We start from the raw sequence: 144,179 nt of genomic DNA, 5'->3' as shown, positions 1-144,179 counted from the left end.
GGAAGACAGGTCATTGGCCCAATAGCAGCACAGAAGTGTGAGTGCCTGTATTGAGAATGCACAGCTTGTGAGATGCTATAAGGCTCTCCAAAAACCCCAAGGGCAAGTAGAAATCAAGCCTCCACAATACAGGATGGCACTGAAGTCTCCCATTAGGAGAATTGGTTGAGGGAGTTGTTCTATAAGATCTGTCAGAGCCTCAGAATAAGCCACATCCTATATGCAATGCCAGCCCATAACACTTGTATTGAGAGGTTATTCTCCTAAACACAGGAACAGTGGACAAAGGAGAGAAATAGGCTGACTGTTGAATCTGTAAAAGGAACTGCAATGATAAAATTTTATTTTAGATATTTGAATTGCAAAACCTTTTTAAGTATTTGTGTCAACAAAAGGAACTTCTAAAATAGATTCAACAAAAGGAACATTTAAACAAACTTCAGTCTATGGAAAAATACACATGGGACATAGGCTCTAAAGTAATGCAGGTATGTGTGATGTAATATTTGTTAATTTGTTTGTTTCATATGTAATACAGCCATTTGACAACATAAAACTGAACTAATAATGTTCCATTTGACAGTCTGAAAGGAATTGGTCCAGATCTTTATAGGAACATGACAGTAACTGTTTTACAGTAATTGTATTTTCTTATTTAAAACAAAAACAAATCCCAACCTAACACCAATCACCTGAGCTATGCTACAGATAAGAAGTATATCAGTCATGCCTTTTTATTTAATATGAGTTGTGATTGTAAAGTTTTAAGAATGGATCGGCTACTAATTACTGTTAATTTTAACTAAAGATCTGAACTGTGTCGAGTGTCCGCAAAATTCATTCCAAAAGTGTTGTCAAGTGACCAAAGACAAAACTGACTTGAAGTGTGCCAAGAACTGATTAATCAGACTAAAAATGGCCCAGATTTGTTAAACAGGGTAATTACAGGTGATGAATTGTGGGTATATGGATATGATCCTGAAACCAAAGTGCAATATTCGCAGTAGAAGACTCCAGGTTCACCACGACCAAAAAAAAAACACGGCAAAGTCAGTCAAAGGTGAAGACAATGTTGGTGATTTTTTTTCGATTCTACCAGTATTGTGCATCATGAATTCACCCCTGGAGGACAGACAATTAACCAGGAATACTACAAATGTGTCCTTGAGTGTTTGCATGAAAAGGTGCGGAAGAAAAGGTCTGCATTGTGGAAAGACATGAGTTGGGTGCTACACCAAGACAATGCTCCCGCTCATTATGCCTTCTTCATCGTTGGATTTTTGACCAAATTCAAAATTCCTGTGCTTTCACAACCACCATTTTCCCCTGATTTGGCCCCTGTGGACTTCTCCCTGTTTCCTAAACTGAAATCTTCACTGAAAGGGAAGCAATTTGACTCAATTGAAGACATCCAGAAAAATACGGAGAGCATCCTTAACGCACTTCAGGGGAAAGAAAATCTAGGAATGTTTCCAAAAGTGGAAACTGTTGGAGTCAGTGTGTTCAGTCAAAAGGGGACTATTTTTAAGGAGATGCATCACAAAAAAAATGTGTATGAAATCTTATGGGACTTAACTGCTAAGGTCACACACACACACACACACACACACACACACACACACACACACACACACACACACACACACACACACTCCCATGCCCGAGGGAGGACTCGAACCTCCGCTGGGACCAACCGCACAGTCCATGACTGCAGCGCCTTAGACTGCTCGGCTAATCCCACACGGCGGAGATGCATCACACTAGCGTGTAAGTACCACCATTGTACAATTACAAGCCCATTCTTAAAACTTTACAATCACACCTCGTAAAAAAAAAAAAAAAAAAAAAAAAAAAAAAACACGTCAGGAATGTTTATCTTATTCTACCCTCTTGAGATCTGGACTAGAACTGTCTTAAAAAGCATACAGGTCAGTTAGTTGAGGGTGTCCTTATTTTGAGGTTTTGGAATATGCTTGCCCTGTTCAAAGTACAATGGGGTAGGTCCCACTTCCTCAGAGCCTGCTCCACTTTTCCTTGCTTATCTCAGTCTCTCTACTTTGTCTGGGACTTTACTTTACTTTGGGCTGTCCAACCTTTGTAAAATGTGAACACCCTGAGACTGGAGGTTTACTGGAGGAAAATATTTTACTGCAGAAACTGTATTTATTGAACAAGGTGAACAATAAGCACAGCAATTATTACTGTCCATTATGTATTAAATGGAACATAATGTATGAATACTCGAGAGGAAGTCAGCAAGCTATTACTACTATGATCCACAATGCCAGAATCAAAAACAGGACATAAAACATAGAAATACAAAAATATAAAAATTCACAGCAAGGATTAAACAATACACAGATGTAAAAACTTATTAGAAAACACAGCATGCCTGGTGGCTGGTGTGGAAGCTGCTTGACAGTTGCAATTAACTTATTATCATGCACACATGACAGTACCTGCTAAACACACAAGTATCACTGGTTGGCGTGAAGTTGATAGTCGACCACAGCGACAACACACAACTGCATAGCAGACACTACATCAGCTGCCATTGTGGAAATGGAGCTTTTTCCTGGAATATGGCAGGGAAATGCACTTGGTGGCCAGTCAGGCTTGTATGGTCTTGTTGTAGGTCTTCATCAGCCAGTTGCTGCCTCTGCTGTGGAGATTGTGATGCTGGTACTGGAGGATGCTCTGAAGTCTTGGTGCTGTGGATGGTTGTTCTTCCTTGAAAATGTATGCAGGCTTGACACAGTTGATGGTAACAGTAGTGGGATTTCTGCTTACCATGATGTCTAGTGTCTGCATGCTTCTTTGTAGCACATGATACAGGCGAGAGTACAGTGGTTGCAGTGAGGGCTTGACGTTGTCCTTTCAGAGCATCACATGTGTATAGCTTTCTACGTCATGGGGCATGTAAAAGATTGGCATACCATGTCTAAAGACTGTGGGAGGTCATTTGAGTGACATGGTCCCTTAATAGCTGAAGGATTTCCATTTGACCTTGCGTTACTGATTGGAGTGAGCTGGCTTTAACAAATTCTCTGGGAAAACACAGCGGTTCACCATAGACCAGTTCTGCAGCTGAGGGGTCCAAGTTCTGCTTATATGTTGTGTTCATGGGCTCAGGAGGACTATTGGAAGGGTGGAAGTTCAGGACACTACATGACATATTAGCACTCCCTGCTGAGAATTATGCTATCTTTTGATCATTCAATTATCACATGGTAGCTGGTAGGCTTGTGATGTTCAATCATTCCATTACTGGGTGGTAGCAGGTAATCTTGTAATGTATGTATCCACAGAACTTTGCCAGTTGGGCAAATGAATCTGATTCGAACTGCTGGCCACAATCAGTGATTATGTGCAGTGGGCAGCCAAATCTAGCTAGCCAAGTTAATTTGAATGCAGAGCTAAAGTTCTGCAGTGATGTCCACCTGTGTTGCCTCCAGCCAGCATGTCATGTGCAAGTGTCAGTCATCAATGGGCACATGCACATGATGGAACATTTTACACCATTGACATTGGAGGTATGTCTGTGTCCACACTCTGCAAATTCACTCCATCCAGGGCCAGTTGAAAGATTGTGACAGATTGTGGAAACTGTCAAAGACTTGCCACTGAAATGCAGTTGGTAGGAATGGTTATGCCCTTTCCTGTGTAATTTCATAGTACAATTCAGTCTCTTTGCCAGGAACACTGACCAGCTGCAGCTCTAATGCCAAAGTGGTATTGTCAATGGAGGTCTGGCATTCTCAGTCATTCTGCTACACCTCTGCCAGTTCCAAAAGGTCTATTGGTCACAACACACTTCTAACCATGAAAGGCAGTTGGCCACCACACTGTCAATGCCAGAAATGTGCTTTACGCCCATGATAAATAGACTTATAAATCCCAGATGGTTGTACTGGGGGGGGGGGGGGGGGGGGGGGGGATGTAGGTAGCAACTTGTGATCTGTGTAGATTGTGTATGCCACTAGTGCCTAAGGTGTGTCCAGCTTAGGGTGCATGAGGATTTCTGTGTTTGCCATACTCTGTTTTGTGGCTTTGAATGTGGAACACATTGCTTCATTCACTGTATGGAGTTGATATCAGCAGTAAAAGTTTAACATTCCTAGAAATCAGTCTAACTCCTTGATTGTGGTCAGCTGTGGTTCTGTAGGACTGCTTCAACCTTCTCAGTTAGTGGTAGGAAGGCTGTAGATTATATTCAATAGCGTAGGAATGTTACCTCAGGTTGCTAAACACGCACTTCACCATATTTAGTACTACAAAAAATTGCTCCAGATGTTTAAATATCGCTTGAAGATGCTGGTGGTGTTGCTCCCCGTGTAAATAAGTGAAGCAAAATGGCAGTCCTTGTAGAACAGAACTGATAAACCTGTTCCAGGTTTGAGCAGTCTTTCATAACCCAAACATCATGAATCTGCTTTTGAAAAGCCCAAATGAAACTCTCTTGGGAATGTCTTCTTCCACCACAGGTATCTGCATTTATGCTTTGGTACAGTCCGAAACACTGAATATTGTAGTGACATGCAACAAATAATTATAGTCACTCAACAAAGGTATGGTATATCACAGTATGGATGACCACCAGCTGCATGATGGTCAGTTATCCCTTCTTTAAACATCATGTTAAATTCTGCTTTATCAAGGGCCAAACAATCAGGTGCCAAATGCCTGGGTCTACAAGATACCATAGGACCATCTGTAGTTTCACTGTGATGCGTCATATTGTGTGACACATGTCTAGGGGTGCCTGGAGGTCTGCTAAAAGTCAGATATTGTCTTAGCAGAGAGGTGTGTTCCCACCTGCATCAACTTAGCACTGTGCACTGGCGTATCATGGTGAAAGCCTACTGCCATTAACCCACTAAAGCTGTCGACCAGCAGAGTGTTGGCTATATGTGGTAAGAGACAGTAATGTGACAAGATGTTGGTTCCTATAACTGGCTCTGTAACTTTGGCGACAGTGAAGTCACAAGTGAACAGGCAGCACAGTCCCAAATTTGACTTGATCCACTGTGTTTTATACATTGAGATGGACAAGCTTTTTGCTGCATATAAACGGAATGCCATCAGCAGTCTGCAGCTGTGCACTGAATTCTCAGTAGTATAACTAAATACAAGCCAGTGTCTATCAAATATTTCTGATTGGCTGATTGGACTTTCTGTTAGCTGTACTTTGCGGGGCAGGAAGATGTACTTACTACTGACTGCCTCTGGCCTTTGGGTATGAACGCAATGCTGTATATTTTTGCAGTTGTTCACCAAACCTACAGTGGTACCAGTACATAGTTAGTTTCATGATCAGTGATGCAATATTAGTCAATGATCAGCTTCTGAACCTCCAGCAGTAATGTCCTCTACTATTCCAAGCACCACTGTGCAACAGCAGTGCACTCATCTATATGCAGATTGTCTCCACTTTTGCCATCAACAAGGTGAACTCTGTGCGCATGACTGTTGTTGTCATCATTTACTACTGCCCAGCCTTGTCACTGCACTAACGTGGATGAGTGATGGCCTCCTGAATTTGATCAGTGAGCTCCACCACCATATCAAATGACATTTCCATTTGTGATCAATTTAACTGGCAGTGGTAGTGTTTGCTCCACTGTGTCTGTTGTAGATTGTCTGGAACGGTAACTGTGTCCATTTTGCTCTGCACGTGAAGCAGATACTATGACATTTGTGATCACCTATATGTTCTTGTGTCAACACTTGCCTGATTCACTCATCATGTGTTGCTGCAACTCTCTCGATTAATTCCTATTTAAGCCTTCCATATGAGTCCTGTTGAGGAGGTGCAGTAGTCACATCTTGTTCTTCCATGGTGTGGCAATGGTTAAGTGGACTCATGATGAGGGGAATTTTGTCAAGTCAGCCATAATTCCTATGTAGCAAAAGCTGGCTCCTGATTGCGATAGGATTGGACTTTTAGGCCAGAATGGAGGCACATGGACCACTAGTCTGGACACTGCTGACGTGTCGGTCATCTTGCATAACAGTCAAATCCAATGGTAGTTGTTCAACCTTCTTCAGCTCAGATCATGCCAGGGTCACCACTTACCAGAAACTGATAAATTTGGAGTGTCTGATGTTTGCAAAATGTGAACACACTGAGACTGGATGTTTACAGGAGGAAAATACTTTATTGTGAAAACTGTATTTGTTGATCAAGGTGAACAGGAAATGATCAATTATTACTATCTGCCAAGTATTAAACAGAACATAAACTCTAAAATAAATCATTCTTAAATGTGTCAATGGAAGTCAGTGAGCAATTGCTACTGTAACGCACAGTGAAGCTCAAGAATGGAACATAAAACAAACAAAACACATAAAAATTCACAGCGAGGAATAAACAATACACACACATAAAAACTTATCAGAAAACACAACACCCCTAGTGGCTGGTGTGGGAGCTGCTTGACAGCTGGGATTCGCTTGTTACTGTGCACACAATGACACTGCACCACTAAACACACAAGCTTCACTGGTTCATGCGAACTTGACAGTGGACCGCAGTGAAGATACGCAACCACATAGCAGATTCTATGACTTCCTTACTGAAGTTGGTTCTCAAAGAATTGAATTTCTTTAAGACAAACTCAGTTGCCTGGGGGTAGCAGTCCCTATATTTATTAAGTGAAATATTGTAAGAATCATTTTTGACCACACGATTTTTGCACTGTTTAGCTCTCACAGCTTACAATGTGGGTAATAGTGATAAATCTCAATGCACTCACACAAAAGTGCCCTTTCTCTCCTCCTTTATTATAACTCATTTTAAACATGTGTGCCACATGAGGTAGACAAACAGCAAATAGAAATAAATCAAAGACAATAAGACACAGTGCAAGAATCTGTCAAAGCTATTGTCAACACTGCCCATAGACGGAAAAACAGTTTTTGATATTCTCAATATTATTGCATGATCTCTCAATCTCACTCCTAGATGGTCAATATTTAGCATATCCAGGAAATATTGTCAATATTCTTGACCACATGTGTTGTCAAATACCAACTGAAGAGAGCAGTTAAATGCCGAGGTATTAAACAGTGTGATTGGTTCACAAAGAGATTAATGAATAATTTAGTGAAGTAAGTCATGATCTGAACCAGTTAAAGATTCAGATGAATGAAAATTTGTTGTAGTGCATACACAAATCTCAGAAATGCAAGTCAGGTTAAATGTTTTAGAGCTCTTACATCTAGTCTTGGGACTTTGGAAGAATGTGCTTGTGACTTAATAAAACATAAATGTCACCTATCATCAAACCTCAATCCAAAGTAGAGATAAGTAGAACTGAAAGAGAATTTTAAAAACTTTGGGAGGAACTTGCCAGAAAGAAATGGGTTGCATACAAGATAATATATGCCAAGTGGATGAATGAAACAGATTAAGTCCAATAAGGTCACAGGAAGAGAATTATTATAACTACATTAGTCATGTGGTTAAGCTACCCAATAAAAGAAGAGAGATGGGCTCATTAGTGAAACCGACATGTTATCAATGTGAAAGCTCTCTTGCAGGTGAATTACAGGAACAGAATGTACAAATGCAATGCTGGCCACAATTTAATTGAATATTAACATACAATCCTAATATTTAATTCTGGAGAGTATGTGTAAATCAAGATAGTCACAAACCAACAGACATGTTCTTTTGAACAAAATTAAGTCAAAGATGAAAATGTTGTTCTTAAAATGTATTACTTGACTCTGAAGCCTACACATGAAGAAATAATGTTTCACTTGGTTATTAAAAACTATAATAATTTAGCAAAAAGGATGCAAATGAATATTTCATTCCCTGTTTGTGTACTATGAGTAAAAATGTTACTAGCTTTTATCCACCTGCAAAACAAAATAGAAAGAGCCAGCTGAAACAAGAAAGAAAATTAATTAGAAATTAAATGCCTAATAAAAAAATCATATTAAAATAAATTATAGTGGCCTTTTTTACATATGACCTACATCCTAGAAGCTACCGGTACTAGTCTGTATTGTACAGTTGTTATTATTAAGTTCCATGGTTGTTACTGTTGTGGTCTTCAGTCCGAAGATTGGTTTATGCAGCTCCCCATGCTGCTCTACCCTCCGGGAACCTCATCATCTAAGTTCCATGGTTGTTACTGTTGTGGTCTTCAGTCCGAAGATTGGTTTATGCAGCTCCCCATGCTGCTCTACCCTCCGGGAACCTCATCATCTCCAAATAACTACTACAATTTACATCTTTCTGAATCTGCTTAGTGTATTCATTTCTTGGTCTCCCTCAACAACTTTTACCCTCCTCACTTCCTTCCAAAACTGAACTGGTGATCCCTTGATGTCTCAGAATGTGTCCTATCAATAGATCCCTTCTTCTAGCTGAGTTGTGCCATAGATTTCTTTGCTCCCCAATTATATTCAGTACCTTTTCATTAGTTGTGATCTACTCATCTAATCTTCAGCATTCTTCTGTAGCACCACATTTCAAAAGCTTCTTTCTCTTCTGGTGTAAAATGTTTGTCATTCATGTTTCACTTCCATACACTGCATACAAATACTTTCATAAATGACTTCCTAACACATAAATCTATATTCGAAGTTAACAAATTTCCCTTGTGCAGAAATACTTTTCTTGACATTGACAGACTACATTTTATACACCCTCTCTTCCCTCTCTTCACCCTTATCAGTCATTTTACTATGCAAACAGCAAAATTCAGCTATCATTTTGTGTGCCCTGTTTCCTACACCAATTCCCTCAGCCACACCTGCTTTAATTTGACTTCATTCCATTATCCTAGTTTTGCTTTTGTTGTGTTCATCTTATATCCATCTTTCAAGACTCTGTCCATTCTTTAAAACTGCTCTTACAAGTCCTTTGCTGTCTCTGACAGAATTACAACGTCAGGGCAAACCTCAGGGTTTTTTTATTTCTTCTCCCTCAACTTTAATTCCTACTCCAAAATTTTCTTTTGTTTCATTTATTGCTTGCTCAATGTACAGATTGAATAACATCAGGGAAGGGCCACTGCCCTGTCTCAGTCCCTTCTCAGTCACTTCATCCTTTTTATACCCCTTGCCTCTTATAACTGCTATCTGGTTTCGGTACAAATTGTAAATAGCCTTTCATTCCCTGTATTTTACCCCTGTTACCTTCAGTTTTTCAAGGAGAGTATTCCAGTAAGCACTGTCAAAAGTTTTCACCAAGTCTACAAATGCTATAAACATATGCTTGCTTTTCCTTGACCTGTCTTCTATGAGATGACATGTTTCTACATTTCTCCAGAATCCAAGCTGATCTTTCCCGAGACTGGCTTCTACTAGTTTTCCATTCTTCTGTAAAGAAATTGTTTTAGTACGTTGAACCCATAACTTAATAAACTGATAGTTCAGTAACATTCACAGCTGTCACCACATACTTTCTTTGGAATTGGAATTATTATATCCTTTTTGAAGTCTCAGGGTGCTTTGCCTGCCTCAGACACTATGTGATCAAAAGTATCTGGACACCTGGCTGAAAATGTCTTACAAGTTCATGGCTCCCTTCATGGGTAAAGCTGGAATTCAATATGGTGTGGCCCACCCTTAGCCTTGATGACAGCTTCCATCAGGTGCTGGAAGGTTTCTTGGGGAATGGCAGCCCATTCATCATGGAGTGCTCCACTGAGGAGAGGTATCGATGTCTGTCAGTGAGGCCTGGCATGAAGACGGCATTCCAAAACATCTCAAAGGTGTTCTATAGGCTTCAGGTCAGGACTCTGTGCAGGCCAGTCCATTACAGGGATGTTGTTGTTGTGTAACCAATCCGCCACAGGCCGTGAATTTTGAACCAGTGTTCGATCATGTTGAAAGATGCAATCACCTTCCCCAAATTGCCCTTCAACAGTTGGAAGCAAGGAGGTGTTTAAAACATTAATGTAAGCATGTGCTGAGATAGTGCCATGAAAAAACCAAAAGGAGTGCAAGCCTGCTCCATGAAAAACACAACCACACCATAACATGACCACCTCCAAATTTTACTGTTGGCACTACACATGCTGGCAGATGACTCACCATACTTTCACCATACCCACACCCTGCCATCGGATCGCCACATTGTGTACCGTGTTTTGTCACTCCTCGCAATGTTTTTCCACTGTTCCTTTTGCTCCCTGTATTTTACCCCTGCTACCTTCAGAATTTCAAAGTGAGTTCCAGTTTACATTGTCAAATGCTTTCTCTAAGTCTACAAATGGTATAAATGTAGGTTTGCCTTTCCTTAACCCATCTTCCAAGATAAGTCATAGGGTCAGTATTGCCTCGTGTGTGCCCACATTTCTCCAGAATTCCAACTGATCTTCCCTGAGGTCAGCTTCTACCAGTTTTTCCACTCTTCTGTAAGGAATTTGTGTTAGTATTTTGCAAAAATCACTAAGTAAACTGATAGCTCAGTAATATTCACACCTGTCAGCACATGCTTTCTTTGGAATTGGAATTACTACATTCTTCTTTAAGTCTGAGGGTATTTCACCTGTCTCACTTATCTTCCACACCAGATGGAAGAGTTTTGTCATGGCTGCCTGTCCCAAGGTTATCAGTATGTCTGAAAGAATGTCTTCTATTCCTGGGGCCTTGTTTCAGCATAGGTCTTTCAGCACTCTGTCAAATCTCCTCACAGTATCATGCTTCCCATCTCCTCATCAACTATGCCTTCTTCCATTTCTCCAATACTGCCTGCAAGTTCATCTTCCTTGTATGGACCCTCTTTATACTTCTTCCACCTTCTTTGCTTGGGACTAGTTTTCCAATTGAGCTCATACAGCTGCTTCTCTTCTCTCCAAAGACATCTTTAATTTTCCTATAGGCAGTATCTCTCTTTCCCCTAGATATGTTTCTAAATCCTTACATTTAGTGTTACTCAAACATCAATAAACTATCAACTAATCAATAGTATCTGCACTATTGTCTATAGTGTCTGCCCCCGGTAGCTGAGTGGTCAGTGCGACAGAATGTCAGTCCTAAGGGCCCGGCTTCGATTACTGGCTGGGTCAAAGATTTTCTCCGCTCAGGGACTGGGTGTTGTGTTGTCCTAATCATCATCATTTCATCCCCATCGACACGCAGGTTGCCAAAGTGGCGTCAACTCGAAAGACCTGCACCCAGTGAATGGTGTACCTGACAGGAGGCCCTAGCCACACGACATTATTATTATTATTGTCTATATTGGTAGTCTGGTTTAACTATAAATAGTCCTATCATTTATAATTCTTTTTGAACTGGTGCCTGAAAAATTGCCAGTTCCTGTTACCTCCATGGCATTTGAAGTGCAGAGGTAAAGCAGATTGTATGGAGGTATTTAATCTATATCAAATATGGTGGTGCCTTAGCCAATCTAAGTTGTTTATAAACTATGTTGTTAATAGAATGGTCACTGTGAGGGAGGGGTCATGGAAGAGGGAATTTTCTTGTTTGTTGACTAGTGGTGACAATTCACGGCCATGCGCATCTCATACTGATCAGATGCTTACGGTAAAAACTACAGATGTAAATAACATGGATTCATAAAAGCACATTATACTGATTTTCATCTTCACATGTGTGAGCTTATTTACTTGTAGCAAGGAATACAAATGTAAATAAGGCTATTGTAATGCAATGCAGTTAGTAGAGGAAAAAATGACATTTTAAAGATTTTTTAAGTGTTTCTGATTGTACTGTATAATGCATTTTAAAATAAATACAGTTATTGTCATCTTTAATTAAACACACCTGCTATTGTCCTCTTCTGTTTCTGAGTCCTCATTGTACTTGCAAGTGTTTTCAGTTGTACATGTTAATATGTAAAGTGATTCAAAAACACAAAATACTGATGCAGTCCTAAGGCTCTGCATCACTTCTGCTTTTGCAGAAGCTCAAATATCATCCATATCTTGGTTGCCCATGTTTTAGTCGATTAGTGGGGCTTGTTCTTTCAAGGACACACCAGCTCCCGCAAAACTAAATATAGTAAAAGCACGACCCATCAACTGTCAAGTTTTTTTATTTGTATGGTGGATGGACATAATCATTCAAATATACAGCTCTATTTACATTCTATCTGCCTCCACAGCATTGCATTGCATATTCATAAGTAATTCAGGCAAAATGTGGATGTTTCAATGAATGTGAGACAAAACTAATCTCTTCTTGGAAGAGTTTACTGTGAATATCCAGGAATGTTTTTGCAAAATTCCAAATCCTGTAGATGTAGATAAGGTGTTGCCGTTAATTCTGAAACCCCTTGTTTGTAACTTGTGCAGTGGGTGAATAAGCTCACCATTATTTTAACTTTTTTATTTTTTTTTTATTTTTTCAAGCTTACATCATTCCATAACCTCATTAATAATTTTTTGAGCATCACAGGGAAGAATTCTGCCCCTAAAGCTTCTAGCTCTACAGGATGTCATAGGAGGTGATGTCAATGTGCCAACAGTGGCTTCTTCATCACTCATTTTGTTCTTTAAATGCCACACAAGAGGATTATTCTTCATCATGCAACTATAGTGGTATAATTGTCAAATCGCTATCATTGTCAGCAGTGAGACAAAAAGCACACTAGTGAAGAAGTGTTCCCAATGGTCCAACATGAAACCATCAGTACTTTTCACACACCACTGATAGCCTCTGTTGGCTGAGGAAATCCCGCACTTCAAAGATTATTTTGTTTACATAAGAGGTGCATAAATACAGTTTTTTTGGTTATTGTTCTGAAAATGAACCGTAGAATTTTTTTCAAGAAAGTGAGGGATAATAGTCAGTTTGTGAAGTGTACCATCTGCATTAAAGATTATAAACATGATCAGGGAAGACCTAATTTCAGAGACCACTAAAAAGAAAGCAGGGTGAAAAACTAGAGAACCATGAATTAGTAACAGAACTGAAACGTGAGGGATCAACTTGTGAGCTAGATCAAGTGCAAGAGCTGCAACCAAAAGAATCGAGACGCTGTATAAAAAATTATTTTAACAGAAGTCACTTGTTTGATGCCAGTTCAAAAGTAAAAAAAGAACCTGATTCTCTTTATGCACAAATGATTGCTATCAATATGCTGCCGTACCGAACTTCTGACCATCAAGTTTTAAAAAATTTGTCTAAGCCTTAGACAACAAATATGAGTTGCCAGATAAAACCACGCTTAAATGTTTACTGATCTCAAAAGTATAGGAAGAGATGAAAAATAAATTATAGAAAGCTCTTTACAAAATGTAATTTTTTAGTGTTACAACAGACATATGGAAAAACTACACAAATGAAGGTACTCTGCCACTGACTTGCCATTTATTATAGACAAAAAAATTAGTTTCAGCCATATTAAAAGTGACAAAAACTGCAGGTCATCACAATGCAGAATCTATGCACATATAACTAACATTTTTTAAAATGTTTCTTTCCTTAACTCATCAACATCATGCTGAGTTTCATTCACTCTTGTGATCGGTACATGTCAGTGTAAGTCAAGTCATTATAAATTGTAAGGTATTTCCTGGCAGTTTCACCCTTCCCCTCCCCACCAACACTCCCCCTCATCCCTCTTGTCGAAAGAAATCTGAAGCCGTCATGTCATTTGTGTTTGTTTACAGACCCTGACAACCGTAACAAATCATTGAATAATTGCATTACAATAGGCTTAATATATTTTCTTATTCATTACTACAAATACGCAACACATTTGAACATAGATGTCTATATAATGCGCTTTCTCAAAACATTGTTATTTCTGTGCCCAAAGTTTTCACTTGAGAGTTTGTGCAATAGCAGACTAACAAGCGAGAAACAAATGTGAACCCCAGCACTGTCTGAGCCAAAATTAATACTGCATATCAAAATCAGCTGGCAGTGGCATTACAATTACGGTGTTGCCGTCTTCTGAATATATAAAAAACTTGATTTTGTGGCGATTTATGCAGAAGTGCTTCCATTGTGTTAGTGAATTGGAATAGAATTAAAACTTTCAGTGCTTATAACACGGTGTCAGTATTAATGCATATATTTGCCAAAAAAGACTAACCATAGCAAGTTGTAAATTTAGGTTGTACTAACTGAATTAGAACTTTCCAGTGGCAAAGGAAAACTCTCAGCTATTGTATAATGGAAGCTGTTGTATCACCACTACAGTGAAGCCGACAAAATGCTATCAGTTTCTGTCAAGTGCAAACTTTGAGTGCGTATATTATAGGAATACATCGGTATGATAGGTGAAGGTGCCAGCACTGCTGTCTCTTGCTGCACCTTTCCTTATCCTTCATTAATACCGTATTGTGCTCTTTATACCGCTGTCCACTTCCCCTGATGAAAGGCGAAACACCCAACAAAACTTCTACAAGGTACACACTTTATGACGATTGTACTAAGATCACAAGTGCTGCCGATCTCAGTGATGTAGCAGCTGTAGCACTGCAGTACAGTGATGGCTCTTTTGTTTTGTACTAAGTGTCAACTCAGCTGAGAAAATATGTAATGAGTGAAGAAGCCACCCTTGCTCTCTTAAGTGCAGTTTCAATCTTGTTATTCCCATGTGCAGTTTATACCATATCTACTGCAGTTCATCCATAAGCATGCACACCTAAGGTAGCAGCATTGCATGGCAGACCAGTAAACGCTTCCCCTCTCGCATCCCTACTCCTTACGGTGACCTCCTTCTTTTTCTTTTTCTTCGTCTTCCTCTGTGTTTCTAAGATGCTGAAACTCAATGTAACATTGACAAGTAATATATTGGCCCAATTTTTATGAGAATTATTTTCTTATACATGAAAGTAATTTTTCAGATAGCGAGACATTGAAAAAAAAAATTTTTTTTAATATTATGCATAATTTTGGACATACTGGCTGGTTACTTTAGCATTACATTTTTTCAGGTCATCAATCAGATCTTACTAAAATACAAAATCCATATAAGACAGTAGTAATTGTTACAGACAACGCTGCAGTTTAGAAAAAGGATTTGACGACATTCAACCTTTTTTGCCCACTGCCTCAACTTAACAGTACAAGATTGTTTCAAAGCAGAAACATTTTCCACAATTTTATTGAAAACAAACGCTATTGTGACTTTCTTTCATAACTCTACACTAGGCAGTGACAAACTGCATAATGTTCAAAAAAAGAGCAAACAAAAAAGAACTAAGACTGATACAAGAGGTGCTGACTGGATGGAACAGCTCATGCCAGATGCTCAAAAGAATTTTGGAAGTACAGAGCAAGCTTGAGATTGTGATCAATGGAAGTCCAAAAGCACTGCCTACCCTCAAAGCAGAAAATGACTTAGTTATACAAGAGATAATAGATCTTCTTAAACCTTCTGAAGTAGCATCAACAACAATCTCAGGGGAGTCATACATCACTACTTCCTTAATTATACCTCTAAAACAAGGTATTGCTGCAAAGTTTTCAGGCTTGTAAAGCACTTTAACAACTAATGAAGGATGAAGTGTTCTGGATTCCTTGATTAAATCAGTCAGTGAAAGAGTTAAACCATTTAACACATTGACTGTTAATATCCTTGTGACATTAATACATCCTAGATTTAAAAAACTTACTTCAGGAGATTATAAGAGGCAGAGAATGCTGCACAAATACTTCAGAAAGAGTATGCTGCTATCATCACACCAACTACAAGAATAATACCTGAAACAGAAGCATCCATGAGCAGTGCTAATACGTTTACTGACGCGTCTAACAATTTGAAATCGGTTGATTTACTTTTTTTGCCCAATTAGCAACAGCGTATCGTTGATATCATTACACCAGTCAGTGGTTCCGTAGCTGACATACCTCAATATTTTGAAAAACCTGTAATAGACATGTATGCTTGTTTATTAGAATATTGAGCAAAATCTAATAGTATGTTGCCTGTAATGGCCATTAAATTCTTGTGTGTCCAGCGAATTCGGTTCCTGCAAAGAGGGTTTTCATCAAAGCAGGATAAATAATTACTTGAAAACCCAACAGGCTAAAGGAGAATTATTTGAACACCTTAAGTGCACCTTTTAATGTTGTATTTTAAACAACAGACTAAAGGACAGGAATTTAAATACCTTACTTTTCATAAAACAAAATTTGCATATCTTGTATTGTTGTATTTTAAGCAATTAAATTCTTAGAAAGCTATTTTCCATTTGAAATACCTGGCCAAAACAATTGATAGTTAATCAATACATCAATACCAGAATGAGATTTTCACTCTGCAGCGGAGTGTGCGCTGATATGAAACTTCCTGGCAGATTAAAACTGTGTGCCAGACCTTTGCCTTTCGCAGGCAAGTGCTCTACCAACTTTGTGTGTGTGTGTGTGTGTGTGTGTGTGTGTGTGTGTGTGTTTTATCATTGTGTTTGGTCGTTGCGGATGTCACATGACATCCAGTCAAGTTCGTTTGTTGATCCTTGGACTCAGTTTTTTTATTACAGAGGCCAAACAGCTCTCTGACTGAACACGCTGAGCTACCATGCCGGCAACAACTAAGCTACCCAAGCACGACTCATGCCCTGTACTCATGGCTTTACTTCTGCCAGTACCTCATCTACTACCTTCCAAACTTTACAGAAGCTCTCCTGCGAACCTTGCAGAACTAGCACTCCTGAAAGAAGGGATATTGCAGAGACATGGCTTAGCCACAGCCTTGGGGATGTTTCCAGAATGAGATTTTCACTCTGCAGCATAGGTTCGCAGGAGAGCTTCTGTAAAGTTTGGAAGGTAGGAGACGAGATACTGGCAGAAGTAAAGCTGTGAGGACGGGGCCTGAGTAGTGCTTGGGTAGCTCAGTTGGTAGAGAACTTGCCCACGAAAGGCAAAGGTCCCGAGTTCGAGTCTCGGTCCGGCACACAGTTTTAATCTGCCATGAAGTTTCAATACATAGATAGTTTTTAAAAATACTATCAATAATATAAGATGATACAATTTTTGATGGTTAAGTAACTCTACTTACATTTGTCCTCTAGCCATTCCTGCTGTAATATTGTGCCCTGCCCACGACGTAATAACATACAATTTTCCTTCCCTATCGAAATATCAAGAGTTAAAGATATAATTTAACCACTGAGTCAAATGAACTGCGTCGCAAGTCAGCGAATATGTACGCCTAGGATAATGAGAGCAGCGTAGCATTAGCATCTGTATTTTGTTCTATATAAGAATGCACGCTCGTCTTTTACTACTCCTCTTCTTCAGTTGCCGCCTTTCCAACAACATCTAATGCTGTCAGACTCTTATTTTCTTCCATTTTGTTCAAATGAACTAAAATTGTATTCCTGTTAGGAATTCATTTAATTGTGCCATTATTATCGCCAATTGCGATTACTGGTATGACTTTACTATGAATACTTTTTTCTTTCGCTCCAGAGTCGGGCTAAGATTATTTTAATTTTTGCGTATTTCGCTGGAATACGGTGAAAATGCTTTGTTATGTTCAAAGCTGTGAGATTAATGCACGAGATGTTGGCTGTCTGTATAAAAAGCTTCTTTTGTTAAATAATAATTGTTTAATTTGGCATTTCTGCTTTCATTTCATTTCATTTCATAGTAACCATCAGCAATCCCCAATTTATAAATGTTACAGATTTTGCTTTAGTAAATTTTTTCTTACGTTGCCAAGTCGATACCCACGAAATTAAACTATTCTGAATTTTCTCGCGATGCGAGGAGACAGTAATTTCCCTGAGATTATAGAAACCCAAATTAAACGTTTTTCAGCACACCACCAGTCTATCGACCTTCACTTCAAACAATAAAAAGGGTAAAAAGGAGTAGAATTACTAAGGACTGAAGTGATTTTTTTACATAGTCGATAATATCATGTGCATTTTCTGACAAAAAATAATTTTCATTATAGAGACTAAGAAAGTGGTGTGTGTGTGTGTGTGTGTATGTGCACGCGCTTGTGAAATATTTAGGTTCATTTTTCTTTTCGTTTAGTAGATTCCCTTTTAATTAATTATTTATTTAATTATCATCAGTTATTATTATTATTTTATTAATATTATACTGCTAACCATTTTGCCTCATTTTTATATTTTCTCCTTTCATCAATAAAAATTCACAGCCATATATAACACACACAGAGATTAAGAAGAAATCAGTATTTGACACATAACATATAAGCTGGAGTGCAATAAAATAAAAAAAATCAAAGTACTCCAGTTTTTCCATGAACGATGAACTGCCATGAGAGCCACAAGTAGAAGAGAATAATTTTTTGCATACTTTTATCTTCTTCTTCAGTGTGAGGGTGAAGTAACTCTAAAAGTTTCACTGTCCATTCACAGAAAGTTGTAATTGCCACATTCTGAGTTTAACATTTCCTTTAACAGGTTTTCATGTGTATATTTCTCTCTTGTTTTAAACCATTTCCTGGACAACCATCTTGTTTCCTTCTTGTTCTTATCCTTTAAACACAATGCCAGAACCAGTGTTAGAAATGCTTTATCTTCATTTGTAGCCATTCCCACAAGTGTCAAAATCCAGCATACAGGGACACTGTCTCCTTCAAATGTGAGGTTAAATTGGCAAGCTTTGATGATATGTGTATGGGCTTGATTGAAAAATCCATGACTGGATAAGAACGAATTTGACAAAGAAGACTTATTGTATATGAGGGCCTTTAAGACATGTCATGGAGATAGTTCTGGAAGACATTGCTAGATTGCAAGGTGATTGAAAGATCAGGCAGAAGCCAAGATTTCCTGAACTGTGACATAAACTGTTAGAAAGGTTCGAGTTGTGCTCAGATACAGTCCTATTGGTAGATACTTTTGGTGGTAGTTAAGTCTGATCACAGCATAGCAACAGTTGGAAAGTTAAACAAGTCAACAAAAGTAAAGCAAAAGGTAATGAAATATTGTTGAATTAAATCAAATGATGCCAAAGGAATTACAAGGGATGTTCAATAAGTAATGCAACACTTTTTTTTCTGAAAATACGGTAAGTTGGTTTTATTCAGTATTCCAATATACCATATCACACCTCATTCTTTTGACTACAAAACCCTGTTTTTTAACGTAATCTCTGTTCAATGTGACCTTACCGGGAGGGCCTGTATGCTGCATGGTACCATTCTACTGGTTGATGTTGGAGCCAATGCCTTGCTGCATCAATAACCTCCTCATCATCCACATACTGCTTCCTGCACAGTGCATCCTTCATTGTGCCAAGCGTATGGAAGTCAGAAGGTGTGAGATCCAGGCTGTAGGGTAAATGAGGAAGAACAGTCTAATGAAGGTTTGTGAGCTCCTCTTGATTGTGCAGACATGTGTGAGACCTTGTATTGTCATGGAGATGTTCGTTTGCAGTTTTGTGGCGACAAACACGCTGAAGTCATTTCTTCAATTTCTTTAGGGTAGTACCATACATTTCAGAGTTGATTGTTGCACCATGATGGAGGACATAAAATAACGTATCCAGAGTCCCAGAAGACAGTTGCCATGACTTTACTGGCTGAGGGTGTGGCTTTGAACTTTTTCTTCGCAGGAGAGGTGGTGTGGTGTCACTATATGTATTACCAATTTGTTTCCTGTTCAAAGTGATGAACTCATGTTTCATCACCTGTGATGACGTTTGACAAAAAATTGTCAAGATCAGCCCCGTAATGCACAAGCAATTTATGCAAAGGTCCTTGATTGCTCTTCATTGGTCTTCTGTTAGGTGACAAGGGACCAGCTGGCACACATCTTAAGAGTACACCAACTAGTGGACTACTACCAACAGAGACATCCAGTTGTGCAGAGAGGTGTTTGATTGTGATCCATCGATCACCTCAAATGAGAGTGGCCTGTGTCAGCTGTATGCAACTGGACAGCTTGCAGAAGATTGGACAGATTTGCGAGACCCTGTTTCGATGATGTCAGACACCTTGCCCAATGACTCACAGTGTCATTGCTCACTGCCAGGTCTCTGTAGATACTCTGCAAGCACCTGTGAATACCTGTAATTCTCTGGTTCAATGACAGCTCTCTGCATGGAATGCAACTCCTTTACACAAACCATTTTGAAGACTGCATATAGTGCCACCAACTATTGGAACTTCAGCATACTATAGAGCTGAAGCAGGAATATTCTGTGATGTCCCACAGCAAATTCTACATTTTTTCAACCAAACTGCCCAAGAAAAAACTGTGTTACATTACTTACTGAATGCCCCTTGTAGATTAGGAAATGTGACACTAAGAGCAGTAGATGTATTTTGCTATTTGAGCAGGTGGAGAAGAAGAAGAGAGGGGGACAGAGTGGACTGACTGAGCAACTGGTAGATCTTGAGTTTGTTGACGACATATGCCTCTCTCGTAGAACAGTGTTGACATGGAAGGAAAGCTGCAGGACCTTGAGCACAAAGCCAAGGTTGTTGGGCTAAAAGTAAATACCACCAAGATGAAGATTATGAAAATCAGTATAAGGGATTTGAGAAAGCTGAGAGTGAACATGAGGATGTTGTGAATTGTTCTTGACCCTCTTCTTATGTGACTGAAGCTGAGTCAGAGCACTCACACTTGATGTGTCACCCAAAGTAGTGTATCAATATTATGAAAAAGAAAGTTGCTACTCACCATATAGAGGAGATGCTGAATCGCAGATAGGCACAACAAAAAGACACTCACAATTAAAGCTTTTGGCCATTAACACCTTCATCAACAATAGATCACACACACACACACACACACACACACACACACACACACACATGACTGCGGTCTCAGGCAACTGAATCCACTCTGCATGCCTGCAAGCAGCAGCAACAGTGCATGATGGAAGTTGCTACTGGGTGGGGGTAAGGAGGAGGCTGGGGTGGCGAGGGGGAGGGATAGTATGGTGGGGGTAGTGGACAGTGAAGTGCTGCAGATTAGATGGAGGGCAGGGGAAAGGTGGGGGTGGGGGGGGGGGGGGAGTAGCGGAAAAGGAGAGAAATGAAAAGACTGGGTGTGACTGTGGAATTATGGCTGTGTAGTGCTGAAATGAGAACAGTGAAGGGGCTGGATGGGTTAGGACAGTGACTAATGAAAGTTGAGGCAAGGAGGGTTTCGGGAACATAGGGTGTATTGCAGGGAAAGTTCCCACCTGCACAATTCAGAAAAGCTGATGTTGGTGGGAAGGATCCTTATGGCACAGACTGTGAAGCAATCATTGAAATGAAGGATATCATGTTCAGCAACAGGGTGGTCCACTTGTTTCTTGGCCACAGTTTATCGGTGGCCATTCATGCGGACAGGCAGCTTGTTGGTTGTCATGCCCACATAGAATGCAGCCCAGTGGTTCCAGCTCAGTTTGTAGATGTAGAAGTAGTGTATATTAATTTACCTTTATTGTAACTCAGTTGTCATTAATTATCTTCTTTATGTGGAGGTCCCACAAAGCAGTATCTCCTTAGAAACGTGTGTAGCCCTGGAAATATTTCAACTCTTCTCCTTTGCAGCTGTTATTGGTGGAAGGAAAAAAACAATATACACTCTCATTACAAAGCGACATCAACATTTATTCATTCACAGTCTTATATTTGTTTCAGCAGGTGTACAGTTCATGATTACTTTATTGGAGCAGATAAAATTTAAATTAAACACAACATCTGTCTTGAAGGCCCAACAAGAAGTAAGGGCTTTCATTTTAGAACTTCTTTTGTTCATTGCTGTTTTCATTTTTGGAGAGGGTATCTGCTCCTTGACAGCCAAGACACTGCCAAGCCATGATGTGTCAAAACATGAAAGGTGCCTCCTGCAGTAGGGGGCCATTTACTCGCCGTTGCACATTGCCGATTACTTGAATTGCACACCTCTCCATTCAACTCTGCACAAATGTGAAACAAAACAACTGCACATGGTATATGTTTTGCAACTTATTCCCTACCTAATACTACTTCATTATTTTCTCATGATAATCTTTCCTTGTCATAAATAGGGAGTGAGAAATGTCATTTAGCTAAAAAGTATGTAACCTTACAGATTCACCCCTTTACAGGACAGATGTTGGGACAACTCTTTAATGTGCTGGTTACAAATGAATTCTCATAACATAAAACTATGAAACACATAATTACTTAATGCAAATTGACCTTTTGTTAATGAGAAAATACTTCTTCTTTAATAACAAGGCTCAAGTCTTGTATAGTGCCAGCCATTTGCAGTTCTTAACACTATTTTTAGTACTTCCCTTTCAGTTTTAACCTTTTAAGAAAAGATAAGTCTTTTATTTAGTTTCAGGCAGATTCTGCTATGCAGGGTTACCTTAAGAGCATTTGTTTTACATACTTCACATTCTGTTTATCTACTGCAGTAACTTTTATGTAATGACCAGTCTTTCTGCACAGATCTTCTTGACAAGATTTAAATAAAAAAATCGTTAAAACTTTCTTGTGTTTTCTTTGTTTATGCTATTAGCTACTGTATTGGCTTTAATCTAATACACCATTTAGATTTCTTCTTGTTTATCTATTACTTGAGTACTATATACTTATTTTGTTTGAAATAAGTATGTGTAAGCATATGCATATGTGAGTCTGAACATAGTTTTCAACATTTTCTTCTGTTGTTGTTACCTGAGGAGTTGCCTGTTGGGTATATGTTTACTATACAATCTCTAGAGTCAAATATCAGTACATGCCCTTGTCCAGTTGTGTGGAATATGTCTGCTCCAAACCATTCTTTGTCTTGGCTATCAAGTAATTCTACTCATCAAAACCATCTTTCATCTTAGCTATCAAATAAGTCTATTCAATTTCATAACTGATTTGGAGTAAACTGCCATATCAAGACCATCAGTTGCTGTACAACTTTTTACTTTTGTATTAACTGTATTTACACTTGTTCTAAGGGCAGACACTGAGTCAAACCTCTATATCATTATAGGTGTGGGTGTTCCCCTTTTTCTATTCATACACACGAAAAAAATGTGATACAGGTTATTCCTCCAGTGGATTCACCTGACAAAGGTACAGATCATCCCTTCCATGGGTTCCTCTATCCTTACATCTACCTACATAAATTGGCACAGGTCATTCCTCAGATGGATTCACCTGACAAAGGCCTGGACCATTCCTCCTACAGATCCACGTATCTTTCTCTTCTGCACCACCTATTTCACAACTTCATCAGTAAACACAGCTACTAGCCTTTTTCTACAATCATTACTCACTTTAAATTAGAAGTTTCTATGTGTTCTGCTTTTACTTATGATACATTTTTTTTTATCTTTCACTCTCTTATGTCTACTAGATATAGGCAACACATGGCCATTTGAGTATATTCAATGTACTTCTTTTTAATATACTAGGAGAACATTAGCATCTCAGATCCTGTTCTATATAAAAGCCTTCATTGTGCAGATACGTGAATGTTCTAACTCCTGTCCTCCATACCATACTTCTTGTTGAAGGTAAGTTAGCACACCATCTCGTTAGCTTGTTGACTTTTTAGTGTGCTATCTCTTGGTTTGTTATGCATACTAGCACACCATTAATTTTCCAGGCCTTCTTCATCATCCATGGACTCTGCTCACATGGTGTGACTAAAATGTGTCATGTAATCAATACTCCATAAAATTCTGTCAGGCTGTTGTTGTCATCTTATGTCAAATGCTCTACAGTGCAACCCTACTGCTGTAGATTGTAACTTCTATTATGTGGACTGTAAAGAGAAGGGATCCTGCAATATGAACTTTGCGCATGGACACAGGCAGGATAGAATTGTTACCAGTCCCACTCCAAGGACCCTATCTACGAACGTACTTTACTTTGGTGACAGAAGATGAAGGTGTTCAGCATTTCCTACAGAACGGCTTTGTCACAGTTTCACCATCACAGAAAATCCGAACATTGGCCCTAACAAACCCCTGCAAAATGCAATAGAAAGGCAAGTGTTTTCATGTAAGTCATCATTAAACTGTCACTATAATAATTAAAGTTGGTCTATTCATCTGTCAGTAATCTATAAAGGTGATACTTCACTATTCCTGACAAACCTCCACCTAAAACAAAAAAAAGTATAAAACTGATACCATTCTACTTGTAATTCTCACATAGTCTTTTTACTAGATTCATAGTTTACCAGAAGCACATTGTCATTGTCACTTTCCTATACATTTTATATTACTATACAGTCCTCCAACTAATACTATCATATGTGAAAAAACTAAAATTGTTCTTATTCTTAGTTTTTTGTGTACCACATGTACATGACAACAAGCACTTAAATAAATATTACTTACTTACTTATACTGGCCATACAAACCACAGCCAGTCCTTGGCCTCACTCAATCCAGCCTTCCACACTTTCCTATCATCTGCATCTTCATCTCCCAGACCCAGTATCTGCACGTCTCCCATGGTATTATCCTTCCAACTCATTCTTGGTCATTCCAGTGGCCTCTTTCTTTCAGCTTTTCCTCCATTAAATAAATATTAACTGTCATATATTCATAATAAATGTAATATGTGCTACAGTTAAGTTTGTGGACTAATTGTACATCTATTATCTTAATGTAGTGTTTCAATAGTCACAAAACAAGCACTCAATGCGCTCAGTCCCCTTTTGGTTTCTTACAGTTATTTTTACAGAAGAAGTGATAGAAGATATTGTTTTAATACAAGATACCAAGATAGTCAAATAAGAAATAAACTGTGTTTAGGAAAACTAAAAAGAAATACAGAAACAATTTAACTGGGACAGCTGGTAGTTGTCAATCCACTGAATTTAAAAAGGATGTGAATTTTCCTGGGGCTTTGAATCTTTGAAGTGTATCTATATTGTTCAATCCTTTATTCTGTCTTGTGTCAGGGCCTACCAAGTATACTGCTTTCGGGTGTGATATGTCTTGCACTTTGAATGGTCCTCTGTAACAAGGAAAAAATTTATTTTTCTCCCTCTTTTAGTTTTAACTATGACAAAAATAATGCACTAATGCCAGATCATCTATTTGAAAGCTAGATGTAACAGATTTATCATTAAAATTCTTGGTTCTTTTCTGTGCCTTTGTATGCAGATTCTCCTGCACGCTCTCTTGCAATTTTTCTAAGTCAGTCTGAGGTAAAGCTAGTTGTTTACATCTATTATACTTATCACTAAAATAATGATCATGATCTACCTTCATGTCTTGTTTTCTTCTTAAAGCTAAATAGCTTAAACCCAAAAATTGTATTGCAAAAATCACTCCCAGTCCATCAGTTCTTTTCACTTTATTTATACCTAGAGGCAATGCATTTGACACTACATTCCATGATCCTTCTATATAATTAATTTATTAATTGTATTCCTGTAAGAGTACAGCCCAACACATTAGTGGGTGATGCAATAACTGGCTTTCCATCAAAAATGATAATGCATGACGGTCTACATAGATAATAATTTGTGAATCTCATATCAGTGTTTGAAATTTTCGGATACTCCATACAATCTCTAACAGTTCTTTCTCTGTGGTCATGTAACTAACTTTGTGCTTCATTACGCTTCTACTAGTGAAAGCTATTGTCTTATGTTCCCACACTTCGGGATTTCATTTCCCTTGGAATAATTCTGCAGTGACTCTGTATTCCAACACATCTGTTGCCAACTTAAACAGTTCATTCAGTAAAGGATACTACAAAAGAGGAGCACCTGCTAGTGCCTGTTTAATATTTGAAAATGCTGTGACCACACAGACCTTTGTTTTAAAAGATTTAGTAATCATGGATCATTCCAGGCTTGCCCTTGAACATATCAAAAGTAGAATCCCACTAATCCTAAAAACGAATGCATCTGTTGTACATTCTGAGGTTCTGGAAACTCCTTGATAGCTCTTATTCTCTCTGGGCCTGGTTTTATACCACCCCCCCTCAACCAGTGTCCTAGAAATTTTAATTCCTCCTGTGCAAAATGTGATTTTGACAGCTTAATTGCGACCCCATTTTCATAGATTAAAAAAAAAATCCATTAGTAAATGACAATGTTCTTCCCAAGTTTTTGACACTGCAAGTATGTCATCTATATAGCTAATCAGTTTTTGTAATGGTTCATTACCTAATGCTTCGTTGATCACTCATATAAAAACTGACACAGAAATATTTGATCCAAAAGGCAACACTGAAAATTGGTAAGATTTTCCGTCAAATAGAAATACAGTACAGGACAGTGTAACTTGGCTTTCTAGTAACTAGTCGTCAAATCTGTTGAGCTGAAGTATTTAGCCTTTTCAGATCTGGCTAATAATTGTTCCCTTTCTGTTTCAATATGCTTATTTCATGACAAGCATTCAACACCAAATGTACTCCTTCTGTAACTTTTTCCCCAACAAGTAATGGGTTGTTACATACACTCAGGCTTCACTCAATAACTTGGTTATCTGCCATTTTGTTAATTTCTTTCTGGACTGTTGTCTTAAACTTAAAGGTACTGAGTATGTTTTACAAAAGATCCGTTATCTTAAATTTACATATATAATCTCCGAAGATTCCTGGTTTGTCAGGAAACACTTCTTTATATTTAGATCGTTAATGCTTGTTGTTGTTCTGCAGTTAATAAGGGTTATTCATACACCTTACTATATATTAGATATTCACTATTTGACATCTCATTTGAAGTTATTTTGTCATACGCTAATTGAGCAAACTAAATTTACTACTTAAAACAAGAGTTGGATTTACCTTGGTGTCTGGCTTAAATGGTATTGTACTACTATTTTCATTAAAATTACAAAATAGTGCTTCGGTACCAAAATTTACAACTACACTATGCTTTAGCAGTCATTCCTTATCAAGTAACACTGGTAAATATATAACAGCAACTGTTAATAAAGTTTGCATCTGTTCCTGTTCCCCTATGGTTATAGGTATTCTTGTTCCATGCTTAACAGGCTTACCTTTGGTTCTGGCAATATTGGAAAGAGATTTATTTTGCATAGTTGGCACTAATTCTCATGAAATTGCTGAAGCTCCACAACCAGAATCGATATAAATATCTACTGGCTTTCCATACATTTTTTACTGGCATATAAATATACCCCCTTTTTTGGCCTTCGACTTGACTTACGATTTGCGCAATCTAAGTCTACACTTGGCATGGTGGCTGATGGGAGAGGTTCTACGAATGGAAAATACCTTTGCTGTTGCTCCCATCAGCCATCGTGCCGAGTGTCAACTTAGTATGCATGTATATTTGGTAAACTGTCACCTCACACAGTTCACACAAACATGGTAACACAAAAACAATGTTACAATATCTCCACAAAATGTTTTACAGATTTGAATTGTAACAGCTCATCCTTTCTGTCAAATTACCTCCTTGGGGTGCATAACCAATGCAACAGTGTGTATTGAAGCAATGCACCATGACGTGTTCTACAGCCTGGCACAGCCGATGTCTCGAAAGAAGTGATTCAAAGGCTGTAATGTGGCATACTGCAACAGCCCCGCAGTGTTGTCAGCTACTACCGTGTCACTGCTCTTTTCTTCTCCAAACCCAATCAAAATTTTAGGGTGTCCCATTTATCTAGACCATCCTAAATAACTGTTTGTACAGATGCAAATTACAAAATGTGTCAAGCAAATGTTCTTTAGCCATCAGGGGAACATCAATCAGCATGACTGCCTTTGTTGTATTTTTGTTTTTTACAAAGGTGTGAACAGCGGTATGACTTTTTTTAAATGGCACCCTGTATTTTTTATTTGGTAATTCATTTCCTCTCCTAAAGAGCTATTCAGAAATGTATCACAGTGTACCATTCACTGAAACACACCGTTATTAATTACATAACACGACATTGACTTTGAGCCGGGGATCACAAACTCGTCCACTTGCTGGAGTTGTCAGAAAACAAATGAAAACCAAGTAAAAACATAACACAAAATTGACTTTGACTCTCCTGTACCATTGCCCAGGAGTAGAACATTCAAAGGTGCTCAAAGTAGTGACTCTAGACACCGATGCACTTGTTGAATGAAAGAATTATTTATTGCTTCCAGTGCTGCCTGCTGAAGAGTATTACAAGTAAGCACAATATGTTCCTACATGTCTTCTGGAGTTTTTTGGAATATCATGATAGACAATGTCTTTAATGCACCCCCAAAGAAAAAAGTTCTGAGGATTTAAATCAGGAGACCTGCCAGGCCAAGTAACTGTTCCTCCTTGACCAATCCATCTGGCAGGATACCTTTGGTTCAGAACACGACGTGTGCGCAAGGCATTATGTGCTGGACATCCATTGTGTTGATACCATATAAATATTCTGGTTCTTAGCGGCACTTCATCCAGTTGAGGAGGAAGAATTTGTCTGAGGAAGTTGGCATACGCTGTGCCATTTAGACTACCATTGATGAAATATGGGCCAATAATTATAGTACCAAGCATCCCACACCAGACGTTGACACTCCATTGACACTGATGTTCCACCTGTCTAAGCCATCGTGGGTTGTCGCTAGACCAGTAATGCGTGTTCTTTGTATTTACCTGTCCTTTGTTTGAGAAGGAACATTCCTCGCTAAATAGAACATTGGAGAAGAAGTTTTGGCTGCCGAGGATTAGCTGCTGTGCCCACTGACAGAACTTTAAACGACTCTGGAAATCATTCCCATGCAATTCTTGATGTAGGTGTACGTGGTAAGGAAGGAACCAGTGAAGTGTAAAAATACGATGTACACTGGTTTTAGGAATGCCAATCTCTTGTTCAAGCTGTCGTGCGCTCACATGTGGATTCATAGCAACGGAAGCAAGATCAGTAACTTCGGCAGCTTCGTCTGTGCGAGTGCAACGACAATTGCGTTGTCATGGGTTGAAACTTCTCGTTTCCTGAAGCATCGCAACACGACGATAAAACATCCACCAGGAAGGTGGGTTCTTGTCAGGATATCACCCTCTGTACAGTTCTGCTGCCTGTGTAACATTTCGCCTACCTTCAACAACAACAACAACAATAAAAGAAACGTTATGTTGATGCAGTTTGTACGAAGGACAGCCTTTACTGTATGCTTACGCTACACAACAGTATTTGAAAGGACTAAACTACTGTGCTAAATGTACCTGTACATAAGGAAACAGTATTGTAACTACTGTTCTGCTAACTTGCATTCCTCATAGATGGAGTATCATTTCTACCTTCTCTTCGTTGGTGTACATTCTTCTCGCATAACTCTTCAACCGATGATGGTTGACGGAAAGACGGGTGCGCATTCTACTTATGTTTGCATTTGTCCTCTGTCAACATCAGCATGTGGATGTGTTCCATTACCCTGAGTACCTGCGCTATGTGCTGGGAGCATCAATGTCAATGTTGTGTTATGTATCTAGAATGAAATTTTCGCTCTACAGTGGAGTGTGCATTGATATGAAACTTCCTGGCAGATTAAAACTGTGTGCCGGACCAAGACTCGAACTTGGGACCTTTGCCTTTCTCGGGCAAGTGCTCTACCAACTGAGCTACCCAAGCACGACTCATGACCTGTCGTCACAGCTTTAATTCCACCAGTAGAGCATTTGCCCGCAAAAGGCAAAGGTCCCGAGTTTGAGTCTTGGTCTGGCATTTTTGAATAGGTCTTGGGTAGGAGAGGAAATGAAGTACCAAATAAAAAGTACAGGGTGCCATTTAAAAAAAAGTCATACTGCTGTTCATATCTTTGTAAAAAACAAAGATACAATGAAGGCAACCATGCCGATTGATGTCCCCGACGGCTAAAGAACATTTGCTTAAAGCATTTTGTAATTTGCATCTGGACAAACAGCTATTTAGGTTTGTCAAGATAAATGGGACACCCTGTATATTTGATCTGTCAGCCAAAGTATCGTGTGTTAATTTACCTTTAATTGCTCACCATTAATTAGCTTCTTTATGCGGAAGGCCCTGCACAGTAGTATCTCCGTAGAACCGTGTGTAGCCCTGAAAATATTTCAACTCTTCTCCTTTGCAACTTTCATTGATGGACAGAAAAAACAATATATATAATGATGTCAACATTTCTTCATTGACTGTCTTATATTTGTTTCAATGGGTGTATAGATCACGATTACTTTTTAACTTGGAGTAGATACAATATAAATTAAATATAACATCCGCCACGAAGACTCAACAAGAAATGATCTTCCATTTTAGAGCTTCTTTTGTTCACTGCTATTTTCATTCTTGGAGACGGTACCTGCTCCTTGACAGTCAAGATACTGTCACATCATGACATCGAAACATAAAAGGCCCACCCACAACAGGTGAAGACAGTTACTCGTCATCGCATCTCACTGATTACTCAAGACATACACCTCTTCACTATTGTGAAACAAAATGACCGCACGTGCTACATGTTTCGTGACTTATTCCCTACCTAATCCTACTTCATTATTTTGTCATGACCATCTTTCCTTGTCACGAATAGGAAGTAAGAAATATCAGTTGCCTAAATGGCATGTAACACTACAGTTGAAAAGATAAATAAGTTCATGTAGCTAAGGAGTATAGATACTGAAGATGGAAGAGCAGCAGCTGACGTCAGAGCAAGGATCTGAAATACAAATGGTCTTTCATTCATCTCTGTTCTGAAAATGAGAATTTGTTTACACCTAATATAAATTTAAGTGTTAGGAAGTTTTTTATGAAGGTATTTGATAGGAATGTAGCCTTGTACGCATGGGCAGCTCATTCTTAGGGGCCCGGCCCCACCAGAAATTGTGTGTTACAGCTTTCCTTTCACCACCCAATGCTGAGGGCCAGCGGCAGAAGGCCTGTACTCCCTCCACACCCCCAGATCCAAAAACTGCAGTCAGTGTGACATGACCACGCTGTTGTCCTTTCTCCATCTCACCCTTCACTGTAGCATAGCTTGGGGTACATCAGGCAGGTCTGCTGGATGAACCAGCTCACCCATACCCCCCTCTCGGTGCACCCCAGTGAGCCCTACTGTCTCACTCATCATCTTGCCCACCTGTCCACAGGTCTACTTCACCACAATGTTTGGAGCCAACCAGCTTGGACCCATAGCCAGAACCATACTGAAGAGATCCTATGCCTGTGGAACTGCCAAAACTGCACCTACCCCTCAAGCAAATCTGCCATTCTGCAATTTTCTTCTACACAGATATAGGAAGTATTATAATTTGTAAGATAGGTTTAGTAAAAATGAAGTGTTATTGGAAAATATTACTTCAATCATCTGCATAGATGAAGAATATAGTACAGAAAAAATTGAATGTATCACTGTAGTAATTAAATTACAAATTGTACCACCTTAGAAAAGTACCGAAATTGAAACAAAATTTATTTCTTACTGTTTGTGGTAGCTACTGCACATTGATTATATCAGGACGAATTAAAAAAGAACAACTTTATTTGCTCCTATTAAATTATTAATGGTGCATGAATCATTAATTGGAAGTAATTAAAGACAGTGACATAATTGTGTGTTGTGAACACACTCTTTTCCAAGAATTGTGCTGTTCTAATTTTACTTTCCATTTACTTGCTTTGGATGCAGCAAACTCATTGATAATGTCATTGAAGTCATATTTAGCATCTGTGTCATATTCTATTGACAAGAGGGCTGAATTTGACAACCTGTTTCACCTATACTTGACCTTAAGTAGTTTTTCATCATCATCTTTAATTTGCTGAAACTGACAGAATACCATAAATATCCTCAAATCTACATAAGCATCTCCTAACATACAATCCTGAATTGTCAAAAGCAACTTTAGTGATTAACATTTATCTCCAAGTGCTATAAAGATACTGCTGTACTGATATTTCTGTTATATTAGGCACAAAAATCTGCTACATATTGATTAAAATAAGATGAAGATAAGATTAGAGAGATTAAGGCTTGTACGGAGGCATATAGACAGTCATTTTCCTCTCGCTCTATTTGTGAGCAGAACAGGAAAGAAAATGACTAGTATTGGTACAAGGTACCCACCACCATGCACTGTATGGTGGCTTGTGAGTATGTATGAGTTGTAGAACACTAGTAGTTGCTCTTCCCCTTCACTTTTCTCTTTTTGTGATGGCGAATGGCAAAAACTGGGAAGGCACTAAGGTTCTTTCAATAATACAGTTTATGGCACTGGTGGAGGATGATGCATCGAAAGTTTGAGATCTTTAAACCTAGCAAGACAGGAGAACAAATAATTTAACCCAAAAATTTGTTCCTTTTAATGAAAGTTCATTTCACCATTTACACCCATGCTTTAAGAAAATACTATGTTCTACCAAATTCGTTCTATAAAAATGCAACACTAATATCAGAGTTATACACCCTACATACTTTAAAATTTAGAACTTAAGCCCAAGTCACCATCCAATGACACATAATTAGAGATAAGTTACAGAGAAAAGAACATCAAATAAGTTGAATGATCCCCAACACCTTCCTGGTGTCGTTTCCGTTTGAGAATGTCTAATGGCTAAGGTAATTTCCAAGCATACACTGATATTTCCCAACTGAAGTAGTTAATGAAATAACTGCTTTGAAATTCCAGTAGAAAGAGCTAATGATGAGCACTGACACAGATTCCCATTTGGGTGTTTTGAATTCCCGCCTAAAGTGTGTGTTGCTCTAGTGGTCGCATTAATGTGTCGAGGGACACAAAAAATTAATAGTGATAGCAGCAGGGAGAGGATGACTCTTCAATAAAATCTGTGACAACCTGGCTTAACCAGATACGCTCTTTATTATAGCAAAGGAAACATGCACTTACAGCTGTGTGTAATGAGTAAAGAATGTTACGTCACTTATAAACCAAGCCACTCTGCTCTTTCAGTACCACATTGTTCTTCCTTTAAATTTTGTAGTCCCTTAGCAAAGTCTAATCAGACTGCATAACAAGAGCCACTGCTCTACATGAAGTATGAAACCAATCAAGTTCGACTGAAATAAGGAAGCCGTCTTCAAGTAGTCCTTACTAGCCGTGAAGAATATTGCAGAACATGTTTCAACCTGAGTAGGAAGGTGCCTCTAATAAGCCTTGGTGAAAAAATCATTTGTAAACAGGTTTACTGCATATTCGGAAAATCATTGCAATGTAGAAAACATTTTATTAGCAAGTGAATAGTGAAATGCAAACAGTACCTTTTTCAATTTTGTTAATATAAAATTGTAAGATGTCTATTTCTGAAATTTTTTATTAACTTCCCGTAACTCCATAATTAAAGTGATAAAGCCACAACTGCAGACAATCTTTAATAATTGGCAGCAATGATGTCATGTTGAAAGCTGATTTCTCCTGATGTGCCAGTTGTACATCATGTGAACCTCATTACGATGACTTTTTGCAGTGATGTTAAACTGGCTGCTTTTGTTGGTCAGTACACTAAAAGTTCATATGTGATATTTTAGCAGTGCTCTCTCAGTGAAACTGTTTTCGTGGCACTGTTTCACTAAATGTCTGAATGAGATCAAAGATGAAGCTTTTCCACTTACTGTAAGGTATGTAGATTAATTTCCTTAGTCATAATATAGTATAGTGGAGCATATTCATTTCTATCAACATTGTAGGAAGTAACCGTGGCTGTTGTCAACAACACAGGAGTGTAAGTAGAAAGGTAGCAACTGGCACTACACTCCAGTGAAACTTCTATTTAGGCTCCTGTGTGTGAACTTTTGTGGCTGATTATATTGGCCTAGCATACCCTTGTTATTAATGTTACAAACACTCTCTTTAACATGCTCCCAGTGAATATTGACAGTTGTTTAGTGACAAAATATGGAACTGCGCAAGGAAAAAATACTAATCAAAACAGCAAGTCTAGTTGTATCACAGCGCTCCTGTTCTTAATGAACTGGTAAGTCTTCAAAAGTCATGGAATAGTTATTACAAATCAACTTGCTGTGGAACCCTCTGAATGTGTTCTACATATTTGGGGGAATAAGGCAATATACCATTTCGCAACACCTAACACTTACAATGTGAGAAACGACACTGTAAACAAATTCTGTTTGATGGTTGTGATGTAATCTTGCAGATGGCAGAGGCATTGACCTAACATGTCAACAGTTTTTTGTATACCATGGATGAAAAGAGGTTTTCCAAATAAACATACAATGTGGTAAGTAGGGGATTCAGATGTGGCTAAGAAAGGCATTCCTAGGTTAAATACAAATAATGGAAGGGGTAAAGATTGAGTGGTCCACAGGCGCACACACAAGGCTGAAAACATTGCTGGATTTCCAGACAATGCCTTTCTTCAGAGTTGACCCAAGAAGATCCTTCACCAGGCCTTTGACTACCTTTATTAATACTCTGAAATGAGAAACATCCTTCCAAGTAGGAATATCAACAATGTAGGAAAAGACAGATTGCTATTTACCGAAAAGATGGCACACTAAGTTGCAGACCTGGACAATTAAAAAGACACACAAAGCTGTTGACCACAGCCTTCATAAGAAAAAGAGAAACACACACGATTCATACACACAATCAAGCATCCCTCATGCACACATGACCACCAACTCCACAGCTCGGACATCGGTGACGTGTGCTTGCTTGTGAATGGATGATGTGTGTTTTTCTTTTTCTTTTTCTGGTGAAGGCTGTGACCAAAGTTTTGAGTACAGGTCTTTTAATTGTGCTTGTATGCAACTTAACGTCTCATCTTTATGGTGTACAGCAATCTATCTTTTCCTACATTGTTGAACATCCTTCCAAACTATCTGAATAGGGTACTCTGCAGCCTATCCAATCTACAATACCCTGGTCCACTGGTTCAGCCTTATGCAGCACCTGCTCCAAACATTCAAAAGAGTGTTTAAATTGTTGAGATAGTTGGTGTCCTCATGACTCTGAGTGGAACTACCTTCAAAGAGGTTGTCATTAAGGGCCACAAGGATGCCGGCTACCTCGCTTTCTTATATGTCTTGATAAAGAATCAGGGTGTAAATTATCTGAAAAGTGCCCATTTGAAAGCTATTTATTAAATGTATGTAACAAACAATATACTGCAAGTATCGGTAATATAAAAAAGGAACAAGTGTTTTTCTTAGAAATTGAGTTTTTTAAAAACAAGAAATGCTGACAAATGAATTACATTCTTTACAGATTGTTGTTATATTTGTTAAAGCTTTTGTACTTCATTTCTCCCTTTCTCTGTTGAAATCTTCAAGTAGCAATTTCCGTACTTCTGGATTTTTCTGTTTCACTTGTACTCCTACATGGTTCCTCCTGGGGTATGGTTTTTGACTCTCTTAGAAAGTCAGTTGGGAGTCGGCATATTGATAATGGTGTCCAAGAGGCTCATGATCATTTCCCTTCCTAAAATTCTTGACAGAAATGTTTATCTCGGTCAACATTCTGAAAAAAAAAGAAAGAAAGAAAATACTGTCGTATTGAACATAATTTGAACTGCTCAATTTGTGGTACCATCTTAATGTTTTCCTCAATGGCAAAAAACTTGACAATTGGTCTAAAACACCGATTCCTCGCTTTGCAGCACTATAATTAAAAATGGCTGTGGATTCAAATATTTCCTTGCCTGTTTTCTGCTTTTCCTCCCACTGGTTCGCATTTCAATGCCATGCTTAGTAGTGAGATATGCCACATCTCTTTTGCCCTGCCATGTTGTTACTGCTACTGCTATCCATTAGACTCCCAATTACTTCACCTTTTCCCATTTGTGACTTTGTGGTGACACGGGGCAAATGCTTTCTGATTTTTTGCAGGGTACCTACAATGTTGGTATTTCTATTCAGCATATGGCGAGCTAATGACAAGCTTATGTAATAACTGTCAGTGACAACAGTGTGCCCCTTGCCTATACATTTTTCCATTAAGTCCAAAAATAGCACAGGCCAATGAAAAAAGCTTTTTAAAAACTTTTTTTTTTTTTTTTTTTTTTTTTAACTTTGATAGCTGATATTTAGATTTTTACGAGCTGAATCCAAATGCAGCCTTAGTTTTTTGTATTACCCACAGTTTTCAAGCAATATGCTTTTTATTATATAGTACAAAAATCCTATAGTATACAGTGAATGGGGAAAACAATGAAACGTTTTGTTACAACATAAGCATGGTTTGTATTTACAGTAAGCTACTTAAAAAAATGATGTGTTAATAGAGGTTTCACTTGTCAGCTGGAATTGGTTTGTATATTCTCTCTCTTTTTTTCTTTGAAGGTTCTTCTGTAGTTTCTTCTACCATGAATCACTTGCTGAACTTCTCCGTGAAGTGACGAACAGTAGCCCCCATCATGTTGGTATTCCAGTGGCCTTGGTAGCGTTTTTCCATCACTTTAATGTCCTGGTGAAAATGCTCTCCTTGCTCCTCACTAACATCTTCCATATTGTCTGGGAAGTAATCAAGGTGACTAAAAAGTGAACTTTCAGGCTCATTAAACATCCTAAAGTTTTAAACTTCTTTAACATTGTAGCTATAATACAAACATATTCCGGGACTTTTTCATGTCCTAAGAACTTTGTAATGACTTGCTTGAATGATACTCAAGCTTCTTTCTCATTTAAGGTCATTGTGGATTCAAAGTTAACATCAAACATCAATTTTCTAATGTCAGGTCCGACAAAGACGCCTTCTATTAGTTTAGCTACTGAAAGGTGAGGAAACTTTTGGAAGAGATACTTAAAACATGGTCCATCTTCAGGCAAAGCCTTTACAAACTGTTTCATTAGGCCTAATTTTATATGTAGAAATGGTAGTACGTTTTCTGGATCTGGTATAGATTCATACATGTCACCATTGCGTAATAAATCAGCCTTTAAACTAGTTTTGGATGAATCAATAAACAGCCTCCAGTCCTCCTTTTTGTATTCAATACCAAAGCCTCCAGTCCTCCTTTTTGTATTCAATACCAAACTCATTCATCAGACTGGGTATGTCCGAGCAGTACACTAAATCAACTTGAAAAATTGCTGTTCTCTCTTTCTATAAATGTATATGTTGGTTCCAGCTGACAATAAGTTCTTTTCTTTTAATCTAGAGCCAAGTAATTCATCTTTTTCCTTTTGTTAAGTCCATATCCCTAACCAAATCGTTAAGCTCGGTCTCAGTAAACAATTTGGGCTCTAGACTTTCTACACCACGCCCTATTGATCGGATGGCCAACGGAAGGATAGGGTAGCTTATTAACGTCTTGTCCAGTGATATCAACACTGCAAAAGTAGCAATCATTGGACTGATTTCTTGGCTCCCTCCATATCATAGGAACAGCAAATGTAAATGCTTTTTTCTCCTTTTTGGACAATTTTCTCAGATTTTCAACATACACATAACATACCTATGCGGCGCCCAAGATTTATCTTGATCACCAAGTTTAGATCCAAAGTATGATAGATAAACCTTTTTCACAAAGTCTGTGATGTTTCTTTGGTGTTTTTTAATCACTAATTCACCACAAATATAACAAACTGTCAGTAGAGTTTTTACAATCACGATTAGACATTGTACTGAGCACATGTACGAGAAACGGGAAAGTGAGGTTAGGTTGACAGTAAACAAAACACCATCTGTTAACACAAAAATAGAATTGACCTTTTTTTGCCAGCAAATGTTTTTCAGCAGTGCTACCAACATCATCTACATTCATTACAATTCCTTTTTAAATTATTTTAACTATATAAAAGCTGTTAAATTCTTTAAAAAATCACTTAATTTAATAAATTTAACTGTAAAATGTGAAGAAATGGTGAGTATTACAGCTATTTAAGTTTCATAGTTGGATTTCCCACACTGAAAAACATAAGAATAAGGCACTTTCAGCAAAAAAGATTTTCCATCGTTTGCCTGTGTAATTTTCCTGCAAGATTTTTACTGAAAATGTATAGTCCTCCTGTGTAAACAATCATCCTCAGCATATAGCCAGCTTGGTTACATAGTCTGAAGACATTGATTCCATTTTTATATGCTTTGCTGGGGAAATACTGACTACATAAAAGTTATCCACAAAAGAGCACCATTGACTCTTCCACTGCTAATGCCTCTCCCGGTTCAGACTGTAAGCAAAATTTACTCTGGAGCATATCAAGTAGTTTTTGGATCTTGAATACACAACCAATTTTGTCTGCAGTTGCATTGTGCTCGAAATGAATGAACCTCAACAGCAGTTGAAACTGATTACAGGACATATTTCTAGAAACTGTATTGTCCCTGTAGAGTACACTTGTGCTCTTATAGACAGCAATATGTGGGTAGTGAACTAGCTCCATGTAGATAGTCACACCAAAAAACTTGAGCATCTTTTCAGTGTTTGTTTCATTCCAAGTTGTAGCTCTTGCTGTACCCTGAGGCTGAGCAGTAGCCAAGAACTGGGTGGCATTTCTATTTGATTCATTAACAATCAACACTAAAATACCATCCCCAATGAAAATCCTGAAGACTAGATTTCAGAGCCTTCCTATTATTAGGGAACCTGGATCATTATATTCAAAAGTTACCATACTTTTGAAGCATATGTTCTTCAGCATGCTGCAGTCCACTTTCGCCCAATATTCAGCTTCACTTCCTTCTAGAAATTGAGGATAGATACGTTGTATAATGGACGGCTCATTATCTTTTCCCAGTTCCAAGTCACTTTCATTGTCCGACAAATGTTCTGTGTGTGAGGAAGTTTCATTGATAACCTAGTTATCATCATCGTCGTCTTTGCTCAAATCAGAACAATCAGGCAATTCACGATCAGGAGCATTGAGAAAATCTGTAACAGCTCTTCCTTTGTATAGGTATTAGATGAAAGCATACATCTATGTTTACCAGTAGAGGAAACAGGGCTTGCACCGCTCTTTTTCTGTGGCCTACCACTTTCGAGATTTCAAAGCATCATTCACTGCATAACGGACAGCAAATTTAGTGTTACATGCTGTTTAGGTAAACAACATGTCCCACTCCCTATTTCTGACAAGGAAAGATGATCATGACAAAAGAGTGAAGTAGTACTAGGTAGAGGATAAGTCACTAACCACCTACTGTACGCAGTCCTTTTGTTTCATGTTTGTGCAGAGTTGAAGGGAGAGGTGTGTGGTTAGAGTAAACGGCAAGGCGTGACGCCGAGTAAACATCTTCATATGCTGTGGGCGGGGCCTTTTATGTTTTGTCAGTGCAGCTTGGGATGTACCTTGATTGTCAAGAAGCAGACACCCTCTCCAAGAATGAAAACAGTAACAAACTAAAGAAGCTCTGAAGTGAAAGGTAACTTCTTGTCAAGCCTTCAACACAGATTTTGTATTTAATTTATATTGTATCTGTTCCAAGTTACAAAGTAATCATGATCTGTATGCCCCTAAAAACAAATACAAGACAGTCAATGAAGAAATATTAGATATCATTTCCTAATTAGAGTAGAGATCATTTTTTCCTCCCCCCAACAAAAGCTGCAAAGGAGAAGAGTTCAAGTCTTTCCAGTGCTACACACAGTTCTGCAGAGATACTGCTGTGCAGGACCTCCACAAAAAGACAATAATTACTAGTGACCAAGTTACATTTCAGGCAAATTAACACACAATACCTTGGGTGAAAATCAAATGTGAGTGTTCTGATTCTGTATGAAATACATAAGAAGAGGGCCAAGAACAATTCATTTTGGCTTTCAGGGATCAGGACATGGAGCACTGGTGATAAAGGAAGAAGATAAAGAAGGCGTGAAGTGCAAATTTGCAAGATTTGAAGATTAACAATTGATGGATTACTATGTTGCCAATAGGGAAAAAAACTAATAAGATATAGGTGGATGTACACAGACATACTGCAAAGAATCTATTTACAAAACAGTATGAAGAAAGTGAACCAATATATTCTTGACAACTAATGAACTCTGAAAGTAATCCACAGTTCTACAGATGTTGACTAACAAATATGTCAACTGAAATCAAATTAACATGTTCCGAAAATAATGCTGACACTTGGGTGTGTATTTAAGCTTTTTTTAACTACACTGTAAACGACTTTCGGCAGGTTTTGAGGAGAAGATTTTGAATCCTGACAACAGTGGTGACAAACTAGTAGATGAGCAACTCTGCGGGGGTGTCATGGTATGCCACACTGCAGTCTTCGAGTCATTTCTTTCAAGACAATGGTTGTGCCTGGCAGTACAATACAACAGTGCATCACATCATAGAAGCTGTTGTATGGCTATTCAACCTGAGGATATAGTTCAATGGAAAGGGCGAGCTGTTAAAATTTAAATCTGTAAAACATTTTGTGATGATAGTATGACACTGTTTTCTGTGTTATAGTGTTAGTGTAAACCTTGTGAGGAGCCAATTTACCTAAGAGAGTAGAAGGTGAACAAAACAAAAGGGTATATTTGCATTATATGCCAGTAATCTAATGGAGCTCGGCTGCAGAGGCTCCCAACTGGCTACAAGTCTCGACGCACCAAATTAAGTATGTGAGCACCAAGTTAAAGAGTCCACTAAGGAAGAATTAATGAATACAGTAGAAATTATGTTAATGATTTTGCAAAACACTTTGACGAAGTTACCTAAGGAGTTGAAGGATGAGATAGCCAACTATGTAATTTAGTTCAAGACAAAGTCAAAGAGCAGTTGCAAGAATTAAATGGCAAGATTAGTAATGTAGGTCAGGCTGCTGTAAAGAAATAAAACAGGTTAAGGATCAAATCTCAGAGACGAAAGTCCAAGTTGCGACATTGGAAAAACACACAGAATTTGGGAAAATAATCAGAACATATGAGGCTTTACCTAATTTGCAGGAACAATTATAGAAATTTGTAAATCATACAGTTAACTAACACTAGCACTCATTCTAAGGAAGATGTAGCAGAACAACAAAAGGAATTAGGATGATTGAGTAAGTCCTAAAATTCAAAGAAACGTACTACATGGGCACAACTGGTCCCAGAGTATCAGGTAATCCTAAACGAACTACCGCATGTCAATGAGATTAGCTCCAGTAGAGATTCTGAATAAAACATTCACAAGAGGCCCCATATTGAAAATGTTTACCTGGCCATTACCACCAGAGTCTGACTTAAAAAAATTGCAAGTGAGGGTGCAGGAGAATTTGGATACACAGGCACAGAAAAGAACCAAGACCTTTAATGATAAAAGCTGTTACACCGTTTTCAAATAAATGATCTGGTATTAGTGTATGATTTTCGTCATAGCTCAAACTTAAAGAGGGAGACAAATTTTTCCCTTGTTTCAGAGGACCATTCAAAGTGCAAGACATATCACATCTGAAAGCAGTATACTTGGTAGGCCCTGACACAAGACAGAATAAAGGACTGAACAGTATAGATACACAAATATTCAAGGCCCCAAGATAGTTCACCTCCTTTGGGAATTCAGTGGATTGACTAGCACCAGCTGTCCCCGTTAAATTGTTTCAGTATCTCTCTTTTTACTTTTCCCAGAGACAATTTCTTTCTTTTTCAGCTATCCTGTTATCTTTTAATAAAGTAATACCTTCTACTATCACTTCTTACATAAAAAGTAACTGTAAGAAAACAAAGAGGGACTGAGCTCGACGTAAAAACAGTCACGTAAGTCACTATGTCTACAACAGCTGGACAAGTAGCGTTTAGTGCTTGTTTTTGGCTATTGAAATGCTATTTAAAAAACAGACATTCAGTTAGTCCATAAACTTAACTGTACCATAGATTATATTTAACATGAATATGTTGTTGTTGTGGTCTTCAGTCCTGAGACTGGTTTGATGCAGCTCTCCATGCTACTCTATCCTGTGCAAGCTTCTTCATCTCCTAGTACTTACTGCAACCCACATCCTTCTGAATCTGTTTAGTGTATTTATCTCTTGGTCTCCCTCTACGATTTTTACCCTCCACGCTGCCCTCCAATGCTAAATTTGTGATCCCTTGATGCCTCAGAACATGTCCTATCAACCGGTCCCTTATTCTTGTCAAGTTGTGCCACAAACTCCTCTTCTCCCCAATTCAATTCAATACCTCCTCATTAGTTATGTGATCTACCCATCTAATCTTCAGCATTCTTCTGTAGCACCACATTTCGAAAGCTTCTATTCTCTTCTTGTCCAAACTATTTAGCGTCCATGTTTCACTTCCATACATGGCTACACTCCATACAAATACTTTCAGAAACGACTTCCTGACACGTAAATCTATACACGATGTTAACAAATTTCTCTCCTTCAGAAACGCTTTCCTTGCCATTGCCAGTCTACATTTTATATCCTCTCTACTTCAACCATCATCTGTTATTTTGCTCCCCAAATAGCAAAACTCCTTTACTACTTTAAGTGTCTCATTTCCTAATCTAATTCCCTCAGCATCACCCGACTTAATTCGACTACATTCCATTATCCTCGTTTTGCTTTTTTTGATGTTCATCTTATATCCCCCTTTCAAGACACTGTCCATTCCGTTCAACTGCTCTTCCAAGTCCTTTGCTGTCTCTGACAGAATTACAATGTCATCGGTGAACCTCAAAGTTTTTATTTCTTCTCCGTGGATTTTAATACCTACTCCGAACTTTTCTTTTGTTTCCTTTACTGCTTGCTCAATATACAGATTGAATAACATCGGGGAGAGGCTACAGCCCTGTCTCACTCCCTTCCCAACCGCTGCTTCCCTTTCATGTCCCTTGACTCTTATAACTGCCATCTGGTTTCTGTACAAATTGTAAATAGCCTTTTGCTCCCTCTATTTTACCCCTGCCACCTTTAGAATTTGAAAGAGAGTATTCCAGTCAACATTGTCAAAAGCTTTCTCTAAGTCTACAAATGCTAGAAATGTAGGCTTGCCTTTCCTTAACCTAGCTTCTAAGATAAGTTGTAAGGTCAGTATAGCCTCACGTGTTCCAATATTTCTACGGAATCCAAACTGATCTTCCCCAAGGTCAGCTTCTACCAGTTTTTCCATTCGTCTGTAAAGAATTCGTGTTAGTATTTTGCAGCTGTGACTTATTAAACTGATAGTTCATTAATTTTCACATCTGTCAATACCTGCTTTCTTTGGGATTGGAATTATTATATTCTTCTTGAAGTCTGAGGGTATTTCGCCTGTCTCATATATCTTGCTCACCAGATGGTAGAGTTTTGTCATGACTGGCTCTCCCAAGGTCATCAGTAGTTCTAATGGAATGTTGTCTACTCCTGGGGCCTTGTTTCGACTCAGGTCTTTCAGTGCTCTGTCAAACTCTTCACGCAGTATCCTATCCCCCATTTTGTCGTCGTCTACATTCTCTTCTATTTCTAGAATATTGTCCTCAAGTACGTCGCCCTTGTATAGACCCTCTATATACTCCTTCCACCTTTCTGCTTTCCCTTCTTTGCTTAGAACTGGGTTTCCATCAGAGTTTTCGATATTCATCCAAGTGGTTCTCTTTTCTCCAAACATGAATATATGACAGTTAATATTTCCATGCCATTTATTTAATTGCATGTTACCACTTACATGTGGTACACAAAAAACTAAGAATAAGGACTTTAGTTTTATTCTCAAATGACAGTACCATAAAACATATAGAAAAGCGAAACAGCAATGACAAGATGCTTTCAATAAACTATGAACGTAGTAAAAAGACCAAGTAAGAATTGCAAGTAAGATGTTATCAGTTTTATACACTTTATAAAACTGAATAAAGAAGAATACTATGGTTGGGTTTATATGTGATTTTTAGAGGGGACACCAGTCAGAACTATTGAGATATCACCTCTATAGTATATTGACGAATGAACAGACTGACATTAAAGATTGTAGTGAGAGTTTGGTGATGACTTACATGAAAATACTTCACTTTCTATTGCATTTCACAGGAATTTGTTAGGGTCAATTTTCGGATTTTCTGCGATGGTGAAACTGTGGCAAAGTCATACTGTAGGAAATGTCAAACACCTTTTTCTGACACCATGGTAAAGTACCTTAGCAGATAGGGCCCTTTGGGGTGGCCTCAACTTTTGCCTCACACCCAAATTCAGTCATGCAGGACTCATTAAAGACCTTCTCTCCTTTTCCTGGTCCCTTCAGTGGTAACACTTTTTCACCACCAATCCTACCAACCAGACTCAACCAAAGACCAATATTGAACCGTGCCTGACTCAGTTCAACTCAGTTCACTCCTCCATCCACCACCACTGCCCCAAATTACTCCCTGGCAACTTTCCAGAATTTCTTAACCTCGAACCTTGTCTCACCACGATTCCCCAACTCCCTCAACACGCAAACCAACCTTACATCTGCAGGAAGATCCACAGCCCACCACCTAAAAACTGACCCTGACTTTATAATCTGACCTGCTGATAAAGGTTCCATCACTGTGTTTTTGAACTGCAAGGATTACCTGACAGAAGGACTCGAGCCAGCTATCAGATTGGACCACCTACTGCTACAGTGACCCCATTCCAGAAATCCAGAAGGATCTCTAGTCTCTCCTCAAATACTAAGGTGTATCACAGAACCTCTTCCTGAAGTCCATCTCTCTCTTCACCCCCTACCGTTCCCTGCATTCCTACCTTCTACATGCTTCCTAAAGTCCATAAACACAATCACCCAGGACACTCATTGTGCAGGTTTACTGTGCCACCCACTGACAGAATCTCTGCTCTCATAGACCAACACCTTCAGCATATTATCCACAACCTACCCTCCGACATAAAAGGTATCAACCATTTCCTCCACCGACTCTTCACAGTTCCTATCCCTTTAACACACAAAGCTCTGTTCATCACTATTGATGCCACCTCTCTTTACACTAACATCCCTAATGCCCATGGCCTTACCACTATTGAACCCTACCTTTCCCAACGCCCGACGGATTCCGAACCAACAACCTCCTTCCTAGTCGCCATGGCCAACTATATCATCATCCACAATTACTTCTCCTTTGAAGACATTACCTACAAACAAATCCGGAGTACGGCTATGGGCACCTGTATGGCAGCATCTTATGCCAACCTATGCATTGGCCATCTAGAGGAATCCTTCCTAAACACCTAGAATCCCAAACCCCTTACCTGGTTCAGATTCAATGATGACATCTTCATGGTCTGGATCAAAGGTGAGGACACCCTACCCACATTCCTCCAGAACCTCGACACCCTCCTCCATTCGCTTCACCTGGTCCTGCTCAACACATTAAGCCATTTTCCTCAGTGTTGATCTCCACCTATATCAGTACCTCTGTCCATATCAATCCCACCAACCACCAGCAACAGCTCCACTTGAACAGCTGCCACCCTTTCCTTACCAAGAAGTCCCTTCCATACAGCCTATCCATCCATGGCCATCGCATCTGTAGTGACGAGCGATCTCTCTTGAAATACACAGAGGGTCTTACTGAGGCCTTTACAAAACTGTAATTACCTTTCCAACCTTGTACAAAAAGGCATCTCCCATGCCTTATCTTTCCCAACACCTCCCAAAGCCCTACCATTCAGCCACAGAGGATGATTCCCCTTCCCCTCATGACTCAGTGCCACCCAGTACTGGAGCAACTGCATTACATTCTCCACCAGGATTTCAATTACCTCTCACTGTGCCCTGTAATGTCCTGCCCACTATCCTTCTCACCCCTCCCACTGTGGTATTCCGCTGCCCACTGAACCTATATAACATGCTCGTCCATCCCTACACAACCCCTGCTCCCAATCCCTTATCTCATGGCTCAAACCCATGTAATAGACCAAGATGCAAGACCTGTCCCATACATCCTCCAATCCCACCTACTCTAGTCCCGTCACAAACATCACCTATCCCATCAGAGGTAGCAGTACCTTAAAACCAGTCGTATGATCTACAAACTAAGCTGCAGCCACTGTGCTGCATTCTATGTGAGCACAACAACCAACAAGCTGTCTTTCCACATGAATGGCCACAGACAACCTGTGGCCGAAAAACAGCTGGACCACTCTGTTGCTGAGCACACCGCGACCTTCATTACAATGACTGCTTCACAGCCTGTACCCTCTAGATTCTTCCCACCAATACCAGCTTTCAACTGACAGCCTTGTCATCTGTAGGCACATATTGTTAGTGACACATGGTAATGAGATGACTGTAGTCTGGCAAAGGTGCTGGGCGAAGAAGTAGTCAAACTGCAGCCAAACTTCCACATGCCTCTGTGTGCTAACAAGGTTGCCTGCTCTCGAACTGGTTTTACATTCTACCAACTTTCGACAACCATTTTAACTTAAACTTGTGGAGCTTCTGGACCTATATTCTTTATGATGCTCATTTTGTGCTTCTTCGCCATCCTCCAAGGTTTGCCTTGTCGCCACGTATAACAGATAACAATGTGTTTTGCAGACTGGCATCGACAACAGTGTAAGTGACATCCAAAATTAACAATCACCAAAATGTTAATGCAACAGTTCTGAAATTGATTTGTGTATTGTCATGTTAGATGCACTCAACACAGAGTTTGGTAGGTACAGCTGGCAGCAATAAAAAATTCAAGGAATACTGAATGAGTCATTCAGCTTCTATCAATTAATTACACTTTTGTAAACTTATCAATTAATTACAATTTTTTAAACTCCAAGTATACTTACAGTACTGGAGAAAGTTTCATCAACTATAGTGCAGAAAAGTAAACAAAAGTCTTAAAACACTTAAAAAAACAAGTAATTTGTTTTAAACATTTCAATTGCAAATTATCCATTTGCAAAAAAATACAAATGTAATGACCCAACTATAATGTTCATGGTCATTTTGGAGATCAGTGCTTCCCCTTAATTCAAAACATGCTTTTCATTCAGTACACATTAAATGACTATGGCATGACTGAAGATAAAAAGAAGTACAATAAAATATTTTTAGGATACTACAAAAATCTTTTTAAAACCACAATTTCTTTTGTACTTTCATGTCATATATAAAACAGATTATTCTAAGTGTACACTATTATTCATCATCCACATTACTAACATAAAAAGCTTCATTTCGGCGTTTGAACTTTTTCACTTGCTGAGGTGATTTCTCTGTGCCCTCATCTGCAGTGCTTTCTTCATGCAGGATATCTGAAAAAGAAACAAAAATATTGGCCCTTTCAAGCATTTGTCATGTCTCGTGTAATAAAAATTACAACATTCAAAATATGATCGATTTCATCTCCATCAAAATGAGTCATCTGGACAATAGGAGACATAAATATCACACCTACATATTTTGAATGATATGTCGCTCAAAGAGTCCTAAGTGTATTACACTGTAAAACTGTTCAAATTATTTGAACAGGTCACTGCACACGTATAAAGAATACGAACTTAACAGTCAAAACATAAACTTTGGATCTATTCCTCTAAGTACATCACAAAATAAACTGTAACTGTGTAACAGGAGGTATTTAATGTCAACACTACTATTTATGTCCTTTTATGCTTCTGAAGGTCCTGTGTTCATTTTACCATCATTAAAATTATGGCAATAATCAAGCTGGCTAACCCATTCTGATTATACATGTATAAAAACACTTACCCACAACTTAAGATAGTGTAGAACTGCTGAAATACCAAGACGGGTATCAACTGTCGTGCCCCATGTCACTCATTTTGCACAAAGCTCACAGAACACACCAGTACCTCAGGTCAAGCCAAACAATTCTGTGAATATAAATTTAATTTTCCTGCTCTTTGGGAATGCTGGATGCTTCTACAGAAATATAAGGCTAAACACTGTTCTTTTTTCTGTAAGGAGTGTTGCATTACTATCCAATGGGCACTCTGTATAGGAAAACACTTAGCAAAAGAGTAGCTTCATTTCAGCTTTTTTTCACTCTTCCATGTCTGGAGACAGAAAGAAGCACCAACTGCTACTTTATTATTATCTTTTTAAGACTTCAACTTTAAATCTGACAAACGAATCATGTACTTGCTATCACAAGTTGTTGCAATGTACTTAAACAACGCATTTCAACTAATACGTCAACACATATGTTATAGAATTACCCAACACTTATTCTCCATGCTGTATTAAGAGATTCTACAGGCATCTTAAGGGTGCTTATTGTTCTAACTCAAGATGCCAGAGAAAACATTAACAGTGCTGCCCTCATAAGATCCTTCTGAAACAATGATATGACGAAGAGTCTAGTAGTGAGGTTAACTGCATTTTAAAGAATTTCCTCTTAAAGACTCTTAAATATGCAGTTGATAGTTATACATAGGCCTGTTTTCCAATGTAAACTTGGAATAATTGCAACCAAACTTGATTCATATATGAGTAACTGAAGAGGGGGGGGGGGGGGGGGGGGGGAGATACTGTGACAGGTAAGACATTCCTGCAGGTGACAGAGTGAATGAGGTAGTATGTTATACTGAAACAATTTGTAATAATTCCGACAAATGTAAACTCAATCCACAGGACCTGGTGGACCCAGAGGTACTGACTGACCACCATCTCATCCTCAGCCCACAGTGTCACCGGATGCACATACGGAGGGGCATGTGGTCAGCACACCGCGCTCCCGGCCAAAGTTTAGTCAAATAGAGACAACTGATACTGAGATGTTCTGAACTCTTTAAGATAATAGTTTTTTGGTTTCTGAATGCTCAATAAGGCTATAGGTAGATTCATACCCATGGATACTTTAGTTCTTACTGTCACTTGCTTCCTTCTGAGAATGGATATGTAACTTTTATATCAAAAACTATCTACAGATCCTGAAATTTCATTACTTAAAAACTGTTTTAAGTGACTAATTATGCCCATTGTGTTTTCTGCAACATTCTGATGATTTTTAATGCAAGTACTCCAATACACATCATCTGTGAAATATGGTCAAACTATCATAATCAAGGTTCATAATGAATCCAATATGGCTGCAAAATCTGCCCAGTCCATAACAGCTGATCACAAATGTCATAATTCAACAAATGAGCCACAGCCCCAGAAAATGAAAGGGGGTTGGGGGGCAGAGCAATATGAAGTTACAATGTTCCTGGTGAAGTAGTGGTGCATCCCATCACGTGTCTGTGCCATCGGCAAATCACAGTATCCAATAGTTGAAGTATTCTAGCTATAAATTATGGATAAAATAATTGGCATGTTTCTACATCAGGTGCTCAGAACAAAGTATCAATTTACAAATATAAAAGCAATCACGAAGAAACTAGTTTGCTGGTTACTATCAATCTTGCAGCAACTAATGTTCTTAACCATTAAGTGTAGAATACTTATGTTATCTCATCAGGTAGCCACAACAATGATAACAAAAAATCGAGAGAAATAGAGAGAGACACTGACATCTAGGTTTGGGGAATAAAATTATCAATAAACATCTCCTAACTATAAATACTGCATTCATAATTCCAAAATAACAACAGACATTATAGTTGCCACATTGATCAGTAGGTGCCAACACAAATGGTGAATATCTTTACTCATTCTTACTGTATGGGTTTAATACAGAATTTTTCTGTTGTTATATGAGTTCGGTACCTGCAGTTAAGGGTCATACCTCTACACAAACTGTCACGGTCAGCCTCTGGACTCTTCCCACAGTTCTCACGGTTTTTCTCTTCTGCATCACTGCTAAGAGGACTGGGAAGAATTAAACTGGCACGTTTCACTACAGTATGTACAGAACAACTCCCATTGTTTTGCACAGTTTCTGCATCTGCATCTGCATCTGCCATTATTTCGTTAGCGTCACTGTGCCGGGGACTCGGCAACACCAGGCTCAGGCGAGCAGGTCTTGGTGACAAAGTATCCTGCAAATTGAAAAAAGAACTATAAGTATAAAAATACAGTAAACATAAAAAGTAGTTCTTTCAGAAACTAATATGGAAATCCCAAAAAATTACAATTTAAAGATAAAAAGAGGCTAAATCAAGGGCTATAAATGTGGTATTGCATGTCTTTGGTGGAATATAATTAATTTTAAGGAAAAAAAGTCACAACTCATCAGCAAAATGTAGCCGTGTGTGTGTGTGTGTGTGTGTGTGTGTGTGAGAGAGAGAGAGAGAGAGAGAGAGAGGGGGGGAGGGGGGGGGGAGAGAGGGGGGGGAGAGAGAGAGAGAGAGAGAGAGAGAGAGAGAGAATATATACTGTATCAAATTAAATTTCAAAATTCTCTTACTTGTGTAAGGTCTTCACTGCCTGGTGATAATGACACCTGTGTGAGATCGCCTGGCTTCTCAGGTGTTAAGAAACTTGGTAGTGAAGAAACAGAATGCTGGCTGTTATTTGGACTGTATAAATCTGTTCCACATAATACACCATCACTAGCCATCAACAATATAGCCAACGGATCATCTATTCCCACTTTTTCACAGAACTCTGTTGTCTGTGGGTTTACACGTGCAAATGGTTGCTGACTATTGTTAGATGTTGACAATGTATTGCCATCAAATGGAATTACTGTACGGCAAAAGTTTGATGGGATACGAAGATTACTGTCAAATTTTTTTCGAATCAGATCCTTTTCTTCAGTAGTGGGAGCAAAAGTCCACCTAAAGAAACATTGCAATTACGGTTTAGTCGATGTACCACTAACAGACTAAGATAAAAAAAATCATTGACAGTTGCAGCAACAAGAAGGAATCCTGAGAAATTAGTTAAATTTAAAATTAGTGAAATTTACTCAGCCAGCAAATTATAGCGATAAAAAGAAATAAATGTATGGGCTGTATTACAATATTTTTTCAAGCTAGGATGACTCCAAGTCAGTGCATGATGAAATAACATAATGCGATGAGAACCTCTCTACACAATGGAACTGGAACAAGAAGGATTCAAGATTAATGCACTCTGTCGAATGGGTTACTATGCAGATTTCATCCACATCCAAGTTCAACCATAGTGGCTGCTATTTGAATGTAACATCAAAATCACGGAACAATGAATCACAGAATGTGTTTGGGATTTCACTGTTCACTGACTGATATGTAGCACAATTTATTAACAAAGGTATGGTATCTGTCTTGCTGAGGACAGCTTCTTATTCTTGACCTTGGAGATGAAAAGTGTTCTGTTGGAATACCACCCAGGGACTGTATAGGATGAAGGGCATCGTTTTCCACTATACCTGCTACTTAGGCAAAATTGTAGAATACACTGCAAGCCCTTAAAATGGCAACAGGAAAGACAACAAATAACAAAATTTTACTTACTGTGGGAAGACTACTTGATTAAATTTGTGGGTAATTTTGGGGTGTAGAGGATGTGAAAATTGGTACACAGTGCTCTCACCTATGGTAGCAACAACAGTTGTAACCCGATTGGGCATGAAATTGAACTGAGCTTGGGGGACAGATAAGGGTATGTCACTCCATGCTGCTTCAACTCAGAAGTTCATCAACTGTAGTGGTTAGTGGGTCATGATGTGCCAATCTCTCACCAACCATGACCAGGTGTTCTAACTGATTAAGAGATCTGAACGTTCTGGTCAAGGCAATAGTCAAACACTCTCTGTGCTGAGGCAGGTCAGGACAGCATGTGCAACATATGCTCTTGCCTTATCTTGTTGACAGATAACATCAGAGGGGGCCTCAAAGACAGAGCACAGCTACTAGCCTTAAAATGTAATATCTGCTGTCCAAATTACCACCTACATGAACCCAAGGAGAGCATGTTATGTAGCCAATGGCACCCAATACCCTCAAACCAGGTGCTGGGCCCCTAGGAGGTGATGACAAAAACAATCTGGTAACATTCATTCTCCACATGGACTCTACACATGGACACAGTCATGTTGATGCTGTATGCAGAACTGGAATTCATCTGAAAAGATGATCTGGTGCCATTTCTGTGACCAGTGTTATCTACTACTGTTGGTCAGCCACACACTGTTGCAAAGCCACAACAATGGTCTTTGTGCTGAAAGTCTGTGGTGTTCCAGACATCACAGCACTGTCAGTGTAGATACTTGTCTTGCTAAGAAACATGCCCATTTCCTGAATCAAGGAACATGATGTAGCTGTATGATCCTGCATGACTGAGTGAACAATAAGTCTGTCCTCACAGGCACTTGTTGCATGGGAGCATTGAGATCCTGTGTGACAATGCACACAGCCCTCCTAATATCACAGAATGATAAACAACAGTCATGTTCCCATTTCTAGCATATGCAGGTATTTGTTTCACCTTCTTACTCGATGCCTATTATCATCATGTCACAAAAAAGCAACTTCCAAATGCAAAACCCGTAGTGTAATTTTTTCTTGTACACAGGATGTAAATTGCATTACTTTCACTTATTCTGTGCAGTTGTGCTTAAGTGTTAATTATTTGTATATACACTGATCAGCCAGAACATTATGACCACATACACAATAGCCTGTATGTCTACCTTTGATATAGATAACAGCAGCGACACACTGCATGGAAGCAATGAGGCCTTGGTATGCCACTGGAGGGAGCTGGCACCAGATCTGCACAAACAAATCACCTAATTCTCATAAATTCCGGGAAGGGGAGCGACGAGCTGTGGCGACTCGTTCAATCACATTCTGGATTTGTTCGATGTGGTTCAGATCTATTGATTTGTGAGGCAGCTCATCAATTGGGACTCACCATGTATTCCTCGAACCACTCCAGCACACTCCTGGCCTTATGACATGGCACATTATCTTGATGAAAAATACCACTGTCAGTCGGAAACAATTATCATAAAGCCGAGTATGTGGTCTGCAACCAGTGTACAATACTTCTTGCCCATCATGGTGCCTCCCACAAGCTCCACTGACTCACAGACACCCTTGTGAATGTCACCCAGAGCATAATGGAGGTGCAATTTGCTCATCTCCATCCCATAGTACAGGTGGCAAGGAGCTGTTCCCTTGGCAGATGACAGATTTGCACCCTCCCATTACCGTGAGGAAGAAGGTATCAGGATTTATCAGACCATGCAACACTCTTCCACTGTGCCAACAGTCACCTGCCCATTTTAGTTGTAGTTGCTGATGTCATGGTGTTAATATTGACATATGCGCGGCTCGTTGGCTGAGGAGGTCCATCATTAGATGTGTTCAGTGCACTGTGTGTTTAGACACACTTGTACTCTGCCTGGCATTAAAATCTGATGTTAGTTCCACCTGTCCTGTTCTAGCAGTCTGCCCAGCCTACAATGTCTGACAGCAGTAACTAGAGATGGCCACCCAACCCCATGACGTCGGAACGTGGTTTCACCACGTGTTGAAGACATTCATCAAAGCACTCTTTGAAAACCCTATGAGTCATACAGTTTCCGAAATGCTCATGCTGATCCTCCAGACCATCACAATCTGCCCTCGGTAAAACTCAGACAGATCGCACCTTCCCCATTCTACACATGGAAAACATGCTCACTGATACTACATCCACCGTACGTGTGTGTGACTGCCAGTCATTCTCAACTGCTGTGCTAGCCCCCTAGAAAGGTTTGCATCAATAGCAGCTCAGTGTCATAATGTTCAAGGTTGATCAGTGTATCTAAATATGTAGTACACTTCACACAATTTGAAGTTTGTTGCTGCTACTTTTGTAGTGTTGCAATTTTAATGGCCATCAATGTATATGCTATTCGAAACTCAAGACACACTGTTCATGATACTGATATTACCACAAGACATAATGCCAAGAATTTGTCTAGTAAAATGCGGGACAGGTTCACCTGTACCCTACCTCATTTTGCAAGAACAGTGTCACAACTCAGAAAAATATGACACTTGAGAAAACTCGACTTAGAGGATTACTCCTATAAAACTTATAATGAAATAGTAAAAGCTTCCTTTAAATTTCAAGTAAGTATCTCTGGCAGTAAATTCCATTATATTTTTCATGCATGTTGGCATTCACACGTATTTTCCATTTTTCAACTTGGGTCACTTTTCTTGCCGGGGTGCAATACGTGTACTAGGTGATCACTGTGGCCTAAAATTAAATGAGACTTACCAGAAAAGACAATCTGTTTCCAACTGGGATGTATCAGCCTGTGTTACCAAACCCAATGTAACTAGACATATCGTTGGATTGCTGTCTAAAATACCCTATGCAAATAGATGTGTGCATTTGATCTACAGTACTGCAGACACAACTGACCTATAGAAGCACATCTCTCTAATGCTCTAGGGCTGTATAGATATTCCAGAAGAAATTCTATGGGATTCATAACTGATACGCAGATGAGGTATCTTAAGCTTGCATCACTATTATTAGCCCACTCTAAGGCTTTTAATTCAACTGGGTTTCATTGCCATGTCTTTCGCACATCCTTCAATGTGGTACTGTTATAGATTGTATGTACTGCAATTTCAAGGTACGACACACCCTACCCATAAAAACCCAATGTCATAATTCTTATCATTCGATTAGCTTCCACAGGTATTATAATATGCCACACTAACTTCTCTGTCACTAAGTAATAAAATTCCAACGGATCGCCATCCCCCATTCCCCTCCAATCCATGTATTATCAACCCATTTACTTTGCATTGTCCAATACACTATAAGAGTGGAAATGTTTACAGTCTTCTTCTTGCTGTTGTCTTCCTCAATATAATTGTTGCTTTTTGAAGAAAGCTTGCTTTCATTAATATTCAATTAAATTTTCACATTTTGCATGTTTAGCTGTGTGGCAAGATTTGTTCACTGCTATCAAATTTATATTTTTGATACTAAAAAGTTACTTTTTTATCCTGTTTAATCTTGAATTTAATTATTTCCACTTCACTTCACTGGTTCTGATTCTCAAGCTGACCTCACTCACCAGCGAACCCAACACCTCATAATTTTCTACTTTTCTGATTGTAAAAAGAGAACATTACTATTCGAAACACTATAAATATTGTGTGGTGCGTGCAGGGCTGCACCCCCACATACACGGCTCCAACACTTACAGTGCTGCAGTCACAAGTATCAATTGGCTTCTGCTCAGTCAGACGTTCGACACAGCAATAGTATTCCCCACTGTCAGTTATTTAGGTCGCTGCCCATCCACTTGGCCTACCGTTACACTCCAGGCTCTCGACTTGTGTCAGCTGCCCTCAAGTCTATGCTGCTGACTCAATGCCTGCCATTGCTGCTGCCCATTAGCTGCTGTTGTCTTGTCCTCACCGTACAATGCTGGACTTCCATCAGCCACTCCTCAGGCATCGCTTAACTGGAGTTGCATTGTGACTGTCTATGAGCTCACAGCCTCGCGGGACTGTGTTGTCCACTTCTTCAAAAGACTTGTGTGTTGACGAGGCTGTGAGCTCATAGGTTGGGTCACTACAGCACCTTGCTGCTCTTTGGATGACTGCTGATGAGCTAAATGCCTCATGGGACCATGCCACTATTCCTCCATGGCATGTCCCTGCTCCTTGTCTACTGTGACATTCATGGACTTCTCAAAGTGAGCACCCTCTAGACATCATCAAGAACTGACATTTCAGCTGCATCAAGCAGTTTAGACATTCATTCTCTAAACCTGTATTGAGTTTTGCTCATAGTTAATAAATGAAGAGTTGTTATTGCTATGTGTGTACTTTGATTCTGGCCTGTTGTATCACTCAGCAACCAACAGAGAAATGGCAACAAGCTGATTCTAACAGGGGTATTGGTTTGTTTCTTCTAAATTATTCATGAGTGGTTTCAAACAACTAGATATTTGCGTGTGTTATAGTTTGACATAATGGGGTACTGTGTGAGGTGTAACATATCACTTCTATGTTAACAGTATCAACAAATGATGCTCGTCAGACATGCAGTTAATTTTTATTAGTAGTTTTAAGGACCTCTGCAGACACATACTGTGCTTGTGCATGTTAAAAAATGTGATGGAAACAGTGTTTCTATAAGAAGAGGGTGGCTTTGCAATTTGGTCAAGCTTTCCTACACCTGCTGATTTGGCACTTATTCCGTGCAGCATGTGCCTACGTCACAAGAAAAAAAAAAGAAGAGTGAATTCCACTGAAGTCCGTGAAAACATCTGCTAGAGTGTGGACATAGGGTTGTCAATAATTCTGTTAACACTCAATCTAATTGTCAAAGCTAATCTACAGAAAATAGTGTATGGGAGTCTCTAGAGCTGTATAAGTTGGAAGAAAAGATACAAGTCTTCAAAAAGAGACTTCAATTGTTTGGTAGCTTGTTGAATCTAAATAAATACAAATTTCATCTCCAGCGCAAGCCACACTGCATAGGAAACGAAGTCCACAGAAAGAAGTTCCAGATACTGGAACATACTCCAAATAAACAAGTCAATAATTCCAAATCTGTACACCACAGCATTGTAATTATTACATGAAGTTCTGTCCCCTCTGAACACTCGTCAGATACAACAGGAATCATCCCATTTGTCGACCATGATGGGACATTACACATTTCACCGTTGGAGAGAAAATTAACGAGAAAATAATAAAAATAAATTGAAATTTTCATCAAAAATTTTCAAGAGACTGGTTGTCCTGAACAATGAGATCAACAACCAACTTTGCGGCAATACATAAGCTGTTTTAGCACTGACACTGACGAAAATAACAAGAATTAATTGTTTGTGGAACCAAATGCAAATTTAGTAACTCGATTTACAAAGGATAAGAATTCTAAAATAAACATTATATTGGCCATATTTCCCCGACTATAAGTGCAGTCGACTGCTGTTCTGTCACCAGCTCATCTCATCCAGCATCCACACACTCCCCTTCAGCGAAGGCACTCATGTGGTAAACACACAAGTTACTACCATCTTAAGCCATCAGTCTTGTGGCTGCACTGGCCGCACATGCAAATGGCCATGCCAGCACACTACAGATATTATTTGATGCACTAAGCTAAGGCTTGCTTGATGCACTAAGCTAAGGCTTGCTATCAGTTGATGTGGGGACATACATCAGAGGTTCCACTGTTGACCTACAGCACAAGTCTACAACACCATCGCATGCCCCACCTCAAAACTAGTGCCACCAACATCATTGCTGTCTTCAATTGTCTATATCTAAGCCAATAAGAGCCCCCTGCCTTCAGTCAAAGCTGTGCTGTGCACTATTACTTATTGTGCAGCCCTCGAGATTTGGATGTTTCTATGCTACTAGTCTTGTATCGCATTTGAGCATTTTTGTGATTGTACACTGTGCTGTCATGTGTTTTAGTCTACCAACGAAAAGGTTACAAAAACCAGTGCCCATTACGGTCATGTGTCACAACAGCTTGCCTAGCACGCTGTCACTGCAATGCAGTGGTGTCTTAACAATGAAAGCAATGCAGTTTGGTGAGCGAAGTCTTTATTGTTTTCTTTCTTTCATGGAAACCGCGGTGCTGTTGTGTGCGGTGTGGGTATGAAGAGCAATTTTTGTATTTCTATAGGACATTTGACACTGTAACAGTGAATATGTGCTTTAGACTAGTTATAAGTTATTGTCTTTTATCACTGAATGCCTATTAGGACAAGTAACATGGATGCCAACATCCCAGAATGATTTAAAAGTTTCAGCGAAAATTTGAATATTAAATTAGATGAAAACTGAATATTAAAACAGATGCTGTAAAGACATAATTAAAAAATAATTTAAAAGATACTTTAAAACATCTAGTGATGAATTACGACATGAATTAAGTAATAAAATAGAAAATAGTATAGACAAATTGTTCAAGGCATCTAGAAAGGAAAAGAAATATATTAATGCTAAGATTTCAGAACTGAAAATCTGTACACCACAGCACCATAACTATTACACAAAAGTTCCTCCCCACATGAACATTTATCAAATACAGCAGGAAACATATCATCTGACCAGTTATGTACCGGACAATGACTTAATGCTTTACCATAGTGTGTCCAACTGGGCACCGGACGAGAACCGTTCATGTTGGACTCAGTAACTATATTAAACTCTTGTGTCCATTTTGGTTGTATTGATATTTGGTAAGTGTTCGTTGAACATGGTGTATAAGTTTTCTTAGTAGATGCAAGTTTGTGATATAACTTTCTTGGCAATTTTTTCTTTCTGCGTAGTTCGAGCAGTATGTTCCCATGGTTGTTTTAGGTTAATTGGTGCATCCTCATAATTCTGTGAAAGTTCAGTTTCTAGTTCACGGCAGTGTGTTATTGCGTTGAACTGAGTCTCTTTTGAATTCTAATGGCTGTTCGATTACTGAAGCTATCTGGTTCAAGTTCAAAAGCTGTTTATGTCTGTACAAAAAAATGGAGCTCTCTGACTCAAAATCCAGGGGCTGTTGCAGAGCATCACTTAGCTCACTCAGTTACTGTTATACTGTTCTGGTGTCAGTAACTTCAACTATAAAGAAACATTGCTCAGTTTCCTCAGATGCTTACTAATGTGGCTGCAACTCAGCAACCCACTGAAGATTGAGTTTCATGGCCAGAAAGAGCACTGGGCCATATACTGTCAGCAACTGAAGATGCACTTCACAGCATACAACCTACAAGGTATGCAGCACAGTGTTCACTTTACTTCAAGTGTATATGCAGAAATCTTTCATTTATGTTGTCAGTTGTTTTTTTAAGACTCCCATCTGGAGGACGTAGACTATGACTTTTAGTGAAACAGTTGGATGATCATTTTTGCAGTGACAGTTACCTCCAACCGACCCGTATGTGCATCACATTCTTGGCTACTGACACACAATCTTACCCAGTGTTCATGTGAGCATGATCATGAACAGTGTTCAGACTTAACATCCAAGTATTTTGTAATTGGCAAGATGGGCCACCTCAAGTCAGTTTGTTTGCAATCTGGTCACGCCTGGCAACACTCGTTTCCCATTCATAGAGTTCTATGGCGGGAGTCCCTATGGTTTCGGCCCAGCTTTTGTACTGGACACCATTAACACTGGCCCTGTTGCAGCCCTCTTGACACTAGCCTACCCACTGCTACCGCCTCCACGGGCAACTTACTGGTGCGCCACTGTTGCCCCTGCGATCACTCCCGCCATCACCACCAGCCCTACTGCCAATCTCACCATTCCCCCTAGAGCCACCAATCCCATTTGTCATCCCTTCCTCAGGTTCCCATGGACACTTCTCCTCTTACCTTGTCCTTGTTGCCCCCAGTGCCTGATGTGTATGTTCACTCTGGGGTCTTAGTGGTAGAAGTACGGCACCCCTCACTGCCTGCACTACCCACCGGTTGTTCCTGTCTTTCTCCAGCACACCAGGAGTTCTCAGCTGCAGTATGTGCCCTGCTCAGCTCTCTCTGCCTCTCCTGGGTGTGTCCAGCCATTAGCAACTTCTGCACCTACAGTAGCACCTTGTACATCTTTGGTTTGTGTTACTGCTGCTCACATGGGCTTTCTGGGCCAATAGTTGCACCTTCATGGTAATTTAGCTGCAAGTTCTGGTTACGTCCAGCCCTCCCTGTCACACAGCATGCTTCGTTTTTTGCAGGATCATTTTGTCTAGTAGTTTAGTGATCCAATTCAGTATATTCACACACCCTGCACTGAGCTTTTGGAAATTATTGTGAAATGACTTTTATGTGGTTTTTTCTATGCTTCAGAATCAGGTGTGAATGGTTATGCAACACGTGCTCATCAGTTTTGTTTAGTTGTATTTTGCGTTCTTCTTCAGAGGTTATTTTTAGTCATTTTATGTACAGTGTTTTTGGTATGCTCAACATTTGTGTTACAGTAATTAACAATTTGTCTACAGCTTCTAAGGCTCTTGTTTGCAAATTGCCTGATTGTACTGTTGTTTTGTTTCAGTCGATGGAACATTCAGCTCTGGCAACTGACAATGGCCCTTCTCCCTCGGGTGCCATGCTTGTCACCACAGATGTGTACTGTGTACCAGATATGGTCCCAGGTTTTAGTTACTTTACTTTGGGTGATCGCTTGTAAACAGACGACATCAATACGATTAGCTGTGCCATTTTTCTCCAAGCCTCCCATAGCATCATGGGGATTTGGCTACCATTTGTTATAACCCAAAATGAGGAAAATCCTCACAAGTCTTCCCATCCCTCCCAAAATGTAAATCCATCATCCACCTAAGAATACAAAAAGTTAATTTTCATTCCTCTGTCCCTCGTAGTTACAAGGGCTCCATGGCTGATATACCAAACACCACCACCTATTTGCTTGTATAGTCATTGGAAAACTGTTATAAGCCCAACTAAACCATCTTGTGGCTGAGCATATTCCGAAACACAATACAATTGACTTTTCCATATCTCCTATAATTCTCTGAATCCTTTCTCCAGTATTTGGAGATGGTGATAACCTTCTCCCAGCAATCTGAAAGAAGTAATGTGTTCAGATGCCACAAGGAACATGTTATATATCACCAATTATAAAAATAGGGCCACCTTTGTATTATATGTGATTCCTGAAACATAACAGATAACACACAGTCAGTATCTGATTTAAAAGGAAGTCATCTTTCGCCAGCAACAATTTATTGCTCAAGTCATTATTTACCCAGCCCAAAAGAATTTCATGTGCTGTTGAGAGGGTTTATTTTTATTTTTTTTTATTTTTTTTTATTTTCACTGGACTGTTTGCTGTGAGGTTATTATTAACTTCCATTTTTCTGGATTCTTTTACAGATACAGTTTTGCTTATAGACAAAGTGCTAAAATACACTGGAAGAAGTATCTTGTAAGATATTTTGTGGATGAAATTTGCAATAAAGTGAAATATATTGCAGATACAATGATTGACATACAACTAATAGTGTTTACTTTTTATGTAACATGAATGGGATTTCATTAGCTTTTAAGGGAACAAATTAATTTATCTGTCATTTTTGTACAACATGATAGTAAACCACGTCCAAACATTTTGTTTTCTAGCTTCTACACAGCTCACACTACTGTCAAGGTTTCATTACCTTGCACCTCTGCTTTCAATTTGATTTCAAAGATGCTCATAGTACACAATGGAGAAGCACAGTGGACTTAGTTAAATGCCAGTGATTTGAATGGTTTAGTAAAATAAGGACACAACCCAAAGCCTGCAGCAAACTGTTAATTGCTTGGAACTTTCTGGAAGGTAAAAACTGTGCAGGGCCAAACCTGTAACTGGGAACCTTGCCTTTTGCATGCAATGCTTCTGTCATTATCTCTCTCCTACTTTCTAAACTGCACAGAAACTACAGCTTGGCACAGTTTTAATCTGCCAGGAAGTTTCATTATGGAACATTAGTTGGTTAATCATAATGTGAATTGCTGGCACTTTCATTTAATTTCTCATATAGCTTACAGAACCACTTAGTAGGACAACATTAATTTTTATTCAAAATTGCAGATGCGTAACAGCCTGAATACTTAAATGGGGAGAAAGGACGAAAGAAATGCTGCACATAGGAGTTAATAGACAGAAGAGGCACCAACAAATTAATCTTCTATACTATTCTTCTATCCCTTTGATAAGTTTCTAAGATATACGAGATTGAATACAGTGAATAGATACAAATCATTTCCTCATGAATTTCATATATACCTTTCATTATTTCCAGGTCCTGGCATATAATGTATGCCCTTTTTTACACTTAGCAGATGATTTGTAGCATGAAGGATAGTCAGCCATTCAAGGTCATATTCTAGTTCCACAGGCTTGTTGGTGTCATGAGGGATGTCCAAGACCTTAAATTCAAAGCACCAAGTGATTTTCTACATTCAGCATAAAGAACAAATAAATAAGCACATACTTACAGATCAGCCATGTTAAATGTTTGCCTAGAGGGACAATGATTCAGCTTATACTAATTGAGGTGGGGTATGCTTATGGTATTTTTGTTCCTTATTATTTTGCATTTCTTCTCCAATGAGCTGATAATAGAGTGCAAAAGATTGTAAATAATATTCAATTTTCAATTCGCCCTGAGTTGTATACTAACACTGCATACCTGTCTTGTGAAGCACAGCAGCTGAGTAAGGTTTCGTAAAATAAACGCAAGCCAAAAGTAATGTTAAGTAATATATTGTGACAACGATACAGAAAACACATGTTCTAACTGCTACGGTGTCTGTCAAGGGCGCATGGCTGTGTACCATGTGAGTCACAGCCTATTACAAAACACTTCAGTGTTTATGTATACCTGCATCTTAGTGCTATATTGGGGCGCTCAACTGCACTGTCATCAGTGCTCGTAAAAAGTACAAATTTTTAAACAGTCCAATTTAGCCACTGTCACCGATTATGATTATGATGATGATGCTTAAATGATGAGGACAACACAACACACAGTTCTTGGGGCAGAGAAAATCCCCAACCCGGCAGGGAATTGAACCCGGGACCCCGTGATCCAGAGGCAGCAATGCTAGCCACTAGATCACGAGCTGCAGACATCCGTCGACCTTGCTGGCCAAGACAGGGTTTGGAAAGCACGAAGACAAGCAGTAGAAATTCTCATCGAGGGCAGTATCTTACTGAAATGTAGGCCCAGGACGGCTTGTCATGACACTCAACAGAAATGGCCGTAGAATATCGTCTATGTATTGCTGTGCTGAAGGGTGCTGTGGATGGCAATCAAAAGGGTCTTGCTATAAATGAAATGGCTCCCCAGACCATCAGTTCTGGTCGTCAGGCCACAAGGCAGTCGACACTGCAGTCCGAGGCACCTCCAGACACGTCTTTGGCATGGAATTCCCTTGGCATGGAATATCACTGATTGAGGTAGAATTCTCTTCACTGATGAGTCCTGCTTCGAACTGAGCCCTGATGACCCAGCAAAGATGTGTCTGTAGATGCCCTGGACAGCAGTAGGCTACCAGCCTGATTGTCATCCGCCATATGGCTCAACAATCAGGAGTGAGGGTCTGGGTTGTCATTTCATTTCGCCCCTTTTGTTGTCATCCACAGCAACCTTACAGCACAGCAGTACACTGATGATATTCTATGCCATGTTTTGTTGCCCTTCATGGAAAGCCATCCTGGGCCTACATTTCAGCACAATAATGCCCACCTGCACACGGTGAGAGTTTCTAATGCTTGTCTTTGTGCTTGCCAAATTGTACCTTGGCAAGCAAGGTTTGTGTGTTTCTCCCAATTGAGAATGTTTGGAACATTATGGGGAGTGACCTCCAAATATCACATGATTCTGACGATCTAACAGGCCAATTGGACAGAATTTGGCACAATATCCCTCTGGTCATCCACAACTCTAAGAATCAATGCCCAGTAGATTAACTATCTACATAAGGGCCAGAAGTGGACCAACATGTTATTGACTTGCTCAATTAGTGAAGCTCTTTCTCTTTAATAGATCACTCAATTTTTCTAAAACTGCAACCATTTGTTTTTCTGTACATGCACATCACATCTCCCAATTTCCATCCCATTCGGATAATTCCTTCGTAGTGTATTTTATATTATTTATTTACTTTTTTAAAGAGAGTGTACACACAAATGTTGTGTTACATGTACTAAATAATGTGTAAGCTAGTACACGGTAATGACACAACACCCACAATTAAATGTAAATGGATAGATACAATATCTACTCACCAAGTGGTGGTAGGGGAAAACACACACACACACACACACACACACACACACACACACACACACACACCAAATAGTATTTAACATTTACAAACTTTCGCAGCAATGGAGCCAGTGTCTCCTTCTTCTGGCGGAAGAGTTGAAGGGGAGGGAAGAGGGGTGAAGTAACAGGACTGGAGAGGCTTAGGGAAAGCGGTACAGTCCAGGAAAGTCACCCATCCTTCTCATCCTGCCCAGTAAGTCTTCCCTGACCTGGGATTATGGGTGACTTTTCTGTACTGTACCGCTTTCCCTAAACCTATCCAGTTCTATTCCTTCACCCCTCTTCCCACCCCTTCAACTCTTCTGCCAGAAGAAGGAGCCACTAGCTCTGTTGCTCCGAAAGTTTGTGAATGTTAAATCCTATTGTGTGTGTGTGTGTGTGTGTGTGTGTGTGTGTTTTCCCCTTCCACCACTTGGTGAGTAGATATTTTATCTATCCATTTACATTGTATTATCAATAACTGATTATTTCTGTTGTTATATTAACATCCACAATTAGTGTTTCCCACAGTACAGGCCTCTTTAGAATACAGCTTTTTGGTAAAGCACATTAAAACCTTTTCACACATTTCTCTGATTAGTGTATATTCACAGGTTATAAACAATGGTGCACACTGTGGTTCCAACAGAAGATCACAATCGTCAGCAACTTGTTACTAGATCAATATAAGGATAAACTTTCCCTATCCAATGCTCTAACTGAATCTCCATTTTCATATTGCATCCATTCACATATTCCTTCATATTTGATCAAGTTGCTCTTCAGCAAAAGTGACATCATTTGCATTTTCAAGCAACTGCTGGCTAATGAAGCTGTGGTTAATTTTGTTTGCCTGGCAGCAGGTAAGAGACAAAATATACTGTGATGTCATCCATGCGAATTTCATCCTTTCAACTTACATGGTTAAAATACTCACACTAATTTTTGATATGGTTTTGTTTACAGGTAGCTTCACATTTACACAACATAGCTTCACATTAACACAACAGATGTTTACCTGTAGGAACTGCCGTCTAGGAAGACACTTATCCAGAGCTAAAAACTTTGTTATCTTCTCTTCATTTTCCTCAGCGACCTGAAGAGAAAATGAACTATATAAGCAATACTGCACAGCTGAAGAATTGTTATAGTATACAGAAATTCAATTTGATCAGCTACAACAAGAACTACTGAAAGAGTCCCGCCAGTTCAATCATCTACAAGTGTACTTACCCTAAGGCTTATTATTGATGGTGCCTTCAACAAAGGCTCTATGGATATACACACAGTTATTCTCATAATTCCACTCATCTCTGGAAGTTCAGAAGTGAGACTGTGTTGATTACCTCCTGTGACTCCACCCGGTCCACCTCAGCTGCGCCAAAATGGTGCAGTTTCAACAGGAATATCTTATTTTGCATCAGGAAAAAGTCACAGGTTGCAAGAAAGCGAAAATACAGGGTAGGAAATTACGTATTTTGAAATTTCAAGAATAAGATAGGTAGTTGGGTAGGTACATGGTTACAGTTGAGAGCCTGGCTACAAGAAAAATAATCAAACCTAAAAGAAGTTATCGCTATTTTCCAGCCCTTGGTGTTTCAAATCAAGGAAAAATTACATTTAATCTTTCAAGGGGAAAAATTCGTGTTTCTGACCAATCCAGCTTTGAAGTCACTTAAGACTCTCAGAACTTTTGGGTAGCTCATCATTAGTACTAAATTTTAATTGGTACTATAAGATACAGCCCTGTTTAAGAGTAAAAATGCATAAAACATGTTACGTCCATTTATGATGGGAACTAAGAATATTCAGGCAATGAATACTGTGATGCTGTGCCTTTTACATTCACTGTTCTCTTCCACATATGAGTCATATAGCAACAAGAGCCTTTTTGAATATCCTATGGTGTTTCATTTAGACATTCATACAAAACTTGTCCTTTCACATGTTTTAGGTAACACATATACAAGCTCTACAAATAATGAGAGATTTCTCCTCTTGCCTATTCTGTTCCTGAGTGCAACACTATGGTAAATACAGGACCATATACAGCCTCTCCATTCCCACTAGACTAGTAGCAAAGTCTCCACCTTCCCTAAGTCAAGAAACTACCGTATTTACCCGCTTATTAGACAAGGTTTCTTCCCAAATTCATCATTCAAAAAGTACAAGGTTGTGTTACAGTCACAGATAAAGTTGTGGCTGCTGAGATAGACATTTTATGTTGTATATTGGCATGACGAAAAGGTCATCATGCATTCGTAGAAGCAGAGATCATGTGCAGAAAATATGGTGTTTTTAGAACTGTGGCATCAGATTGGCAGCATCCACCGGGGGCAGTGACGAGTGGGCACAAAATTGTGTCATGCTGCCAACAGTGGGAATGCATTTGGCATACCTCACTTTTTATGAACACCTATTATGTTTAAACTGAAGTTTGCCGGAATACAAATGTAGTCAGAATTGAACCAATTATACAAATGGATTCAGCAATAGTATCTATTTCTGCAAAGAGACTTGTTAATTCTAGTATAAATAGGACAGTACAGGATACCTAAAACGTACTACAACAAATGAAACATAGTTCAACAATGGTGCTTGACAGCACTATTGATTTTACAGTTTAGCAACAAAAGACGAAGCACCCTGTTAGCACGAAGCACTAGGGAGCCGAGAGAATTAACATATTGTATTTTTCAGTTTGACTATGTCTACATCTACATATATACATACTCTGCAGCCCACCGTATGATGCATGGCACAGGGTACCTTGCATCATGGCTAGGCATATCCTTTCCCGTTCCATGTGCACTTGGAGCAAGTGAAAAGTGACTGTTTACATGCCCCCACATAAGCCCTAATTTCTCTTACCCCATCTTCACAGTACTTCACGAAATGTACATTGACAGCAGTAGAACCATTCTGCAGTCTGCTGTAAATGTGGGTTCTCTAAGCAAAATAGCTGGAAGAATACAATTCATACATAATTTGTGAGTGCGAGGTTTGAAATTTAGGACATGGAGCTGCCAATTCTGGCCGCAACAACAGCTCTGACCTAGGTGGGCATCGAGTTGAATTCACTTCGGATGACAGATGTGGGTATGTTAACCATACTGGTTCAACTCTATGCCAGAGATCGGCAGATGTAGTGATTGCCAAATGGTGGCGCAACTCCTTCTCAGTCGTGATCAGATATTTTCAATGTGTTAGGCATCAAGAGACTGCTGACTGGGGCAGCAGTCAAACGCACTCTGTTTTGACATAGGTCAATACTGTTTGAACAGTAAACTGCAGTAATTGGCAATGGAGGCACATCACAGATGTGACTCTATTGAGAAACCTTAATCTACGAGTTTGTGATTCACAATTGGTTCACACAGATGGTACAACGATAATTTTAATTTCATGGTGATTCATGAAGCCACTGTCATAAGACACGGTGCAGCAAGAAAAAAATTTAGTGTCACAGTTTAAATGGGGTGTCAGATAGCCTCCTGTACATGCCAAACTTTCAGGGGACCTAATCAGGGAAGCCTTTATGAAGTGGAGCAGCAAGTTGTTCAATAAATGAGAGATAAACGTAGTGAAGGCTTCCCAATCACTCAAAAAATAATCCGAATGAATGTGCTGGAGATAAAGAAACTTTTCCAATTTCATACAGCACGGAATTAAAAGCAAGTAAGGACTGGTGTATGACGATCATGAAGGTGGTGGGGGCTGATGTTACAATAAAAAACAACACTAGCACAGTTACTTCCCATGGTGTTTGACGAAAAACTACTTGTGTATCAGCATCATATAATCAATCTGATAAACACAACCGTTTACAATAGACAGTGTTCTCTTTTTTGTCAGATATTAATATACTTCGTAACAACAAAACAATTTGTAATTTTGACTAATCAGATTACGTTAAACACAAAAATATCTGAGGGTAACTTCAGTATTATCTCAATAAAATTTCATTAACAAAATACAGAACTACTTCCTCAGTAAATTTCTGTTGTTGTAACATCCTGTATTTTATTTGGTCATGATATGAAGCAGAAAGTGCACAGTCTAGTGCTGACAATATAAACATCAGTATGCCATTGTGTTAATGGTGTGCAAGAACTGATCACTGACTTCAGTGGTAACAAGCAACAAAAGGAAATCAAAAACACCGCCAACAACTCCACATGATGTTACAGGTTTTTTGATCAGAAAATTTTATTAGGCTATCTGTATTAATCCTACATAAAAATGGCATCAAAAGTTAACGAAACCAAATATTCCATTTCTGCATTCTAATAGAGGGTCAAGGGCTTAATTTAACAGAAAATTGCCTACAGAAGAAATGGGTGGAGGGTATGGGTGGAAATGGGAACTGAAGTACACCATAAAAAAGGGAAATTTGAAAAAGCCTGAAGAGTAGATGAAAATAATAACAAAGAAATTGATTGTGAAGCTTGGCGTTCTCTAATAAAATGAAAAACGGACATAATCAACCACTTTATTTTCAAATGTAACATCTCAGTGTTTGCCTTAAACTTCTAATGAATGTAAATGTATTAATCACTGAACCACCTTGCTGGGTGAATGACATGAAAATTTTAGTAAGGAATCAAAGGGAAGTAAAAGGAATGAATATGAAAGAAAACTGAAAACAAGGGAGGTTGGGATTACTGTGTCCAATTCCAAGTATATCCTAAATGATTTAAGGGACCCTTTAACAATTTATATCTGGACACAAGACTTAATTAAAATTAGTTCTTTCTAAACACTGTATGAAGAAAGAAGGAGAGTTGGATTCGACAAAAAGTGGCAAACTGTGACAGAGAGATCATTATTGCTCAAACAAAATACAAATGAGTTAAATTAACACACACAACTCAGGCCTGATTACATACATACATTAATCCTTGTTCCATAGATCATGAATATGGCATTTTGTAATGATGTGGAACGTGTCACTTTAACATAAGTTTTCTTTACGCAAAATAATTAATTAATTATTTTTTTTACAGTTACTACTTCATATCTAAGTTTCCACCTGAAACATAGTGTAAATACTTCTATAAAACAGTATCTACACTCAGTGTACAAAAATACCATACTTGAGGCATAATGCTGTGGTGGGTCCCATCCAAGGATGAGAAAAGACTATGTTCTGAGGCAATGGTCTAATTTGAATATGTTTCTTCAAGGAAACTGATTTATCTCACCAGCCAAAAGTGGGCTGACAGAACTGTGAGCTTTGTTTGAACAACTTACACTCACTGTTTCCTTTTACAATCATTTGTCTTTCCCCAACACATTACTGCCACCTACATCTAAAGCTGCCTACATTCTCCGCAAGCCGCTGTATGTCTGTGTTGCAGACCATACCCTGTACCATGAACAGGAATTTCCTTTCCTGTTCCAGTCACAAATACAGAGAGGGAAAAATGTCTATCTAGATGCCTCCACATGAGTCCTAATCTCTCTAATATTATCTTTGCAGTCCTTATGTGACATTGGCAGCACTAGAATCGTTCTGCAGCCTGCTTCAAATGCTGATTCTCTAAATTCTCTCAATACTGCTCCTCCAAAAGAACTTAGTCTTCTCTCCAGTGGTTCCCATTGGATTTGCTGAAGCGCCTCAATAATACCTGTGTGTTGTTCAAACCTGTGACAAATCTAGCAGCCTGCTTCTGAGTTACTTGGATGTCTTCCTTTAATCCACTGTAGTGTGGATCCCAAGCACTCTAACAATACTCAACAATGGGTTGCACTGGTGTCCTATATGAGGTCTTCTTTACAGATGAACTACACTTTCCTAAAATTCTTCCAGTAAACTGAAGTCGACCATTCACTTTCCCTACTACAATCCTTACACACTCATTCCATTTCACATACCTTTGCAGTGTTATGCCTAAATATTTAACTGACATGACTGTGTCAAGCAGCACACTACTATGCTGTATTCAAACATTACAATATTGTTTTTCCTACTCCCCTGCATTAACTTACATTTTTCTACATTTAGAGCTCACTGACATTCATAACACCAACTACAAAGTCTGTCTAAGTCATCTTGTAACCTCCTGCAGTCACTCAATGATGACACTTTCCATACACTACACCATCATCAGCAAACAACCACAGACTGCTGCTTCCACTGTCAGCCATATCATGTACATAGAAAAGAACAGCAGTCCTACAACACTTTCCTGGGGCCCTCCTGATGATACCCTACTAGCCACAGAGGACAACTTACTGGGTTCTGTTATTTGGGAAGCCTTCGGGTGCCTCTCATATCTGGGAACCTATTCTGTATGATTGTACCTTTGATAGTACATTTTAGTGTGGCACCATGTCGAATACTGTATAGAAATCTAGGAACGTGGAATCTGCCTGTTGCCTTCCATTTACAGTTCACAGGACATCATGTGAGAAACAGAAAAGCTGAGTTTCGCATGAGCAATGCTTTCTAAAATCATGCTGATTGTCGAAAGAAACTTTTCCATCTCAAGAAAAAACTGAGAATATGTTCACATATTCTTCAGCAAACTGCTGTTAAAGATATTGGTCTGTCAAAAACTGAGAATATGTTCACATATTCTTCAGCAAACTGCTGTTAAAGATATTGGTCTGTCATTTTGCGCGTCGTTTCTTTTACCCTTCTTGTATACAGAAGTCACCAGCATGTCCCCCCCCCCCCTCTACTACTGTAATAACAGACTCTTGAATGGTACCCAGTGTTTCCAAGGCATCTGACCACTTCTTCTGACTCAACAGTTTCAACCACACAGATTCCATGTCGAATCATTTTTATATTTTAAAATATTTCAAATTCCTTTGGTTTTAATAGATAAAGGAGGTAATACAGAGGTATTGACACAATCTCCTATTACAAAAATTACTCTTAATTTTGTTATGAATCTGCTGGAAATTTACTTCCTGGGAAAAGTGTTGAAAAAAGCAACAGAGAACTACACAGAGAATTTTAGTTTTTCACACTGGAAGTTCTAGTTCACCCCTAAATGTAGCTAGGAAAAGAACTAATATGCTTTGCTAAGTCTAACATAATAGTAACTATCCAAGAAGCAGCACAGTTTTTAGTGAATCTCCTAAATAATCAATCATCTCCTTGAAACTCTGACAGTCATAAGTTTCACTTAACATAACTCACAATCAATGTTAAGAACCCTGCTCCTCATAACAAAAGATTTTCTATATATATCCAATGCTTTGGGCTGGGGCATGTATACAAAGGAAGGAAGATTAGAGTTTAATGTCTCATTGACAATGAGACGATCAAAGTAAGAGCACAACCTCAGATGAGGCTAGGATGAAGACTGAAATCAGCACTGTGTTACCCTAAGGAATTGTCCTGGCATTTGCCTTAATTGGTTTAGTGAATCTAGCCCCTAACTCTATAGCATCCACGGAATTAATGTAATTGGAATATCTGTGGCACTAACAAAAATGGACAAACCAAAAAAAATATGACAAAAACAAATCTGTGTTCTAAATATTTGACTCTGTGTGCTTCACAAAGAATGAAAATTGCACAGTTAAAATGTGAGATTCATAAATCCTCAAAAGTCTTTCACTTACTGTGTTGTGGGGATAGATAGCAGCAAATTTCACATGCATGTGTGCAGCAAACCAAAATTTCGGCTTTAGATGACGTAATAACTCCTCACATGGTTTGCTTCCAAGTGTATTTGACTCTATCTCACTGCTGTAATTCAGAAAGAAGAAAATGATGAAAATTAGTGCCGGTAACAAGCAGAGATGAAAAGATAATGCAAGAAGAGAAAAAGGGATAAAATACACACATCAAAAAAAGTTTTGCATCACCCCGGTTCCCAGAACTCCTGAAGACAGACGTTGACTGTGGATATTTTATCACAGACACAGTCCCTTTGACCGTTCAGAGATGTCACTAAACCCGCTCAAAGATGTAAACAACCATGCATGAGCAGCACCTATTAGACGGAGGGGGTGCGACAGCCGATCAGTTCCAGTCATTACACCAGGAAGAAGGTACATGGCTCATGTTTTCTGTAGTTCAAGCATGCCTAGACGGTCAATACCGTGGTTTGATCCCATCCGTATTGTTACTTTGTGTCAAGAAGGGCTCTCAACCAGGGAAATGTCCAGGTGTCTTGGAGTGAACCAAAGCAATGTTGTTCGGACATGGAGCAGATACAGACAGACAGGAACTGTTGATGACATGCCTCGCTCAGGCAGCCCAAGGGCTACTACTGCAGTGGATGACCACTACCTACGGATTACAGCTAGGAGGAACCCTGACAGCAATGCCGACATGTTGAATAATGCTTTTCGTGCAGTCACGAGACGTCATGTTACAACTCTAACTGTGCGCAGCAGGCTGCATGATGCACAACTTCACTCCCAACGTTCATGGCGAGGTCCATCTCTGCAACCACGACACCATGCAGTGCAGTACAGATGGGCCCAACAACAAGCCGAATGAGCTGTTCAGGTTTGGCATCACGTTCCCTTCATTGATGAGTGTCACATATGCCTTTAACCAGATAATTGTCGGAGGCGTGTTTGGAGGCAACCCCTTCAGGCTGAAGGTCTCGCACACATTGCCCAGTGAGTGCAGCAAGGTGGAGGTTCCCTGCTGTTTTGAGGTGGCATTATGTGGGGCCGACGTACACCACTGCTGGTCATGGAAGGCGCCGTAACGGTTGCACAATACGTGAATGCTATCCTCTGACTAATAGTGCAACCATATCAGCAGCATATTGGTGAGGCATTCGTCTTCATGGACGACAATTCGTGCCCCCATCGTGCACATCTTGTGAATGACTTCCTTCAGGATAACGATATAGCTCGACTAGAGTGGCCAGCATGTTTTCAGACATGAACCCTATCGAACATGCCTGGGATAGATTGAAAAGGGCTGTTTATGGACGACGACGAACTGCCGTTGAGAAGAGGGACAATCTGGACCAACAGTGCCTTGATGAACTTTTGGATATTATGTCACGACGAAAACAGGTATGATCTATGCGAGACGACGTGCTACTGGGTATTATAGGTACCGGTGTGTACAGCAATCTGGACCACCACCTCTGAAGGTCTCACTGTATGGTGGTACAACATGCAATGTGTAGTTTTTGTGAGCAATAAAAAGGGCGGAAATGATGTTTATGTTGATCTCTATTCCAATTTTCTGTACAGGTTCCGGAACTCTCTAAAACGAGGTAATGCAAAACTCTTTTTGATATCTGTAGATCACACAGAAGCCATTTTAAAAAGCACCTATCTAATTAGCTAGGAAAAGAAATGTGCAGAAACAAAACTGTGGTCAGCATCATACAGAGATATGGGGAATAGTTACAATGTTGGTGAACTGTCACTTGATGATAAAATTTAAATAAACTGCTCTTAAGAAGAGTGGTCTGAAATGTTAACAACAGTGCTATAGTTGAGGAGACTTATAATGATGAAAACAAGGACATATATGGGATAAAGAGAAAGAAAAATGGGTAAATTGGGAAGACTTGATCTATAATAAAGAGTTTTCACTTATTGGCAATTTATAAAAATGTGGCACTTTCCTTTGGTAATATGGAAGCACAAATTATGGCAAATAGCACAAAGCAATCTCCCAATTATACTTACGATTACAAGCACAATCACTTTAGCTTACATCTTGTAAGATAGTGTTAAAATGGTCACATGTTCCAAACTGTCAATTAAAACGAAAGACGAGAAGAACACTAAAAAAGATTCATAGAAATATGTGGCTAGCTGATCACTTAAAAATAAATGAGCCAGCCACCCTTATAACAAATTGAAAATGTTCTCCTAAAATTTTAGGGAACCAGTTGGACATTTCACAAAATCTTAAAAGATGCACCACATTCATGTCATTGTCAGTTAAAATAGAGGGAAACTCGGCAAATGTGTTGCTGCCCTTTTGTCTGAATACAAAATACAGAGATGCAGTCTATTAAAACGTGGCGGCACCATGATCTGCAAGCCACAAACTGCCATAAATTGGAGGCCTCTCGCTGGAACTAGAACCCTTGCATCAGGAGGTGTGTCCTATGTGAAGACAAGTAAGGAGGACCTCACAGACCTCATCCAGAATGTGTGACTGGAAGATGGCACACCACAGCTGCATCGTGAGCATTACTACACACAATTTATTGTCTATAACTTCCAGCCACACTGCTTCCCATCAAACCATGACTCAGCACGGTAACAGCGAAGCGATAGCACATAGGGGGATGGCACGATGAATTTATCAGATGACTCCAACATGCCTCCTTGGCTGCTAACCATAATATCCATATGCCCTGGCACCCAGCACAAAGACACCTCTTGCCCCTGCCTTTATAAGTGGAGAAGGGTGTCCTAGAGTACTTTATTGCAGGGTACAAGTGTTGTAGTTAGTGAAGGGCACTCAGGGAGTCTGAACAGAAGAGAAATTTTGCATTTGCAGCACACCTCATCTGCTCCAGTGCCTGCAAGATCATGTATAATTCTGCATCGAAGACACTGAAGTTTTAAGGTAGTCAGCTCTTCAGGACATCATCAGGATAAACAACTGAGCAGGCAACAGAGATGTTTAGACCTATCCATAAATACAACCACATAGCCGTGTTGCTTGCTTAAAATGTCATAAAATAAAGTATTTAAAACAGATGCAGTAATGCAGCCTCTCCTGTACCGCATTAATTCTAAAATTACTCTGGGCCTCTGCAGTAACCAGGGTGGCTGTCGGTTAAAACCCAGTATTTGGGTTTGCACTTGCCCCACACCAATTGACTTCAACACATGCTTCACACAGATGCCAAAAGGCCTTGTTGCTCGTGGATGAATGGAGGAGAGATGTTCCATACCTGGACAAGGAACAGGATGGTAACAACAACAATACGCCAAGAATAGATCGCTACTAACCAGATAGAAAACAGGTGTTGAGTATCAGACAGGTGCAAAGAAAAAAAAGACTTCTAGATAGTATTTAGATATAGCACTCAGTCCTCCATCAGATGTAGGACGGACGCGCGTGCCCACACGCGCGCGCACACACACACACACACACACACACACACACACACACACACACACACACACACTAACAAGATTACAACAGTTACTCTACAATCTATAAATTGTACTCTACAATCTACAGTATAAATTGTGAAACTCTGATATGTTCTATCACTTTACAATCAGTATTTAAATCATCACTGAGTCCACTGTAGAGCAGGCAGGATTTAAAATTTCAGCAGACAGAAATATATTTACACTGTATTGCTCACCATTACTTATCTTCAGGAAGCAAAATGTACAGTATTGTCATACAGCTTGAAAGAAGAAGTGTGGTTACTTCTATTTTCGTGATCTCAAACAGACTGCGCAGCAGTTGCTTGTGAATGGCTGAAGTAGATTTCTAACAGTGTGGCTTGTAAGACACTGGTAGATTGCTGTGTTTAGTTGTGTCTCGCAATGTTAAAGAATTTGTTTTATCAAAAAGTAACAGTGGAGTAATATTTACCTGTGTGTGTGTGTGTGTGTGTGTGTGTGTGTGTCCACATTTTAGGCAATTACTGATAATTTGTGTGGAGTATTGATCTATTGCTACCCAACAAAGGAAACTGCATTAGTGACTATGCTGTGCTGTTTCGCTCCAGGGGGTCGATCAGTATATGACAAGCCATCTGCAACAGGTACGCACTTCTTTAGACCCCGAAGACCACCAGTGATTTTGCTAAATGGGTGAAAGCTATTCCAAGGAAAGATATTCAGTTAACAAGTAAATCATGTGTATGTTACAAACATTTCACTGATGATTTGCTTTTTAAAATTGACTCATTCGTTATAGAAGGTAACAGGGTCGAAATACTGAAACAATACAGAATTTGAAGCCAGGGTCAGCACCTCACATTTTTCCTAAGTTGCCAACCTACTTAACAACTCACTTGAAAGCTCAAAAATCTCCAAATAGAACAAGGGGGGGGGGGGGAGTAGTCCTATTATGTACCAAAATTTCAGTGATTTGTATACCAGTTGCAGTACCTAATAAGTGCTACATGTATTGTCAAATGTATGACTTACTTTCTCTGCTTCTGAAGATTATTTAAGAAAGCTCTGCAAGGGATTTAAATGCTCATATGGCGTCAGCACACATGCCATAAATACTATCAGAGAAGTATTTAGAAATGATCTAGATGAAAGTAAACATTTAGGAATTGTAATTTTTGATGAAGTATGGGAATACATAAGTGGATGGTTTTGTAGACTTCGGTGATTTAACTCCAGAGAGAGAGAGAGAGAGAGAGAGAGAGAGAGAGAGAGAGAGAACATTTTGGTAAACCATGCATTGGTACTCAAGTTCATTCTTCTCCTTTATAAGTGGATGCAGCTGGTTGCTGTTTATGCATGGAAAAATGCAATTTTTGGTGATATCCCAGCTAAAATATTGATATGGCTAATCATACAGCTGGAGCAAGCATCATAAGCTTCACAAGTGTTGCAAGTCAATCAAACAAAAAGGCTGCAATTAATCTAGGAATTACTGGCAAACCAGGAAATGTTAAATGTAGTATTTAAAATCCAGTTCATCGGGACAGAAAACTTTGGGCCCTTTCAGACTACATACACACATTTAAATGTATGAGAAATTATTTTCACGAGAAAAGTAGGTTGCTGTACAAACACCAAGAAACAGATTTTAATTTCTATAGACAAGTGTATGCTTTGGGCTTGTCCCATAAATTTGTAGGCATTGGAGCTTGTCCAAAATTGACTTTTAGAGCTTATGTCTTTCCAAAGAATGAATGTGAAGCTGCCTGTTCAATTATTCAATAACTCAACTGCAAATGCAATTAAAAATTTCCAAAAAACTAATCCCAAGAATTTTAGCGGCGGTAAAAACACGGAACTATTCATGAGAAATGTGAATAATGTACCAGATGTGCTCAACTCTAGAATACCAAACCATTCACTCTACGAAGATTCCTGTTCACACAAAATATTAGTTGACTTTTAAGAAACCATTTGCTTAGTAAACAACACTTTTCCTGGAACGGAACAATGGAATCTCTCGGAGAGACATTAAAGAATATATCGGAATTTTCTCAGTATTTTTGGTCCAAAGATTTTAAGTATGTAATGACAGAAAAATTCAACAAAGACCCTCTGGAACATCATTTCTGAATTATGAGGTCTGTAAGTTGTGACGGCCAAAGATCAGCTGTGGATTTTCTAAAATAACATATGTTACAGAGCATGTATGTCCCTGTTAGGAGGTCTATATCTAAATCCGTCAACTGTAAACCAAGTTCAGTGCCACCTCTTACATGTTAATCTGATGTGTGTATGTGCTAAAGAAATGGAGGTACGAAAGAAACACATTAACTTTTCCACTGAAGACAAAATTAAGGAGAAAATTGTGGTAGCAGACTGGGAGAATGATCTTTCTATTCCATCTAAAGACAACATCCCATAGCAGGTTACATTATTAAAAACCTTAGTAAACAGAGCAGCTGTGTGAACTGTCCTCAAACCCTTGTGTTTGAAATGCCGTCTGACACAATAGCTGCAACCTTCACTACCATAAAAGACTTTGGCTCAATAAGTGGCCTTTCTTATTTAACCTACTTGTTCGAAAGCATTTTCAACATTCTTCTACAGCTTGAAGTAGTTCGTGAACAGATACTGCCTTCCATTTCAAATCTATGGGGTGACATATTTCATGAGTGTTTATACAGCACTGACATAACTGTTTTAGGAACAGGTGATTTGGGATGACGCGTGAAACACACTCTTGATCTTCCCAGTAAATTAATTTTTGATTTCATGAGGTGTTGCTTTTTCTTTTGCACGAAAGAAATCTGCAAAGAGCTCTTGGCAGCAGAGGCTGCGCAGTCATAATGCAAGCTTTCCAAAGTTTCTGACAACTTAAAGCTACAAATTATATGGGTGGGTTTATATTATCTTTATCTCCTATGTTTTAGTCTGTACTATTGATTGGTTGTTGTTGTTGTGGTCTTCAGTCCTGAGACTGGTTTGATGCAGCTCTCCATGCTACTCTATCCTGTGCAAGCTTCTTCATCTCCCAGTACCTACTGCAACCTACATCCTTCTGAATCTGCTTAGTGTATTCATCTCTTGGTCTCCCTCTACGATTTTTACCCTCCATGCTGCCCTCCAATGCTAAATTTGTGATCCCTTGATGCCTCAAAACATGTCCTACCAACCGATCCCTTCTTCTAGTCAAGTTGTGCCACAAACTTCTCTTCTCCCCAATCCTATTCAATACCTCCTCATTAGTTACGTGATCTACCCACCTTATCTTCAGCATTCTTCTGTAGCACCACATTTCGAAAGCTTCTATTCTCTTCTTGTCCAAACTAGTTATCGTCCATGTCTCACTTCCATACATGGCTACACTCCATACAAATACTTTCAGAAACGACTTCCTGACACCTAAATCTATACTCGATGTTAACAAATTTCTCTTCTTGAGAAACACTTTCCTTGCCATTGCCAGTCTACATTTTATATCCTCTCTACTTCGACCATCATCGGTTATTTTACTCCCTAAATAGCAAAACTCCTTTACTACTTTAAGTGTCTCATTTCCTAATCTAATTCCCTCAGCATCACCCGACTTATTTGACTACATTCCATTATCCTCGTTTTGCTTTTGTTGATGTTCATCTTATATCCCCCTTTCAAGACACTGTCCATTCCGTTCAACTGCTCTTCCAAGTCCTTTGCTGTCTCTGACAGAATTACAATGTCATCGGCGAACCTCAAAGTTTTTACTTCTTCTCCATGAATTTTAATACCTACTCCGAATTTTTCTTTTGTTTCCTTTACTGCTTGCTCAGTATGCAGATTGAATAACATAGGGGAGAGGCTACAACCCTGTCTCACTCCTTTCCCAACCACTGCTTCCCTTTCATGCCCCTCGACTCTTATAATTGCCATCTGGTTTCTGTACAAATTGTAAATAGCCTTTCGCTCCCTGTATTTTACCCCTGCCACCTTCAGAATTTGAAAGAGAGTATTCCAGTCAACATTGTCAAAAGCTTTCTCTAAGTCTACAAATGCTAGAAACGTAGGTTTGCCTTTTCTTAATCTTTCTTCCAAGATAAGTCGTAAGGTCAGTATTGCCTCACGTGTTCCAACATTTCCACGGAATCCAAACTGATCTTCCCCGAGGTCGGCTTCTACCAGTTTTTCCATTCGTCTGTAAAGAATTCGCATTAGTATTTTGCAGCTGTGACTTATTAAACTGATAGTTCGGTAATTTTCACATCTGTCAACACCTGCTTTCTTTGGGATTGGAATTATTATATTCTTCTTGAAGTCTGAGGGTATTTCGCCTGTCTCATACATTGTGCTCACCAGATGGTAGAGTTTTGTCAGGACTGGCTCTCCCGAGGCCATCAGTAGTTCTAATGGAATGTTGTCTACTCCCGGGGCCTTGTTTCGACTCAGGTCTTTCAGTGCTCTGTCAAACTCTTCACGCAGTACCTTATCTCCCATTTCGTCTTCATCTACACCCTCTTCCATTTCCATAATATTGTCCTCAAGTACATCTCCCTTGTATAAACCCTCTATATACTCCTTCCACCTTTCTGCCTTCCCTTCTTTGCTTAGAACTGGATTTCCATCTGAGCTCTTGATATTCATACAAGTGGTTCTCTTCTATCCAAAGGCCTCTTTAATTTTCCTGTAGGCAGTATCTATCTTACCCCTAGTGAGACAAGCCTCTACATCCTTACATTTGTCCTCTAGCCATCCCTGCTTAGCCTTTTTGCACTTCCTGTCGATTTCATTTTTGAGACGTTTGTATTCCTTTTTGCCTGCTTCATTTACTGCATTTTTATATTTTCTCCTTTCATCAATTAAATTCAATATTTCTTCTGTTACCCAAGGATTTCTATTAGCCCTCGTCTTTTTACCTACTTGATGGTCTGCTGCCTTCACCACTTCATCCCTCAGAGCTACCCATTCTTCTTCTACTGTATTTCTTTCCCCCATTCCTGTCAATTGTTCCCTTATGCTCTCCCTGAAACTCTCTACAACCTCTGGTTCTTTCAGTTTATCCAGATCCCATCTCCTTAAATTCCCACCTTTTTGCAGTTTCTTCAGTTTCAATCTGCAGTTCATAACCAATAGATTGTGGTCAGAATCCACATCTGCCCCAGGAAATGTCTTACAATTTAAAACCTGGTTCCTAAATCTCTGTCTTACCATTATATAATCTATCTGAAACCTGTCAGTATCTCCAGGCTTCTTCCATGTATACAGCCTCCTTTCATGATTCTTGAACCAAGTGTTAGCTACGATTAAGTCATGCTCAGTGCAAAATTCTACAAGGCGGCTTCCTCTTTCATTTCTTCCCCCCAATCCATATTCTCCTACTATGTTTCCTTCTCTCCCTTTTCCTACTGACGAATTCCAGTCACCCATGACTATTAAATTTTCGTCTCCCTTCACTACCTGAATAATTTCTTTTATCTCGTAATACATTTCATCAATTTCTTCATCATCTGCAGAGCTAGTTGGCATATAAACTTGTACTACTGTAGTAGGCATGGGCTTTGTGTCTATCTTGGCCACAATAATGCGTTCACTATGCTGTTTGTAGTAGCTAACCCGCACTCCTATTTTTTTATTCATTATTAAACCTACTCCTGCATTACCCCTATTTGATTTTGTATTTATAACCCTGTAATCACCTGACCAAAAGTCTTGTTCCTCCTGCCACCGAACTTCACTAATTCCCACTATATCTAACTTTAACCTATCCATTTCCCTTTTCAAATTTTCTAACCTACCTGCCCGATTAAGTGATCTGACATTCCACGCTCCGATCCGTAGAACGCCAGTTTTCTTTCTCCTGATAACGATTGATTGGTATGTGCCTCTAAAGATGAATATTTGCATGCTAAGCTGTATTTCAATCTTCGACAGTATATTTTATTTGCTCAACATACGTGACTCGATGTTTCGTAATTGCCTTTAAGGACATCAATGTTTTATACTTTCAACGTAGATGGCATAGTTCACTTATCTTGTCTTAATCTTGTCAAATACAGCATTTTAAAACTGTGTAAGATCTGACTAGTACACACATTGAAATGTTCTTCGCCCAGCGCTATGTGTCAGTAGAACCACCTAGCGGCAGGCACGCCGAAACCTATCGAGTGCCTACACTACTTCTAGACATTATCGTACTGTCAACAGACAAAGATATCTGTTTGCTCTCTTCCTCACTTCCAATGTGTGGTACTACACATATCACCTCCTGACAGAAAGTACAGGCCAGTAATTCTGCCTTACAACTTACTAGTGAACCCAACAAAGCTTCACAATTGCGAAATATGAATGGCAATTAGATATAAATCCTAATCTGGTTATGCAAGGGAACTATGTCTGGATGCAAATTTCAGCTCCTCATTGCAACTTTGCCCACTTTGAAAGTGTGGAATGTGAACTGTAATAAATCATGTAGAATATGAATGAAACAGACGTATTTTTATAGTCCCCTTCCTTTTCCCACACAGTATGATTACTAAACTTCAGAATACTTTTTCATTTTCTGGGTACTATGTGATAAGTGTATGAAATACTTTTCTGTACTACCGGTACAGAAAATGGCAAAATAGAACTGGCGATGTGGAAAACACTATGATCTTCTATCATTTCCAGCTTATTTGAATGTCCGACCAAGAGCCTTCTTTACTGTTACTGTAAACAAAACTCTGAGTTCCTTACACTGAATGGGTAAACTAGCTGGGATCACTGCTAAACAAAATATGAGAGAGATTTCTCCAGCTGCTGGATCTGTGAGGGTAGCAGCTTCAATGACATTATTTTTCATAGTTTTAATCTGTGAATGGGAAGCATTACAAAGTTTTGAACAATTCAGATTGCTTAGTAGTATATTAATCATAAACCAATAAGCCATAAATAACCACTTCCTAGTATGCAGATTTTCTGATAAATTGACTGCAAGGAAGGAAGTGAAACAGCACATTTGCACAGCAGAGCATTTTATTTCTCATGGTCAATTTTAAAAGAAAGGCTGCACATTGGAGTTTGACAAACCAATAGTCTACGACTGTCCAAATGTTTATTCAAGTATCATGTAAAAATCAGAAGTAATTTGGTCAAGAAATTTGAGATTTTTGTTAATAACATTTCCCCTTTATATATCAGAATAGAACAGTTTTCTCAACTGAATTTTCCTTTGATAGAAGAAACATATGTAAAATGTATATGATAAGTAGAATTTGACTTTTTTCTGTGAATGAATAGCCAGTTATAATTCCGTTGTTCTTCATCACTGTATGACTTGGTCCCATTTTTTACAGTTTTTAATTTCGTATTGCAAGAAGTTGGCACATGCTGATGCATTACCATAATCTTTGTGCACCCTGAAGTGCTTTAACTAATTTAACAATTTTTCTATAACTTCCTAAAGTTGATGTGCCTATTTCAGCAACAGATTTTTTGCAATTAAAGCACCAAGGATCAACATAATTTAAATTCGCTCATGTCGGATGATATAACCAAAACTGTAAATCTCTCAACACATCTTCCAACAACTCAGCAGCAAAAACCTGTCATTACCTGGCAACTGTCAGCACAGAAGACTTCACTGCGTCTTACCTGTCTGTCCCAGTCATGAACCTCCTACATTTTTTCTTCATATGAGATGAAATACTACAAGAGACCCTTAACTTATCTATATATTTCTTCTCTTATGGGTAGAATAGGCTTTTAATTGTGAATGAAAAGAAAGCATTCACAAAGCTGAACAGTATTTATTACATCAAAAGATGGTCTTCCACTTTCAGTATTATGAATGCTCTAAAATATTTGCAAGTGTCATGCTTTCATTGACAAAAGACATTTTTCTAGTTTTCATCTTCTTAATAATAATGGCCAATAATTTTGGTGACTTGTAAGCACAGCAAAATACATCCCCCCCCCCTCCCCCGACTGTCTTAGTTAAATGGCTGAAGTACAGAACATAATATATATAATACTACATTTTACTTTCTGGAGAAGAAAATACACCTCTCACTCCTTATAAATGTATCAGGTTCTGAAAGCGTGTTAATCATCTTACCTAAAAAATGGCTTACGTTTAAGGAGTTCCTTTGTGTCACCATGTTGGTAAATACCCCTTGGCCAATCATGTGACAGAAATATATCTATAGGTTCCTGCAACTGAAACAAACAACATAAGTAACACATAAGAAAATATGAAAAACTATCAGCAAATGTAAACTCATAACTAACCAAAAATAAATGAATGTGATAATGTGTAAAGTAATTAGAACAAAAACATATCTGCAGCTATAAGTGAACCACGTGTTATCTAACATGCAAGGGGCATTCAATCAGTAACGCAACACCTTTTTCAGAAAGCAGGATGGTCTCATTCAGGATTCCAATACGTCACATTATTCACCATTCTTTTGGCTACAAAACCCTATTTTTCAACATAATCTCTATTCAATGTGATGGCATTACACTAACTTACTGGGAGGTCCTGTGTACCTGCATGGTACAACTCTACTGGTTGATGTCGGAGCCAACGTCTTGCTGCATCAGTAACCTCCCCCATCAATCGCATGCTGCTTCCCATGGACTGCATCCTTCATTGAGCCAAACAGATGGAGGCCCTTTACGGTCTTCAGTTAGATGACAAGGAACCAACAGGGCACATACCTTTGAATATCAACAGGTGAATGAGTGTGTCAGCACTACCAACAGGGGCATTCAGTTGAGCAACAAGGTGTCTGATTGTGATTCATCAATCACCTCAAATGAGTACTCTCACGTTCCAACATTGCAGGAGTCACAGCTGGCTGGCATGCGGGTGATCGGTCACATTGGTCAACCTTATTGCGATGACGACCTACACCTTGCCCATTGCCTCATCATGATTTTGTTCACTGCCAGGTGTCTGTACACATTCTGCAAGTGCCTATGAATATCTGAGAAGCTCTGGTTTTCCGCCAAAAGAAACTCAATTTCAACTCTCTGCTTGGAACACATCACCATTACAGGTGCCGCTTTGAGGCTATGTATATCGCCACCACATATTGAAACTTTATTAAACTAATTTTCTGAGATAAAATGAGTTGCACTACTTATTGAATACCCCTTGTGTTAACTGAAGCTGGAGCTCTTCTGTCACTTTTGCTCCCTCATACTGAAGGAAGTCCATCCCTGAAATAGTGAATGTGAGAAAAGTAAAATACAGCATTACATAAGATAAAAGGAATGCACAAACTGATGATTTTACAAACCATAAATAAGTAGGCAGTTTGATGAATAGTATATGAAAGTGGGACTACAATATACTTGTGACAGTAATTTTGACAAACACTGGCAAACTACTGAGCATATAAACAACTGCAACAACGAGGCATCATTTTCACTGCACCATTAAAATTATATTTGCATTATAAGGTGCACACTTGTGAGGTGCGTATATAAAATAATGGGACTGACACGGTCACTGAGTAAGTACACATGTGCCATAGATAAATGACCAATAGCTGTGAAGTGTGAAGCATGAAGCCTTCTCAGTTGAATGAGGCATCTCTGGTGTCTGTAGACAAATCAGTGTTGCTGTGGCCTTCATGTGTGTGTAGCTGTTGTTTTTGTTTTGCTGGAAAAGTGGCAAGTGTAGCAATAGAGCAACGAATTGTTGGACATTGAAGATTACTCACACCTGAGATATCCTCCAACATTAACTGAAGTCTTTCAGCACGTATGACTTAATTATCCTGCTTAATTAAATTGTTGTATAGAACAGAAGAAAACTGTGGAAAAGGAAAGAAATCAGGCTACTGCTTAATCAAATAAATAGAAAAGAAATGGTTTTGTAAACAGATACGCAAAAGTAGTTTTGATAAAACTACAGTAACAAAAAGCAATGAAACTTCACAGAGAAATCAGAAGACATTGCAACATAGAGACAAAATTGAGGAAAGCAAAAAAGAAAACACACACACACACACACACACACACACACACACACACACACGAGAGAGAGAGAGAGAGAGAGAGAGAGAGAGAGAGAGAGAGCGTAAAATGCGGGAAAATATAAAAGGTGGGAAGTTACTTTTTAAATGGAAATGGTTTGCATTTTTGCCATTTATGTATCATATATCTACATAATATGCATCAAATACTCATTTAAGACTTGTTTATTACTATCCAATACTGGTTTTCCAGATTTGGTACCACGTCTAGTCACCACTGTGATGTTTCTCAACACTTTAGCACAACATACTACACTAAAAACTACACATTTTGAAGAGGGGCAGTTAGTAGCAAACCAAGTAGTGCCATGCTGATGAAATTTTGTGAAGCTAAGGTGCCAGATTTGGCAGTTTCTGTTTTTACAGTAGGTTACTATGAAAATACGTAGTTTCACCGTTATACTACCTTAAAGATTGCTCCAAAAAATAATTTTAGTGCAATTTGTAACATTAAAGTATTGAGAATAGTGACATTGGTGGCTGAACACAGTATCTCAAACTTATGCAGCCATTTCAGATTTTAATGAAAACATCCAAAACTACATGTTGTTTTCATTTTTTTGGTGATGTTTTTTTAATTATGATTTTTCAGTTCTTAAACGCAACAGAAAGCTTTGAGAACTACATCAGCTTTATATATTGTCTTCACTGCAGCATTTACATCTGAAATAGAAGAAATCCTAATATCATAATCACTATCACTTATTACAGTGTCACCGTTTTTCCCTACTTACAAGTAGTAGTGGTGGTGGTGGTGGTCACTGTGGTTATGGGTTTGAAGACACTAAACATCTAGAGACACCAATCTCTTATTCATCTTCCAGGATGGAATCTGTGACACACACCACCTGTGTGTGTTTCAAGTAAATCTAATATGTTAATGTGAGAATGTTTTCTAAATACTTGTGGAGCCTGTATCTGAGGCAGAATGTGGTTATCAACCTGGCATTTACCTAGTAAGATGTAGGAAACCACCGAAAAGCCACATACAGACTGCCAGCCCACCAGCCCTTGTTGTTAATGCTCAAGATAAATCCAAGGTGGGTCACGCTCACCTCCCCATGTCCCGGAAGCAGTGGGTTAACATGCTCGGCTGTCAGGGCAGATTGTATATGAAACTTTCTCAACAGTGATAACACTGCTGTCCATATGTAGGAAATACTGCACTGGATATTCCAGCTGCAGCTTTTCCCACAATGAAGCATGAAGTCGTCATTATTACTCACATCTGCTATGTCAATCCATTTCCTTAATCTGTTTTAATGAATACCATTTTTTGAATCCAGTTGAAGATGGTGGACTTTTAACCTCTGTGCATGCCCCGGGAATATAACGCAAAGCATCTGAAATTGACAATTTAAAGGTGGCTGGGTTTTTTTCCAGCTTCCATGAATTGTAATGCCTTTTGCACAATGGCTTACCTGCAATAAGTTTTGAAGGCCTGGATAAATGCCCAAACCCAAGGGCCACAGTTTTCTTGTGCAGTCTGATAGCAGGAAATCTAACTGTATATAAAATTTTTTTGGTGCTGCTGATGCTGTTGCACAGGACAAAAATCCACGAACAGATGATATGCAACTGCTTCTCAAACAGTTCTGATGTCATCCACACTTTGTTATTGGCAACGTTTTTACATTTTTAAAACAACTTTTTTTTTTCGTTTCCCATTCACAAATACTTTAATTTTAGAGCCATCAGCATTTGTGTATAGCATTACTGTGAGGCGAACTTTACAATATTTGACTTTATTGCAATTTTTTTTCATTTAAAGTGTTTTATTTGAAAGGATGCTGAAGGATGGATCCGTTACATCTATATTGAAGTTGTCTTTCAGTTTATACTGCTTAACATGTTCTTGTAATCTACCACTCTGTCATTTACTAACAGTTTTTACATTTCACTGTTTCCTTTGTCTCATGCTATGTTGTACACCACACAGCCCTTTGAGGTGTTTCCCCCATTCTGAATTGATTTTAATTGATCAATATATTGCAAGATGCCAAGTCTTCTTTTCTGAATTTTCTCGTCACTCTTGTTTTCTCTTGAGGTTGTGGTCCTGTTATGCAGCGCCACGTTTCTGACCACTGATTTCTTTTCCAATTGCAGAAGGGTGAAGGCTATAACAGTTTCTACATTTTAACAACTCACTACGAAATCACAACACAAATAAGTTCTCAACTCACAACTACGAATAATTAACAAAGCTTTTCAGATAACATGTTCATACAAGATACTTCAATTTTTGACCCAAAACCTTAAGTTCGTACTTAACTTGAGATAGCATGGCATAGACACTACATAACAACATTCATTTTTCTTTAGTGCTCGACCATTATCGTCAGGCTCCTTTCTTCTCTGGAGTCCACTGCAACCCCCGCCCCCAGAGCACGACTGCACAAAGCAAGTGACCCCTTACTCGCCAAAACAATTACACATCCGTCATCACTTCCTGTGTTGTGACCGCATTTCCCCCCCCCCCCCCCCCCCACATATCTACACACAAATTCCAACAAACCCAGGCACAGTAGATACTCTTTATGCTACTAATTAAAGTTATGTTTTTCACATGCACATATTTCATTGGTCTAGTGAAAGGGAAGTGACACATGTTGCTACCTTTCAGCAGCTTTTAAATGTAATGCTTTTTCTACAATGAACGTCTGCTCCTTTATTCTCAGTTATCTGTATGGTTACTGCCCAGAGTACATTTCCACCATTTTTAGTGTGGATACGAACTGTGATTGCTGTGTTCAGATCCAAGCTGAATTAGCAACACTTCACTAACAGCTCCAGGCTGTGTTGGTTTTGGTCACACAGCTTGAGGATGTTGCCAATGAGTATCGGTCTGGAAACACTGGGTATGGGGATCTGAGGGACACCTAGTAAGTCCCACGTGTCTCCCAATCAGTCCACTACTGTAGCCACCCCTGGTATCGCCTGCACTAAATCAATCCCTCCTCTGTGGTCCCCGAGCCACATGCAGTCGCACGTCCTGTTCCACATGCAGCCTTTTTGCCTGCAAGGTATAGGCATTCACATAGAGTGGGATTACTGGTTTTTGGGAGCTGCAATGTTATGCACGTGATGGGACCTCTTTGGAATGTGGCTGGCAAGGAGGGGTATCAGAAGGAGTCACTCCAGATATGGCGAGGCTGCTTCCGGATGCCATGAGAAGCACAAGGTGCAGCGAACTGTGCATGGGGCTCATATCGGTACTAATGACGTATGTCACTTTGAATTGGAAGAGATTCTTTATGGTTTTGGGTGTTTAGCAGAAGTGGTAAAGACTGCCAGTCTTGCCTGCAAGATGCTTGCTCAATATTTGTAGCATCTTTGACAGAACCCAGTGTGGTTCTTTGCTACAGAGCCAAGTGGAGGGTCTGAATCAGAGGCTTAGACAGCTCTGCGACTGTGTAGGCTCAGATTCCTTGACTTATGCCCATAGATGGTGTGTTTCCAGGTTCCACTTATTGGGTCAGGTGTCAACTACACACAGGAAGTGGCTTTGTGGGTAGCAGGGCCTGTGTGGAAGGGACTAGGTGTTTTTTTTAGGTTACAGTGTCCGGGGAAACTACAGAAAGGACATCAGTCTAGAAAGGTGCAGCACAAACACAGGAAGATAGACCTAGCAACAATCAGTATTGTTGTCGCAAATCATAGCTGTGTTGGGAAAAGAACAGAGCTCTAAGCACTAACATAAAGCACTGAAGCTTAAATCGTTATAGCTGTGGAAAGCTGGCAATAAGTTCAGCCGAAATTTTTACAAAGGACCTAAATGTGTTCAGAATGTGTAGATTAAATACAGTTGGTGCTGGAGTGTTTACTGCTGTCAAAAATAGTTTTCCTTGTAATGAAATTGAAGCAGATAGTCCCTGTGAGTTAGTACAGGTAGAGGTTATACTTGACAACTGGAATAAATTAATAATTGGTACCTTTTACCGACCTCCTGCCTCGGACAATACAGTTGCTGACCAATTCAAAGGAGACTTGTGTCTCATTTAAAATACGTATCCAACTCGCCCATTCACATTACTTGGTGGTGACTTCAACCTACCCTCAATATGTTGGGGAAAATACATGTTTTTAATTGGTGGAAGCCATAAACTAGCGCCCAAAATCATACTGAATGCATCCTCAGAAAACTATTGTGAACAATTAGTTTAGGAGCTCACTCAAAGAATAGAAGGTTATGGAAACATACTTGACCTTTTGTCAACAAATAATCCCAGACAAATAGGGGACGTTTTTGGATACAAGGATCAGTGACCACAAGGTCACATGTTCAAGATCATGATTTGATTTTATGTTCTAGATATTAATATTTTATTGTTTGCATCATTCCTGCTCAATCTTTCATTGATTGTATCAGTACCAGTGTATATTGTGATGTATCGTAAATTTTAGAACATTTGCGACACCAGTTACCAGAGATACTTCACGTACTGTCATCTCCTTTGGATCCTGTCTCCTCTGCAAAAAGCACAGGAACCGTCATTACTAGTCTACCTGACTGCGAGTAACGTGTCAATGGCAGAGCTAGGCATCCTGTACAGGGTGTTGTACCAATCCCCCTAACCAACAAGTTTGAAGTGCTGTCTTTCACTGAAACTGAGCCGGTGACACTCACTTCACCTATTCTGGGGAAAACTGTTTCATATGATTTCAGGAGGAGAGAAAAACAAAAAGGTAGGGTCTATTAATCATCGGCAGTTCAAACATATGGTGGATGATGATACCTGTTATGGAAGCGGCAGCAAGGGACAGGAAAGAACACCAGGCGCACTCAGTGTGTATGCTTGAGGGGCCTCATTCAAAATGTTGAAGAGGCTATTCCAGCAGCCAACATGCCACCACTTTTAGATTGTGGTGCATGTTGGAACAAATGATGACTGTCATCTGGACTCTGTTATTGTTGAGTCATTCCAGCAACTGGCAGAGAATATTGAGAAGACAAGCTTTGTACAGGGGATTTCAATGAAGTTCACAATTTGCAGCATTCTCCCCAGAACTGATCGTGGCCCCTTGGTTCTGAGTCGAGTGGAAGGACTGGATCAGAGACTTTGAAGGTTCTGTGACACGCTATGCTGCAATTTCCTGGATTTGTGCCATAGTGTTGAGAACTGTAGGGTCCTCCTAAATGGATCAGGTGTGCACTACACATCAGAGGCTGCTACTCAGGTACCTGACTGGGTGTGGGGTGCACACAAATGTTTTTCAGATTAGGCAACTCTCCATCCAATCCAGATAAAGACAGCTACCCAGAAGTATCAGTGAAAGATCGAAAGAAATGCCTCCCACAGGTGAGAGTATTAAAATCCTAATGGTAAACTGGCGAAGCATTCGCAACAAAGTGCCAGAGTTTGAATCGCTCATAAAAAGCACTGAAGCTCACATAATACTAGGTACAGAAAGCTAGCTGAAGCCTGAAATTGATAGCAGTGAGATTTTTGGGGAAAATTGAAATGTATATTGAAAGGATAGGCAAGTGGGAAATTGAGGTATTGTATTTGTCGCAGCAGAAAAAAAATTCAAATCCACCGAGCTAGAAATTGAAGCTGCATATGAGACTGTTTGGGCAAGACTCAGCATCAGGGGTGGGCATAAAATGATAATTGGATTCTCCTATCGCCCATCACACTAATCTCTTGATGTAACCAAAAACTTTAGAGAAAACCCTTAGCTCACTTATACGTAAGTTCCCCCATCGTACTGTAATCATCAGTGGAGACTTTTATCATCCAACATTTAACTGGTAAAAATTACAATCTTGTTAGCAATGGGTGTGATAAGACATCCTGTGAAACTTTACTAAATGCCTTCTCTAAAAACTACCTGGAACAGATGGTTAGGAACCCCACTCATGATAGAAATATGGCAACAAATAGACCTGATCTCTCTAAGGATGTCCACATCGAAAATGGCATCAGTGACCATGACGCGGTTGTGGCAACAATGATTACCAAAGTACAAAGGGCAACTCAACCAAGCAGAAATATATATATGTTCAGTACACTAGATAAAAAAAATCAGCAGCGTTACATCTCAATGAGGAACTTGATACTTTCAGCACATGGCAAATGTGTGTAGAAGAACCATGGCTGAAGTTTAAAAGAATAGTCGACCATGCGCTGGATAGAAATGTACGCAGTAGAAGAGTTCTTAACGGGAGGGAACCTCCATGGTATATAGTCACTGTAAAGAAACTTGTAAAGAAACAGAGATTACTGCATAATAGGTGTGAAACAAAGTGTAGGGCTATAGATAGAGATGTTGAATGAAGCACTTTGGCTGTCAAGAGAGCAATGCTTAATTCCTTCAATGAATACTGTATCAGAATATTGTCAAGTGATCTTTCACAGAACCCAAAGAAATTCTGGTCATATGTCAAGGCGGTTAGTGGTACCAAAGTTAGTGTCCTGTTCCTAGTGAATGACATACAGGGCGTATACGGGGACAAGGAAAAAAAATTCCCAGGTTATTCCCGTATTTTTCCCGGATATCCCGTTTAAAAAATATGCTTTTTCCTGGGCGAAAATACTCCTTTTCCATGCTAAGTAACAGTAGGTTTTCCATAGATTTTCCCTTGGAACTGTAAAACTTATCAATCCTTTGAATAGTTAACGTTTATACACTCACATAGAACTTCCCAGAAAAAAAAAAAAAAAGTCAAGACGGGGAGAGAAGTTTTTGGAAAGACCTTTGATTTACAGCAACATATATGCTGCATATTTTCGTATTACGAAAGTATAAATTCGAATTGCACCAAACAGAGCGCGTTAGTTTCCGGAGCGTTGAAACCGAGCTTGCGATATCCTTTTGTAAGCCAATCATATCTCATGCCACGTGATCTCACCAGCCGATGACAGCAGATATTCAGAGCATAGGAAATGTGTTATCGTCAGCCAATAGCAAGATCACTGGTTACGTAGCGTGAACACACAAAGACGAAAAGTTAACAGTTTACATTAATATACATAGTATAGTTACAAGGAAAGCTAAGCTTTCACATATAATATTGGTTTTTAAGATTAACAAGCTACAACAGAAGTTGAGCTTTCACATGTGATATTAATCTTTTTTTGTGTGTCTTATACTTTAAGATACATCACATAAATGTGCCAGTAAATTTAAAATTATGACATAAATGTCTGGCCTCGAAATTCTTGTAAGTTGCTGGTCCTCAAAGTGTTCAGTTTTAAATGCTCTGTGATTTAGAAATTCATCCCACTTTCTCACAAGTAACATAATTCATCTTGCGTAAAAAGAAATTTACTTTGAAAGTAATGCTTTTCGAACCACCTTTCGCAATACTATCCAGAGACTGTCAGAAATAGTTTCGATTTGCCAGTTGCCAGAGAGTGCCAGAAAACAGGCATTATTTTGCATACGTAGCTGCAGTGGTGTCGGAAGCCCGCATGTTCGTATGTATAAAGCACTGAGAGAGCTTACATTACACCATAAAAGAAACAGGGCATCAGAGGATACTCCCAAGAGCATCGGAATTTCGTAAACCATACTAAAACACATAATTCAGCTTGAAGTGTACATTGGTTTTTTCCAGATTCACAATGAAATAGGTCCCGTCTGATATTAAGCTTTTCAGTGTGGTTTTTTGGGATGTAAATTTTCTTGGAGTACCAGTACTCTACGATCTCATTTCTGGTTCTTTATTATGGCATAATGCCATAGATGGCAGAAGATGATAGCGTGCACTTGAAAGTCAGTGAACTGCTGGAACTAGCCAGTGCTGTGGAATGAAACACGTCATTTCAAATAAAATCATTGCCTCAGCGGAAAGATTAATAAAATTTCTTTAGCGAACTTGCAAAAATAACTTCATTGTTCTGCACGGCGATTAATGCTTGCATGACTGCTAACAACTTGGAAATAAAATAAAATCAGAAAATGGAAACTAATATTTTTGCCCTCCGTAATGATGTGAATGTATTTTAATTCACTTGATAGCTCCCAGAAACAGAAATCCATTTTGTTTTCATTTGACGTGGGAGCTGTAAACGAAGAGAAGCAGCGAAATCACTTAACGCAAACACGGGTCACGTGGAGACTAACGCCCTCCCAACTACAACTCTGCGCGTGAATCTGGCAGGTAGGGTGCGCAAGAAAAAGTTTTCTCGTTTGCATCTGGCTGCTTGCTGCTACTACCGATACAGCTAACAGTCACACTTCAAGTAGCGGAAAGCGGGAGAAGGTACTGCTCATATGCGAGTCAATCCATCAACTGCGCATGCGCATCAGACCGCTGGCAAGTGGTCAAACGAACCTAATGTGAACAGTTGTGACGTCATGCTCATAGCTAGCAGTTTATTGTTACGAAGAATTACATAGTCTTTGCCCTCTGGCCTTTGACATATTTTTGCTATTTGCAGACGCTTGTGTGTGCTCGGTGTTTTGTTGTTGTAAATTGCGCATTTCCTCTCTCATTTATATTTTATTCTGCAGTATCAGTCTCCAGTAGCAGGATACAGTAACATTCTACGCTAGAGAATCAATTCTTACCAGTCAAAATTACAACAATTTAACTGAAAGCTAAAACAATGAAAAATTCCTGGAATTCCGAAAAATTCCGGGGTTTTTCCCGGTTTTCTCCCAGATGAAAAAATTCCCGGGGTTTTTCTGGGATTTTCCGGTTCGTATACACCCTGGAGATAGGAATTGAAATCGTGGGTAGCAAAATGAAAGCTGAAATGTTTAACCCAGTTTTCAAATGTCCCTTTACAAAGGAAAACCCAGGAAAACTGCCTCAATTTAACCCTTGTACCACTAAAAGATGACAAGTATGTGTCAGTGGTGTTGAGAAACAGCTGAAATCATTAAAATTGAACAAAGCTCCAGGCCTAATGGAATCCCAGTTAGATTCTATACTGAGTCTGCAGCTGAGTTAGTCCCTCTTCTAATTACAATCCACCATAGATTCCTTGAATAAAAAACTGTGCCCAGTTCTATGGATTATCGAAGGTAGATGTCAACTATCCCAAGAAAATCTATTAAAGCTTCAAGAACAGCTTTAAATGATTGTTCTAGGAATACACTACAACCCCCTAGGTATTGCCCACATAGGAATTGTGAAGATAAGATTAGAATAACTACTGCACACACAGAACCACTCCAACAATCATTCTTCCCTCACTCCATACATGAATGGGAAGAAACCCTAATAATCAGTACAATGGGACGTACTCTCTGCCATGCACCTCATGGTGGTTTGCAGAGTATAGATGTAGATGTAGTGAGACTCAATGCCGTGACATCTATATCCATCACAAATAAACACAACATACATCTTTTAAAAAAAGTAGATACAACAATATCATGAAACGGAAAGTTGCTACTCACCATATAGTGGAGATGTTGAGTCGCAGATAGGCACAACAAAAAGACTGTCAAAAATATAGTTTTCAGCCAGTAAGGCCTTCGTCAGCATTAGACGGCAAACACACACAAACACACTCATGCAAACACAACTCACACACGTATGACTGCAGTCTCAGACTACTGAAGCCACACTGCGGGCTGCAGAACTGGTGCATGATGGGAGTGGCAACTGGGTGGGGGTAACGAGGAGGCTGGGGCGGAGAGGGGGGGGGGGGGGAGAGTAGGGTAGGTGTGGTGGACAGTGAAGTGCTGTTGAGGAGTGCGGAGGGACGAGATGGAAAGAGGGTAGGGCGGCTACGTGCAGTCGGGAGGTTAGACGGAGGGACTCCCATCATGCATTGGTGTTGATGCTCGCAGTGTGGCCTCATTTGCCTGAGACTGCAGTCGTGTGTGAGTTGCCTTTGTGTGTGTGTGTGTGTGTGTGTGTTTGCTGTATAATTCTGACAAAGGCCTTACTGGCCAAAAGCTATATTTGTGACAGTCTTTTTGTCGTGCCTATCTGCGACTCAGCATCTCCGCTACATGGTGAGTAGCAACTTTCCTTTTCAAAATATTGTTACATTTCATCCTGGATTTTCCACTGTTTAAAAAAGTACATAAAAATTTGCCTGGTGCCTTGGTATGAAAGAGTATCAACTCCTTCAAATCCGACTATGCAAGCGTGCACCAGGTGTGGTACAAATTCAAAGAAATGTGACTGACTGCTATCTAGAGATATATACCAAATAAATTAATAAGAGATGGTACTGATCCCCCATGGTATACAGAACAGGTCAGAACACTGTTGCAGAAGCAACAAAAAAGCATGTCAATTTTAAAAGAATGCGAAAGCCTCAAGATTGGCTATGTTTTACACATATTTGATTTCGGTGAACTTCAGTACAAGATACTTCTAATAGTTTCCATAACAAATCTCTTGTCTCGAGATCTGGCAGAAAACCCACGGAGATTTTGGTCATACGTGAAGGACACCAGTGATAAGACATGATCAATATCTTCACTGCGCTATAACAATGGTGATGTTACTGATGACAGTGCCACTGAAGCAGAGTTACTAAACAGTTTTCTACATTCCTTAAGCAAAGGAGACAAAATAAATATTCCTGAATTCAAATCGAGAACAACTCTACCAAAACGAGTAATTTAGAGGTAGATAGGCTTGGTTTAGAGAAACAGCTTAAATCACTTAATAAAAATTCAGAAAATATCATTCTTGTGAAACACAACTAGCTCTTTATTCTCACAAAGTAATGAGTGTGATTGACAGTGAAGCTCATATTGATATCATACTTTTAGATTTCCAGAAGGCTTTTGATACATTTCCTCACAAGCAACTTCCAACAAAATTGCATGTTTACGGATACTACCTCACTTCTGAGATTGGATTCGAGGTCTCCTCTCAGAAAAGTCACAGTTCACAGTAAACGACTGAAAGTCATCAAGTAAAACACAGGTAATATCTGGTGTTCCCCAAGGAAGTGGTATAGGCCCTCTACTGTTCCTGCTCTACATGAACAATTTAGTGACAACCTTAGCAGGCCTCTTAGATTGTTTGCAGATGATGCTGTCATTTACAGTCACCAAAATATCAAAAGCAATTGCAAAATATCAAAAGCAATTGCAAAATGATTTAGACAAAGTGCGAAAAGTGACAACTGAGTTTAAATAACTAAATGTGTTAAGTCATCCACATGAGTAATAAAAGGAATCCACTAAATTTTGGTCACATGATACATCACACAAATCTGAAATCTCTAATTTCAACTAAATACTTAAGAATTAAATGACGAATAACAAACTGGAACAATCACACAGATAATGCTATGGGGAAAGCAAACCAAAGACTGTCATTTACTGGCAGAAGACTTAGAAAATACAACAGGTCTACTAAAGAGCCTTCTTACACTACACTCATCTGCCGTCTTCTGGGGTACTGCTGTGCAGTGTGATGAAACGCATCGAAGGGCAACTCATTTTGTATTATTGGGATATAGGGAAGAGGGTGCCATTCGTTTGATATGCAAATTCGGGGAAGCAATCATTAAAATTAAGACCTTTTTGCTGTGGCACGATCTTCTCATGAAATTTTAATCACCAACTTTCTCCTCAGAGTGTGACAATATTTTTTTTTTAGAACTCACTCACAAAGGGAGAAATGATCTCATTAATGCAATAAGAGAAATTAGACCTTGCATGGACGAATTTTAGTGTTTGTTTTTCCCATCTGCTGTTCGAGAGTGGAATAGTAGAGGAATAGCTTGAAGGTGGTTTGTTGAATCCTCTGCCCGGCAACTTAATTTTAAATTTCAGAGTAATCATATAACAATACCAGAGAAGGAATGTTGCTACTCACCATACAGCGGAGATGCTTAGTCGCGATGGGCACAATAAAAAGATTCACACAATTAAAGCTTTCGGCCATTAAGGCCTTTTTCAGCAGTAGACACACACACACACACACACACACACACACACACATATAAATGCAACTTGCACACATGTCTGCAGTCTCAGAGAGCTGACACCACACTGCGAACAGCAGCATCAGTGCGTGATGGGAGTGGCAACTAGGTGGGGGTAAGGAATTGTGTTAATCTTTTTATTGTGCCTATTGCAACTCAGCATCTCCGCTATATGGTGAGTAACAACTTTCCTTCTCTGGTATTGTTACATTCCATCCTGGATTTTCCATTGTTTGATTTTTGCCTGACTGCTTTTCTTCGATGCTAACTGATGTGTCGACAGAAGTGCCGACACAGTGTGGTTTGAGGGGACCGCAATCCACGCTATAAGCTCACGAAGGATGGCGTGAGGTCTGAAACAGGATACGTAAAGAATGCTATAAATAAAAGTACGTTAATCCATCCTTGTGTTACATCTGGAGATTGTGGCAATACAAGTGAGACTCTTTAGATACAAGCTATGTAAGGCTAATGGCGCCTTGCTAGGTCATAGCCATTGACTTAGCTGAAGGCTATTCTAACTATCTGCTCTGCAAATGAGCGAGGCTTCGTCAGTGTGCATCGCTAGCTACGTCGTCCGTACAACTGGGCCGAGTGCTAGTCCGTCTCTCGAGACCTGCCGTGTGGTGGCGCTCGGTCTGCGATCACTGACAGTGGCGACACGCGGGTCCGACATGTACTAATGGACCGTGGCCGATTTAAAGCTACCACTTAGCAAGTGTGGTGTCTGGCGGTGACACCACACTAACCCTGTGCTGTTTTCCTTTGTAACTACATTCTTTTGCATCCACTATACTCAGTGTCATTCCTTCTTTCTTTTCTTTCCTATGTTTCTCTTGTTGCTTTACGAACCGCACTGCATGCTCTACTTATGAGCCACGCTGTGTCGACGACCTCAAGACCATGCTGATTGTTAGTGCAGCATCTTAGGTCCCACATTACTCCTGCCGATATAATGAAGCCTATACCTTCAAACTGATCATGCTCCCTGTGTCAATTCCCGGATTTTTGCATGTTATCTCCCGCATTTTTCCGGTGCCACATGATCTTACATCTCTAACTGCGAACCTCTCCCCACCCCCCACACTTTCCCCGTTCTATGCCTGTTCGCACCAACTAAATCCACCTCTCCCAGTCACGTCTGCCATCCCCTTTACGCTTATCCGCCCTTAAACCTGCTACCCACATTAATATACATATATTTATTATTGGGATTAAGCTAAACAAAGTGAAAGGGAAAAGGTGAGAAGAATTTGAGAGGAGGAAGACTGTACTGGAGTGGGAATAACAGGTCTGGAAGAAATGGTGTGGCAATGATGGCGAATAAGAATGTACAAAGCTGTATTGAAAATGTGAGATATATATCAGACAGGATCATAATCTTAAACCTGAGATTCCAAAAAGAAACACTAAAAGTAATCCAGATTTATACACCTCAAGTGGGATGTAGCGAAGCAGAGAAGATGGACTTTGAAAACGTGTTACAAAACCATATAGAGAGTGCCAATATAGTGATGGGAGATTTTAATGCACAGGTAGGCAAAGACAGAAAGGGATTTGAGCAAGTATTTGGATGTTTTGGATATGGAGGCAGAAATGAAGAAGGGGAAAGACTCCTGGATTTGTGCCAGAGGAATGGAATGAAAATAGCAAACAGCTGGTTTATGAAGAGAGAAAGTCATGTTATCACCAGATACAGTTGGGATGGAAGAACCAAGAGTGTAATTGATTATATTCTAGTAGATAGGGAATGGGGAGAGAAAGTAACAAATGTGAAGGTAATTCCAAGTGTGAGTGCAGATGGAGACCATAGATTACTGGTGGGACAATGTAAAATGAATCAGTGTGTGAAAAATAGAAAACAGAAAAAAGTGATGAGGATACGGGATTGGAAACTGAAGGAGAGTGAATGTGCTGAGAAGTACAGAGAATTAATCACACAAAAATTTCCAAAAGAAATTTTCTGTGATGTAGAAAAAGAATGGAGTTTATTCAAAGACACTTTAGTTGAAGCAGCACAAAAAGTATGTGGCAGAACATCTGGAAAGGAAAAAATAAGACAGACAAGTTGGTGGGATGATACCACAATCCAAGCAGTTAGAAGAAAAAATGGAGCATGGAGAAAGTGGTGGAAAACTAAAAATGACGAAGACCATAAAAGATATATAGAGGAAAAAAAGAAGTGCAAAGAAATAGTGGAAACAGCAAAGAAAAAGGCATGGGAAGAGTTTACAAAAAAACTTGAAGATATGAAGAGCAATAAGAAAATGTTCTATAAAATGATGAAAAATAAAAGGAAGGCTTCTGAAGTACCAGTAAAGATGAAAACAGAGGACGGTACCATTATTGAAGATCCAGGGAATATAAAAGATCTGGAAAGAACATTTTAAGAAGCTGTTAAACGCTGAGGAGCAGGTACAGGAGGAAACAACAAATAATGGAGAAATTGAGAGAAGTTGGGAAGCAGAATTAGGAAAAATTACACGGAAAGAAATGGAAAAAGCTGTGAGAAAGATGAATGGGGGGAAAGCCCCAGGACCTGATGAAGTATCAGTGGACATAAGAGCAGCAGGTCCAGTGGGAATGCAGTGGCTGTATAGAGTACTATCAAGCGTGTGGAGAAATAGTACAATACCTGACGACTGGAGAACAGGAGACATTGTTCCCATCTTCAAGAAAAGCCAAAAAAAGACTTTGTAAAAACTACAGAGGAATAACCCTTATGAGTCATACAACCAAGATTTTTGAAAGAATTTTACTAAATCGAATAAGTGAAAAGATAGAAAAGGAGCTGAGAGAAGAAAAGCATGGGTTTAGGAAAGGAAGAAACACGATCAACCTGATATTTTCTATCAGTCAACTGATGGAAAAAAGTTGGGAGTATAACAAAAGGGTGATAATGGTTTTTATAGACATAGAAAAGGCGTATGACTCAGTTGACAGGGAAAGACTCTGGGAAGAAATGAAGAAGATAGAAGATGGATACATTAATGTTATAAAGACAATGTACAGAGTACACAATTGTAGAATTAGAACACCATTGGGGAACTCTGAATACTTCGAAATAAGAAAAGGACTTAAACAAGGAAGTATTCTATCTCCTGCACTTTTTAATGTTGTGATGGAGGGAATGAATAGGGCAGTTAAAATTATAGTAAAAGAAAAAGACAAAAAGATGATTTTTGCTGATGATATGATAATATGGGGTGATAAAGAGGTAGATGTACCGTTACAGCTTGATGCGTGGAAGGAAATAATGAAAATGTATGGATTAAAAATAAATAAAGATAAGAGTGAAGTAATGGTATTTGGAAGAGAGAAAGGAATCAACGGAAATATATACCTGAATGGAGAACCCCTCAAAGTGGTAGAAAGTTTCACTTATTTAGGGAGTGAAATATCTAGGGATGGAAGAATAACTAACGAACTTAATAGGAGATTACAGAAGGGAGGCAATTTCTACCAAACAATAAAACACCTGATTTGGAATAATGAAGTTTCAGAAAGAGCAAAACTCCTTATGTATAAGAATTATTACATCCCTATTGTCACCTATGGTGGAGAAACATGGACAATGACAGAAAGGGACTGGAGCTGACTGCAAGCAGGGGAAATCAAATTTCTCAGAGCAGTTAAGGGAAAAACAAGAATGGACAGAGTAAGGAATGTACAGATTAGAAAGGACCTCAAACAAGAAAGTATGAGAGAAGAAATTGAAAGAAAGAGATTAAGATGGTATGGGCATGTTAAGAGGATGCTTGGGCAGAGACTCCCCAAAATTATGGAAGAACTAAAGATGGATGGGAAAAGACCTAGAGGGCACCCAAGAACACGGTGGAAAATGGGAGTGAGAATATCTGTAGAAAGGAGAGGTGTGACCTGGCAGCAAGTGGAGGAAGAAAAGTGGTGGGAGGACCGAGCCAAATGGAGAGGACTCATCGGCACCCAGACCCGGCAGTAGCTGGAGCGGGATTCGGATATAAATAGATAGTATTATTGATTAGTTATTTTCTACTTTAACCCTTGTGACTTCTCGCAAATTTCAGTGAGTTTTCGCCGTCCACTATCGTCGTCTTCCTCAGATTTCATCTCGTTTTCCCCCCCTTGTGCATCCACTTCGTCCTTTTCGTACTTTTCACATGAATTTTGGTGTATTTTTGCGTAATTTTTCAGACATAATTCTACTTTCTTACGTAATTTTTTGCACCAACCTGGATCCATGCTCCTCCCATCTGCGTTAATACAGAAAACTTTCCTTATTCCTAGCCATATCCCAGTCCCACATACTGTTCCTGCGTTGTTGCTTGGCTCATGAAATCCCCCTAATGGCCTTACCATCAAATTACCCATCTCTGGTTGCCACCCCTCCTTCCACAATGACCTCCACCTGTTCCTTAGCCCTCACCAACATAGTCCTGCAAAACCATATCAACCAAGCCCAATCCTCCTTGCAGTACCTTCTCTCCATCTGCAAAATTCTCCTGCTATGCAATCCCAAATTCCTGGAACCCATAACACACACTGAAACTCTTGCCCTGGAGGAACCTGAGCAACATTCACAACGCTACCTCAAAAAGCTCTCCATCCTACTCACTTCCTACTCCCGCCTCGGAGTACCACTGTCCACCACTTCTACAACCACCTCCAAACCTACCCCACACCCCCTCATAGCTGACAAACCCTGTCTCGCACACCTACTACATTTACCCCACCCTCCAAAACTCCCTCCCACCACCACATAGAACCCAGAACCTAAACAGACCCACAACACAGTTATGAATCTTTCCTCTAGAAGCCTTAGTCCCACAGAAATATCAGTCCTTTCCAAATGCCTCCTCACCTTTTGCCCATCTCCCAAATTCAACCATGCAGGACTAGTTAAAGACCTTCTCTCGGTCCCTACAGTGTAAACACTTTTTTGCTACCAACCCTTGAACCTTGCCTAACTCAGTTCACTCCTCCATCCAACTGCGATCCACCCCCACTGCCTCCAAAGCACCCCCTGTTAACTTCCAGAATTTCTTAACCTCCAACCTTGCCTCAACGTCATTCGCCAAATCCCTCAACATGCAAACTAACCTATCCGCAATAAAGAACCGCAGCCCACCATCTAAAAATGCTCCTGACCTTATAAACCTACCTGCTGACAAAGGCTCCACCACCGTTGTTTCGAACCACAAGGATTACGTGGCAGAAGGACTCCATCAGCTGTTAGATACTTCCACCTACAAACTATGCCACAGTGATCCAACTCCAGTAATCCAGCAGGATCTCCAGTCACTACTCAAATCCTTAGGCCCATCCCAGAACCACTCCCCAGAGTCCATCTCTCTACTTACCCCTACCACTCCCCACACTCCCACCTTCTACGTGCTTACTAAAGTCCATAAATCCAACCACCCAGGACGCCCCATTGTGGCCGTTTTACTGTGCCCCCACTGAGAGAATCTCTGCTCTTGTAGACCAACACTTTCAACCTATTACCCGCAACCTATCCTCCTATATAAAAGATACCAACCATTTCCTCAAGTGACTCTCCACAGTTACTGTCCCTTTACCACACGGTGCCCTGCTCGTCACTACTGATGCCACCTCCCTGTACACTAACATTCCTAATGCCCATGGCCTTACTGCTGTCGAACACTACCTTTCCAGATGCCCTATGGATTCCAAACCAACAACCTCCTACCTAGTCTCCATTACCAACTATACCCTCACCACAATTACTTCTCCTTTGCAGGCATTACCTAAAAACAAATCTGCGGTACGGCTATGGGCACCAGCATGGCACCATCCTATGCTAACCTATTCATGGGCCATCTAGAGGAATCCTTCCTAAAAACCCAGAATCCTAAACCCTTCACCTGGTTCAGATTCACTGATGACATCTTTGCTATCTGGATTGAACATGAGGACACCTTATTCACATTCCTCCTGAAACTCAACAACTTCTCCCCCATTTGATTCACCTGGTCCTACTCAACCCAACAAGCCACCTTCCTAGATGTTGACCTTCACCTCAGAGATGGCTACATCAGTTCCTCTGTCCATATCAAACCTACTAACCACCAGCAATACCTCCACTTCGACAGCTGCCACCCATTCCATACCAAGAAGTCCCTTCCGTACAGCCTAGCCACCAGTAGTCGTCACATCTGCAGTGACGAGCAATCCCTCTCGAAATATACCGAGGGTCTCACTGAAGCCTTCACTGACTGTAATTATCCTCCTATCCCTGTACAAAAACAAATCTCCTGTCCCTTATCTTTCCAGTCTCCCACCACCTCCCGAAGTCCCACAGACCAGCCACAGAGGAGCAATCCCCTCGTAACTCAGTACCATCCAGGACTGGAGCAACTGAATTACATTCTCCGCCAGGGTTTCGATTACCTCTCGTCATGCCCTGAAATGAGAAATGTCCCGCCCACTATCTTTCCCACCCCTCCTAACGTGGTATTCTGCTGTCCACCAAACTTACACAATACACTCATCCATCCTTACACAACCCCTGCTCCCAATCCCTTACCTCATGGCTCATACCCCTGTAATAGACCTAGATGCAACACCTGTCCCATACATCCAACTACCACCACCTACTCCAGTCCAGTCACTAACATCACCTATCCCATCAAAGGCAGGGCTACCTGTGAAACCAGTCATGTGATTTACAAGCTAAGCTGCAACCTCTGTGCTGCTTTCTATGTAGGCATGACAACCAACAAGCTGTCTGTCCGCATGAACGGCCACCGACAAACTGTGGCCAGGAAACAAGTGGATCACCCTGTTGCTGAAAACGCTGCCAAACATGATATCCCTCATCTTAATGACTGTTTCACAGCCTGTGCCATATGGATCCTTCCCACCAACACCAGCTTTTCTGAATTGCGCACTTGTGAACTTTCCCTGCAATACATCCTACGTTCCCATAACCCTCCTGGCCTCTACCTTCATTAGTCACTGTCCTCACCCATCCAACCCCCTCCCTGTTCCCATTCCAGCTCTACACAGCCATCATTTCACCACCACACCCAGTCTTTTAATTCTCTCTTTTCTGCTACTTACCCCCTCCCCACATTCTCTCCTGCCCTCCATCTAAACTGCAACACTTGACTGTCCGCCACTCCCACCATACTATCCCTCCCCCTACCCGCCCCAGCCTCCTTACCCGCACCCAGTCACCACTCCCATAATGCACTGGTGCTGCTGTTCGCAGTGTGGTCTCAGCTCTCTGAGACTGCAGACGTGTGTGCAAGCTGTGTGTGTGTGTGTGTGTGTGTGTGTGTGTGTGTGTGTGTGTGTGTGTGTGTGTACTGCTGACAAAGGCCTTAATGGCTGAAAGCTTTAATTGTGTGAATCTTTTTATTGTGCCTATCGCGACTCAGCATCTCCGCTATATGGTGAATAGCAACTTTCCTTCTCTGGTATTGTTACATTCAATCCTGGATTTTCCATTGTTAGAGTAATCATATAGATGGAGACAAACACAATTAATTGTTGGCACGGTGGTTATGGGAGTAGCTGTGGATTGATATTGACTTGCCTCAAAAGGAAGACGTCATTAGAGATGGAGCCCAAGCACGGATTGCGTCAAGCATGGGGAATGAAGTTGGCTGTGCCCTTTCAAAGGAACCATCCCGGAATTTGACTGGAACAATTTAGGGAAATCATGGAAAATCTAAATATGGATGGCTGGAGGCAGGTTTGAACTGTCCTCCTGAACGTGAGTCCAGTGTGCTAACCACTGCGCCAACTCATTCAGTCTGACTTGCCTCAGTCTGTAATGACAGATTCATTGGCACAACCAACACAGTCAGCCTTAGCTAGCATACGACACTGTCTTCACTGAATATATGAACTGTAAACAAAATTATACTGGTGGTTACAAATACTGGAAAGTTAACATCCTTTGCATACGATCATCATCACAGGGCAAAGTTGGCACTGAAACAATACGGCTACAATAATGTCAGCATACTACTTTTTGTACAGCTCACAGCGTTAAAGCTAAGGTTGGCAGTGACAAGAAACAAGTAAATGTTCATGTCAAGTCACACCTTCTTCAGACTTCTATCGAAACAGTTACTCCCATCAGACACCAAGCTGAGGACAACTTGGAAGGGGCTGGAGACGAAGCACTAGCAAACTGTTCCAACTTTTACAGATTCAGATCTACTGGGAAAAAGAGCATCCAGGGCTCAAGAAAGTTAATTAATCGCGTAACATTTGTAAATACTGCTTGGCTTTAAGGCCAACCACATGGCAGTATCATTTGATGTCAATTACATCAGATTTTTTTCTCTACTAACACTGTTTCATACAGCATAAACCATGAGAAAACTGTAAATAATATGTCAACACACACTAGTGCGAATTAACATTGTTAACAAAGGAAATTTAATGGGAGCAATAAATAATACTGTAAATGATAGTAAAATGTTCATTCCAAGAAAGTAAAAGTGGGGCTGTACTATATTTAAACAGATTAACAGCACAAAATAATTGCTTGTTGTTTTTAAGTATTTGGATTTAGAATAGAAAAATATATCTTTTTCAGAGAAAGTAGTTATATGATTAGCACGAAACACACCAAAAATGAATTCACATCACTATGTCTACTCACCTACAGACTCTTCAGCAAATAATTTGGGCATGTATAGATGGACAAAACTAATTGCTTACTTAGAGAAATCTCTAAAATTTAAAACTTACTGACTCATGCAAGTATTCTATATGATAACATTTCCTTTCACATATAAACATCTCCATACATTGTGTGTCTGTAGCTACTCATAACAATAGATATAATTAAAATCCACAGTTAGGTTAATTGAAAGATAATAACCCAATTCTATCAAGCATTCGCGCACAGTACCTTAATAAAGTCCTTACAAGAGTAAACTTACTAAAGATGAGAAAAAAAAACTGATAATTCTTACCTGTTTTAAGCGAAAAACTTCTAAGTTTCTTATATGGTACACACTTCGTTTTGTCTCTTCAGTGTAAGGAGGTTTCTCAAAATGTCCTTTCATATAATCATGACCTTTATATATGCCAGACAAACCACCTATTCGAACTCCAGCAACATTTACAACACTGGCATAACCTAAGTAGTAAATGTTTGGAGCTACCCACCCTCCATACGGTAGCTCTTGGAGATGGTTAGATGCCTCATGGTTACCACCAATAAAAATAGTCAATATAGGTGCCACTTTTTCACCTGTATAATATCTGTGAAACATGTAATTTCTGATTATTGGCTCATAATAAAGCTCTTTGATCTGTCAACCAGATGCTCAGTGATTATAAAACATAACATTAATAAATTAATAGAGGGAAACATTCCACGTGGGAAAAATATATCTAAAAACAAAGATGATGTGACTTACCAAACGAAAGCGCTGGCACGTCGATAGACACACAAACAAATACAAACATACACACAAAATTCAAGCTTTCGCAACAAATTGTTGCCTATGTCTGCTTGTGTCTGTATATGTGTGGATGGATATGTGTGTGTGTGCGAGTGTATACCCGTCCTTTTTTCCCCCTAAGGTAAGTCTTTCTGCTCCCGGGATTGGAATGACTCCTTACCCTCTCCCTTAAAACCCACATCCTTTCGTCTTTCCCTCTCCTTCCCTTTCCTGATGAGGCAACAGTTTGTTGCGAAAGCTTGAATTTTGTGTGTATGTTTGTATAACATTAATAAAAGTTTACAACACAGAAAATTCAATTTAGAAAGCAGAAAATTATCAAAATCAGAGAGAGACTACAGGATTGGCCAGTTTCTGCATTTGGGGGATGAACTTCCCACTTAAAACAGAAAAAAGCACTCTGTTTTCAGAACAAGATGTTCCCTTCTTCATGGACACAGGCCATAGGGTAAGAAGGACCCACCTGTTATGATGAAGAAGAAATGCAAAAATAAAGGTAAAGTTCAGAGAGAGGAGGAAGTTAAAGACAGTACATCAGTAAGTATTATGCAAGCTTCAATTCAGACATACCACAAGGGACAGAGCACAATGTAAAGGTGGACTGCAAGAGAAACCACTGGACTGATCTCAACCAAACTTGTTACACGTATCATTTACTGTCTGGAAAGAATCACTATGGTGACAAGGACCACCAACTTACCAAAGGTGGGGCTGGGATGAAAAAGAAGTGTAGTTCACAATACATGAATACCCTGACTTTCTTCATCCAGTATTTGAGAATGAGAGCACTTTGTGACTTGCAACTATCATTACATATAATTTCAAACCTTTGCAAAAATTTTTTCTCTGTGACAATCCCCACAAAATGGTGAAAGGAAAAAAAAAATTTCAATTTATTACTTTTATGTTATCAACTCCATTCACAACACATTTTGCAGACAGTGTCCACAAATGGCACTAAATATATCTACAAAATTACATCATTGTATGATACATGACTCAGGAGATATGGCATTATAAACCTGAGCTGCACCAAAGCAAAACTGCAGGGCAAAGTTCGCTACAAATACAGCTGAATTAAGGGTCCAGATGTGTGTGAAATATGTTACATATATGTGACATTTGCGTACGAAGCCACAAACATCCATAAAAAGCTCCTCCTAAACTGCTGGATCAATTTCAACCATACTTGCTACACAAATTGCTAACTATATGAAGAGTGAAATGGGAGGAAGGAGATGGAGGGGAAGAGAGAGAGAAGGAGGTGATGGACATAGGTGTGTGTGGGTGGGTGGGTGGGGGGGGGGGGAGGAGATGGACAAAGAGAGGGGGAAATAGAAAGGGGAGAGGAGGAGATGTACACATGGAGGGGAGAGGATGAGATGGACAGACAAAGGGAAGAGGAGGAGACAGATGGACAGAGGGGAGAGGAGGACAGATGGCGGGAAGACAGTCAGAGAGGAGGAGATGGACAGAGAACGGGGAGAGGAGACAGACAGAAAGAGAGGAGAGGACAAGACAGACAAATAGAGAGGAGAGGAGGAAACAGGTCGAGAGAGATGCGAGGAGTTGAACAGAAAGAGGGGGGAGGAGAGGGGGAGGGAGGGAGGGAGAAAACAGATGGGGGAGGAGAAGGACAGACAAAAAAGGGAAAATGGACAGAAAGTAAAGAGGAGCAGATGGATAAAGATGGGGGGAATGGGAGGAAATGGAGATGGACAGAGACAGAAATAGATGGGCAGAGGCAGAAAGAGATGGGCACAGAGAGAGGAGACTGACTTAGAGGAGGGAGGATTAGACAGATAGAGGGGGAAGGATCAGATGGGCAGGGAAGGGGGGGGGGATAGAATAATAGGTATTCAGGTCTCTTGAGTCACAATTGAGGACATACTCAGGAACTAGGAACCAGATGTTCTCAAGATACTTTTCTATGTTCATGCACACATTCAGTCAATCTGATGGTAAGTCGTCCCCCTTTAGAAAGTAGTGCACTTAACATACATCACGTGGCAAACAATATGAGCAATTTCAAACATTTGGCAAGACTGTTGCTATATATCAAAAGAGCATTATTTAGGCCTTTAATGCCTCAACAGATTACTCACATCAAAGAAAAATTCAACCAATAATAATAATAATTTATAAGACAGAATTCCTGGCCAATACCAATCTTCAAGAGGCAAAATTGTGTAATACTGCCGATAGAAACACTTATAGGTGGCACATTATCTATTTCTCCTCAGGGAGGACAGATGAATAAACCTTCCCCAACTGTCCCAGTGTATCACTTTTACTTTTATCTGTGTTTATGAGCAGCACTACAAATTTCATCTCCTGAAGGTAAGTACGGGACAACGATCTCACCTCACCAGATTAGTCCATCTACAACTTTCACAAATCAAGCACTGAAATGGTATCATCTCTTACATATCCTCCCCACACCACCTGTTGGGACCTTGTGTTCCCTTCTTGCCCTCTGCAACATACTTATTTCCATTTTCCCCCTAACTAAATGTTCTTATTTTTGTTTTAACAACAATATGGAGAGGATAGATTGCCATTCACCACACAGGGGAGGTGTTGCGCCACAGATGAGGCACAATGAGAAAGAATGCCAGAAATATTTCAGCTTTCAGATGCCAGAAATATTTCAGCTTTCAGATGAAGTTCTTCTTCAGAAGCAGAAAACTTACATTCAAACACATCACATGCACATGGCCACTTCCTCATAATGAATGGGTCCATCTTACGCTAGGATTTGATCAACTTGTTACCCTTCCCCCTTCTTCCTTTCCCTTCCTTTCTAGCATTCCCCTATCAATGCCTCTTTGCTCACTGGGAAAGTTTTGTACTGACCCAAAAAGTAGGGTATATTGATCTCTAAGTGTTTCTACTGACAGTATTGGAAACTGTAGCTTCTGAAGGTAAGCTTATTTTAGTCATTGTATTCAAGGCTATTATTTGTGTAATACAAGACACAAAAATAATTATGTTGCAGAGATCATATTTACATGCTCTGTAATTTCTCTCAGTGTTTAACAGTAATAAAGTTATCTCTATAATACAACTGATGTGTTATGGGCAGAATTTGGAGTGCTGTACATACAACAAAATCAGCATAACAGAAGGAATAAAAAATAAATGCTATTTACTGTTACAAGATGATCTATGCACAGCATGGCTGGCTGAGCAAATTAAAGCAAATTTACATTAATGTATATTGCATTAATTCTTTATGAACAGCTTGATCACATTTCCAAATGCTGTGTAGCTCTTACACACTGGCTGTAGCACTAGCCAATGTACTCATTGTCAGAAAACATGAGGGAAGGGTTAGGATAGGGCAGAGTTTTAATCTCTCGCTATCCTGAATTAGATCTTCCAACTTTTTTCTTAACCAACTTCAAGCAAAGTGACGGGACAAGTCATTAAATAGATCATTATAAGTCTCCAATTACCATGGTGGCAACCAGACACTGAACCCCAACTAAAGCAATTGCACTACATATTAAAAAAAAAAAAACCACTACTCTAACTGAACCATGTACTAATTTTATGATAACAGCAGACAGACCATTCAGACGAGTAGCAAGTTCAGCACATCTGTCTAATACCCACCAAGACAGACACAGAAACTAACTCAGGTAGGGGTGGCAATAATATTAATTACACACTTTAACCTGACCCCACTCTGAATGGAGAACGTCAGCTAACTTCATGCTACACTGGAAACGTTTACGCCTATTGTCAAAGCTGACATCATACCCCCTCTGGAATGTTTATGCTCATTGCCAACATTAGGCACATAACACTGTACACCACAGCAATAACAGCCATTGTGAAAATATGAAAATAGTGTTGAGTCATGTGAAGTGTTGCGTGCAGTGCTCACTATTATTATTCAGAAAAATAGGCAAAGGTGATGTATCTGATCCTGCCAGTGGCTCATCATAAATTTCCTGTCACTTCTGTACACACTGGCCCTTTACATGTTTGTTTCTTTTACAAACTATAAGCTAGCTGCTTTGGGAGAACAAGGCAGAACTTGTCCCAGCAGCCAATGACAATGAGCCGATTGCAAGCTTTTCCCAGCACCCTCTGTAACAGAGGCTGAGTTGAAGTGTGCACTTAGTATCTGTATAGCAGATAGTTTTGCTTGTGCAGTTGAGATTCTTGAGGTCATGGCATACATGTCACATGAGTCCATTGGTCTGCCACAGGAAATAAATACTTGGCCCACCAGCTGGGTTGATAGTTCGCTTCTTGCTGTTGAAGCCACTGTATGTCAATTCTAAAATACAATAGTTCCCTCACTTTTATCAATCTAAAATTAGATTGTATGTGTTGAGTTTAAGAGGATCCTGGCTATGTCCTATGGTTGTGATTTGAGCTCACATTACCACCAGGCACAATGGTCCCTCCCTACTGTATTTTTGGTCAGCGATCTAAAATCAGTCTTGATTTCCACACCCAGCCTAATTTGTATCACGCCAAGAGGAACTCAATCCCTAGCATGATGTTAGCGCATTCCACACTTAAAGTTTATCAAACGATGGCGGCAGCAGCACCAAATTCGCAGTTAAAGTCAACTGATTACACGACAACATATCCATCATCATCATCATCATAATAATAATCTGTAGGTTCCATGGCACCATCACTCAAAGGTGCAATTCGAACTCAATGTCGAATCAAGCAAAAATAAAACGGGGAGTAGATAAAAATTCCAGAAGCAGTAGCTGTAGTAATGGTGGTGGTACCGCAGACATCAAAGTTCAAAAAGTATGGTGGGGGGGTGTTTCAGCAGTGACAAGCAACTTAACTGCCCACATCACAAAGCTACATTCATTGCTTGCAATACATGTGAGCATGTGGCCATGATCTGTCAAAGTTGACCACAGCCCATGAAAAGGTGCAATATTACTGCACATCATGCTGGTGTTACTAGCCAATACCAATGCACCACTCAAAGCTATGACCTCACTGGTCATCAACAATGCCGATATGGATTTTTAAGTGGATACCGGAGCCTCCATACCCATAATTAATGGTGAAACTTACTGGCTTGTGAGCAACTAAATAAACTAAACTTACAGTAAACAGCCTACTGCTTTAAAAGGCCTAACGGTCAACATTGCCCACAACATCTATATAAACACATTTTTTTTTTTTGCAGCGTCGTCAACAGTAGCAACATTTATTGTCTGAAAGTCTTTACCAGCTCTGGTTTTCAAATAAAAGATACAAATATCATCACATCGAATAGTATTCAGTTTAATGATTTGATACTTTATATAAGGAGTACTCTGATTTATTTGAATCTAATCGGGGTTGTGCACATACTTTGAAGCTACTGAGGACAGATAATACTATCCCTTGTTCATTATGGGCTGGACTTGTGCCTCTTCCAGGACATAGGTAGTTAAAGCAGAACTTGACCGTTTAGAAAAACAGGTGTTATTTGACACCAATAGGATGGTAATCATTAAAGAGGCTAAAGACACAGTTTGGAATTGTGGCAACTTGAAGGTATCTATCAATCTAATGCTTATGTTTACTCAACTCACTATCCAGAAGGTACTGGAAAAGTTATTTGGCGCGGGGGGGGGGGGGGGGGGGGTGTCCTATTTTAATAGAGATTTAGCTGATGCTTACCTGCAATTGCCCATATATGCAAAATCAAGAGGTGATGTGGTAATCAGTACACCATTCAAACTGTATCAGTTTGCTGTTGCAAGTGCTCCCCACAATATTTCAGAAACACAAGCAGCTTATCTACAGGATACCACACACAACAAATTATTAGACTATAGTTATCATTTCTCCCATGAAGCAAAACCTTAAAAAATTTAACAGCTATTCAACAGACTGAGTTTTTGGATCAAATTCAAAATTTTTAGTGAGGTTTTTTCAATGAAGTATTCAGTACCTCAGCCGCATACTAAGCAAATATGGTATCACATACATGACACTGAAACAATGGATAACCTCCCTGTGCCCCAGATAAAGCACTAGGGAAAATTTATACCAAATGCTGCACAGATATCATATCCTTTCAATCATAACTGGAAAAAAGGGATTAACATTTCAGTGGTCCACCACTCGTCTGACAGCAGTCCAGAATTGGGAGCACTTCTGCGTCATCTGCTTGGCTGAGGGGAGCAAGCACATCGTGACACACCGACCAGCTATGACCTCACGTGAGCAGCTGCACCTTGGGTGTGCCTCTGGCACCCTCACAACCTCTGCCTGCCCGGCTGCCTCACCTTCCCCCGTGAAGTCACCTTCTCCACCACTGTTGCTGATGTTTCCACAGCTGTCTCCTATGGTGTGGGTGCCCACTTCAGCTGTCAAGGGCTTGGCCAGACCTCGGCTCCCGCAGTGTCACAACCAATGCCTCCACTGTTACTGCATCCATCGGAGCTGGTGCTGCCTGTCACACTGCCACCTCCTTCCCTGGGTTTGGACTCAGATATGGAAATGGAAAATGTGCCAGTATCACCTGTTCGACCGTGTAGCTTCTCATAGGGGCCAGGAACCAACCCTGTCCATGCAAGTGCCTCTTCTGACCCTACACACCAGAAGCAGCACATCACGTGACTCAACAACCTAAGTCAACCACGGGAAAAATGGAAGTAGGCATAGTGCTCACTTCTTCACAAAGTAAGAGAAGTGCTGTAACTACAAATTTGATATGTGTGCTGCTTCATAGTTGGTGCATGAAGTTTGTGATTGATTCAGCCACTAGAGGTACCCGGCCCGATAATATGACAGCCCCTGTTGGAACTACCGTATTTACTCGAATCTAAGCCAGGCGCTCCGTCCGTATTTATTCGGGTACCCTTCCTTTTTCACGTGCTTCGTCTGGTTTGAATCGATTGCTTATTTTGCTTTGATCTGATAAGTGCCGTTTTACTTGTTATAGGTGTTTACGTCACTCTAAGCTGAAAATGCATTACTGTACTGCGTCATGCATTGTTTGTCGCATTCTGATAGTGCGTGTTTACGGCGTGTCGCCGCTCGCGGCATGGCTTGCTTTTGTGCGCACTACTGCCTCTTACAATAAAATAAATAAATAAAAAAAAGGAGAGGAATCATCTCATTAGCGAAACAATGGCAAGAGACTGCTATTTGTTGTTACTTACACTGGTGCTTTCTTTGATAATGATCAACAAGAACCAAATAATAGACTGCGTATGATAGAACATGTTCTGAACAAAAGTTAGGCGAAAATTTTTCTCCATTTGAAAATCTTTGCGGCCGCTTCTTTAGTACATCAAATGCTGCACAGAAATTAGTCATCTTAGATTTAAAAATCTAGTCAGTTGCCGTGCTTCATTTCTGACTGTATCACTATTAGGCATAAGAATAATACGAATATAAACATGACACGATACGTATATTCTTCCGTGTTTGCTGTTGTCTCACTCAAGTTTCGTAGTTTATTAGGCAGACAGGATTTAAATGAGATAGCAGCAAACACGAAAGAATACATGGCAAAATGTTTAAATTCGTATTATTCTTATGGTGAAGATAATACTGCATGTGATTCACATTTCATCAGGTTCCTATTAGCAACCATCTCTTCTCACAGGTAGGAAAAAATTCAGAATGTAGAGTTGGCCATATTGACAAACACCCCTAACAGTCTCGCCAGTCAGATTTTCATAGTACATTGAAATTCTGCTACATTCGAAGATGAACAATACGGAATTTGTATTTACTTCGTTGGATAATGTGTGAAAATGCAGTGGTCAAAACTCGCGGCGGAGAAAAAAAAGCTCGTCTTCCACTTTTTTTTTTTTTTTTTTTAATTTATTTACTTACGCAGAGGTTTTGGCGCCAGTATTTATCTCTGTGCCTACAAAGCATGCATGTGTAGCGCTACATATATTCGATGGCAGAAGTTAGTTGTGGCGGCACCTACCAACATTTTTCAGAACTCCCGCTTGCTTTGCACTCGATTCTAAGCTGCAGGCGGTTTTTTGGATTACAAAGACCGGAAAAAAAGTGCGGCTTAGATTCGAGTAAATACAATAATGTCTATATAGAACATAGTGCAAGGCTCCACCAGCCTCTTCGATATTGCTAATTGTACTTTGTATTCCATGTGTGTGTACTGTTCGAGCAGTAAATTATAGTGTCCTTGGATTAGAACAGTTAACCATAATCACAAAGGAAAGGAAGCACAGGCTATTATTTTCTGTATCTAAAAATTTCTTTTTTTTTATATACAGAACAAAATTCCACCTGGTCACAGACATAAAGCCATTAATTTTGCCTTTTGGCCACACAAGCGAACTACTTGTTGTCATTATTGTTGCTGTCGTCTTCAGTCCAGAGACTGGTATGATGCAGCTCTCCATGCTACCCTATCCTGTGCAAGCTTCTTCATCTTTAAGTACCCACTGCAACCTACATCCTCCTGAATCTGCTTAGTGTATTCATCTCTTGGTCTCTCCCAACAATTTTTACCCTCCACACTGTCTTCCAATACTAAATTTGTGATCCCTTGATGCCTCAGAACATGTCCTACCAACCAATCCCTTCTTCTTGTCAAGTTGTGCCACAAATTCCTCTTCTCTCCAATTCTATTCAGTACCTCCTCATTAGTTACATGATCTATCCAGATACTCTTCAGCATTCTTCTGTAGTGCCATATTTCGAAAGCCTATATTCTCTTCTTACCTAAACTATTTATTATCTATTTTTCACTTCCATATATGGCTACACTCCATACAAACACTATCAGAAAAGACTTCCTGATACTTAAATCTACACTCGATGTTAACAAATTTCTCTTCTTCAGAAACACTTTCCTTGCCACTGCCAGTCTACATTTTATATCCTCTCTATTTTGACCATCAAATAGGAAAACTCACCTACTACTTTAAGTGTAATTTTCTAACCTAATTCCCTCGGCATCACCTGATTTAATTCGACTACATTCCATTATCCTCGTATTGCTTCCATTGATGTTCATCTTATATCCTCCATTCCAGACATTGTCCATTCCATTCCACTGCTCTTCCAGGTCCTTTGCTGTCTCTGATAGAATTACAATGTCACTGGCAAACATCAAAGTTTTTGTTTCTTCTATGTGGACTTCAATTCCTATTCTAAATTTTAAATTTTTCTTTTGTAACTTTTACTGTTTGCTCAATATATAAATTGAATAACATTGGGAATAGGCTACAACCCTGTCTCACTCCCTTCCCAACCACTGTTTCCCTTTCATGCCCATCAAACTTTTATAGCTGCCATCTGGTTTCCGCACAAATTGTAAATAGCCTTTCGCTCCCTGTATTTGACCCCTGCCACCTTCAGAATTTGAAAAAGTATTCCAGTCAACATTGTCAATAGCTTTCGCTAAGTCCACAAATGTTAGAAATGTAGGTCTACAGGGTGCATACGCAGACAAGGAAAAAACATTCCCGGATATTTCACACATTTCCCGGTTAAAAATACACTTTCTCCTGGGTGAAAACACTTTTTCTGTGTTAAGTGACAGTATATTTTCCATTGGAACAGCAAAACTTATCAATCCTTTGAATGGTTATGGTTTTATACATGGGCGTAGAATTTCCCGGCACTTTAGAAAACGAAATTCACGGAAAAAAGACACGTTTGGAAATATCTTTGATGTGCAGCAACATGTACGCTGTGTATTTTCAGATTACAAAAGTATACATTGGAATTCCACCGAACACCGCATGTTACTTTCCAAAACATTGAAATTGAGAGTGCGGTGTGCTTTTGTAGGACAGTCATAGCTCATGTCACATGATCTCGCCAGCTGATGACAGTGGATATTCAGAGCATAAGACACGTGATGTAGTCAGCCAACAGCAACATCACTGCTAAGTAGCACAAACACATGAACAGGGAAATTTAATAGTTTAAATTAATATACATAGTGTTACTACAGAAAAGCAAAGCTTTCACGTATAATATTGGTCTTTAAGGCTAACAAGCTGCAAGAAAAGCTACGCTTTCACATATAATGTTAATCTTTTTTGCACATGTCACACTTTAAGATATATCGCACAAATGTGGCAGTAAAATTTTCAATAATGTCAAACATCTGACCTTCAGGGTTCGAAATTCTTGTAAATGGCTCATCATCAAAGCGTTGATATTTAAATGAGAGTCAAACGCTCTGTGATTTAAGAAATTCGTGGTACATTCTTGCACACAGTTCAACTTACGTAAAAGGATATTTACTTTGAAAGTAACACTTTTCGAACCACCATTTGCAATATTTTCCCGCGACTTGTTAGAAATAGGTTCGTTTCAGCAGTTGCCAGAGAGTGCAGATAACAGGCGACGCAGCACTTGCGCAGCTACCATGACGTAGGAAGCCCGTATGTATGTACGTAAAACATTGGAAGATCATGCATTATGTCATAAAAGAAACGAGACATCAGAGGCTACTGCAAGAGCATCAGAACTTCGTGAACCATACTAAAACATGCACATTTAAAGTGCATACTTAAAGTGCACATTCATATGTCCAGATTCCCAATGACATAGACCTCGCCCTGACATTAAGCTTTTCGGTGTGGTTTTCAGGACTGTATTATATCATATTTGGTTCTTTATTATGACATAATGCCGTACGTGCTAGAAGATGAAATTGTGCACTTGAAATGCAGTGTGAACAGTTGAAACTAGCCAGTACTGTGGAATTAAGCATTTAGTTTCAAATACATTGACTGCCTCTGCGTAAAAGGTTATTAAAAGTCAAATTTCTTTAGCAAACAGACAAAAATAACTTCATTGTTCTGCAAGGTGATTAATGCTTGACTGTCAGAAAGGCAGATATAAAATAAAATCTAAAACTAATAATATATTTTAGCCTTCCGTAATTATATGAATGTATTCTAATTCACTTGATAGCTCCCAGCCACAGATATAGGTTTTGTTTTCATTTGACGTGAGAGTAAACGAAGGGGAAACAGCAAAATCACTAAATGTAAACATGGGTCACGTGGAGATGACCCACTACAACTCAAGACTGCTTTGCGTACTATTAAATATAGGATACATAAAACCAATAAAGAGAAGAGACAAGCAAGAAAGTACACATTTCTTCAATCCTTAGCTCCTAGCATTTTTTTTCTCTCTAATCTTGCTACAGCTTTACATGGAGTGCTTTCCTTTCTGTGAAAGAATCTATAACCTCATCAAAGTTCGTCAAATGTTTTGCTACATGAAAAATCGAAATGCCGTTATCTAATACTGAAAAAGCTGCTAATACAAATAATACCCAAGACTGGTGTGGTTTCTCAATCTGATTACGTCTATTTTGTCACTGTCTGCTAGATAAAACAAAATAGGCCTTTTTCATATTGCAGCAGTTTTGTAACACACACCATATAAACGAGACTGTTTTGGCACAAATGGTCATTTTTATAACACAACAGAATACAATTCACGAAGTACCAATATCACTAATATCAAATGCCTATTAGGCCTAATACAAGCGAAAAGCTTTACGCTAGGAAATAGTTTCACATTTCATTCATACGCACCAGTTTCTCAAGCATGAGATCGATAAGAAGCATTACGAAATTTTTAAATAAATTTGGAGTTGTATTATTCTTCCATAATTTGTGTGATATCCCTGTTTCTTCTCCTTCCTCGTTCTAATAAACAATCTTGTCATCACCAATTCTGTAGCTATTCCCGCCATTGCCAAAACTTGTTCGCCTATTAACTTCACTAACCCTGCCAGAATCACAGGTTTAGTTATCCCGCGATTATTCACTGGTTAGGATGTTCGTACAACACATTTTCCGTGTTACTTCCAGAATAGAACTTAAGCGGTTGCTAGCCGGGGACTTTACAACTGGTCCTTACTAGTGTAGTGATCTGGCCAAAAATTTTCTATCAATATTTCATTTTCTTGGACACACCAAGAAGATAATACGTAATCTTTCTCACCTGTTAGTCGTTTATTTCCATTGTGGTAGTCCGAGTCTATGGATTTCGCTAGTAATTATAACAATGTTGATCATTCGCAAACCCAATCACCCACACAATCAGACAGCGATTGACATTCATCCAATCAGCTTTACTCTGCTCAGCTCATATAGCCCCATCCCCTTTTGTCTGCGGAAAGTTTATTTCTAGATGTGACGAGGATTCTCCTGACAGAGACATCACATACACTATGCACACATTCAAAATCAATTTCTGATTCATTCAGAAATAAACTTAAAATGTGTTCAAAAATGTTCACAACCCAAGAGGGATGCGTTTCAAAATCATATGAATAATTATAGACCAAAACTACTCTAACACCACTCAACTGTGCATGTGCCCTCTCGTAATAGCTACAAAAATCTATCGTAAACAGTTATGACTTCACGCTCATCAGAGGCAATTTGTTGTTATGAAGCATTGCATAGTCTTCCTAAAGCCTTTGACACATTTTGCGGTCAGCATACGCTTGCATGAGCACTGTGCGTGTCGTCGCATATGGAGCATTTTCATTTTTTTCATAGCAGAATACAGTAATATCCTTTGTTAGAGTATCCGTTCTTACCAGTCAAAATTACAAAAATTTAACAGGAAACTGAAACAATGAAAAACTCCTGGAATTCTAAAAAATTCCCAGGGTTTTCCCAGTTGAAAAAATTCCCGGGCTTTTCCCAGATCTCCTGGTTGTCCTGGGCCGTATACACCCTGGTTTAACTTTCCTGAATCTATCTTCTAAGATAAGTCGTAGGGTCAGAATTGGCTCTCGTGTTCCAACATTTCTACAGAATCCAAATTGAACTTACTAGATAATATACTGCAACCATTACCATGATGAGCACTGTTTTTTGAGAAATTACTATTATGGGAGCTTACCACTGCTCCTCATCCTATGTCAAACACATTAGCAGAGAAGTTAGTCAATGTTCCAAGACCTAAATGAAAAAGATAACAGTTAAGTGACTCTGAGGAAGCCCCGAGATGTTTAGACCTTCGGTATGTTTCAATCCACCTCCACACACCACCACAGTCCAGCCAAGACGGTGCAAGGGTGATCTCCTGCACCCATCCCAGCAAGCCAATCCCCTCAAGCAATTTACCACATACCGTATGGTAGTCCATACTGCCATATGGACTCCCTAGATTGGGCTCCTACGTATGACCATACACTAGTGTGGACTTAAGGGATCATCACTGGTTGCAGGAAAGCACAAACTGTTTAAACTAGTAGCCAGGCAAGAGTAACTCATGGGGCATGAAAATCAACATTGTGCACAACAGCTAAATGGTGTTACACCCCTGACACCACCTTCTCAGAGCACAATTAGCCCCTGAGAGTGTCACCTACATCAGCAATGGCTCCCAGGTGGCATAAATACAAACCTCAGCTTGCAGGTCTGCCCATCGAGGATCCTTGCCCCCACCCCTCCACAGCACAGATACAACCGTCCCCACTACGTGAGACGTAGCCCACAAGGAGTTCTTCGGCCCATACTGGCTGACTATATGGAGAAGGGACCGATTACCCCGTAACACCAGCAATATGGAAACCAATACCTCACAAATCCAGCAATATGGAATCTAATTGGCAGAATTGGCGAATATCTGTTTACCAGATATTTATGTTTGCAACAACAACCACAACTCCAGAGGTCATGGCAAACTCTTCTCATATGTAGAGTCATTTGTTCGCTATTAGAAGTAGATGACCGGCTCAGAAGTTTAACTGCCTGCTCAAATCTGTTCTGTTCACCAACCCCAAAATACAACAGCTACCTCATTTTCTGATCAGGAATCTAAATTGCAATTATCATTGTGTCTTGTGTTTAACACAATAATGAACTTGTTCTTTGGTTCTGTTTAGAGTTCACTTTACTTTCAGTCTTAAGATTTGTTCCCTGCTATGTTTTCAGCCACGAACTTAGTTTCTGGCAATGACTTGCGTAAACTTTGTATAGTGAAAGATGGCTCGCATTGTTGTCGTCAGTTTTCAACTGTGATGCACAAAATTCTGCTAGTGATATGGAAGCTATGCAACTGGATACAACTTGTCTACAGAGCTGCAGAACAGGTATTATTGTAGCGATGTATACAAATTCAAATTAGGTGACTGACAAGCAAAACGGCTGTGCCAAGTCCACATTGACTGTCAGGGTCACCTTTTGTCACATGGACTTTAGTCTGTGTCTAGCTGTGACACAAAACCTGGATTTGCCACACTTGCATGTGACAAATACTCGCTGAGCTGCCTGGGGTGAGCATATTTAGGTACTACCCAGAGAAAATGTAAAAGTTAACAAATTTTTGATTCCAGATGGCACTATCCCTTGGAAACCACCAGAGGTGAAATGAAAATTCCATGGTAGGAATGCTACAGCAAATGTATTATATATGAGGTTCATTCAAATGAAACCTGGTCAGTGTGTCTACCTTTGCCTTACACATATAGTGGCACCACGTAATTGTAGGTATGGTGCCACCATCTATTGGTAGAGAGACTGATGTGTGCACACTGTTTGATGTTGCATAGCGCCAGTGTGGTCTAAGGCCAAAGGGAAGGTGGTCACACAAGTTCTCGTCTACCACCAAACATGCAGGCGAGTAAGCAGGAACAACAAGGAGAGATTCGATTTTTGGTGGCAGCGAGAGTTGGAGGCTGTGAAATGTATCGACAGATGAAGGCTGTGTATGGTAAGTACAGTCTGAGTCGTTCAAGTGTTGTGGAATGGCGCAAACGATTCCTTGAGAGGCGCAAGTCACTGGAAGATGATGCCCGTCCTGGACAGGCTCATCGTGCCATCACACTATAAATGGTTGCGGAAGTGAATGCTTTAGTCTTAGACAACTGCAGAATCACTGTGGACAAGATCCGTCAGTTACTGGGTACTAGCCTGGGCACCGCTCACACCATAATGCATCAATACTTGAACTTTTGAAAAATCTGTGTGCAGTTGGTTCCCCACCAACTGACCACCAAACAGCGCAATACTCGAATGGCACTGTCTTTGAGTCATCTGCAACATTATCATGGGAAGGAATACGGCTTTATGTCGCGTGTTGTCGCATGTGACAAAACATGGTGTCACCATTTTGAACCGGAAATGAAGTGTCAGAGGAAGCAGTGGAAACGTGTGACTTCATCAGCTACAAAGAAATCAAAGGCTGTGCACACCAACTCTGGTAAGGTCATGATGTCCACCTTTTCTGACCACACGGGCACACTGCTTGTCAAGTTCCTGGAACGGGGAACCCCCATCATTATCAAGCCACTTTACAGAACCTTAGAAGAGCCATCAAGTCAAAATACCAAGGCATGCTGTCCAATGGCGTCATCCTCCTGCTTGATAATGTCCACCCACACATGCCCAATGCAGTGAAGACGACATTGGAGCAGTTTTGGCGGGAAACGCTGGAGCATCCATTGTACAGTCCCGACCTTTCACCGTGTGATTTTCATAGGTGTGGACCTCTAAAACAAGTTACTAGCGGACATTGATTAGCAATGGACGACTAAGTGTTTGACTGGGTCCAGGCCTGGATCCAACAGCAGCCTACTAGCTTCTGCAAGGATGGAATCGACCAGCTAGTGTTGCAATGGGATAAATGTGCCAACAGTTTTGGTGACTATTTTTGAGTATATATGTATTGTGTATAACTACATTTTTGAGTTAATAAAATCATTACCATTATTTTACACTAGTGACCGGGTTTCATTTGAATGACCCTTACAATACCAAGACATCAGCAGTTACATTACAAACTTACTTGTAAAATGAACACATTGATTGATACTTTCGTGGCACAGCCATGCACTGCAAGTCTTCAGCATTTCTTGTAGCTTGAAAATCTCCGCAGCATATTAAGAGGTCAATCTCCACATTTTCTTTTTCCTGTAGATGCTCAATTGCTTCATAAATTTTTTCTAACTCTCCATGAGCACAACCTTCTACTGCTATCTTCATATCTGTAAACCAAATTCCTGGACTTCATTAAAACATTTCAACACTACATGTTGACTGAAACAAAAATATCTCAACACAGTATTTCCAGCCTACGCGCTGCACTGAGCACTCATAATTATTTCCAAAATAAAGTCAGCTACAACAAAAAATTTAAACAAACAATGGAAAGTCCAGGATGGAATGCAACAATATTATGAAAAGGATAGTTGTTACTTACCATACAGCGGAATGCTGAGTTGCAGATATGTACAACAAAAAGACTGTCACAAAATAAGCTTTTGGCCAACAAGGCCTTTGCCAAAAATAGAGACCACAGTCTCTGATGGCAGCTGAAGCCAGATTATAACAGCAGCGTGTGATGGGAGAGGCAACTGGTGGGGGTAAGGAAGAAGCTGGGGCAGGGAGGGGAAGGGATATCAGGATAAGGGTTGCGGACAGTAAAGTGCTGATGCGGGAGCATGTAGGGACGAGATGGAGAGAGGGTACACAGCTAGGTGCAGTCGGGAGGTTAGACGGAGGGCAGTGCAGAAAGAGGGGGGGGGGGAGGAGGGGGAGAGGTAGTGGAAAAGGAGAGAATAGAGCGCATTGCAGTACTGAAATGCAAACAGGGAATGGGTTAGATGGGCAAGAACAATGCCTAATGGAGGTTGAGGCCAGGTGAGTTACTTGAACATAGGATATATTGCAGGGAAAGTTCCCACCTGCGCAATTCAGAAAAGCCAGTGTTGGTGGGAAGGATCCAGATGGCAAAGGCTGTGAAGCAGCCACTGAAATGAAATATGCCATGTTGGGTGGCTTGCTCAGCAACAGAGTGGTCCAGTTGTTTTTTTGCTGCAGTTTGTCAGTGGCCATTCATGAGGACCAGACACCATGCCCTCATAGAATGCAGCAGAGTGGTTGCAGCTTAGCTTGTAGAATACAAGACTAGTTTCACAGGTAGCCCTGCTTTTGATGGGATAGGTGATGTTTGTGACTGGACTGGAGTAGGTAATGGTGGGAGGATGTATGGGACATGTCTGGCATCTAGGTCTATTACATATTTCGTAGGTTCAGTGGCTGGTGAAATGCCACTGTTGGGGGGGGGGGGGGATAGTGGGTAGTATATTTCTCATTTTGGGGTATAACGAGAGGTAGTTGAAAACATGGCGGAGAATGTAATGCAGTTGCTCCAATCCTGGGTGGTGCTGAGACATGAGGAGAATGCACCTCTGTAGCCAGATAGCGGTACTTTGGGAGGTGGTGGATGACTGAAAAGACAAGGTCAGGGAAATCTGTTTTTGTAGAAGGTGGAGAGGGGGCAGGGGAGAGGGGGAATTATGGTCTGTAAGGTCTCAGTGACACTCTCTGTGTATTTTGAGAAGGACCACTTATCACTGTAGATGCAATGGCCATAGGTGGCCAGGCTGTATGGAAGGGACTTCTTAGTATGGAATGGGTGGCAGCTGTCAAAGTGGTGGTATTGCTGGCAGTTGGTTGGTTTGATATGGACAGACATACTGATGTAGCCATCTTTGAGGTGGAGGTCAACACCGAGGCAGGTGGCTTGTGGGTTAAGTAGAACCAGGTGAAGCGAATGGAGGAGAAGTCGCTGTGGTTCTGGAGGAATGTGGATAGGGTGTCCTCACCCTCAATCCACATCATGAAGATGTCATCAACGAATCTGAACTGGATGAGGGGTTTAGGATTCAGGGTGTTTAGGAAAGATTCCTCTAGATGGCCCATGAATAGGCTGGCATAGGGTGGTGCCATGCAGGTGCCCATAGCACCTGGATCCTCCCCAACAACAACAGCTTTTCTGAACTGTGTAAGTGGGAACTCTCCCTGCGATATATCCTACATTCCCATACCCCTACTGGCCTCACCCTTCATTAGTCACTGTCCTAACCTATCAATCCCCTTCCTCATTTCCATTCCAGCACTACACAGCCCTCTATTCCACCAACACACCCAGTCTTTTAACTTCTTTTCCGCTTCCTCCTCCCCCCACCCCCTCTCTATCCTGCACTCCATCTAAATTCCCAACTGTACCTAGCTGCCCTACCATATCTCCACCTCGTCCCTGCATGCCCCCCCCCCCAGCAGCACTTTACTATCCCCCCCCCCCCCGCACTGCCCCAACCTCTTCCTTATCCCCACCCGGCTGCCTGTCCCATCATACGCTGCTGTTGCTAGTCTGGCTCGGCTGATAAGGACTGTAGTCGTGTGCGTGTGCGTGTCTATTTTCGACAAAGGCCTTGCTGGCTGAAGCTTATTTTGTGACAGTCTTTTTATTGTGCCTATCTGCGACTCCGCATCTCCGCTACGTGGTGAGTAGCAACTATCCTTTTCATAACATTGCAAAAAATTCTAAAATATGCAAAAGTACACTGTCAGATAATATTCGTCAGATATTAATTTGAGCTATTGCTGTGTATGTGCTAGGTCTACCAAAAACTGTCTCTCAATATGATATAGACTATAAATGTCAAACTGTGTTATTTATTTAAGACTGGTAAAATGTGTATGTCTATGGTATGTTGTACTTCCTCACAATATCAGATGGCATATCATCTGCTTACAACAGATACAGGACTACACTTTTTGTATGTTATTTTAGACACACCTGTTGACAAAAGGTACACTTTGGAAGAGTGATCACACCACTCATTCATGAGGTTCCATGGATTCCATCAAAAATGTTGACCTTGGAGCGGTGGAAAGAGTCAAAGTACACATTAACATCAGAATCATATGAACTAACTACAGTGCATTAACAATAAACTATCACTATATTCCTCAGTGCTATTTTCGTTTATGATGACTAAATTTAACCCAGAAAATTAGGAAAAAATTCTGCTACTTTGAAAAACTGCTGCTTCCTCAGTTATATTAAACAAGTAAACCCACACCCCAGATTCTTTAAAGAATGGAGAGCTCAATGTACAAAAAGTTGCATCTCCTGAACTATGTTTTGTACGATGATATAATTTTGCAGTTACTAAGTGATATACAGTATGTGGACACTGACTGTAAAATGTATTGCAAAGAAGTAATACATTAAAATGTCATGCCTGATGTTGCAATATTTCTGCATGAACAGCAAAAATGTAGTATGTAATAAATTTCATCCCTTTCACCATTCTGTGGAGAGTGTCAGGAAGAAAAAGTTTCGTAAAGGTTTGAAATTGTGTGTAAAGTTTGCTGGAGGTCTCTAAGTGCTCTTATTCTCTAATATTGGATGAATATAGTCTGGGTAATTCGTGCACTGTCAGTTACTGCCTCTTATACATAGTCTGTAACTGTAATGCTAGACTGTGTGTGTTCAACCTTTAACATAAGATTATGCCTCTTGATCATTAGTTTATGATTAGTTTATGACTGTATTTTAAATTATGTCAATAACAGCATGAAATACTGAAAATCAAACTTTTTCTTGCCTCCGTGAACTATTACATAGGAAACCTGCAACTGGAACCATGCCCCCAAGTTAGCTGTGTTATACTAAAATATAGATAACTGCTGAGGCATTCTGCGCCAAGTGCCCCAATCTGTAATATGATCCCAACTCAACCATCTTAAATTTGGTTGAAATGTGTTCAGAATGCACTTTACAACCCTAATTGGACTTCTGCAAAATCTTAGGCCATATGTAATGTGGTATAAGTACTACAGATGTTTGTGTAAGGGCAGCTATTTCCAAAATGGAAATATGTGAAAGAAATTATGTTTGGCAAACCATATTTTCTGACCTAATAAGAGTTACAACAACACAACCCACTATCCTGAATCAGATTTTTGTGCAGATTACAAAATTAACATAAATGAAGATCAGAATGCAATGCCCATGGCACATCCTCTCTTCAAACTTCCATAAAAATTTTGTTGGGACAAATTTTCCCCATATTTTAACAAGGAATTGGTAGTTATGAAAGGCCACTGGCAACATGATTATTTGTCATGTGCATTGTCTGCCTGCCTGTCATAAAATAGTGGATTATGAGCTATGCTACAGACATATTCATGAAGTTATTAGTGCCCAAAACTAACAAAGTAACATTTTTTTCTATGTTTAACATCATGTATCTTAAAATTGACAGCAAATTTCCTAAATGTAAACAGCTATGAAAAGAGTAGGGCTACATTTAAATCTATTATGAAAGCTTATTTACATTTTGGTGTAATTTCAATTAGGGTGCAAAAATTTGGCTCAAATATTTCTTTTTTTCTTTCTTTCTTTAGGTGAGCAATAAAACTTCTGCTCCCTCTGTCTTTTAAAAAAAAATATGTTTGGCACATTGCTGCCTTATAGATTCATTATTATACCAAACAACGAACTAAGAATTACAAAGCAGGTTACTGTCCTGTATTACTGTTACTTGACACCTGTAATAGTTACATTTCATCAATTCAGGAATGATATATCAAGCACATTCTTGCGAGACTGTCCCCTTGATTCATGGTGCTTTTTGACACACTGAATTAACACAATCTGAAGACTGCTCCATCCTGCATAATGCTGAAACAGTTCTACTCTACACACTAGTGTGAGGAACATTGACAGCAGTGTGCCTAAAGACTCATCCTCAACTGAACAATGCATATTGTGGACCGAACTGTTCCTTATCTCCTGTTGTTATTTCCAAGATCCTTCACCAAAGAGCCTAAATTGCAGCTGACATCATGGAACCCTCTACTTGGCTTAAAAATTCTAGCACTCTTCCTAAAGAGTTCTGCACTAGTTCTGATAATTCGCCCCTCTCTACCCATGTCAAGGCTATTAACCTTCTTAACACTTTCCTTTTTGACCCTGTATATTACTTAGATGAAGCTTTATCACATCAAAAAATTAAGACACATAATTAATTTTTCTCTCTTTGAAAGTACATGTCTGCAATCCTGGTACATTGTGAAATGCCCATACTACAGTACTGTGGCATAACACTAGAGGAGGCGATCCATCACTACTTGACAATGGGCTGTGCTGTTTTGTTTCGGTTCTTCTAGTGGTGTCCTACAGTACTGTGACGTGGACATTTCAGTGTGTACACAGACTACAGACAAGTACCTACAAACGAACAAACAATTTTAATTATGTCACTTTATTTTTTTTAGATGATAATTAAAACCCTATGACCACCCCCACAGACAGGGCAAGAGTAGCAAAACTACACAAAACATTTTTATTAACTTTTACCTGATGGGAATTCCATTAGTGAACAGATAAATGATCTTTCTTACCATGATGTACAAATTTTAACACTATAAGGAATACGGGTCCACCCACGTTAGATATAATTACAAAGTATTTAGAACTATTAATCACATGGCAACACCGACTGTTTTAAACCTCATTAAAGGAAAAGAATGGCAGGATGTTTATAGTGCTGATAATGCAGACAATACTTATAATGTTTCCCTCAACACATTTATTGTGTTCCTTTGAAGTTGCTTTCCATTAGAATGTTTAAAACAAGGAGCTAGCACCAACTGGCAACGTGGGTGGCTGACTAATGATATAAGGATATCAAGGGTATTACATCAAAAACTTAAAAATAATCACAACTGAGCTGCAGTAGCCTATTACAGACAGTATTGTAAGGTTTCTAAAAGTGTTATTAGGAAGGCACAAAGCATGTGGTATGCAAATAGAATAGGTAATTCCTAGGAATAAAATTAAAACCTTACAGTCACTCATGAAGGAAGTGTCCCCCCCCCCTCACACACACACACACACAAAACTGTGAAGTCAGTAAACAAGTAAACGAATTTAGGATAGAGCTAGTGCCCTGGGACAACTTCAGATGTGGCACACAAAGCTGTGCTGCAGCTATGTAAATTATACTTACTCCATATTGTAGTGAGATACAGTTCTCCTCCAACCCTCAGCTGTATATCGTGTACAGTAATATATGACCTACAGCCCACTGAACAAAAAGTATCAAGCAAATACATTTTTCACTCTAAGTTCTCAAAATAAACTGCTGTAGGTTTCTTAATTTCAAAACCTCATAATATCTCTTATAACTAAGGGCAAGCTATGACATGAGACTATAAGTTGCGAAACAACTGAAAAAAACCACATAGCTTATTTATGATCACTTAATATAAACATTGAGATTGTTCTTTTCAATACTCTTGTGAAACCAACACAACTGCCAAAGTACCGACTTCAGCAGTAGATACAGTTTTGCCTTATTTGGATAAAAATATTTTTATTGCAGCACAACAGATCATGCAAAAAGCACTGCATATTTGGCAGTCCTTCCCCATCCCCTCTCACCCTTGCAGTGTGTCCCGCCTGGTCCCCTCCCAACCCCTTGCAGGCTGTACCATCTGGCAACGCTTGTGACTGCAGAACGAGCAACACAGTGAGTATGTGGAGCCCAAGAAACGTCTGGCCCTACCACTTGACTCACTAAAACACGAATCACAAAGTAGTTTTACAGTGTAATTGAAAATCACTGTTATTAAATAACACAATAATATCTCAATGTAAACCTATTTTTAAATATCTCAAAATTCTTCTCCTGCTATGTGTATTATTCAGTAAAATGTTGCTGTTCCACAAAATTAAAGTGACTTGTAATGATAACAGGGTGCACAAATTAATGCATAAGGGGTCCAACACAAAATCAACAGCATTCACGTTCCCCTTAATAACACTGGGATGTTTTAGAAAAACAAGTACTACATAAGCTTAAAGCATTTCAGCAGATTTGCTGAAAGTAAAAACTCCATTACAAGACTTTGAAGGCTTTTTAAAAATCTTAAGTCATACTTATGGTGTCACTCTGGTTGTTACTTTTGGCCATCAATCTGAATCAATATAATTAACCATACATTCTACAAATTATAGTTGGACCAATGACAGTATTATGGAAAGGATAAATTGCTAATCATCATAAAATGGAGATATCGAGTAGCAGACAGGCACAACAAAACGACTGCTAAACGAACGAGAGAGAGAGAGATTCATGCATTCATGTGCCAGCGCAACTCTCACGCACATTGTCACTCACCGAGGCCTCAGCGCTCACGTGTCCAGAGACAGCGGTCATGCACGTGTGACTCACTCACTCACTTGAATGTGTGTGTGTAGTTGTTGTTATCTACTTCAGAAGAAAGCCTTTTGACTCAAAGGTCACATGCTTAGCAGCCCTTTTCTTATCCCTGATTGCAATTCATCTGCACTATATGGTGAGTAGAAATCTATCCTTTACATATTATTGTCAATGTTCGATCATGGATTTTCCAATATTTTAACCAATGCTACTTTTAGTACGTACATCAACAACTTTTCGGATAATTTGGGACAGAGAGGTAACGTTCTAGTGAACGTATGTAGAAGAAAGCAAATTAATTTCACAGGTATGTGTCAATAAACAACTTCAATAAGAATGTCAACTCTGTAATCAAAAACAAAAAAAAAAAATCTTAAGGGCAAATATGTCAGCTAAAACAGATCTACACAAGAGTCCGGAAGAATAAGAATTCAAAATCGTAATTTGTTGCAAACGACTGAAAACTGAAGAGGGTGTGTTTCAGTGTCACAATGTTTATCATACCATATATGGGACACGCAAGGTATATATTCAATAAAAACAGTTTCATGTTTACTATAAATATGGAGTCAATGTCCTTCTATTATGTAAACCACTTATTACATTTTTCTCTTCTACAACACTGAAAATACTACACCACTGTAAACAAAAAAGAAATGACAAATTAAGTTCTTAGCCGTGATGGGTCCGTATTGCTTCAAATACGATAAACCGAAACTAAGACGAAAATATAAATACGGTAAACGTCCACCTGAAATTAAGACTAAGACACAAATACTGTAAACTTCCCTCCGAAACTAATACCAAACTGTAGCTGCTACCTTCAAAATGAATGATTTTCCCCACGAGAAATAATCTCATAGTGTGGTCTGCTTACCTTATGCATATGAATTTTGTTGATATAGATTAAACAAAACCATTAAATGGTTTTTTTATATCCACCTGCGTCATAACCACATAACAGCAAACCTCATCTCCTTCCAACTCTGGACAATAAATAACGTCACTTCTCGTAATTCCAATGCACTTCTCATCGCAAGACGCTAAAGATAGAACAGTTAAGCAACGTCATGTCAATAGTGTTATCGAGGGTATAGTCACAGTATAGTCACAGTATAACATACCAGTCGCGACACTTCGCCTCGATTTTGCTGTCTACTGCGCCAGCAGCGCGCCAAGCGGCCAGTTAGTAAAAGTGTTGAGTTCGGCACGATCGTGAAAGCGAAGACGAGTAGTTATTGTTACTGTGGTTAGTACACTCGTTTTTACAAATGGAGAGTAGCGTAGCGCAATAAATTGCAACAACAAGAGGGAGATACCACATCTGTCTTTTTTTAGGTTTCCTAAGGACCCTGGGAAGCCTATACCATCATGTTACTAAATTGTATCGTCAAGATTCGCTTGCAAACTATATGTATAACGATGATTAATGTTTCGTTTTAGGAGCATAAAACGTCTAGTGAATAGCAGACGAGAGGATCTTATGAAAAAGACCTTATTTACCTTGATAATAATCTTAACTTTTGTTCGCTACAGGTCGAAGAAAGCAAGTTCATGAAGGCAGACAATAATAAACTCGTGTGGAATGCAGTAACCACACTGTTTGACATCCCAAATAAGCCACCTTAACTGACGATGAAGAGGAAACTGCCATAAAAGTTCGACAATCTAAAGCTGTAAAGCACTCCTATGACACAGTAGCAGCCAGCTCAACTCCGCACATATCAGTGCCAGATTCATCTGAATCGTCAACATAGACCTGCTTTGATGATGAAGTAGAAGAATTAAGTACAGTTATTCGTGTCTAGAAAAAGCGAGTGGAGTATCGGAATATGCAGATCGCTATACCTCGTGCAAAATTATTACGGGGCAAGAAAAGTACCTTTCAGTCTAATTACAGATAGCAACAGAAACTGTACCAGGAGGATCAAGTGAAGAAGGACAAAAAAATTTTGAAGACTGTAGGACTCCGGTATTTAAAAAAAAGATGCCCTTGACTTATTAAGCCAGATTAGAGTGCCATCTGTGAGATGGAAAGACGAAAATAAGCTGTTTGCGCTAAGTGATAAGTGACAATATGTTCCACCTTTTAAAGCAGAAGGTACAGCATTTCTCCATAGTGATAAACTAGTGCAAATGTCATTGGATAAAATGTCTCTAATGGAAAATTTAACATATGACAGCACTTCTCACAGTGTTATTGGCTTTGAGGACTAGGGGATTACACTCACTGTATGTTTCTCCCACTGTTTGGCAGTTGCTTGTCCCACTTTGAATAATAAAAGGTGAAGGTCGTACTTGTGGCGACAAGCGACAATGACTAAAAGACTGTAGGCCTACAGAATGACAAACTAAATCCTCAAGGACAGCCATTGATAACATTTTTATAGACAAATCAAAGGAACAAAATCATATGATAAAACCTGTTAAAAATGGACTATCACATCATGACATGCAGCTCCTTGTTTTAGATGTAAATTCTAAGCAGATTATCAAGACTGCTAAATCTGAGTACAGGAGAGTAGTCAATCAACCAAAAATTGAGTGTTTTAGAAAATTGCTCAAAGATATGAACTGGAAAGATGTTTATAGTGCTCATGACATGAATGAAAAATATAACACATTCATGAACAATGTCAGTACCATGTTTGAAAACTGTTTTCCTCTAAAAGTTACTCAAATTAAACAGAAGTCTATAATAAAACCATGGATTACACAAGGAATAAAGATTTCCTGTAAGACAAAAAGGATAATGTATCTGTTGACCAAGAATAGTTCCAACACTGATGATTTAGCTAAATACAAGGAATACTGTAAAACATTAAAAAAAGTAATTCAGTCGTCTAAACAAATGCACTACGAGAAGAAGATAGCAATATCAGGGAACAAAATAAAAACAATATGGGATATAGTGAAAGAGCAGACTGGTAGAACCAGAAAGGAACAGGAGCAAATAGCACTAAGGGTAGATGACACATTAGTAACTGATGGGCATAGTGTGGCAAATCTATTTAACAAGCACTTTATATCCGTTACTGATAGAATGGGACTTTCAGGATCAGTAAATAATGCCCCTGAATATCTGAAACTAGCCTTCACAAATAGCTTCAAGTACATGAATATATCACTCACTTCACCAAAAGAAATAACGTCTATAATAAAATCTTTAAAACCAAAGCATTCTAGTGGGTACGATGAAATATCAACAAAGTTAATTAAGGCATGTTCTTGTGAGTTTAGTACAATTCTAAGTTACTTGTGTAACCACTCAATTATAACTGGGACATTTCCTGACTGGCTAAAATATGCAGATGTTAACCCTCTATTCAAGAAAGGGGATAAAGAGATACCATCAAACTACAGACCGATTTCACTTTTGCCATCATTCTCAAAAATTTTAGAAAAAGTAATGTACAGGCAGCTGCTCAACCATCTGACCACAAATAACATATTATCAAGAACACAGTTTGAATTTCTGAAGGGTTCTGATATCGAGAAGGCTATTTACACCTACAGTGAAAATGTACTTAATTCATTAAATAACAAATTACAAGCAGCAGGTATTTTCTGTGATTTGTCAAAGGCATTTGATTGTGTGAACCACAACATCCTTTTAAGTAAATTAGAATTCTATGGTGTCACAGGCAGTGCTGCAAAATGGTTTAAGTCATACCTCACTAACAGGAAACAAAGGGTGTCGGTGCAAGGGACTAGTGAATTAAGTCATCAGTCATCATCAGAATGGGAAGAAATTACATGTGGTGTCCCACAAGGATCCATCTTAGGGCCATTGCTTTCTCTTGTGTACATTAATGATCTCTCATCAGTTACACTGCCAGAAACAGAGTTCGTTTTGTTTGCAGATGACACAAGTATTGCAATAAATAGTATGTCAAGTGTAGTTCTAGAAATATCTGCTAATGATATTTTCATGGATATTAATAAATGGTTTAAAGCCAACTCACTAACATTAAACTTCGAAAAGACTCACTATATGCAATTCAGAATCTGTAAGAGGTTTCCATCCAGCATATGCATAAAATACGAAGAACAGCAGATAGAAGAGGTTGACGGTCTTAAATTCCTGGGATTACAACTTGATAATAAATTCACTTGGGAAGAGCACACCACAGAACTGCAGAAACGCCTTAACAAATCTGTATTTGCAATTCGAGTGTTAGCAGACATAGGCGACATAAAAATGAAAAAGCTTGCATACTTTGCCTACTTTCATTCCATAATGTCATATGGTATAATATTTTGGGGTAACTCTTCAAGTCAAACAAAAGTTTTCAGAGTCCAAAAGCGTGTAATACGTATTATTTGTGGAGTAAATTCACGGACGTCCTGTCGAAACCTCTTCAAAGAACTGGGTATACTAACTACTGCCTCTCAGTATATTTACTCATTAATGAAATTTGTCCTAAATAATACACTCCTGGAAATTGAAATAAGAACACCGTGAATTCATTGTCCCAGGAAGGGGAAACTTTATTGACACATTCCTTGGGTCAGATACATCACATGATCACACTGACAGAACCACAGGCACATAGACACAGGCAACAGAGCATGCACAATGTCGGCACTAGTACAGTGTATATCCACCTTTCGCAGCAATGCAGGCTGCTATTCTCCCATGGAGACGATCGTAGAGATGCTGGATGTAGTCCTGTGGAACGGCTTGCCATGCCATTTCCACCTGGCGCCTCAGTTGGACCAGCGTTCATGCTGGACGTGCAGACAGCGTGAGACGACGCTTCATCCAGTCCCAAACATGCTCAATGGGGGACAGATCCGGAGATCTTGCTGGCCAGGGTAGTTGACTTACACCTTCTAGAGCACGTTGGGTGGCACGGGATACATGCGGACGTGCATTGTCCTGTTGGAACAGCAAGTTCCCTTGCCGGTCTAGGAATGGTAGAACGATGGGTTCGATGACGGTTTGGATGTACCGTGCACTATTCAGTGTCCCCTCGACGATCACCAGTGGTGTACGGCCAGTGTAGGAGATCGCTCCCCACACCATGATGCCGGGTGTTGGCCCTGTGTGCCTCGGTCGTATGCAGTCCTGATTGTGGCGCTCACCTGCACGGCGCCGAACACGCATACGACCATCATTGGCACCAAGGCAGAAGCGACTCTCATCGCTGAAGACGACACGTCTCCATTCGTCCCTCCATTCACGCCTGTCGCGACACCACTGGAGGCGGGCTGCACGATGTTGGGGCGTGAGCGGAAGACGGCCTAACGGTGTGCGGGACCGTAGCCCAGCTTCATGGAGACGGTTGCGAATGGTCCTCGCCGATACCCCAGGAGCAACAGTGTCCCTAATTTGCTGGGAAGTGGCGGTGCGGTCCCCTACGGCACTGCGTAGGATCCTACGGTCTTGGCGTGCATTCGTGTGTCGCTGCGGTCCGGTCCCAGGTCGACGGGCACGTGCACCTTCCGCCGACCACTGGCGACAACATCGATGTACTGTGGAGACCTCACGCCCCACGTGTTGAGCAATTCGGCGGTACGTCCACCCGGCCTCCCGCATGCCCACTATACGCCCTCGCTCAAAGTCCGTCAACTGCACATACGGTTCACGTCCACGCTGTCGCGGCATGCTACCAGTGTTAAAGACTGCGATGGAGCTCCATATGCCACGGCAAACTGGCTGACACTGACGGCGGCGGTGCACAAATGCTGCGCAGCTAGCGCCATTCGACGGCCAACACCGCAGTTCCTGGTGTGTCCGCTGTGCCGTGCGTGTGATCATTGCTTGTACAGCCCTCTCGCAGTGTCCGGAGCAAGTATGGTGGGTCTGACACACCGGTGTCAATGTGTTCTTTTTTCCATTTCCAGGAGTGTATATCTCTTTTTCCAACAAACAGCTCAGTTCATACATACAATACCTGGAACAAAAAGGATCTGTACAAGGACTTAAAAGCACTTACTTTAGTTCAAAAAGGGGTCCACTACTCAGGAACACTCATCTTCAATAATTTGCCAGTAAACATAAAAAAATTTAGTTACAAATAAAGATCAGTTTAAAAGGAGCCTGAAAGACTTACTAGTGGCCAACTCCTTCTACTCCATTGACGAATTTTTTAGTAGAAACAAATGATGTATTGTATATATTCATACTATTAGTATTGTTATTTCAGCTTTAAAAAAAATTGACATGTTCCACATCCACGAGGATCTCCTCAGCACGGATCTATGGAACGAAAACTAATCTAATCTAATCTAGATTCCTTTTGCACATAGAGGTAGTAAATGTCTGTGCTTCTTACGTGTGACTATATGTGTTTATAATCCCTTGATATCAACATGGTAAGCTGTAGTTCTATCCAACGTCACAAGTGTTTCTTCGAGAACGTGTCGTAATTTGCCACTGGATTCATGATTTATCCCTACTTGTGCTCATTATAGAGTCATTTTTAAAAACATCTATGTCTTCTGATATTACGCAAACTCTTGGAGGCAAAAAAATAATCCAGATTTTTCGTATATGACGTGGGAAAGAGATGCAACATTATGCTTACGACGCATCTCCTTTCTTGGAGCGCTAGTGTCGCTCCTGCTGTCAAATGGTAACGACTTTTACAGCAGTGAGTGTTGCGACGGTTATGATAGACTGTGATATAGTCCTATTTCCAAAGGCAATGAAAATTTCTATATACTTGTACCACAGTCTTCATACACTATCAGATGGTAGAAAATATCGCAGACGTGGCACTCAGAAAACTGTTACAGACATTTAACCCTCACAGGGAAACGTTTTTAAATATTATAAAAGCCTACAATCTTTGTCTGACTGTTAGCTCCCCAACACATGCAACAAAAACTAGTTTCACTCTCCCGGATCAGGTATGTGTAAACATGGATAACTGTACATCAGACATATTTGATACCGGCTATAGTGACCACCTTTCGCAATTACTGACCATCCATGTAAATCACATTTCGTTCAGTATAGAAAACGTCATCTGTAAAAGAATTTATAGTAGGAAAAATATTGAATACTTCCAGTATCTAATCAGCAAACAATCTTGGAGAGAAGTATATGGTACCTCTAGTACCAACGAAAAGATGGAAAATCTTTTGAACATTTTCAAGCATAACTTTGACATAGCCTTTCCACAAAGGAAAGTGATTTCCAAAAGCATAGATAGATTCAAAAACTGGATTACATCAGGCATTACAGTATTTTGTAAGAGGAAGCGGGAACTTTTTCTGCAATCAAAAACTCACAACAATCCTGAATTTATTAATTATTTAAAAAAATACAAGTTAGTTTTGAAATGAAAAAGATAAAATAAACATAATAATGAATTAAAACTTGAAAAACAAATCAACCTGAAGTTAATAACTAATAAAGCTATTGCAATCAAGGCAGATAAAGGGAATACTCTTGTCATTGTTAGTGAAGATGATTATGTTTCTAAGACTTTACAAGTTTTTAACCCTAATGGAATAACTGAGGTTATAAAGACCCGACTTCAAGATTTCAAACAAAAATTAAAAAGCTGATTAATGATACTGACTCTTTACTTTCACCTAAAGATAAAATAACACTTAAAGTTATGAACCCCACTTTACCTAAGTTGAAGTCAAAAATCAAATTACACAAACCAAATTTACCAATTCGTCCAATTGTTAATAATACCAACAGTCCCTCTTATAACCTGAACAAAAAGCTTAATGAAATCTTAAAATCCTTCTACATTTATGAAGAAAATTATAGTATTAAAAACAGCTTTGAATTAACTAAGTTAATTTATGATGTGGATATTCCAAAAAACGCAAGGTTCGCGTTGTTGGACATCACAAATCTTTACACGAATATACCTATTCAAGTGACTATCTCTATTATTAATGATAACTTAACGTATCACAAAATCATGCGCCCTGAAGAAATAGTAGAATTCATCGAACTGTTAAGAATTACTCTAGATTTGAATTATTTTTCATTTAATAATAAGATATACATACAGGAAGATGGACTTGCAATGGGGAATTCCCTGGCTAGCACTATAGCTGATATCTTCGTTAATTATGTTGAAATTCAATTTTTCAAAAACAATCCAGAAATAACAAATAAAATTATATACTACAAAAGATATGTTGACGACACACTGCTATTATATAACGGCTCTAAGGAAGAAATTGATGCTTTCGCTAACAACTTAAATAACTTACATCCAAAACTTGTATTTACAGTAGAACACGAAAGTAACAATAGTATTAATTTCCTGGACTTCACAATTACAAATAAGAATGGAAAATATAATATTTCTATTTATAGGAAACCAACATCAACCAACGTAATAATAAATGCTACATCATGCCATCCAACAAGATACAAAATGAAATTTTTCAAAACTATCATACATAGGATACTGAAATTACCTCTCCAACATGATGCAATACAGAAGGAAATTGATACATTAAAACAGATAGCAGTTGCTAACAATTATAATTCCCATCAAGTTGATCTGTTATATCAAAAATTACAAGAAAAAAATGATGCTGTTATTAATTCCAAGAAGAGATTCATAAAAATGACACATATGGGACCTATTTCAGATAAAATAAATAAATAATTTAAGAACACAGGTGTGACAATAGCATTTAAAACTAATAACCGCCTACAGATGAAACTGAAACACACAATTGGAGACTCAAATATATTCCAAAAGTCAGGCGTTTACAAAATAATATGTAATGACTGTGAGAAACAGTATATTGGCCAAACTGGCCGTAACTTTTTAACACGTTTCAAGGAACATACTACTGGTACTGCTCATACCAAATCAATATTTGGTCAACATCTTGATGGATACAATCATTCTGAGGGTTGCATTTCTAACAATTTGAAAATATTACATACTGCGCCAAAAGGACCACTGCTAAATACCTTAGAAGAAATTGAAATCTTTTCACTTCACAAAAGTAATCCATTATCTGTTTTAAACGAACAACTTCAGTTCAAAGACAAACATTTCTTTGAGCTTTTCGATGATCTGCTTTAGAATGTTTACTCTTCTGTCCTTTGCTTTTTAAATTTTTTTTTAATTATTAAGACTTGTAGAAAATATTTCATCTTTACATTGGAATTATATTTCACCAAACATTATTTTATGACTGACTATCTGGTTTAGAATTTTTGCTTATATGCTTTTAGACTCCATATTGCTAATTCACATCCTTTTATTTTTGACACTATGTCTCATAATTTTATAATTTTAAATTCCTTCCTTTTTCATTATTTTTATTTGCTTATAAGACCGGCATATAACTTGAGGAATAGCAATGCTTTTAAAAATTGTCAGATGTAATTTATATACCAACTTCATAGACAATATTTCATATATACGGACAATTACTTTGTATCGTATGTGTGCAGCATGTAGTATACATGTCAGCTACAGATTATTAAAGCTTACTCATTAAAAATCGTTTCAATAAAGACATGTTGCTGCTCAGTAATACATCGTCTGACATGACAGTCTTCGCCATTCCACTTTCACAACAACTTCGTTGGAAAGAAGCCTGCTGTCACATCTTTGCGCTGGCGTTTGTCCTCACCATGGCAACCACTAGTTCGACTATCGACTTTACAACAACTTCAGTGGAAAGAAGTCTGCTGCCTCATCTTTGCAACGGCGTCCAACTTCACCATGGCAACCAGTGGTTCAAAATGGTTCACTAACAGGCCTTGAGAGGGCAACCCATGTACTGCCAAACCGAAGTTCATTTTTCCTACATATTTAAATATTTTTAACGCTTCTTAATTGACAATAGCTGTTTAATAAGCTAGGTTTAGCGTGTATTTATTTTTAATTCTTGACAATGTTATTTTAACTAAAAAATTTTAAATTGTAATTCGACTTATAACTCATTGGTTAGTAATGACATCATGCAGTCAGAAGTGGGTGGAGCCTCCATTATATATAGTAAGACGTGCACTGGTTTCTCCCTCAACCGTCGCCTCTCCTGGACTCCCCACCTCCGGACAATCCAAGCCAAGGCACGCTCCCGATTCAGTCTCCTCAAGCTCCTCTCCGGCCGTACGTGGGTTCTGGACCCCTCCACCATCCTCCACACCTATAAATCCCTCATCCGCCCTAAGCTTTGTTATGCCCATCCGGCTTGGATCTCCGCCCCCCCCTCCCTTTTATAAATCCCTCCAAATCCTTGAATGCCATGCGCTCCGCCTCGCCTATCGCATCCGTCTCCCCTCCCCCACGCGGATGCTGTATGATCCCATCCCCTTCCCCCACCTCCTCCTTTTCCTTGAAAGGATACGGATCCTGTACACCTCCCGTAAACTCGACCCTCCTCACCCGCTCGTCTCCGCGATCCTCTCCCACCCCCGCCCGCTGCCGCGCCTGTATTCCCACGTCCCACCCGGTCTCCATCTCTCCTCCCTCCTTACCAAGGTGGCTTCCGCCAGCTCCCCCTCCCTGATGATGTCCTCCTCCCCTGCATCTACCCATCCTATCAACTTTGATCCTCCCCCCCCCCGCCTCCTGTGTCCTTTCCTTTAGGCACCCTCCCTCCCCCCCTTCCCTTCCCTTCTCTTTCCTTTCCCCCCTCCCCCTTCCTCCCTCCCCCCGGGCTTCCCCTCCCCCTTCCTCCCTCCCCCTCTCTCCTTTGCCCATGGCATCTCTGCTCTCCCCTCTCCCATTCCCCTTCCCCTTCCCCTTCCCCTTCCTCCTCCTCCACCTCCTCTCTTGGCAGGTCCCCGGACTCGTACACGCTCAGTGAACATTCACGCGCCGGAGATCATCGCCGTCAGTGTTTCGTGTGTGTGCCTTCGTTTGTGTGTAGTGTTCTTCGCCGTCACGCCACCACCGTTCACGTGCCGTCGCCATCATCCATGTTCTGTGCACCGTGTCGCCCAGTGTTAGTGCTGTTTCTCGTCCAGCGTGAACGGCTCCATGTTTTTTCGATTTTTAGTGTCTACATTTTTTGCCCACCGTTTTTACTGTCTACTCTGTGCCACCTTTATGTACTACTTGTTGTCAAACTCAAGGCTGAAGAGCGGCGTATTGTGCTGCTGACAGCCCACCTTTGTATAAGGTGTTTAAAATCACAATAAAGAAAAAAAACTGGTTTCTCACCCTACCTATAAACTCGTCCAAGTTCTGGTCAGCCTTCCGTCGCCTTACCGGAACTAAACCTTCCCCCTACTATTCTCTTCTCCATGATGATCACCCCTTCCCTGACACCCTTAGTAAGGCCTGCCTCTTACCTCTCCGATGTCTTTTCCATCCCCGATGCTTCCCAGTTCAATTACTCCCTCTTCCCAGATGTCCGCGATCGAACTGACACCTCTGTCCCTCCCCTCGCTCCTGGTTTGCAGTACTTGGACAACATTGTACACACGGAACTCAATGCCCCTATCACTACACAAGATCTCATTGCTACACTCCGCATGAAACGCAACACCGCTCCTGGTCACGATCGTGTCACCTACCATCACCTTCGTGAAGCTCCTGTCTCTTTCCTCACCACCCTGGCCAGGCTCTACAATGTAATCCCGTCCACCGGTTACTACCCGACCTGTGGAAAACCTCCCATATCCTGATGTTCCTTAAACCTGGTAAACCGCCGTCCGCCATCTTCTCCTACCGTCCCATCAGCCTTACCTCGGTCTTCAGTAAGGTCCTGGAATCTATCCTCACTTGCCGCATCCACCAGCATCTCCACCAGCACCGCCTCCTTCCCGTTACCCAGTGTGGCTTTCGGCCATCCTTCTCTTCCAATGACCTTCTCCTTCACCTCACTCATATCCTTTCCGAACAGCTTAATTCCCGTTGCTCCGCAGCCTTCCTCTCCCTGGACCTCGAACGTGCTTATGACCGCGTATGGCATTCCGGTCTCCTCTTCAAGCTCCAAACCTTCACCCTTCCCATTAATTACGTCCGTCTGATCGGCTCCTTTCTCTCCCACCGTCCTTCCTACGTCACCATCCATAACACGGATTCCCACACCTTTTTTCCCTCCGCCTGTGTGCCTCAAGGCTCCGTCCTCTCTCCCCTTCTGTACCTTTTATATACGGCGGACATGCCGCTGCCGTCACCCCCCGTCCACCTTCTCCAGTTTGCCGATGACACCGCCTTCCTTGCCCTTGCCCCCACCTTGCAGCGCTCCCAACACCTTCTCCAATCCCATCTTGACCGGTTCACCGCTTGGTGCAACCAGTGGTTGCTCAAGGTCGATCCCTCCAAAACCCAGGCGATCATTGTAGGCAAAACCACCCCATCCTTCCGCCTCCTTGATTTTTACCTCACCGTATATGGCCGTCCTATCGCCCTCACCCCCACCCTTAAGTACCTTGGCGTCACCCTCGGCCGTCGACTCTCCTGGACCCCCCCATCTCCGGACAATCCAAGCCAAGGCACGCTCCCGACTCCGTCTCCTCAAGCTCCTTTCGGGCCGTACATGGGGTCTGGACCCCTCCACCATACTCCACACCTATAAATCCCTCATCCGCCCTATCCTTTGTTACGCCCATCCAGCCTGGATCTCCGCCCTCCCTACCTTTTATAAATTTCTTCAAATCCTTGAACGCCATGCTCTCCGCCTCGCCTGCCGCATCCGTCTCCCCTCCCCCACGCGGATCCTGTATGATCTTATTCCATTCCCCCACCTCCTCCTTTTCCTTGAAAGGATACGGATCCCGTACACCTCCCGCAAACTCGATCCTCCTCACCCGCTTGTCTCGCCCATCCTCTCCCGCCCCCGCCCGCTGCCGCGCCTATATTCCCACGTCCCACCCGGTCTCCATCTCTCCACCCTCCTTACCCTCTCCCAAGGTGGCTTCCGCCGGCTCTCCCTCCCTGATTATGTCCTCCTCCCCTCCATATACCCCTCCTACCAACTTTGATCCTCCCTCCCTCTTCCTGTGTCTGTTCCTTTGTGCACCCTCCCTCCCTCCTCCCTTTCTCCCCACTCCTCCACCGGGCCTCCCCTCCCCTGTCCCTCTACTCGTCCTCCCATCTCCTCAGCCATTGGCAGCTTTGTTATCCCCTCTCCACCCCCCCCCCCCCTCACCCTTCTTCCCCTCTTGGCAGGTCCCCAGACTCGCACATGCTACGTGGACTTTTGTGCGCTGGAGATCATCGCCATCAGTGTCTCGTGTTTGTGTCGTCGTTTTGTGTTTTTAGTGTCCGCCGTCACGCTTCTACGTTCACTTGTGCCGTCCGATTCATCAGTGTTATGTGCGCCGTGTCAACGTGTTTTCAGAGTCGTTATCGTGGAGTGTGAACGGCTCCGTGTTTTTTGTGTATCTGTGACCACTATTTTTTTCCCGTCACTATTTTCATTCTGATTCTCCATTCTGTGTTCTGTTATTGTCCACAATATGGCTGAAAAGCGGCGTAGCATGCCGCTGACAGCCTACCTGATTGTTCAGGTATTAAAATAACAATAAAGGAAAAAAAGCTGGTTTCTCCAGTAGTGATTCTCCAACAGAAAGAGGTTCCTACTCAATGGTAATTCATTGTTTTATAGCTTTATAACTTTATGTATTTTCTTTAATGTATTTTCTTTAATGTATGAAGCCCTCTAATTAAAGCTTTGTATACAATTTGAAGGTCTGAAGATTACCACAGTAGTGGTCGAAACCAATCACCTTGATAAATAAATCGTGATCAAGACTGTTTTTAATAGTAAATAAAGTTTTGAAACGGGTCATAAAAGAGGTAAAAATTATGTAAAATGACAAATATATTATGAAGTCATCCAATAAAAGTAAGTCCATGTGGAATGTTGGGCAGGATCTTATGGGCAAGAAGAGAAATAACAAAAATATTGTGATATCACACGATGGGAAGAATGTCACTGACCCTAGGGCAGTTGCAAACAGTCTCAATTCTTATTATGCAACTGTTGCTGGAAAATTAATGAAGGAAAAATTTAGAAATCCACCTAATACAACATGGAAAGAACTTTCATCTATCGAAATAAGTAATATATCCATATTCCTCAGTCCAGTAAGCCCAACAGAGCTCCTAAATACCATTAATTCACTGAAGAGTAAGTATTCAACTGGTATTGATGATATTCCAGATTACATTATAAAAATAACAGCAAGACAAATACTTTCGCCTTCATTGGACATATGCAATTCATCCTTATCATGTGGTGTCTTCTCTCAGCAACTGAAAATGTCAAAAGTAATACCCCTATATAAAAATGGTGGTCATCAATGTATGGGTAACTATAGGCCTGTGTCTATATTGTCCGAGTTTTTGAAAATTATTGGAAAAAGTGTTCCTTTCAAAACTAATTACATTCTTTGACAAGAATAATATTATTTCTGGATGTCAATATGTCTTCAGATCACAGTGATCAATTGAAACAGTCACTTTAAATCTGATAAACCATGGAGTGGACAACCACAGAAATATCTCAGGTTTATTCTTGGACCGAACAAAAGCTTTTGATGTGATTGATCATTCTATACTCCTGAGGAAGCTAGAATGGTATGGTGTAAGAAGTATGCCAAATCAGTGGATTGAATCATATTTGGAATATCACTCTCAGGTAACTGAAATTAAGTACATGGAAGGAAATGAACTCCAGGTACACCTTTCAGAACCATGTGGATTAAGTCATGGTGTCCCATAGGACTCCATTTCATGTCCCTTTCTTTTTTTTTTTTTTGCCCACATTAATGATTTCCCATCACACGTTAGGGATTCTGAACCAGTACTGTTTGCAGATGACACCAGTCTAATGATTGAAGGGAATGGAGAAGAAAATCATACTGCCTCTGCAAAAGATATTACAAAAAGAGTGTCTGAATGGTTTACCAGAAACAGGCTAATAGTTAATCCCCAAAAAACAGTACTCATGAATTTTCACACTGATCAAAATAAAAATCCGGCACTACCTATAATATTTATAGATAACCAAAACATTAGTGCTGTCAATGAAACTAAATTTCTTGGGATTCATATCCAGGAGAATCTTAAATGGAGCACTCATGTCACATTCCTAAATTCAAAACTAGCTAAAATGAGCTATGTAGTAAGAACTATCAGCAACAATACTAGTGTAGAAACAGTTAGGGCTCTATACTTTGCTCGTGTACATTCGATACTGAAGTACGGTATAATTTTCTGGGGAAATGTACACCGGGCCATAACAGTTTTCAGGAAACAAAAGGCTATTATAAGAATAATGAAACGAGTGAGCAGCAGAAAACAATGCAAACCTTTCTTTAAAGATCTAAAGATCCTACCCCTCCTCTGCATTTATATACTGGAAGTAGTCATGCATGTCAAAAAAAATCATACTGAGGAAAGAAAACCTTTTTCCTCAAAACAAAAGTGTCCATGATTACAGTACCTGGTCAGACAGTGACATACACGTTAATCATTGTAACACGACATTATGCCAAAAAGGTGTATATCATGCAGGAACAAAAATTTACAACAGATTACGAAGACATATAAAATCTCTTCCTGAACTACGAAGTTTTAAAAAGTCTGTGACAGCCTAACTTCTGAAAAACTGCTACTGTTCAATCTCACAGTATCTTATGCAAGAAAAAATGCAATTTGTATCTTTAATTGTAGAAATAAGTTATGAATATACAGTATTTCAGAAATTTGTAATTATTAACTGTATAGATCCAATTTGTCATAAAAATTGAAATAATGTATG

General features: G+C 39.8%; 1 protein-coding gene across 2 annotated transcripts; it reads right to left on the bottom strand.

Moving 5' to 3' along the window:
• Positions 1-34,890: 34,890 nt before the first annotated feature.
• LOC126251395 (lariat debranching enzyme) lies at positions 34,891-129,541 on the bottom strand. 2 transcript variants are annotated; one of them, XM_049951792.1, is made up of 11 exons: positions 129,385-129,541; positions 121,271-121,469; positions 105,029-105,320; positions 82,308-82,408; positions 70,778-70,904; positions 64,215-64,292; positions 61,171-61,313; positions 49,889-50,261; positions 49,268-49,520; positions 46,738-46,829; positions 34,891-35,219 (listed from the first exon to the last, which is right to left on the bottom strand). In XM_049951792.1, exons 2-11 carry the CDS (start codon positions 121,465-121,467, stop codon positions 35,181-35,183), a joined length of 1,695 nt encoding a protein of 564 aa, XP_049807749.1. In that variant the 5' UTR covers positions 121,468-121,469; positions 129,385-129,541; the 3' UTR covers positions 34,891-35,180. The 2 variants fall into 2 exon arrangements, with proteins under 2 accessions (XP_049807749.1, XP_049807750.1); XM_049951793.1 differs by lacking the exon at positions 34,891-35,219 and having other exon boundaries at positions 46,182-46,829.
• Between the last annotated feature and the right edge of the window lie 14,638 nt (positions 129,542-144,179).

The sequence above is a fragment of the Schistocerca nitens genome, chromosome 4, assembly GCF_023898315.1.
Source record: "Schistocerca nitens isolate TAMUIC-IGC-003100 chromosome 4, iqSchNite1.1, whole genome shotgun sequence".
NCBI lineage: Eukaryota > Metazoa > Arthropoda > Insecta > Orthoptera > Acrididae > Schistocerca > Schistocerca nitens.
This window is presented reverse-complemented; position numbering and strand designations above follow the sequence as displayed.

Excerpts from the sequence above, each read along its gene's own strand:
- LOC126251395 (XM_049951792.1), bottom strand. The coding sequence starts at position 121,467 with ATGAAGATAGCAGTAGAAGGTTGTGCTCATGGAGAGTTAGAAAAAATT. Across the intron at positions 82,409-105,028 it reads AAGTTTTTCGCTTAAAACAG|TTGCAGGAACCTATAGATAT; the intron begins GTAAGAATTATC and ends TGTTTGTTTCAG. Across the intron at positions 49,521-49,888 it reads GCAGTGAAGACCTTACACAA|GATACTTTGTCACCAAGACC; the intron begins GTAAGAGAATTT and ends TTCAATTTGCAG.